Source organism: Cottoperca gobio, chromosome 7 (assembly GCF_900634415.1).
Source record: "Cottoperca gobio chromosome 7, fCotGob3.1, whole genome shotgun sequence".
NCBI lineage: Eukaryota > Metazoa > Chordata > Actinopteri > Perciformes > Bovichtidae > Cottoperca > Cottoperca gobio.
This window is the reverse complement of record NC_041361.1, coordinates 12,447,712-12,591,890: the sequence shown is the minus strand read 5'-3', so window position 1 is coordinate 12,591,890 and position 144,179 is coordinate 12,447,712. Positions and strand designations below refer to the sequence as shown.

Sequence of the window (144,179 nt, the reverse complement as noted above, 5' to 3'; positions counted from 1 at the left end):
GAAATAGGATTTTAACTGAGCATGGCTTCTCGCGGGAAATCAGAAACTGGAAAACTGAGGCAAAACATGGAAGAGCAACTTGACAGACTGATGCAGCAGCTGCAGGATCTAGAGGAGTGCAGGTGCATTATAGATACATTCATGAAATCATTTAAATTCACTAAAGGCTGTTAAAGCTAGCAAGTAATGATCTAGTGGTCTTTGCCAGAAAGTACTTCTTCTACACACCTTCCTGTGTCTATGTTAGTTTCTCATCCTCTCTTTGATTGTTCCAGAGAAGAACTGGATGAGGAAGAGTATGAGGAGACAAAAAAGGAAACCTTGGAACAGTTGAGTGAATTCAACGACTCCCTGAAGAAGATCATGACAGGAGACATGACACTTGTGGATGAACTCAGTGGAATGCAGCTGGTATGGACGATCAATAGATGATGTGCAACTACTGTGTAATAAGGGTGACTTAAAGAGGTTACAGTTTATACAACTAGTAGCTTAAAATAATCCAGTTTAAACAGTGAGTTGTGAAGTGTTACAATGTTGTCAATGTTTATGTCTTTACCAGGCAACCCAGGCTGCCATCAGCCAAGCTTTCAAAACTCCAGAGGTGATCCGACTCTTTGCTAAGAAGCAGCCGGGACAGCTGCGAACCCGACTCGCAGAGGTTTGCACTGATTGTTGTGTTTGTTTAATGCACAGTTGTATATGTTTCATCCAACTGCTCAATCACTCCATAGTGTTTATCCGTTTGTCTCTTGGTCTGAAAATTGCCGTACTAGTGTGTGATATTCTGCACAGATGGACCGAGATGTCATGGTGGGGAAACTGTCGCGGGATGTGTACACGCAGCAGAAAATGGAAATCCTCACAGCCTTGAGAAAACTTGGAGAGAAGGTGAGGAACGCTCACAGAAGAGATGTGATGTTTTTCCATGGGTGATTCAGAGACTTGTGCTCATGAGTCCACACAACTTATTTTAGTCATGTAGCGGTCTATAGAGAGACAGACCAGTTGCTAAATTATGCTTAAACATGATGCTTTTTTTGGGTTTGTGTTTCTGGACAGCTCACTTCGGAGGATGACGCATTTCTCATCGAAAATGCTACAGCTACTCTGAGCCAGTTTGAAAAAGTGACAGCAAACTTAGGTGAGAATAAACTTGTGATATAACCAAAGTTTTCTATCTACACTATAATTCAGAACACTTATATTACACTGATAATGCACATCATTGTATATATTGTTTTTGTATATATATATATGTCTTTATCGTTAATACAATTTAGTGCTATTTTTATATAATTGGTTCTATTATTTCCTATTTTATTGTTTCTATTCTAATTGAAATATTTTGAATATGTCTTTATACATGTTCTGTGTGTGTAGTGTGGAGGAGGCTACAACTACATTTCCTTGTGCAATCCTGTACGAGACAATAATAAATCCTTAACATGCTTAACCATAGAAGTTTATGTATGAACATTCAGATTTTATTTACCTTGTTTTACCTTCTCTTTCAGGCTCCGAAGACAAAATTATGGCTTTAGCTAGCTCTGGTGTGAAAACCAAAGCGTAGTAATTCTACAAAATGTTTATGTTTTAAAAAATGTGCCAATTTATCATCGATTCTGTAAATAATCAATGCACTTCTAGGTGTTGCTATGTATCCTAATACGTTTTTAACAGTATTGTTTTATACTCCTCAACCTTTGTAAATGTCTTTTATTTGTCCAGAGGTGTACAAATGTGTTATCGGTACAATCATGTGACTTTGTGGGATATGAAGACATGTACATGAATGTAAAAGAGTCCAGGCAGTGCAAGAGAAAGACTCTGCTGTGATTTGTGCTGTAATTCTTACTGGGTTGCTGAGTTGTTTTTAAGATTGTTGATTTCCTGCACGAGTGCTTCAAATATTCAAGATGTAATTTTATTCTAACTAAACTGTGCTGTTCACAGGGATTTGGACAAAATAACAGAAATACCACACGGAAAAGAACTTTGAAGTAACTTAAGTACACATTACAAAGACAGTAACACTAGTAAGTCAATGTGTATGCAGTACCCATAAAGTATATGTAGTATGCAGGAGGGACTCCACAATACGCAGCAGGGTGTCAGCTCAAACATATCTGACAATCACAAAGAACTTATAATTGTTAAATGACTCAAAAATAATTGACAACACATTCAAAATATGATATTGACAAAGAGGATGGCAGTAACGAGTCACATGGCAGGAATAGATGTAAACGTGGCAGAATAAGTATTACATACAACTGTGGCCTCTTCTCAAGATTGAAATCCGTCCGTCTCAATAAAATACACTCCTTATAAGCCTGCGTGGTTACTGCATTCATCCAGTGCAAACATAGTATGATGCATAACTCTGTGAAATCAGCACCAATCTGGACTGAAAAAATATGATCAGATGAGTCTTTGGCCAGTTTGTCTGCAATGTGATTAGAAATCCACCGGGTGGATTAGTCGCCATCTGTTAAACATTAACGGTCTCTGTGGATGTTTAACAGCCAGTGAACATGTACATTTACAGTACCAGATGCAGCCTGCGCTAAATGTTCATGCAAACCTCACTCTGCAAAATGATCCCCAGTGTTACAAACAAAGGATGAGCGGATGAATATTTGAGAATATGCCAGGACTACACTTTGTTAGCTTCTAGATATCTGTATGTTGTCTAGTGTTTCCATTATTTTGTCCACCCTCTATGAACTCATTGATTATTAAGCATTATAAACTGCAGTTACACATTTGCAGTAATCAACTTCAATATTGCTTTGTTTTTCTATTTGACTCATTGAACCTATTTAAATGTTTACAGCATCATGATTGATATTCAGCTTTGAAGCCGTTTCTTTGAATGTGAGTAAAATAAAAAATCAACGGTGTTTGTATTATTTATTTATTATTTCCGCCAAGGGGTTATGTTTTCGGTTCGGTGTGTTTGTCTGAAGTCAGCAAGATGACGGAAAAAATGCTGGAGCGATTTGAAACTTGGTGTAAGGGTGTGGCGAGGGCCAAGGAAGAAGCTATTACATTTTGGAGCGGCTCCAAGTACCCCTTTAGTGTGATTTATTTTATCTGTGGAATTCTGTTTCACCTTTTACCTTTGGGCTTTTAGATAATTACATTTTCACCACCAGAGGACACTAATGCTCAAGATTTAAAACCCTTACAGCTGCACTGCCCGGGCAGGGTGTGCAGCACCAGCAGTGAGTCTAACACACTTACAGCACAGTGAGTGATGATCGAAGAAAAACGAGAGCAGACAGAAGTTATACCCCATCTCATCGTTCTTTATTTTGTTTACGAGCAAGCATCAACTTCACTACAATTTGCCTTTCAATTGGTAGAAAAGTGAGAGCAGCTCCAACAAGCACAAAGGAAGCATTCAACCGTTCTGAAAACATCGTCACCTTCCATTTTGAGCACATTTTTAAAAGAAAAAGAAAAATATATATATCTGGAGTGTCGTGGACGTGTGAAACAGACAATCTGAGAATCAGTAGTGTATCACGTCTCCTGTCTCACAACCCCACATGGAACGTACACAAACTTGTGGTTCATGCAAAGTAAATTCCCCTTAAATCTTAGTGTTATTACAGTATGGCTGCATTTCAGTTTGTTAGGCAGTGACATTCAAGTCAACCAACTTACACTTAGCTCGGGGGGGCTGATCGGAAACCATTAAACCCAGAAAACTGGAGGTGGTGGAGTCACCGTGGAGACTTGACTTGAGTCAGTGTGCACATATCAGTGACCCATGGCATTGTACTTTAAAATTGTAGATGAAATGTGGACATTAAGTGTTTGATGTAATGAAACGGAGAATTTCGACAGGCTTATACTCTGGTTCTTGTGAATTTCATGCTGCCCTCAAAATCATTTCCCAACAACTCAGGCAATAGGACACTGTTCAAAATGACCTTCCACTATACACAAATAGATCAGTTAACAGTATACTCACGTATGCTGCCAAAGCAATTTCATAATGTACTGTACATCTTTTGAAAGGTGGACTCCGTCAATGATTTAGTACAATTTCTATAGAAGATACAATATGGATCTACTTCCTCTACACATCAACATGGACACATGACATCTATGTAAAACGTTTTTTTCACTTTTAATAAAACTAGCAGTGGACTATTGTTACAACAAACTGAAACAAAATGTAATCCCCAGCTCTGTAAGAAATCTAGCATTAAACAAATACAAATAAAAAACAAAAATTGCCACAAATTAAAGAGCACGGATGAGTGTTTTTTGTTAGACCTGCTAATTGCGCTATGATCGGAAAAAGGCACTCCCATCTCAGCCGGCTCAGACCTGGCCCCTTTTTTTATCAAAAGTCCGAGTCATCATGGAGGGGACACTGTTCTCTACATTTCAACCACAAACCTCTTAAAATGATAAATTAATTGAACTTAAGAAACACAACGGTGCGACTCAAACCCTCACAAGAATCCTGGAAACTGTCTCCAAAAAAAGAGCCTTGAATGTTTTGTTGAATTCAATTTTGGCCTCTGAAAATACAATTACATGCAAAAATATGAGACTCAAAAACACCGACATCTCTAATCCCGATAATGCCACGTTCCGTTCACCTTTGATGCCCCAAATTTGATCTGCTTTAATTAATGCAGGTTTGGGAAATGTTAACATTTTAACTTGGTACCCAAAAAAACATGAGACAAACACTAAGTAGTTAAGTGTGAAGGTACATTTGTATCTGGTTCTGTGAAAGATATATACAACAGTGATGGACAACAGTGTCTGAGAGGAGATAGAGGTTGGACACATTTTCCCAATCAATTGTATAAGCTTTATACTAATACCAGAAGGAAAATAAGTTTACCAAATGTAAACAAATATCTTAGAACAACTCTACAGTACAGTTCCATGTACAATAAAATCTAGTGGTCTACGGCAAAACAATATTTCCATTTAAGATTCAGACTAAAAGATACATTTTTAAACCGTTTCCCTTTCGCAGACTATGCCGTCATAACCTCCGTTAAAGATAAAGATTGTGCATGTTGTGCAATAGGAAACTGGTATAAAAATGCATCTACGTTTTATTATTTAAGGTTAAATAGCCGTGCCGTGGAAAATAAACTTGCAACAAAGCAATCCTGAAAAGTATTTTCATTTAATTTCTCTCCCCCCAAATAAAATGGCAGCAACTGCACTATTCAACTAGGCTCCACTAAAGCTCCGTCTCTGCTCGTTCCGTAGTTTGAAGGGCTTTTTCCTCCTTACTTTCTGTCAGCACAGCAGGACCGGGATACGGACAAGGCTTTTAAAGCTGCTGAGGAAATCTCTCCACTTGTCCAGATACACTGGCAGAAACGTTAGTACCCATATTTCAAGATCCACAGCCCCACGGTACCTGCTGGCCTCGTGTTTGTACCGTTCCACACGAAATGTCGATTTGTACATTAGCATTTCTCTGAGTATGATTACTCTGAACAAAAAGAAAATCCCTTCTGTACAACAGTGAGATCTATTGGGAATGAAATACACTGACGCCTGGAGTAGAGCATTGCCACCTGTGCAAGCAAAGCAAGGCAATGTATGAAGCTAAAACCATCCACCAGTCCCGCCTACGAGAAAGCAAAATAAATGATTTTTCTCATTGCAAAAAAAAAAAAAAAAAGACAAAATGGACACCACTTTGTCATGGAAACCTCCGCTCAACAGTCCTGGGTTTCTCATCAAGAAGCAGACATTTTTATACAAGCATGATGGAAAAGCTTTTGCGGAAATTTAGCAACATGCTACAGCCTGTGTGACACAAATATTCTACATTACGAACTGCGTCATTTTAGATATTGGACCCCGTTGAGTAGGCCTTCACTAACACATCGACTAATTACATGGTTTCTTTATATTTACAAAATCTTTAAAAAGCAATTTATTTCTCTACACATATGACTTTTCAAATATCCTCATGCACTAAAAGAATTGAAAAAGAAAAGCGAAAAGAAAAGGCGTTCTACTTGTTGAAAGCGTCGCTTTGTTTCACTGTGGACTACAAGTCAAGTAAAACTCAAGTCAAAGCTATACGTGAGATTAGCGGCAAACCATTCTAAAAGCATTACGCAAAGCATATACATCAGGGGGGGAAAAAGTCTCCATTTGATAGCTTTACGTCTGAGAGAAAAACTAAAAAAGTGCAGGGTTGGCTTCCTCACACACTTCAGAACAAATGTAGGCCAAGTTTTCCTGGGAATTAAAATATAATAAATAAAAAAGTAAACAGTAAAAATCAGCAATCCGGTGATGACTACACTACACTGAGTACCACCACTAAGATAACAACAGGAAAGCCTTGACCATATATACGCAGAAGGGAAGTTTTGTTTAGCTTTTTTGTATTTTTTTACATCATGGCTCCTTGTAGGGGGGTGGGAGTGTGTGTGAGGATCTGAGTGAGTGTGACTTGGTGATGTGTGTGTCTGAGCTTGTGTTTAGTGTTATATGCGTTTGTTGGTGTGTGTGTGTGTGTGTGTGCTGTTTTAGTAGGTGAGGGTGGAGTCGTCCCACTCCAGCTGCTGCTGTCTGCTGGCCCCCTGCTGGTCCTCCGGCTCTCCACCCTCCTCGTCTTCGCTGCTCTCTGACTCAGCACTTGTGATGTCATCTTCCTCCTCTCCGTCCTCACTCTCCTCCTCCTCTTCTTCCTCCTCCTCGCTGCTGTGCTGATCCTCGTACGTCTGGGAAAGAGGGTGGGGTTGTTTGTGAAGAGGCACAAGAATTGATATATTTAGAGTTCTAAACTGCTCCTGCATGAGTACAGCTTCACACGTTCAAACCATTACTAACTTTTATAATCTGGACCACATCTTAAAATCCTGCTTCAAATGTGTCTAGATAAGTAATTATTATTATTATTATTAGAAATATTCTTTTTTGGGCCTTTATGCCTTTTTATTAGATAGTACAGGATGTAGACAGAACAAGGGATGAGACATACAGCAAAGGTTAGGCAGTTAGGACTGAGCCCGAGTACAAGGGCCGTGGACTCTGCCAGATGAGCCACCGGGACGCCCCACAACCACTGAGCTTTATGCAATGAAATGCATCATCTGGTGACTTTTAGTGATTTTTGGAGCCAACAGAATTGCATAGTGAAAGTGAAGCTTATAGGGAACCAATCTAAACGCTGATGGTGTCAGTATTCTACAGCTCTCACATTGTGCAACCAATATTTACTCCACAATGATAAGTTAAAGCAAAAAACGTGTCTATTGCCACTTTAATTAGCAAGGTAACATTCCATAAATATCTCTAACCAAGTCCCCCATCACCACAGGGCTGCCAATCACAAGAGCTCAGATGAAACTAGGCCACAGTCACAACATCACCCAGAGAGCATTAGCAGGTGAAAAGCTGTCTCGGCTGCAACCCGACCACATTTAGTTGAGAAGTGAAATTCTGTTTCTGCTTTTCTCTGGCTAATCACCAGAAAAACTTTCACTTATTTTGCCTCCCTGTGTGTTTTTACCTCCATGGGATTGACGGTGATAGTGAGGGCTGAGTCGTCCCAGTCCATCTCGTTCTCCTTGCCGCTCTCCTGGTCTGTCATGGTGCGCTGGTGTGCAGCTCGGATGCGGAACACGCCCAGGATGATCATAAACACCAGGAAGCTAACGCACACCACAATGACAACGGTGGCAGCGCTGGGAACAACTGCAATGAAGCAAACACACATACGAAACATAAATACCCTGTTACAGCTTCATGTGGGGAGACGTGTCTCACAGGGCATTTCCAGGTCTTTAGTTTCATGGTGCAACAGCGCTGATGTTAACGGCTTCTTAGTGAAGTGCAGACGAATGTTTGCGGCAGCTCTAGGTGTGTCTTTCCTTAAAAAGCTTTGTCTGTCTCCTTCCAACCAGCTCCACTTTGCCCTATATTAGCAGGAAAGGGCTTCTCTTTTGCGTGGCAGGCTTAGAGAGCCTGACAGCCCAGAGGATTACTGAAGCCAGGAAATAAAAGGTTGTGTTCAGACCACAGCGTGTACAGATGTCACAGACAGCACTCAAGTGTAATCCCTAAACTTGTGCCATTAAAAAAAAAAAAGGGCAAACAACCAGTGTTTTCATACGTGCCCTACTTCTGGTTAATAGTTTGTAATCCATCTCTAGCAATGCTTGCTACACCAGAGGCCAAATATTTATTCTACAGCAACAACAATTAAGCAGATTACTAGTTACTAGTGATTATGATGTTTGGTATTAATTTGAACGTGTGAGTGAAATGCTGTTATAGGGTGAAGTTTCAGTGGGCAAAAAGGACCGAGTTGAATCACGATTCTTCTAGTGATTGTTGTTTTTAAGCAATATATAAACAATCTCTACATGTATACAAACGTAAACAGTCAGTGCTGCAGCAGAATTTGTTGCGTGGAACTAAAACTGAAAGTCATTCTTTGTTTTTGTGACGATGACTTGTTTAACAAAATGAATGCTTCAGTAGATTTCTTTTTTAAAAGGACAGTCTTGCAAAGGACATTTTGCAGCACCTGAGGCCTGGTGAGCGTTGACCAGGTTGTGACCGGACAGATCCACAGAGGCATGATGCACGGGGTTAATGAAGTTGGGCTGCATCATGGCATTGTTGGCGTGCTCCACAGGATTGGCTGTGTGGATTACGTTCACCTAGAAAGAATAAAAAACAAAAGCACACATGTATACTATCAGTTGTCAACAGATCTCCTCTTTAGATGTAGCTCAAGTATTGTGAAGAGACACAAGAAGGTTTCAGTAACATTTGGGAAACCACTAGAGGTGGAAGAAGTATCCAGATATTTTACTAAAGTAAAAGTAGCAATATTACCATTTAAAAATACTCTGTTACAAGAAAAAGTACAAATACATCAAAATATACTTGAAAGAATGGCACTTTTCAGCATCATATATATTATAGCTTTTAATTATAATATATTTTGTATTAATAATCTGAATTTGTAAAGTGATCAAATAAATGTACTGGAGTCAAAAGTACAATACATGCTTCTAAATTGTAGTGGAGTACAAGTATAATGAAATATTCAAGTTTAATACAGGTACCTAAGAATTGTACTTGTACAGTACTTGAGTAAATGTACTTAGTTACATTCCTGCTGCTCACTGCTGCTTGGACTCTTCTGTGAATGCGTCACTGTTCTGTGACGTAACTGACAAATGCTCAGTCATACCTCGACCTTGAAGTCATTGCTGATGTAGCGGCCGTTGAGTTCGGAGCAGACCAGTTTGAATTTCCTGTCAAAGAGAGCCTCGGTGTGCCAGTTCTTGTAATGGATAAGATGCAGGACCTGCTCGTAGTTGGCCATGGTGTTCACACCTGGAACACACAGAGGGGAGCTCGAGTCAAAGAGGAATACGATCAGCAGTCACCAGAAAGTGTCAGAAAAGCTCTAAGTAGACTATTGTTGTGGAATAGTTAGTAAAAACATGTGTTTTTAAGATATTTAGAAATGTATCCTTAGCTATGCTCGCGTAATACAACTCTCTGTCCTGCACGTTTTCTTTTTTATATACATTTACAATTTTCTTCCCTTTTTTAAAATCAGTGTTTTTAAAATGTATTTCTTTCTATTACATGTTCTTTTACTTATTATCACTAAGTGCCATTCTCTTTTTTCCTTGTATTCTTTGCGTACATATTAAGTCACTGAATAAATCTTACAGTATTGTACCAAAAACAAAGAGAAAGAAAAGAAGAAAGATACCCTGAGAGACAGTTCAAGTGCCTAAACTTTAAATACCTACACATGTACATTATGAATGGTTACATACTTTTTATTTGTTTACATGTAAGAACTTTCTGTTTATGTAAAGTAGATCTTTTCTGCAAAGCTTTCATTATATCGCTGCTATGTGCTCTGTGTCTGTACCGGTGATGACGAGGCCCAGGTTAGAGGAACTCATCTCCAGGCTGTGCTGCTGCAGCTGGGACATGTCCACCTCCAGACCCTCGTGCTCCCCGTCCAGCTCGTCTCCCACCACACTCACTTCACACGTGTCCAGGTTGTGCATGATCTCTTCTGACACCACTGTCTCTTGGACTGAATGAACAATGGAGAGAAAAGATTCAGAATGATGAGTTGAAGGGTTCTTTTCAAATGTAGGATCCATTGGTTCTGTAATGTAAACTTGTTGTTAGTGTTAAAAGAGTACTCCACTCATTTAGCATTGCATTTTTTTAGGATCAAAATATATGCAGCAGAACCAGAGATATGTACTTTTTTATTCAATACATTCTTCTGTGTCAAGAATTCTGCCGCCTACATTACCCAGAATGCTGCTATTATCCAATTAATAAATGTTATTTAATTATCTGTGATTCTTAGTCATCTGTTGTGACATCTCTTGTTTGTTGCCCGTGGAAGGTGGTGCAGGGTGATGCAGGTGATAGCAACAGATCTCAGTAAGTGCTTTTGTCCCATATGGCCTGCCGTTCACCACAGGACATTGCATCTCCCCGTATCTGTGTCACGTCTATTGTCTGCCCACGTCTTAGCTCATAAACGAGCAGATGGCTGGCTGGTCACTGCCCCTCCCATTAAGTAGTAAACAACTCATCTCTTTTCTCCCTCCCTCTCGCTCTGTCCATCCAATCCCATCGACCTCCAGGCATAATCCTCAACATATATGTATAAGGCAACAGACGGGGCATCATTGTGTATCGCGATGCTATATCTACAAATTCCCTATAACATTATCTGGGGTTAACATATGTGTATTTCTCTCACCTGTAGGGTCATCATCAGCTCCCTCTGCCGCTTCAGACTCGGCGTCGGCCTCCACTTCGCGAGTGATGGTGCTCACGATGCGTAGCTCGGGGAACAGCGTCACCCCTTCCTGGCTCTCAAATTCGGCAGCGCTGCGAGCAAAGTGGTCGATGCCGCTCAGGCTGATCTTGGGCTCTTCGGGCTGCAGCACCATCACATAACCTTCGGCATCGGGCACTGTTACGCAGGACTCCTCGTTGAAGCATCTGGGGGAAGATTTAAGTTTGAATACCTGGGAACCTGGATCTTTTGTCTTTTTTCTGGTTCTCCCTCTGCCTTGAAAAACAAAAGGGGCATTTTGAATGTGACCTGCTTCCTCTAATGTTCCTCTAATGCAGTGGTCCCCAAACTAAGGCCCGCGGGCCGGATACGGCCCACCTCCACATTTGGCCCGGCCCCCTGAACAATACCAGAGACGCATTATGATTATTTTTTCAGTCTGGCCTCGCGAATCCTAGACTAGCCCCTGTCAAATAGAACGGAATAATGGCGAAAAGGTTAGGTAAGAGAACAATGTATTCAGAATGCAGGGTATTTAACCTGCAGTGGTCAAACGATTCTTTTTTTGTTCAATGCAAAGAAAAGGCTGTTTGTCTCATCTGTCAAGAGGCGGTGGCGGTATTCAAAGAATACAATCTGCGCCGACACTATGAATCCCGTCACAAAGACAAGTATGATAACTTGCAAGGCCAAATGCGAGCAGACAAACTCTCAAAGCTAAAAAGTGGACTATTAGCTCAGCAGAATACATTTGTACGCCAAGCTCAGCTGAACCAGTCATCCGTTCGAGCCAGCTTTCGGGTTGCTCAACTGATAACAAGCAGCGGTAAACCTTTCACTGATGGAGTTTGTCAAGAAATGTTTGAATGCTGTCACGGAAGAGGTGTGTTCCGAGAAGAAAGATGTCTTTAATGCCGTGAGTCTGTCGGCGAGTACAATCACCAGACGCATTGAAGAAATCGGGGGTAATGTATATACGCTGCAGCAGAAGACGAAAGAATTTGACTTTTTTTCATTAGCACTGGATGAGAGCACGGACGTGCAAGACACAGCGCAGCTGCTCATTTTTATTCGTGGAGTTAGCGCAAACTTTGAGATGTGCGAGGAGCTGGCAGCCCTCCAAAGTCTCAAAGGGACTACAGCGGGGGAGGATATTTTCGGCAAAGTATGCCAAACCATGGAAGAGTTGACAGAAATGCTGAACAGCCTTAACTTGCAGCTACAAGGCCAGGGGGAACTCATTTGCGACATGTATTCTCACATAAAAGCATTTGAGGTGAAACTTGCGCTGCTTTTGGAACAAGTGAAACTTTAGAGAGGGTTATTTGGTTATTATTTATTTCACAAATAGTATTATTTATTTCCTGACTTTCTTTTCTGTGAAGATCCCTGAAAGGGTTATTAATATTTGGTTATGTGTGGCTTTCTGGAAAACAATAAATGTTTACGTTTAGGCACCCCTATCGATCGTCACACTTTTTCTGTTACAAACTGACCCCGGCCCCCATCAGAGAAGGGAAAAGTTATGTGGCCCTCACAGGAAAAAGTTTGGGGACCCCTGCTCTAATGTATGTCCGGTTCAGGCAGGGTGATGGGGAAAGACTAAACGCTGAGATTGACTGTTCTGGCTTCAGATCAAACATGACAAATGAAAGTGAATACATTTGAGCCGTCTTGACTACAATCATGGGAGTTTGTAGATTACAACTGGAGTGTCTCTAAAAGCTGTGAAGCAGTAACATTGGCCTGATAGAAAGGACTAAGGAGCAATTTTTTGAAACTCTATTTCAGGACTGCAACTGTGTGCTGTGTGCATCAATACAGTCGGATGACGGACACTACAATCATAAACAGAAGGTGTCTGCTCCGTACAGCAGCAGCACAGAGTCGCAGGAGTCAGAGTGTTTGGTGTCAAAGCGAAAAGCAAAAGCGCCTATTTGGCAATATTTCGGATTTAAACCCAATGCTAGTAGGAAACCTGATAATGTTAATGATGTTAAACCTTTGGTATTAATCCGTTCAGAGAACAGAGTGGTCGCGGCCCACAGGGGGCAGCGGTGTGCAGTTGGAAAACTGCGGCTCCGCAGCGAAGGCTTTACCGGAGAGGCCGGCCACACAGACAATCTAACGCTAAAGATCAAAGTAAGCGCTCCGAGACAAATATACTTTCTTGTAAAATGTTCGGTGTAATCAGTGACACCGGTGTTGTCACGACTTTCCTCACTGTAGCGTGTCTAGTAAGAACTATAAATACCAGGAAGGAAAGGGACACAACGACTGCTTTGTATTTGTAAACAGGTGAACTTAAAATGTTACAGTGCGTCCTCTACTTTTGTTTAGGTGTAACTGGCACCAACAGCTAGAGAGTTGCCCTCACAGGTAGAAACTGAAAGCGTAAGGACAATTCATACATTGGCCTAATTTCTCAGTCCACCAAGAAAAACTCAGTGTTGATGTGAACATATACACATTTGTGGATATGCAAATAAGAAGTAATGTTAAACTGCAACAATAACTGGAACTGATCTTAGAGTGCACTCAGCAGAAACCTGGAACATAATACGATCTTTTCAACACATCATCTGTGAACGTATTGTGTTGTTCTTATTCAAATTTCAGTCTCTGAATACATCATTGTTGCAAAATGAAATCTACATCAAAGACAACTGAAAAACAAAATGCAGGATCTTACAGCTCCTCATTCTGCAGGACAGATTTTATGTTTACTCTTTTTGTTATGGAAAATATGAAAAACTGCTGACCTTTATTTCCCCCTTATGAAACCATCCTTACATTTAGAGCCGACAGACAAACTCTCTTTGAATGTCTATTAGGCAGAAAGGACCCGTTTCACAAACGTCGGTCTGCTGCCGACTTACAGATGAGGTGACATGACATGATAACCGCTGGTGAAGTATCTTTGGATTCTGATGCTTACTTGACGGTGGTGGAGATGCGAAGGTGCCTGATGCCAGGGGTCGGGAACTGGCGGGAGTTCAAGTAGGAGATGTGCTGCATGACCTTGTCAAAGGCATCAATGTCGTCGCCCTCCACTGTCAGAGAGGACTGGTTGGGGTTGAACTCAACCTGAGAGAAGAAATCGAGGTGACAGACTGTGATTTTGAGGCAAGAGTTTTGCTTTTTATTTTAATATATTGTAAAATACTGGATATTTCAACCTCTTTAGGCGTATACAAACTGTTCAAATCCCTCTTTGCTTGAACTTATCACAATCCACACACATGCTACCTGTGAAAGGAGGTGAGAGTATTCTTGGCGTTGAGTGTCTCAAAGATCACTGAGTTATTCTCACCTTTACAGATGAAGCTACCTCCTCAGGCAGCTGCACGTCCAGTCCTTCCTTGCAGGTGTACAAACAGTCGATCACTTTCTTGTTCTCCAGCTTGCCAGAGCGGATCATAAGCCCCGCTAGGTTGCCCCGGAAAAACTGAGCCATTCGAGCATTTCCACCTGAATAATCAGGATAGTGAAGAGGAAAGGGAAACAGTAACACACAAACACACGCATGGAAAAGAAGGAGTTACTCAAGTGTATATTCCACAGACATGACCATTTCATTGCTGTCTCAATGTGCAAAGCTGGCGTAAATGGCATTCATGCAAGTTAGTATGTGTGCCCTTACAAGGCCCGAGGCCCAGGGAAGGAGACAAGGGAATGATGGATGAGCTTATACAAGCCTTATACATGCAACATTTGCACTTACAGGGTGAACTGCTGCCTTACTGTGGTGAAATGAATCCTTTCTAGTCACCTTGTTTTCACAAAATAATGGAGCCATCTTGAAGACTACAAAATGCTCAATATACAAAAATAATGAGCCTTTAAATTTACTATAACTGAGTATTTTAATACTGTTCTAATCCAGCCGAATGCAAGGTGAAACTATTGTGATGTCTTCCTGCTGAACCATAATGACTGTATGTCTGCGCCACTGCAGAGACAAATCTGGACCTCCACATCTCAAGGTCACACCATCATACAGAGTGTGTGTGTGTGTGTGTGTGTGTGTGTGTGTGTGTGTGTGTGTGTGTGTGTGTGTGTGTACTGTTGTAGCTCAGTTATCTGATACTGGAGGCAGTTACTGCTTCTGACCCAAAGGTCATGTTCTGAAATAAGAGCCTGCACGATCAAAATGCTGCAGCCAGGTCAAAGTTTTGTGCTCATTATGTCTATTTCTGCTCAGCTTGAGCTGAAAAACTGGCTGCTGCAGCGTAGAAGAGCGTATAAATGGAGAATGAAGAAAACGTAAAAAAAAGAAAATGGTGCAGGAAGCATTAAAATCACACATCATGCTCCAAACAAATCTTTCTGCATCTAGAATGTGTAAGAAATCATTCTAGTCTAAATGGTATGAGGATGCAGTTAACGTGGTGGGACATTGAGGACACATGGACATATTTAAGGAGTAAGGGAAAGATTTGAGCAACCTGAGGTGGGCTCAGAGACTGACTCAGTGTCATTGTCATGTCCTGAATTGTCTGTAAAGGACAGAAACAAGAGAGCAGGGAGAGACAGGGAGGAAGGTTGAGGATCTGTAGCAGAGATTCAGATGCTAAATACGAAGCCATGGTGCATCATTTGAGAATCTAACAAAGAGTTAATAAAATAACATGCATGCTCTAATCAACAAATATAATAACAGATTATCAGATAGCATTAAAGCATCTTTTTACCTTTTTAGCCACCAAAAACAGCAACATACAGAAACCATATGCAGGACAGATTCACGTCTTTCTTTAAGATGCATTTGTGCTTCAGACTTATTTGTAAATTAATATATTTTGTCACACAAGAGAATTACGGCTTATTTCATTTTACAGCATTCCTCACAAAAAATGTGTTGAAGAGCTTACCTTGCCAGCAGGCACCAATGGTGAGCTGGGATTCGATCTTGGAGGAGTGCAGTGGGTAGTCCTCTGTTACCAGGAAGGGCTCAAAGGTAGTTCCATCCACAAACAGAGACACATTGGGGAACTCCACATTCAGCACATAGTGATGCCACTCTTTGTCGCACGCCTGCGAAGAACACAACAGAGGGAAGGAAAAGCTGAAATCGGGACTGTGAATAGTTCACTCACTGTTAGCAATATAACATGTGACACAGTCCATCATACTCTAACCTCTAAACACAAAGTGTGCTATTAGAAGCAGCTGACCTGGTCAAGTTTCCAGTGAAACTCGGCTGGCTTGTAGTTCTCTGCCTCTGAGGGATCCTGGCGGAGGAGAAGGATCAGCCTGCAGTTGTGGACGTACAGCGAGTAGTGGTGTCTGTTCATCTCTGCAGGAGAGAATACGAGAAGATCAAGGTATGAAACTGTGAAATACGACTGCCGATTATCTTCTACATTAAATGATCAATAATGAATGGTCTATAAAATAGCTAAGTGAAAAATGTCTGTCCCACTTTAAGTCCAAGGCGATGTCTTTGAATGTCCTTGTTTTGTAAGTCCAAAATCCCAAAGATATTTTGTTTAATATGATAGAAAACAGAGAAATTCAGGAAAACTTATCTTATTTTCTGCAAATTTTGCATGAAAAATGACTTTAACAGTAATTAATTATAAATCAATTGACTAAACGCTTCATTGCAGCTCTACTCTAATGTTAATGTAACTGTGTATATTCTGAAGATGGGTTTGTTTTTGTTTTTTTATCAACTGCCCCAATACAAGACTGAAAAGAAGACATTTACTGGTATTAGTATGTTTTAAACTCAGCTGCTGAATCTTCTATAGAGGCCATGAGAAGCAAAAAGGAAACTAAAAAAACAATAAGATAGAATAAAAGAAAAGCTTGTGCAGCCTGTAGTATTATTGTATTATGTGTACAAGTAATGACTAGACAGAAGAGAATCATTTATGTGTGAATGCAAGCCAGTAGCCATGTGCACAGCCAGTACATTTCTCATTATGCATCTATAGGCTTAGTCTACTACACTATCTAACAATGATATCATCATATGATTTCATGCGCTATAATTAGAGAGCATTAGCTTATAGATCTACATAATTCAAATGGACTGTGAAGTTCTTCCATTAACAGACCTCAAAGGCTGCGTCTTCCTCTCATGTAGATAGATAATATCGAAGATGGATATATCGAAGATAATTGGGGAAATTACAGTATAGTATCCATAATAGTGGGAAATTATGAGTCTAGTTACATCCCTGCCTTGGGTGAAATGTAACACATTACTAACGCAGAATTGATCCAGTATGAGACACTTAATCAATTTCTCAACTAACAGCAAGTCAATTTAATTAATGATTAATAAATAATTTCATGTAGAAAAAAAAGAAAGAAAAAAGAACCAACAGTACAAATATTAAGATTTATGTGCTTGTTATATATATATATATATATATATATATATATATATATATATATATATATATATATATTGTAACAGCAATACCAGGTTATTTAGGTGGCTGGTCAGACTCCGTAAAACATATTAAGATTAACAATTAATTTGAACAAATAATAACCTAAAGATTAAATTGATCGTGCAACATGATTGTTTCACCCCTTCTGTCGTCACATCTAATATCCATGCTCCACAGTTTTAGTGTTTAATATGTAGATTCAGTATTTAGACTAAAGACGTATTGAATGTATGGTACACGTTTTAAGTCATTTGTGTCTACCTAATCAGTAGTTTTTGATTGTATAAATATAATCACATAAAAGTTCAGCATGTGATTTGACTTGATATGAAAAAATAAAAATGTGTTTCTAAACTGTGCAGGCCTTTTTTGTTCCGCAGACTTTTTACAATTATTACACATGTAAGAAAACCTTTACCAACATCAGAAACAAAACTTACCTTAGGTCAACGTAGTTGTCATTGTGCGATATTCTTTGAATTAGAAACAATCAATGCGGGAGTGAAGGCAGTGTTCTATCTTTATTATGGTGGGTCGAGCTACTCTTTTGTTATTTTGCCTTTAATAATGTAGGTTTATTTGTTTATTGAGTGTTTTAAAGTTATCAACCTCCAAACCAATAACTCCTCTTAAAATAGAAAAGTCAAACTGAAACCTTGACACAGTCCAGGTAAAGCTAAATTAATCTTAGACAACTCTCTTCTCCGGCGACGTTACCTGTCTTGTCAGAGTTGCAGAGGATGGTCTCCTTCTCGTGGGCCCCGGGGCCATGTCTCATCCACACTGAGATGGTGAAGGGCTCCTTTAGGCTGGTGCTCACCATGCCATTGGGAACCTTGATGGCCTGGGTGCCATTGAACTCAAACACCTGGTCGCTGTCATGCCCGTTGTCTGTGGGCAGCCCGACCGTCCAGTTGGCGGAGCTGCTGGGTGCAGGCAGAAGCTCCACGGTGCCGGAGCTGGCTCCTAGAAAACAATCAAAGAGCACAAAAGGCAATTAGATTCTAACGATGCACTTCTGACAATAACCCTTTCCAGTGGAGCGTTTACTTACCACACAGCTTGTGCAGGGACTTCTCAGAGTAGGTATCACGGTCACAGCCCTTCCCAATATGGTTGGTTTCCAGTTCAATGTTGGCTCGGATGGACGTGATTGGCTCATCGCAGGTCTCCAAGTGCATGCTGGGGAAAAGGGCCAGGCTACCTGTGCCAGGCTCATATTCAATCCTCTTATTGAATCCTGAAAGACGAAGCCAGAGAGAGGAAATAATATAAAAGATGTCCTGCAGCACAGCACTGATAACCTGTGAGCAGTCAATAGTAATTACTCAATTAGAAGTACTTCAATCCTAACGAACATGATAAAAGGCCTTGAGGTTTAAAAGGAGTGAAATGACCTTTTTGACAATGGCATCATGTGTGAACTCCGCATCTGTGGATTGATTTTGTTCCACACAGAGACACACCTAAACAGTTGGAGAGCTACAGCGAGTAGAGGAGAGCTTTGATACCTTGCCAGCTGGGTTTGCAGGTGGGCTTGACGCTGATCTTGACCAGAACATCCTCGGAGGCACGGTTCTTTCCACAATCGTAGGCGGTCACAGTCAGCTTGTACATGCGCTCTTTGCCGTAGCTCAATTTCTCTGTGTTCTTGATGAAGCCTGAGTAAAGCAGGAAAAAAGGAGAGAGCGCTCTTTGTTCAATTTCAAAGCTGCAGCTGTGCCAGAAAATGTATCAAAACCTTTTGAGCAGATAAACAGCACGCCAAAACAAACTATTTAAAAAAGCTGCCAAAAAGAAGTATTTGCTAAAGAGATTTACTGTCAAGCTGAACTAAAAGTGTGTTGTATTATTGACATCTCTTTAGGGTAATATATTTTGACTTGCATCTTTTTCCTTAAGATGCTATATTGAGAGTTCATTACCGAGCTAATGTGTACACAGAGTCTGATTAGCATGCAAGTGATTAAAAGAAAGTCATGGAATGTGTTTGACTAAGATCAGATCTGGTCTCAGGTTCTTTTCTTTGCACCTCCAACACTAATTAGATGTCACAGTTGAGCACCTTCACCTTCAACATTATGAAACTTCACACCTATTGTTCTCTTCATATTATCAGCTGTCTGCATTTCCTTTTGCTTCACATCAGCTGAGCCTGGATATCTGATGCCTTTTTTTTATTGGATCTTTCATTTTGTTTAATAAGACAGGAAGATAAAGAATGACCAACTCGGGTGACATTTCAAGGAGACCGTCATCGTCTAACAGGGCAACAGGCTGCCTTGAATTCCAAGTCTTGCGTTTACACAGATCGATGTGATGTGTGTCAATAAAATTGCAGCCCTCAGGCATGGACTGCGGCTTGCATTAACCACAAGGCTGCTAGGTGTAGGTTCTTACCATCTTTGTCGACGGTGAAGGGCACATCAGGGGTGACAATCTCGTAGTTGCAGATTTGACTAAACTGGAAAGAGCAGTCGGCATCCACTGCCTCCACCTTCAGGATGCTGTCATACTTCTTTCCCTCAATAACAGTGGCTTTGTAGGACTTCTCTTTGAACACTGGTGAATACTCATTGATGTCGTTCACCTGGATGTGGACAGTGGCCCTGAAATGGATTGAGTTAGGACACCGTCAGCTGGGGATGTTCAACGCTGTTTGTTTAACCACAGCAAAATATTCTATTGTCACACTTTATGATGATGTGTTCGGCTCCATTTATGTTCAAACTGACGTATTACAAACTGCCATAACAGAGAAGTGAACAAGTCATATGGACTGACAGGTGACTCACATCACTGCTTCTTGGACGCACCGGGAATAATAATAATAATAATAATAATAATAATAATAATAAAGTCAAGCAGCGCTTTGCGGCGTCTTACGTTTAATTTATCCTCTCTGGTGGTCAAATATTGCTCACAAAGAAATAATTGATTTGAAGATTTCTTTGTCCAGACTAGAACTAGACCTCTTCTTGGGTCTGAAACTAATCAACCTTTTGTCTCCAAAATGTTTGTTTTGTCTCTCAGCCCAGGTGACGTCTCATTGTGTGTGTAACAGTTAATAAACCCAGAGACATTCATTTTACTGTGTGACATCAAATTCTCACATCAAAAAGCTGCAAACAGCAAATGTTCACAATGAACATTTTCATTTTCTACTGATTAACTCATCAAACAATCGTTGCCGCTCTCACCTCACCTCATGGACAGGAAGAAACAGGAAGCGTCTTACAGATTACAGGGAGTAGTTACTGTATGGTCACTCACTAAACTTCATTCCCTTTTAAATGGGAATCTGTCAAAACACATTAAGTAGAACACAAGCTCTTCAGGAAGAAAGTCTGTTTTCTGTTCTTTTTAACAGCACTGACTGCTGCACTCCACAAACTAAACTAAATCTGGTCAAGACAAGAGGACAACTCCGGGTTCAGATCAGGTACAGACACTTCAGAACTGGCAGAGGTTGACTCACTTGTGGGATTTCTTCATGTTGGCGCCATCAGGACCCTCTCCACAGTCGTAGGCTTGGATGGTGAAGGTGTGCTCCTTCTGCAGCTCGCAGTCCAGCTTGTCCTTGGCCCGGATGACCCCCTCGCCAGTGGACTTGTCCAGAACCACTGCCTCGAAGGGGACATTCTGCCCGTGGATCCTGAAGCCGCAAATCTCACCTGAACACGTCAAGAGCCAAAAGAGAGTTTGCTCAAAATAACTGATGTCAGGTGTGACATTATATTGTTCAAATGAAAAATAATGTTAAAAACTAAACCATAAATTCACGCAAAAAAAAAATTAAAAAAAAAAAAGAACAAAAAAAGATCAGCCACAGGTTTTGGGTGCCAGGGAGTTGTAGATTGGGGTGGGTGGTGTCTGTGGAGGAAGCCCAAAAGCACTGTCATATGGGTGAGTACTTGGGGGGGGGAGTTGGGAGCGGGTGTGGGACATTTAGTATCATAGAAGACAGAGTGTCTTTTCCAAGCCACTTGAAAACATTGCATCCAGTCATGCAGGCAGAAACCGAAAAGATATGGACAGGCATTTTACGAGGGTACTTAGGATATTAGAAATCAAATTCATGAAACCAAGCCCAAAAAGTAAGTACATAAAGAACAGTATTTGAAGTGAAGATCATTTAACACTGTAATGAATACAGCCTATCGTACGATAGAAACAATAACATAAATAAAAATATTTACAATAGAGCATTTAGCATTAAGATAAGGACCAATCCAGTCATCAAAACCAGAAAAGGTCTCAGACAACACCTCCGGAAAATATATTTTCTTAAATCAAAGAAGGTCTTCCTGTATAATTTCGCCTCTCACCCAAAACTACTGCAAAATGAATCAAAAATAAAATAAAATCATAAGAGAACTTCTACAAAAACAGTATTCAAACAATAAATACTGGATGAGAACTGGGGTTAGAAATATCAACTTGCTTGACATCCACATCAAATGACAACTGCAGCCATGCTAATGGAAGAGATTAGTGGTGGAGAATTAACTCAAGAGATCCACTGAGGCAAAGATGCGACAATAGAAACTTCGTAGCAGAGAGAGTTTGCATTAGTTAACAATCTCAGCAGCTTTCAGTTGAAGACTTTAATGTTAGAAAGTCCACAGGAGTCACTGTACCTGCATAGATATTATAGGTCACAGAGAGGCACCACAAACATGGAGGATGCCTTTCAGATGTTCACATTCTTTCAGAGCTTTTATCCTCTTTAAAAGACCAATTTTAGTGTCGATTTCTGCTCCAATTGCCATGGGTGTTAAGAGGTTTCTGAAATCATCTTATGTGCCCTTTAAAGTTTTTTACTTTATTATTACACGTGTCAAAAATGGGCTTTTCCTTCCATATTTCTTAATTGAAAGGATTGGATTAAATTGGACAAAATGGCAGCAAAGTGACTGAAAACTCCTGTTTAAAAGCAGCTTTCTGTTTCCTGGTGACAGCTGAAAAACTGTTAGGGTCTGCAAACTGCAATGGATGTCTCATGCACAGATATTTCTAAGTACAGTCAGCCCCACATCACACTTTTCATCCAGCTGTTGGAAGTCCAAAAAAATTAAGGGTGAGAAAAACATAAAATCGAGAAAACCAAATGGGGAGATTACAGAGCATGGCGGGAGTTTCTGTGTAAAAGTGTGAATGCTGTTTTTTTGAGTTAGTGGGTTAATAGTAACAACTAAGCACAAGGCAGAAGAAAGAGCCCAAGATCACCTTCTTCAGTGAGAGTCACCTCAAAACTCTCTACAAGGAAGGGAGAGAAGATAAACCCAGATCAGTTAAAAGACAAGTTAGAAGCTCAGAGAAAACACAGAGAAATATAGAAGGAAAGAGGAAGGAAATATACTCTTGCTTACAAAATCACCATCAGTTTCTCACAAGCAGAACGTCTTTCAGATGAAAGAAAGGAAGTATTAAAACATTTATGTAAAGCTGGTTGTGTCAAAGTGTTGGCAGTTTTATTAATGATTCAGAAACTCTTTTTCAGACAAACCAACTAGTGACAAGTGACAGAACAGCCAATTACAAGCAACAGAAATCTTGTTTTTCAATGTCAGCATGTTTTGGGAGATTCTGGAGTCTGTCTTCAAACAAGTTCATCTTCTCAAAACACTTTCTTTTGAGAAAACTAGTGGATGGAAAACTGGTGGATTGATGAATTCACTTTGATAATAATTGGGGAAAAATCATTCTTTAAGATAAGAAGCAATTTGGGAGTATGAATAAATAAAAGTATGAAGTTTATGACAGTATCCACAAAGATATTGAGTAGCCAGTTAGTGGGGAAAAGCCCCCCAGAGAAAAGATGTGTCCATAAAAGCCCAAATGTGGTGGCCTCTAGCCCCTTTTAATGCCACTATTCAATCATATACACTGACTAATCTTAATTATTGCATATTGTTATGAGTTTTCCTACCCAATTGAAAACACATAGTGAATTATTGTAAAGGAGAAGGATAACCCACAAAGAAAACCATGACTAAAATGTATGATGTAGAAAAGAATATACAGCCTACTTCACCATATATATATATATATATATATATATTTATATATATTTATTTATTACTGGAGAAAGTTCCATTTCCTAATTAAATGATTTGGGGGATTTGACATTAGTTTGAATGATTGATCAATGGAAAGAATGCTACAAAAGCAAGACATTTGAACATTTGAACATGTTAAATTACATTTTCTCCTCACATAACATAAGCCTGTTGCTTTGACAACATTGCGCAGTCGTTGTTTTTAAAGCCCTGTCAGGGCCTCCAGCGGGTTGGACCTGGTCATTTGGTTTTCACCTACTAAACAATTAGAAATGGATTTCACATTAGGGACTGCTGTTCAGGGCCAGTCATGCAGTGGGACTTGTGGGCCTCCGTGTTCACCACAGCTCTAATGACCAGCTCACACCGGGGCTTCAGGAATTCCTCAGCTTCTCACTGCTGACACAGGCCATCACAATAATTGTTACGTATTGACTTCACAGGTTTGACCCGCAGTGGTAATTTAACCGCTGGCACTAAATAAGTACAGTGAATTATAATCAGAGAATAATAATTGGCTAATAGATCAATATGCTGTATATTCTGCATCCATCGTCTACCGCTTATCCGGGCTCGGGTTGCGATTCTCTGGAATCCATTTACAGGAACTGTGTTGCAGAAACAAGGACGTCTAATGTTCCTACATGAATTAAATAACCCAGATCTGGTCAGTAAAACCTCCCTGCTTTGTGTTCTTCGCTTCTTCTTTTTTTTAGAGCACAGTCATCCATGAACACGGAGCTCATTTTCAAGTTTGCAAGAGCTTTGGTTTCGTACATTTCAGCTCCAATTGTCCTGACTGAACTCATCACACAAATAACGACACATTTAAAGCTAATCCCACACTAGATCTCAGTAATACACACAAACTCATAGAGTGAATCCTCATTCATGCTAAATATTCACACTAATCTGCCTTGAGAGCCTGTGATTCTTTGGCCCCGAGGTCAGCTTTACACTGAACCTTGTTTATTGGCACAGATGGACCGACTAGAAGGAGGCTGGCACGACAGAGCTGGTCACCCCTGCTGCCACGTGAAGCCAGATTGCTTGCTCTGTCTCGAGAGAGCTAGTTCACAGGGACACGCGGTGCATTCGCAAAGCCCTGCTCATCAAAAAGGGAGCCCCAGCTGAAAGAAGTGGGAGCACCAAGCTCAGTATTCAATCCTAATTTACTGTGAAAGGAGACAAACATCATGCCGAGAATGGGCATATTATTCAACTCCCTGCCCTTCATATATTATGGGCCTCTTCCTCAAGCTGTCAACCTCAGAAACTGCCAGGCCGATCAGCTATTGAGAACAATTACATTTAACTTAACTTTGTGAAGAATATTACATTTGGCATCTCCTCTGACAGACTGACACGTGGATGTTAAAGCCTCACTTGCTAAATCAGACATGTAATCTGAGATTTTAGAAAAAGGTCATGTGGAGTGGAGTGAGAGCGCTGAGTGTGGAGGAACTAACAGACACAAGATCACACAACTTATGCGATACAAAATGGTGGGAAATCATTTCCAGTGCTGTGGTACTTTGAAGCCAGAGTTAATCCTGCCTTGGTACATAAAGTACATTAATTGTACCTCTCCACTGAGAGGGGAAAAACATGAAAGAGTATTTTGATCTGGATATCAAAAGGGCCAATCTGGAGGATATGGAAGCCAGATGTATGTCAGTATGACAGAAATGTCATAAAAATCAAAAGTGCATAATGCCATCGAGTCCTTTGCTAGCAGTGCATTAAATGATTAATGATTAATGATTAACATTTAATCTCAAAAAGAGTGCTGCAGGGATGACATGTCAAGGGATTATTGCAGAAAATAAGATCTGTGGCAAACAAAAGTTTATGATACTTTCACAACTTCTGTAGTCTCATTAAGCCACTAGCTAGCAAACGCCTTTTTAAGACACGTAAAAGCTTCAAAATTCACAAGTGGGGTGTTTACTGACGTATTTTATAGCGTAGAACAAAACGTGAAAATGTATTTTCCGGGTTTTAGGACTCATCCCTGCAGCACTTTATATAATCTAATGAATATATTAACGATGCCATACTAATGCTTTCAAAGCATAATGCTGATCCTACATTAGGGTTGTACTTTCATGTTAAGTAAAGCTTGTTTTGGTATTGTTTAAAACAATTACTGGTTCAGTTTATAAATAGTCTACTACCAAACTGATTACACATCAATGTCCTTGAAATGTCTATGAATTTTACATTATTCATAGATGAATAGATTTTCTGCATCCATAACATGAAACACAATCTCAAAGCTTTAATGGTACAGAGCCGGTCGTGGGTTTTCTTTTTTATTTATTGTAAAATGAGTCATTCCAAGTGAAATGAAGCTGAGGGCATAAAGGAATAGCAGCAGCAGCAGCAGCATTAAACCTCCTCTCTCACCTGCGTAGCGTAGAGGAGCATCCTTGTCCAGTGCAATTAGAGGAAGGTCCAGAAGAACTTTGTCATCGTTTTCCGTTACGATCCCGTGGTACGTCGTCTCGATCCATGGTTTGTGCTTATTGACTGTGAGAGAAAAGACAAGAGGAAATGTTAGTCAAATAATTTCTGTCCTGAGACAACTTTTTTTTCCTCTCTCACCGGGGCCAATTAGCAATTTACATCCCATCTTGTACGTCGTATTGCTTTTGTGTCTTGACCTTTTTCTCAATGAGATTACCTATATAAACAAAGGTTAAATAAAAAATGTTATCTGTGTTTTCTTAAATTGCTACTTTGACTTTTATATTTCTTCCCAGTGCAGTTTAGCATACATTTTTGATGAGGTTTTGGATGCTTTTAAAATTATTTTTAGAAGCACCATGCACAACTAAAGGATTGGCTACAACAGGAATGGCCAACCGTGAGCCAGGGAGGACCAAGACTGTTCAGATATCAGCCGGTGTAAAGTTTGATGGGGTAACAATCTGACCCTCCAATGAACATCATTCTCCATCCTATATACTAACGTTATATGGTTTGATTTATCCAAACTCAAGACAAATTATTTAAGACGATTTTATGATAGCCAGTAATGTTCCATGACAAAGACTCTTTTGAAAAGGGTCATCACAGGGATGATAAAGGCTCTGGCACTGACTTTTAGCCCCGTTTGTGGAGCAGTAGTTGTGCTATTTCCAGCTTTGTGTGCTAGTCGACCTGGGAAGCATCCCAGCTGCAGACAGGACTCTGTTGTAGCTGGCAGTTGCAGAAAAAGCTGCAATGAGTGACATATTTAGGCTGGCTTAGAAAACAGCGTTGACGCAGGGGAGATGCGGTTCTCTTACAGCCAACATGTGCTCACTCCAGAAAGAGGGTAGAGGATGGCAATCCCGTGCTACTGATCTGCAAAGGGGATGCTAACTCTAGCTGACAACGCACTGTGGGGGACAGAAACACGCAACTGAACAAGCACATTTCCTGAAGGCAAGAAAGTAACAAAAAAAGCAGTTGCGTCCAAATCCTACATATAACTCTAACTGTATTTTGGAATGATAATTTTAGTGCAGGAACAATATCATATTGAGTTAATGTTAAGGACTGCAGGCAGCAACCATTACATAATTGCTTTATGCGTGACCTATTTACAAGCAGCTCCACTTTTTTACTCATTAAATCACACTCATATCTTTGAAGAATTTGAATAATTTTCTCTGTTCTGTTAAGACATTCTGCCCTCGCCTAAACCCCACCCCATGCTTATTCAGAAGATCAATTTCAAAATTGTCTGATAAATTGAATATGGCCACGTCATAAATTCAAGCTAATTCATGCTGACAATGAACTGGGAGGAAATCATCAACCACAGCACAATGGGCATTTAGCCCAAAATGTAATGTAGGATTGTTCTGGTTACATATGAATTCAGCTGGGGTGAACAATAATCTCTTTAATCATTTATGAAGCATCACAATTTGCCAGTGGCTATATAGGAGCTTTCTTTATTTTAAAGTCAAGTTGTCAGAAGTAGCAAAGCACACATGAAATCTCAGGTAGTGGAAAGCAAAGCTCGAAAAGTGGGATATCTCCATAACGTCCCAGTTTCTGAGATATTATGTTTCCAACAGCTATGTTTGCTTTTATAAGTTTCATTTAGTTATCATTTAACCAAATGCCCTAAGAGCAAATCATATTCCCAACTTCATTTATACCATTTCAGTAAGAACTGACAAGGAGCACTTGGATTTTATCGCTGTCCAAGAGCACAATAACTGATTATGTATTAGTACCACCGTGTAATAATTATTTCATGTAGCAAACTGTACTTCTGTTCTGTCTGAAATAGAAACCGTGGTTAGAATTAAAAGGTTGTTGTTGTTGTTTTTTGCTCCAAAAACTGGTGGAAAACGGATATATGATTAGAAATGCACGATATTACCAGCTTCATTACAAACTCAAGCACATCCTCCAGCCCACACTTATCTAATTCCCACACAATGACACACTCTGAGCACAACATTCATCTCAACAAGCAACATTATTTAAATCGACAGTGGACTAATTACCGTGTCTCTGTTGTAAAATGCTGGTGCCATTTAAGCATTTGCTGAGGCTGCCAAAGACAAACGTTGTTGGCACATGTATATACATATACATATGAATATGTATATGTATATACATATACATATACATATATATGTACATACATACATACACACTGTATATAAATGTATGACATGTCATTTTGTGTATTTTAACAACATATGAAAATGAGAGTAATATACTCATCACCTAAAAGTTGTATTAGTTAGTATTAGTTAGTTAATTAGTTGTGTATTCTCATTAGCTCCTTAAATTCAGAGGAAGAGGAAGAAATACTTTATTGATCCCCGAGGGGAAGTTACACAGTATCCTGTAAAATAATTTTTCCTCTGTGAGTCTTTACCGTCAAATCCTAATTGAAATATGTTTTGCATAGTGAAATTAAATCCACAGCCGTTTCCTGCTGCAGAAAGCCTCAACATTACGCATTCATCATCTGACTAATAGAAAGACGCCTTATGTTCAATAACACAATCTGTGCTACAATTATACTATGAGCTTCAAACAGTAACCAGATAAAAAGAAAAACCTACAAAAGCCTGATGATGATGTTTTCAGGCGACTTGCATCAGTCTGCCAAATCCAATTTCAGCGAAGCAAATGACTTGCGTTGTGTGTCTTTACATAATTTAGTGTAATTCTTAGTGATTACACAATCATTGTAATTGTGAGCTTCTTGCACAGGATTGGTGAGATCTATTTTTTTTTTTTACGTGAGAAAGTTCTTATAGAGGTATGACTCTTACATGTCTGAGTTTGTTGCAAGATGAACAGTAAATAGTTTAATCAACAACATTAAATGTGCTGCAGCATTAAATAATTGCACAATTGTTAGTGGCTGGAATATATTTGCTTGACTGCATAAAATAATAATGTACTAAATGTGGTGAGAACAAGTATTTTTGGTTAAATCTTGTTCTACACAAGCCGTGCTTAGTAAGAATGAGTTGCTGTGTTTGACAGCAATTTAGAATCAATCAATCCCAATAAATCGTCTTTGCTGAGCGGTGTGTGACCTGAAGTGAAGTGAATGTCTTTAGAGAGATTGCCAGGCCACACTACTATAATAATCTACTTTAGCTTTCACAGAGTCACAGTAACTGTTGTCACAGTAACATGCCAGGTCACATGTGGGCCTCACATTTGCTCAAGAGTCGCTCATTGCCTTCAGCACTGAGGTGCACTGAACCAGGACCGGCACTGAATGGTACAACATCAAGCGGCATTGTCAGAGCTCCTGCCGGTTTATGCAAAACCTTCGGCCGAATGCTGACCGATAACACGTGAACTAACCAAGAAGGATCTCTGCCTGTGCCCTTCCTGTCTAGTTAAATGTAATTTCCCTTAATCTAAAACGTGCTATGTCCATTTGTATAGCATCTATTTCCACCTTGACTGATGAGCAAGTAACTAGAAAAAGAGTTTTACTTTAGAATGTGTATTTCTTCTATTGTAAAAAAGAAAATGCACCACTGTCACAGCTAATCGAACAATTGTGATGTCAAGCACAAAAGTCTGACAAAAGAGACCAATTCCCAACAATGGTCTGAGATGGGCATCACAGATCAATAAAAATAATAGATAATACAGATATTCTCAGAGATGGCAAACTGTGACATAAGTGCAGGTATGAGAACAAAGGGAGGCAGACGCGGGAGGCCTTTGACAAATTCAAAAGCAAACTGCACCACCGTCACAAATCACCGTTAAACTCAAAGCCCCTCACACTCACACAAATCTTCCAGGAATTAAATCTAAAGCACAATTTTATTTAAAGCGTGAAAGTCTCAAATACATTGTGTGAAATTGCCAACAAGGCCCTTTTGACAAGATAGCTTCATCATCTCCCTGCAAGCCTGCAGTGAATTGGAAGAACATTTGTTGCGCTGTGAACATTTGACACAGAGCAACAAAGACATTATTTGCACAAATACAGACACATCTTTGTTCTTGGAAACTGGGTGATTTATTACACACTACGCACAAGTTAAGATGTATGTGATTATAAAGGAGAGACTCTCTGTATTGTAAGGGAGGGACTAGTTTTAGTTTTTTCGTGAGGGGAGGCTTTAGTTTAGGATTTAAGATGGAATGAGATTAGGAAAGGGGCTTTGAAATGTTTGAGGCAGTCTAAGAACGGACATGGTACTGCAGCACTGAGGACGTTTAGTGTAAAAGACTGACATTTTCCTAATCTAACTTAATTAAGAAACCAATTAATCTAATGCAATGCATACTCACTAACAATTACAACCTGCCGACTTAGTGCTTCACTCACATAAAAGCAGATAATTCAAGAGGAATCTCTTAATGTCTAACGAATATTCCATATTAAACTGATCAAGATCCCTGTGACATACTGCAGAAGATGTGTTTGTGTGTTGTATCCACTGTAAAGTGAAATTGTCTTCATTTTCTCCAATAGACTTGATACAGATGTCACATGTTGATTAATCCCACACATTTTTTGTTGAAAATGTGAACAATAAATTAATAATCAAAGTTGTTGCAGATTTATTTTCTAAACGATTAATTATTTCAGCTATAATCTCATGAAGAATGGCAAAAGAGATCATAGAGCTAAATCCTCACATGTTGCACATAAGGAGGTCACAACACAATGTGGGTCAATGTTAACTTGCGCCAAGTAATAAGGAGCGTTTAACAGTCTATTGAAAACACTGCTTTCTCAACATACTTTAACAGTCTTTCCCCTACCATTGTCTTGGAGGGGCGCTGCGCCCCCCCCATCGGAACCCCCCGCCCCCCCTGAAATTCAAAAGGTCTTTTGTTTTTCGGGATTTTAATTTTTAAAAATTCACAACTCACTTTTCACATTGAACAGGTGCTCTTCTATTAAATAACGTAAACGCATGTTATGTTCTTTATCTAATTTATGTGCACGTTTCAGTGTTTACAGCGTTGCTTTGCACATTCACGCCTCCGCTGTTTTTTGCGAAGGCCGGGGCTTTGCTCCCGACACACACACACACACACACAGATCGGAGGAAAGGAGAGGAGGGAACTACAAATAAAACCTCAAACCCCCGGTCGCACGGACCACAGCGCCAAACCAAAGAAGTAAACCTAGGGAAAACACTGTTTGAGATAATTAAAGACAAGAAGAACATCATGATTTTGTGAGAATATGCCACTAAATATATCTGTATATGGAATATAACTGCTGAAAAGAAAAAAGGCAATGCTGGGACACTTAATTTTCAAGACAATTGAAGAGGCCTTCAGGAATAAACAGTTAAGATGGAACATCATTACTTCCATTTAATGCATCTTTTCCTGTGCAGACTGATCAGTTGAATGGACCCTCATGCACCACATACATTGTGGGGTTAAGGAGTGGACTTCTCTACAGTGACTTGTCTTCCTATTTCTAGCACAGAGGAACTATTGACCTCAATATAAATATTAGATAGAGTCAGGATATAAATACATAGATATAATAAGCTGATGTTTGCCTCTTGCTAAATAATATATATTAAGCCGGTTATGTCATCCCATGCTGACAGAATGAACCACATCAACAACAAAAAATAACTTTCTATCTCAGAAATCAAACAGCAAATGAACCCTACTATATACTGTATCCACTACCAAACAAATTAAGCCCTGATCTAGCAGACACAAGATAAAATCATTTAAGAAACCTTTGAGAAATTAATGATGTGTCAGAAGCTGTGGACAAACACACATATCAAGCCTTTACTGTACTAGCGCAGATGGCAGGTTGCTGGGCCCACTTACAGCCTGGAAACACAGTATCTGGTATTCAATCCTGTTACGCAGCAAATAAAGCCAATGACACGTAATCCTATAATGGGATGCGTCTACTTCATTCACTGACAAGGTCAAGCGTCGAGCAAGACATCAAACGGCAAGTGAGGCTGCCAAGTTTTATTATGCATGTCTAATGATGAGCAAGTAACAATGATAAGAGTTGAAATGTCCAGCCAACACCAGGGAAATACACTTAAAGGATACATGAAAAACGGAACAAGAACATTTTGGAGAGAGAGCAGAAACATGGCTGACTTCTGACACAGGTGGACAAGGATAAAGTACTCCCTGTGACTGTGTGTGCCAAGCTGCGCCATGCCAAGCCCTCGACTGATCAGCTCTGTGTCTCCGTCACCTGCACTGTGCAATCTAACCAGAGTGCATATTTTAAAAGACCATTAATGCTTTTGAATAAATTGGTTCTTAAAATCATGCATGCTTTGTTGTGTATAGAATAGGGTACAGATGGGGCTTGAGTTCTCAACCTGCTGCCTTTTTTTGTTCTTGTTGTATGGGCAAATTGTTTTGTGCCTATGAAGTATAGAGTGAAATATACTTTATATGTGTACTGTTATGTTGATAAATCCAAGTACACTGAGTTGCCAGTCTGTTAGATGCACCTAGTTAAAACTAATACAGGTGTATACAAAAGTCCTGCAGTATAGGTCATAATGTTCAGTTAATGCTGAAACTTTGAAAGTTGCTGATTCAACTTGTGATTATTTTGGGTATGTAGTTTGTAGTAACTGTGTTGCTTTATATAGAAACTTGTGTTCCAACTTGCCAAAAAACCCACTAACACCTGCTAACTAACATCTGGAAACATGACATCCAGGTGGACACGCTAATTTTCCCATGTTTAAAAAACCTGCATGTAAGCGCTAATATTGGTGTTCAAAGGGCATTAGCCTGCCCTCGCTCATATAAATAGGGTCTACCTATCAAAGTGGCAAATGAGGGTGTGTTTATTTTTGGCTTGGTTTTGTTTGAAGTGGGTATATTGTATGTTAATGAATATGGTTTAAATAAAGTAAGAAACAACATCATCAGTCAGGATCATATTTGCAGAAATAACATTGCAATACTAATAGTGATATTAAACAGCCAGTAGCTATCCCCACTTCAACCAACCACAGAAACATGCCTGAACGTAGACAATGCAAGAAGACAAGTATGCAATCAAGTCTGTTTTCTAGTGCGATTAGCAACGCGACTTTTCTGCTCGTCTTTCAACTGATTCACCAACAGGACAATAGATGGTCTCGTATCCTAAAGGCTAAATAAGCCTCACATCTCTTTGCATAGAAACGCATTTTTCTTTAGATTTTCCCCCAAATGGGAACTACAATCCATCAACAACACCAACAATCAATAATATAAAACTCCAAAGCAAACTTTCAGGATTTAAAACATCTTCTGTGGAGGCCCATATGTAACAGTGTGATGCCATCGCTGACTTCTTTTATGACCTCCAAAGAACGGGGTAACACCACTGACCATTCAACATGGGACACAAAGACAAAGCCCCTTTATGGTTGCTTAGCTCTTTTATTGAAGCCTAACCTTTACAGTTTGACCTATTAACCGTGATGAAATACTTCCTGTGAGAACGTTAAGGCCACAATAGGTCCTGCTAATCCTGAGATCCAACAGAACGCCTGTACACACTCTCTCACCCTCCATGCCACTGCTGTCATGTGTCCTCTTCACACAGGGCAAATAAAATCATTCTGCCTCCCCAAAGCTTTATAACCCTCACTACTGCCACAGACTTAACCAAATACGATGATACCAGACTGTGCACAAGGCTACTGGTCACCCTGGGAGAGCCCGAGAAATACACCACAGCTGTCCAGATTGTGGCAGCATCACTACAGCAGATGATCAGTCAGTAATTATCAGATGAAGCCTGATAATGCCTGGGAACCTCTAAGTCTAAGGGCATGTTGCGTAATCATGATGGTGCAGCCAAGTGTCAAGCATGTGACGCATTGTGGGGCTCTGCTTCATTGATTTAGCTCATATTTTACTTTTGATGTGTGACAGCCTGCAAGCCTTTATCTTCTTTGAGTACATGCAAATGTGAAGATGCCGACCGCTGCAAGGCAGATCAGCTACTGAGCAACACTTAACACTTTAGTGTGATAATTCAAGTATCTATTTGCAACCATTTTATTACCTGGTGATTTATTTGGTTATGTCCTCAGAGATTGCAGATTACAATTTAGTACGTACCTCCTATTAAACTATCATACTGACTGCAAACAGTGTGAAAACGTTAGCAAGTTAACATAAATCACATACTGAGCAGCTGGTGCATGTGTTTAACTTTGATTTAAAAAGACTGAATAACCAGTCTACACTCTGGTGCAAATGTTTGATCACCCAGAATTATGAATAATTTAAGATTAATAGCAAAACCTGCCAATCACAGGTTACATAAGTGGCAGCTGAGTCTACAAGCAGAGTGTGCAGGCTGTCTTGCTATTGTTTGAGACTAAATAAAGCCTCTCTGTTGCCAGGATGTTTTTCATATGTCCCATTAGCTGCAGCAGTACACTTTAGAAAGGAGAAGGCAGTGTGCTCAGGTGATAGTCACACGTTGAGGTTTTTCCAGAAAGACAGCAAAGCAAAAAGCTTCGAAAACAAAAACTAAATACAGAAGAATATGCAAAATGCACCCCTTACATCAACTGCCTCAGAGTAGGTGAGCAGAAGGCAATACAAGCTGTGGACTGATCTCTAACTATTCAAAATCTCTGCTTGCCAGAAGGAGAGCTTTTAACATCAACCACAGGGTCCCTTCATGGCTGTTTAGAAGGCAGCTTCAGGACTTATTGATGTCAGACAGAAATATCCAACAGAGACAAACAGCAATTGCAGCCAAAAGGTTGAAGGTATGAGATGCATGCAAATCTGAGAGACTTCAATCACGCTGGTGAGTGGCTCTCTTAATTCCATGGCCCGGGAATAATCAATGGACAATTTGCTCACGGTCTGAAACAGACGGCACACTTCTCTGTTTGTCTTGCCTTACAAGCTTCTCAGCTTGTTGACGCAAGCCACCTCCATGACAGACTGGGGACTGTTCTAGGGACTCTTTTAAAGCAAACTCAGACCTCAGGGCCCCTTACTCCCCAAACACCCTGCTCACACAGGAGAGCCTCTCAGTTTCCGTGCCAGCCAACAACATTTACTTGTCCTCTACGCAGTCTCAACCGCCCGACAGAACGAACACACCCTCGACGGCCATGGTGCTCCTCTGAAGAGGGGGTTGGGAGTCACAGAGCCTTGAATGCAACTCAATCACCTCTCTGTGTGAATGGCACAAAAGAGCCAGTGAGAGTGAGACGGGTATAGCTCGGCGCAGGCACTCGGTCGCAGCTGACCTGCGGCAGGTAATGTGCTCTTTGGTTACCTGTTTCCCATGGAGCCTGAATGTTGATGTGGGCACACCATAGACTGTGGGCACTCCCATATGTGAATAACACTGCAGTACCAGTTGTTTACCTGGAAGCAATGGGACTTAAGGGAGGAAGGAACACCATTTTAAATCTATTTAAAACTTGAATGCTTTGGCTTTTATTACATCAATAAAATTAACGCAAGATGGATAATACTTTCAGAGTTATCGTATTCAATTTCAATGTTGACATTTGTGGACAGGAAGGATATTTTTGCTATTGCAATTTTTGTGGATTTGGATGATTTATTGCAAAATCATCTTCACAAAATTCCACTCATGTAAGTGATAAAAACTTAATTGAGCAGACTTTTTAACTAATCCATCATATTATACAATATGAGAATAATTTAATTAAAATCCTGGATATGGGTGTTTTCATTTCTGAACATTACTTTTTGCTCTGCAGTTCCAATGTATAACATCAGGACTAAGGGCTCACATAAATGTAAACCCCTTTCTTGGTGGCTGACACAACTTCCCAGTCATCTGGCACAACTTAATATTCACAACTGAATGACCCATTCTTGATAGTTCACTGACTCTATTCAGCCCGTGAAGGCACCGATGAGAGGAAAGTCACCACCAACCCAAATTGAGTCCAGTTTTCTCATGACCTATCTTTCCAGCTCTAAGTGGCAAATTACCAAAAAGAAATGCTTCAACAATTTAGCACTTTCGAAGGGATTATCTCATATACACATTCTTGAGGGGCTTGAGTCGCGTCCTTCGAACAGTGACCACATTGTGACGTGCTTAGTCAACATACCGACCCCTGAAGTCTGGGCCTAAAAGCCCTTTGTTCCTCTGAGAAATCTCTGAATAAATACTGAAAAAATGTAAGAGTTAAATTGTACGAACAGGGCCTCTGTGTAGGGCAAGCAAACTGTTATTCGGGGCAATACTGGGTCAAATATTTGGTAATGGTTCTTGTACTGCTCCACAGAAGCAGTAATCAATTTTGAATCTCACTTTAATAATGTAAAGTTCCTTCATTATCTCAGTCCTGATTGTCTGTTTGTCAGAAAGATATCTCAACAAATAGATAACCAATTTCAAATAAACTAGGTGTAAACGTCAGCCACGACCCAAAGAGCAAGTCAATAGGTTGGACCATCGATAGCGCCACCATGTGGCCAGTTACAAGGCACTTTGAGGATGCGAGAGAGAGACCATCAAGGTGTAGAGAGAGACCATAAAGGTGTAGAGACCCCCCCCAGATTCCCAGCATTGTGACAGATCTATGAGGGATGGTCTCACACATTTCTGCTTGAATTGATTCCACCATTTTAGAATTTTCTTTGATATCAATTTAACCAGATTTGATACATATCAGTCTGAGCCTGATAATGCTTATTATTTAGTTTTTTGACTTTCCATTTTGTTTTCCTTAAATTGGCCGCCAATATATCGTGGGCATGCCATATTCGACACCGACTACCATTACTCTTAAACACATTGTGAAACTGCAATCAAATGTGGATGATCTGCACACAACAACTCTTAATATTCTCGCAATTTTTGATGGCATTTGTGTTTAGGGTGGTACAACATTATAATAATAAAAGGCCATAACTGAAAATTAGTCTGATTGTTAGAAATCCTTCAAAATTCCTAATTGAACAAACCTGGACTGAAAATCATAGCTGCCATCAATGAGACTTAAAATAGCACATGTTTAAGATTATGCAAAGGTTTGTGCACTCCGAGTCCTTTTTAGTTGCATGCGTCCAATGACTGATGATGATAAAGCCGTGAATCTTGTAGTGACACACACTACGGAGAAGATCATTAAACATCAAATAAAATGGATCCTATCGATCAAAACCACCGAGAATGATGCACTGATGACAGCCAACATTTTATTTTTTGTTTTACCAGATGACAAAGGACATGTTCAAAGTGAAACATCTGAACTGAACTGATTTTCTGTCATTAGCCATCACCCTGTTGATATTTAATGATGTTATTTCTGAGGAGAAACAAGTCTGTAAACTGGCGCTGAATGATGGCATACAACAGTGTTACGGGAGCTGCATGGGAGAGAGGAACAATGCAGTCATTGTCAGCTGTGTGCATCCACATAGTTTCTGTTTGCCATAACATAGCAAGATGACTTGCGTAACACAGATTGTTGGGGGTGTAAAATGTTTAAAATAGGAAATCTGGAGGTCTACAACAGATGGAGGTTATCCTACATTTTGGCTTCTGGGATCCTCTAATCAATAGTATACGTTTCATGTGTGATATAAAGCTGCTGATGACCACTTGTACAGGTGGAAAAGCCTGTGAATAAGCTTTTAAACAACAGCTGAATTGATCAGTAAATTGATAAATCAGTTAATATATTTATTATAATCACTTAAATCTTTTTAAACAAAAAAGACACTATAGAGCAATTTGTGTTACGTATAAAGAAAGTGTGTAAAATATTTTCCTGCATGTTTAATGTATTTTTCAGCAAAAATAAACAGAACATTTTAATGAGGCTGAGATCAGGGAGAAACCTCAGAGGTTGGTTTTACAATTTTAAAAGAAAAATATTGACCTGATACATTGCTCTGACCGTAACTGACGTGTAATTTTCGGTGGATCAATGGTGGGCTTCTCCAATGAATGCAAGATGAGGACGACTGGCAGAGAACACTGTAATATGTACTTCTTTACTGCAATGTGAGGAGAACGCACCACACAAAGCGGGGCATCCAATTTCTTCAACTAGAATTACTTAATTTGATGATGAATGGGCCAAGAAACTTCCCAGCAGCCAGCCTTTTCTTTGTCTTTGAAGCTCATGCATTTCAGCAGACCTAATGTTCAACTCTGGAACATGAAGACACCCTACAGCTGCTGCTCATAACAGAAATGGATTACATGGGCGAGACTTTACAAACAAGAGACAAAAACCGGGATTGACAAGATGAGAAACACCAGAAGAAAAAAACATTTAACAACGATGGCCAACACCAAAGAGAAAAAACTGAAAATTATGTGAGGCTTCAACAGGCCTGTCACAGAAGATATGTATTTGCAACAGTTTTACACACACTGACATTTCTTTGCTGGCAGTGTAATGAATCATATAGTCTAGAGAAGAATTTCCATGTGTATGAAAAACATATTTTTTCAACCGATCCTTCAAGCTTTGTTGCAGCCACGTCATTAGGGATACATGTTTGTAAAGGTGAATAGCTGAGCAGCACAACATCTCCTGCCAATGCTGGTAAATTCACCTGAATGAGCTGAAGCTCGGTCTGTTTCCAGTCATAAAACCTCTGTATACTAAACTAGAGGTTTCAGAGAAGGAACAACCTAGGGGGAAAAACTGACAAGCATATGCTATCTCAACCGCTGCAAGGTGGCTGGTAATAAAAAATAAAATTAACAACAAGCCATAGAAACGCAAAGCTGGACTACATGTGACAAGAGGTGACGCACAAAATGAGCGAGTGACCTTTGGTTAATAAAAGATAAGCCTTCACCAAGATGCTGATTTCACAGGTCTCCTGTACTGATAAGAGCTGGGAAGTCAGCAGGTGCACTTCACAAACACACTCGACTATTACATAAAAAGCCAGATTCTAACTGCTACAGGCATTTTCCTTTTGATTGATGAAAAATAAATTAAGCTACTGCTTTACAAATGGTAGCCTCCCGGTAGGAGCTGTGCATTCCCAGCTGCTTGACATGGCAACAGGAAGAAATATGGCTGGATTAGAAGCTTCTGTGAAGCAGACTTTTATGGGTATCTAGATCCCTTTCATGGTCTGTTCATAGAGAATAAAACGGGGTTTAACATTAAAAGAAAACAACACACACTGGCCTACAGCGTTAGTGGCTGCCCAGGCATGCTGACATGGCCAGTGACTAATGCACCTGCTTTTACACACCCTGAAACAGGAAGCTCGCACGGGGGAGTCAGTGGATTGAGTTTAACGTGAAAACACAGTCTATATATCCATGCAGTGAGGGTGCTCGTGTCTGAGCAGTGAGCTGCTGTAAGGAGGGAGGTGGACCGCCCTGCAGCAAATAAAGGCATGTCTCCTCACTGTGTGATGGTGTCCATCGGTGACATTGCAAATGAAGAGCGCAGTTGCACTTCCAGTTATTATATAGTCTCTGATCATGTGTAGGCCCAGACCTACCAAGAGGCTTTTTACTTAACCCTGTGATCACAGCAAATAAATTATTAAGTCCAACGACAAAACAGAGGATCTGCAATGCGTAGCAAAGCAACTCTGTCCTGCTGCGACCACACAATGTTGCCAAGCCAAGCATTAAGCCTACTAATGGTAAAAAATAAAAGTCTGGTTTAATAAGACTGAATCTTAAAAAAAAAAGGGTTGGGGGGGGGGGGGGGTAAGTGAACATATCGTCACTGGCCTTAATTCAAATGTAATCAAATATATTTTTTAAAAACGAGATGATTGCATGGAGTACCAGACACAAGAAGTTATACAAAAACAATATTACAAACTCTGCAGAGGGTGACATTTAAAAATAAATCTTATATCAGAAACCAGTGCCCATAAATAGACTGCATGCAGATGACAGAAGGGGGTCGTTTCGTGGCCCTGATGTTATCTTCAAAGTAGCCCACTCAGGGTTTTCACGCTTTATTATAACAGCTTACACATATGTAATAACTGTACCTGTAAAAAATACAAAGTGTAATTTGGAGTTATTAGAAGGTTACAATTTATGCAATATCGCAGGATGCACTTGCTGCCGCCGGAGTACTTCGCTACATCCCTCCGCTGCGGCTCCAGAGAGGACCATCCCTGAGCAGGTTCCTGAACATCCCTCAGGACCGCACCGCCTCGCTAACGTTTGTTGTAACCCTCAACGGCTGGGAACCACCGGAGAAACCGTTAACTTTTAACAACCAACGTTTCCCAGCCACAAAGAAGCCTGTCTGACGCGGACAGGCAGACACAGCACAACGGGATGTAAATCCCAGCTTAGTTACCTTTAGCTGCCTCCACCGCACATAATAGTCCGAGGACCAGTCCGACAGCGGATGCAAATTGTGTATTCCCTCGGACACGCATCCCGACTTCGAGTTCAACCGCGACGAAGTAAAAAACAACCTTCTTCTTCCCACGTCAGTCAGGCTGAATGTTTCTCCAACAATAAAAATAAAATCCAGAAGATGAGTGTCGGTTACCACGGTAGCTCTAAGATGGCCGTCGTCGCCGCCGCCGCTCTACTATCCCCTTCAATCACCGCTTCTCTCGCAGTTTTGCAGCTTGATGCGTTCAGGAACAGTCGGACATTTGTAGACGCGTCCCGAGCGCAATGAAATAGAAATAGAACTGAAAACAAAGACATCAAAGCATATATATATATATATATATATATATATATATATATATATATATATATATATATATATATATATATATATATATATATATATTGTATGTGTATATATAACAACTATTTTGATAATCGATTAATCAGTAAATACATTTTCCATCCAAAAATGACAGAAGGTTTGGTTTTCAGCCTCTCAAATACGAAGATTTCTTGCTTTTATCTTTGCTTTTAACATCTATAGGTTTTGGACTGATATCTGAACAAGACATCTTAAGACATCACCTCAGACTTTGAGAAACTGGGTGGACACTTTCCACCGTTTTCTGACTTTTTATGGACCAAATGATTGATTGAGAAAGAAATTGTTAGTTGCAGCCTTAGCAGAGTGCAAATATACAGGAATACATATTGAATACATATTGAAACATATTGAACAAGTTGCTTTATATTCATGACATGGTGGATATTTAGGCTACAGTATATTCATGTGTACATGTCAGTTTATAGTAATGATATTCAGTGTATTCAGTATATTCATCTTAGCTTCATATTTGAAAGCGATATGTACATGTTACAAAAAAAATAGTTTATTTAAACAATAAAATATACAGTGTCATTTAACTGATGTTACCTGTTCATCTGAGTGACGGCCCGTGGGAAGAAACTGTTCTTGTGTCTGGTTGTTTTGGCGTACAGTGTTCTTTCTTGTTATGCATTCTTCCGTCCCCCATGACGGGTATTCATGTGATATCTAACCACCGAATCATAATATAAACACAAAAGAAGGTGAGTGGTAGAGTTAGAGAGTTAGAAAGCTCCAGTCTATACCAGTCAATAGTATAGACAGAATATTAAATACAGAAATTAATTCTAAAAATATTGCAATCCATACAATGTGTGAATATATACAGTAGAGAGTACAGAGTGTGGAAGTTTACTTAGCAATGTATCAGATGAGGATTTGACCTGCAAAACCCCTTGTGGACGAGACGTACCCCATCTAAGGTAAGGTAACTTAAACAAAATTGCATTTTAAGTAAAAGTTGGGTTGAAAATGTATGGATTGTGAAAACACAGAGAACAATTATGTATATAAATCCAGGACTTCATCCATACATCCCTGACAACGTCTGATAGGTTGCATTTAAATATAAGAGGATGTTGTCATTAATCCAAACCAGTCTGTAACGTATCAAGAACCTGAAATATACAATTAAAGTGTTTAAGTCATTTTTGTTTTCTAAAGCACCCCCTCTTCTTTCTACTGAACCCTAAAATGAACTGAAAATCTTTGCTCGGTCTCTTTCTTTCTTTTCAATTTCCTTTTCGATTTTAAAGTTTAACTGTACAAGACACATTTCAATACATACATATAGATACAGTCAATACAAATATATTAAATATTTAAATATCAAATGTTCAGTATGTGCCAGGGAAGAGACAGGCCCCTCCGAGGTCATCCAGCCCCAGCCATTTCAAGTCAGATCTACCACGCAAGTACTCAGAAATCGAACCTTAAAAAGAGAACCTGAATGCAGCTTGTGTCCAACGACGGACAGTGACGTCAATAATGTTATTGTGGGAGCGCATGCAGCTAGTTTAGCACAGCCGGCTAAACTAAGACTGAAGGCGGGGGCCAAACACCTTCTGGTGCTACAAAGGAGTCTGTGAGGACAGGCACCCAGTGATGATCGTAATGTGAAGTGCATCACAAGACTTACAGATGGAGCTCAGGGACCAACAAGGACCCTTAAGGGTTCTGTTTGCATTAAGACAAAGACACATTTCATTGTTAATGTATTCTACATATGGTCTAAATTAATTGTAGGCCAGAAATTAGAAGTTTTAGTTGTCAGTCCCCTCAGTTATCTCAAAGGGCTGGGCAGATGCTCAGGGTGGAGGTTGTTGCTGGCAGAGCGGGGACCAAGACAGCATGCTGCCTTGAGGCCCTGGCTAGATAATCCAGGCATGGTATAATTGATATTTCAACAACATAACACTACCAGAATGTCAAAAACTAAATGTGTGAAAATGCTTATGTGCCTCTGAAGCCATAAAGTGGTTTAATCCTTTGGTCCGGACAGGAAAAATGAGAATTGTAAATCTGAAGCACATCCATGCTTTAATTTCGCCCCGAGTTTATTCCACAGAGCGACACTTGTACAACATTCAATAACAATGAGCATCATAATGATCATGTATGAGTTAACCACTATCCTCACCTTGCAGTAAAACCACACAACAACAAGTGCGTGGTAATGTGAGTATAGCAAGGCCTGGGATTGCAAATGTGGGTGGGGGCTGCTATCTAATCAACACCCTCAGATATGGATAGCACCCCTGAGGAGAGGAGGACGCGTTGCAATCAGAGAATTACTACATTTACATCAGTTTTTTGCATAATATTGAGCAACCTTGATATGGATGCAACCCATGCAAATCCAGACAACTGTGACTTTAATTAGTTTTCGCACGAATTGGCTCTTGTGAAAAAGTCACCAGTCAACTGTTACTTTACCTTTATATACTTAATGTTTTGCAAACTGTTTACACTTCTGTGTATATATGTGTATTACTTCTCATTATGCATGTATTAATTTGTACTGTCTACCACAAATGGAAATTACTTTATTTCAAATGTATTTATGTCTATATTTTAGACTTTGCTGTGAGTGCCACCGCAATTGACAAAAATTAGAAAAACAGGGGAAAAAAAAACCATAAGAGAAAAATACACGAATAAAAGGCAAACCATTAGACCTCAGAGCAGTATCAATAGTTTCAATAATCAAGGAGAAACTGCAGAGAATGGACATAGTGTGAGGCCACAATTAAGTGATGGGTCTATAAACAGGGACAATCTGGGCTGCAGCAACGCTGAAGTACAATGCCTGTTTGTTTCTAGTTTGGCAACACATGAAGTGGCCAAGAGAAAGTGGAAGCGTTCCCCCCTCCCTCACAGATGTCCAGCTCTCAGAGGAAGAGACAAAGTGTCCATTATTATTCCTCCGGGGGACAATGGCAGGCAGTAGGAGGGCTATTGGTGGATAGGTGAGAGACATCAATGATTGATCAGAAAGGTGTTACTTCCTCGAGAACATCTCACCCACAGCTGGGAGTGAATGTCAACATTTAAAACTCAACAGTGAATTGTGTAATGTGAAACAATGGCCCACTTACTCTTTATAGTCCACAGAGGTATAAAGAGTAAGTGGGGCACTGTGAACAAGTCTTAAGTGAGAAAGTATGTCTTTTTTGTAATGAGGGTGAACTGAACCTTTAAGCAACAAAGCACACATTCACAAACTAATGTCTCCCACATTTTAAAAGATGCAATACTTTTGTATTTTCTGTTTGTCATTACCCATGTTACGTGTGTTTTTTTTCTGTAAAAGAGATGGACCAGGGATCTTTGGGTTATAATATCAAGTTATTTATTCAAACAATAGTGCAACAAAACATCAAATTATACTCATGAGGGCCGATCAGCTCCACTCTTCCACAGACCACAGAAATGCAGTTAGCTGTCTCCCAGTTTCACAAAAAGGCCCCGAATGAGCATTCACATATACACACTAGCAAAATATGAGTATCCCTTCTTTTTATTGGTTGTTGGTGCGGTAGGCGTGATCATGCCTCTTGGCACAGTTTCATCTTTGGTGTCCTGATTTGGTGCCTGTTTACATTTATTGGGAACTTACACTACATTAAGTATACATGCTTGAACTTACACTACATTAAGTATACATGCTGAACAGTAAATCTCTGATTCGTGTCTGAGCCTGACACAGGGTGCTAAAGTTTTACCATAACATCTTCAAGGTCTCCTCATGCCCTGGGTTACTGCCGTTCAAAACAACACCTGCTATGATAACGAAATGGGCATCTTTTCTTACGCATACCTTATCTGGTTATAGTCAAAACAAAGCTAGCTCCCTGCACCCTGTGTGCCACAGTTCAAATCACTCTGTGTGAGTACTCTTTTAATCATGGACATGCATATAATTCTGATCAAAAGTATAAGAATATAACATCATACATAGTAATGCATATGTTACATGAATCAAGGTATAAAAGTATCTTGATTCATGTAACATACACATGAATCAAGATATAAAAACAACTTACATAGTGATGCATATAGTACATAAATCAAAGTAAGTGCAGTGTACATCTAAGATTAAGCAAGTGATTCTAAGTTTGATGATAAATTCATGATTTCCACACCCACATCGAGATGTTTAAATATAACTGACATTTTTTTTTTTTTGAAAGAGTGATTAATACATGAAACAGTTGCACTGCAAGTATAACTCAGTATTTACACTCATGTTGTCTTTGTACAAAGTGTATCTCATGTGGAGCTGCAACAATTAGTGGATTAATCAACAGAATACCCCTTACAAGATCGGGACGATGGTTATGGTATATAATAGATACGAGCTCTCCATATTAACAGCACTTTCTTGCAGCACTGTTTTCCTCTTCTACATAATAAAGAACCTGACTTGCCATCCGTCTCAAAGCCTGAGCTCACTTATCGAGCCCCCAGACAAGGATTTGGGGATTGGATTCAGTACATTGTGGTACAGGTGGTCGAAGGTTGCGAAATCCTCACTGGCTGCTCACGTTATTCAAAATCCTTCCACTGTCAGTTTTCCATCTTTCTGCCTCAGTTATACACCCTGCCAGTACGGACAGAGTCACTGCCCATAAGAAATACAATCATGGTGGGTGGTTGGCAGCAGACAGAGCATGAAACTTTGCTATCATGAGAATCAAAGTGGTTGTGACCATTAAACGACACAGCTTCTCAATATTCTCTTTCCTGTCTCGTGTCTAGACTGTGCAGCCTGTGACTTTAACGACTGAGAGTTGTCCTTTTCCTTCCCAGCGACCAGAGGATACAGGAAAGCCGTTATCTGTCCCACTTTTCTTATAATAAGCACAGATCTTTACTGGAGATCTTTGCTCAGGAAGTAATTGTTTGGAGATGCCAACACATTTCTTAACGACTCTTTTTTGTTGCATGTGATTTAATGTCGATGTGTACAGACATGATTTGTTTATTGGTGTCTTTTTCAGAAAAGGAGCAGCACGCTTTTGAGAAATTGTCCCAGTATTTAATTGGCCCAAGGGAAGAGCTCAGAAAGTTATTTTAAAGGATTATAGCTCTGCAGACAATTTGCCTTCATTTTATATTCACTCTCACTTTCCTTATCTGATAATCAAAGATATATCCTTTGAAAACCTGAATGTGTGTCACCTCATAAATTTATAAGCTTCAATTTGCAGTTTTTGTTGAAGGATTAAATTCACATAGAGCAATACTTTTTTTTCTACTTCAGTACGGACGTCTGCTTGACTTTGACCATGAATACATTTTTAAAATCCTTGGCTGGGGGAAATGAAATCTCACTTTAGAAGTTCCGGATGTTATCAAGTTCAGGGAACATTTAAAACTTACCCTCTGTGATTGATTTCCTTCCACTTAAGTTGCTCTCATTTATCTCACAGCTTGGGTTGTCGCTCATGGTCATTTATTAACCACTTCCTCCATGTGCACACACTCTCACTGTGAATGTCCTGAAAACGCCCTGTCAGTTGTCTGCTTTTTTAGAATAAAACTAATCCCGCCCTCATTCATCAGAAGCCACATTGCAATTCCTGTCAGTGCAGGAAAGCTTTTGCAGTTCACCTCATGAGAGAAGAAATCTATTTATTTCCCTGTTTGTTCTTTCATTTCAACATTGACGCTATGCAGAATCCTGCTTGTCTATTTTGGTTTATGAACAAAGAAGCTGTTGGGAGAAATCTTTTCTGATGTCGTCTCTGACGGCCGTGATCTATATTCCATACCTCCAGTATACACTTACTAATCAAGCACTTTTTATGATAAATAAACAACTCCTACAAAGCACTACAAATATGCTATGGCAATCTTTGCCTTGTAAAATAGCTTCTGGATATTCTATGGCCCTCTTGATTGTCAATAGCCAGCAGTGTCAGCGGCCTGGCAGGCCCCATTGTTACTGATATAAGGCCAGCGCACTCAAACACATGGTAGGAGTGAGTTGGAATCTGACATGAAGACTTGATCAGAATACTTCACTCATCTCTATAGGGCTCAAGGACCCTGCAGATTAAGCTTTCAGTCAGCCCCTTCAGCCAAATCCATATTCAGGAGAGACATTTTTTAGTTGTATCACTGATATTAGATGTCGAACATGTTTGATTGCATTAATATTCAGTATGTACATCTGAAACAGAATATAAAAAGTCCTGAATTTATTTATGAAAATGACCCCAGATGGGCACCACGTTGCTCAGAGGAGTGTGCGTGCCATGATTTTGATGTTTTTGTTTTAAGACAATAACCCCCGACCCCCACAGTAGGCCACCTCTGACATGCCATCGGGAGGGTTCATACTGTGGGTTGCGCTGGTGTCAAACTCTCACCTCCTTGGCTTTATTGCCTCGGAGAGTTTAGGGAGGGGGCACTGACATGGCTGTCACAGCGAGTCTAATCATTCATCTGTGATAGGCAGGGTCCTTCGGCTCCCCAGAGACTCCCATTTTGAACACTGAAAATAAAAGCCCTGAGGATAGCAGCTGATGAAGTTGGACATTGTTAAATTGTTCCGTTCAAATGAAAATTAAGTAGTAGCAAGAAAGTATATAAAGTACTGTAGTGCACGGGTACTTGTACGCCAGGGGGATACTACAGATGCCATGGGGGTACTTAGAAAGTAGAAACTTAGAAACCTCAACTAATTTGACCCAAATAGAAACTATCATTTAATTTGAAAAATATATCCACATATTGAGCTGTAACACCAAAACACATAAAGAAGTTGTGACAGTGTGTGAAAACTAGCAAAAGCAGGCGAGCAGAGAAGTAAACAGCTAAAAGTAATGTGCAAATTGAAAAAGGTAGCTAAAAGTTATGGAAAAATAGTTGATAGTTATCTTAAAGTATTGGATAAATGTTTAGTTAGCTAACAGCAATGGATACATTGTTGACATTAAACACCATCATAATTGTATATTGTAACTGTATGTCAACTTTTATATAATCTATAGTGTTAAATATCATCCAGTTAGTTTTTAAATTCAAATGTACCCATGGAACATGAAGGGTTGTGTCGATACAGTGGTACTTTAGTTCATCTGACAGAGCAGCGGTACAGTCAGACAAAAGGTTGGGAACCCCCGCTGCAGACGTGAGCTCTCTTTAAATCTATCTCCCATTATCGCTGAACTAACACTTGACATGCACAAAAAGCTTGCATGTGTACACCCACACTCCGGATAAAGATATTAAAACAGAATCAAACCCAACACACATTTCCCACCCATTTTAACAACCCCCAAGTTGAGACATGTCTGCGATTAAAATCAGCGTCCCTGTGTTTGTGGATGGGAAAATGTGGTGTCCAGACAGCGGAAGTGAGCAGTCTGCTCCCCCATTACCCTTGAAGGAAGCTCATATGGCGAGTGGGTGATATTAAAGAGAAGGCGGTTAAAAATGGCCCGGAGCCAGTGTGTATGCTATCGTCTCTGACCGAGTGTGCAGCACAGTTGAGAGCATGCTGACCCGAAACTTCTGAGCATGAAAATATCTCAGCAAAACACAATACAGTAAGGCATATTTATATATATATATATATATATATATATATATATATATATATATATATATATATATATATATATATGTGTATTTATTTATATATATATATATATGTGTATTTATTAATATATATATATATATATATATATATATATATATATATATATATATACACATTTGTGTATTTATTTATGTGTATTTATTTATTTATGTGTATTTGTTTATACATTCGTGTGTGTGTTTGTGTATTTGAGTACTTGTTTGTGTGTTTGTTTGTGTGTTTGTTTGTTTGTGTGTTTGTGTGTTTGTTTGCATGTTTGCATATATATATATATATATATATATATATATATATATATATATATATATTCATTGAATCTGATTGGTCGGTTTGAATCGGGCCTTCTGATTGGTCGGTTTGATTTGGGCCTTCTGAGTGGTCGATTTGATCAATAAGAACACCCAATTCAAACCGACCAATCAGAACACCCGAATCAAATACCTGCTTTATCCATTAATCGGTGAAAAGTAGTTCCATAAATAGTCAGATTCTACATGTGTACGTGGATGAGACGTGTTGAATCAAGCAAATCCAGTTTTAAAGATGACTATAAATAAGGTCTAAGTCTCCATCAGTATGTACTAGCTCGCTGACTACCACAGTGTTGTTTAATATAATGCGTCAACTGAGCACATTACTGTATATATTATTCAGCAATTACACTACATCACAGGCAGAAGTCAACTCGGAACTAATTCAGTATATATATATAGTATGAGTGCACTCATATAGCAGGATAGAAGTTTTGCATGAATAAATCCCATGGTGCATCAGCGCCGGCATCCCTTGTGACCTCACGTGATGAGGAAGCAGGAAATTTTGTCTGCTGCATGCTAATGGTGGATTAAGGTATAGTTAAAAGACCTTCTCTCTCGCTCTCTTTCTTCTTCTCCATATGACCTTTTAATTATTGATTTTCAACTTGCGAGGCCTCATCTCTCCTCTCATCTCTCCTCTCATCTCTCCTCTCATCTCTCAGCTTCTTCCCCTCTATCTCGCTGCCGCTCTCTGTCTTTTTATCTTTTTGGCTCTTTTTATTCCAACATGAAATCACTCACAACATCTGTGCACACACGCACACACACACACACACACACACACACACACACACACACACACACACACACACACACACATTCCCGTTTCTTCTCTCCCACTCGCTTATCCCTTTGTTTCTCACTGACTTCTCTCCATATTAAAATGCGTAGCTGCTGGTCGCTAGCCGCAGTGTCAGCAGGGGGGGAATGGGGAAGGTAATTCATACCCGGCTGTCACCCAGGCTGGAGGTGAGTGAGCACACCTCTTCCCTGAGGAGACAACTAGAAATGAGCCCAGCAGAGGAGCTCAGAGCCATCAATAATCCAGCATATCTCCCTGCACTAACGACACCCTCACACAGCCTCATGAAACACTGCGTGCGCATCGTGCTTCCATATTTGTACAGTTGTAGCTCAGATTGAGATGAATGGGCAAAATGTGCGTCGCATGCCCCTGCAGTTATAGGTGTGAATGAACAATATCACTTGGTCAAGACTGCTTATTTCACTGAGGAGATAATGCATATGGGATTAATGATGGGATTCCTGCTCAGGGTTGTCAGTTTGTGAAAAGCCCACAATGTGTTTACACCCACAAGGGGTGTGGGTGTGTTTTCCATAGAGCACCAGCCCAACCCTGTGGGACGCTACTGTAAATTGGCTGTCACAGCCCTTATTTGGGCTCTGTTAGGAAACCTAGGAGTACAAAAACACACAGAGAAATATACAGCTACACTCCCAGTGACATGTGCACAAACACACATATAAATGCACACATAGGCTTCCACAACCTCTTCAGGCACCAAGGGAAATAAACTAGATTTTGGCTTGCTGGATAAAGTTATTTTAATCCTTAAAATTAAAATTGTGTAGTAAACCTGAAATCTGAAATTGACTTTTAAACCCTCAGAGGAGCTTACAATTAAAAACACAAAATGTTTTATTTCACACGTTCAGTGACAACAACAGTAACACACAAAAGGAACCTCTGATCCCTGACTCAAGCCTTAACCGAATTCTAACCTTAATCCTAAAACAAAGATGCATTGAGAGAGGAGGTCGAGTGCAACAACCCTTCCCTTTGGCACATTCACATCAGAACACAAACTAACAAGCGTTCATGCCTGCCAGGCCACTGCCAGGATACTCAGTTCAAAATAGGCATTTACATACACCAACCCCCCCAACATGGCTCCCAGCTCCATTCCTCCTCTCTGCATCACCCTCAGGATAATTCCGTCCAAGGTATTCTAAGAATCTGTCCCAGGATAAGATAATCCAGAGACAGCTGCTCTCTAATTTTAAGTGTAGGGCTCGAGGATACGGGTGTCATGGAGAGAGCTGGGTGCCAGTGGATGTTAAAGTTGATAAAAATAAATAAATAAAGCTGCATGTTGCATGTGTGGGGCAGAATCTCATTTCACTGTCACTGTGTTTGTCTCGTCTGACAAACCATTCCCAAGGGCCCCCGAGGTGGTCAGGACCTGATCTCAGGGCAGAGCGTAACCCGACAGTGAACTCATGATTCACTGCGAGAATTTCCTCCATTGTTGCCATGGAAACAGCACCTGCAGACAGATGAACGCTTGCGCGATGACACCTCACAACCACCTCCTCTCTCTGAGTGAAGGGTGTGTGTAAGGTGATCGTCGAATGGTAAAATACATAGTTTATACAGTATGTCAATGAAGAAAAGCTTGTTTTTGAGTTGCTTGTTTAAGCAGATAACCTGCTGGTTAAATAATCATCAGTCACTAATATCTGCGTCCTCGTGATGATAACAGGTGCTGCTGGTTAGGGCTGCTGCTGTGTCACCAATGACTCTGTTGCGTAAGATCCAGTTTGTTCATTATTGTGCATCACCGTCACCGTAATGATTTATTGAAATGCTTTGGTAGTGTTGTGTCTCCTCCATTCACGCCAATACAGCTTTCAGGGATTAGTATTGACATATGCATTTGCAAATTCTTACATGGAGGTTATACAGGGCGTGACAATGAGCAGCTCCAGAGGCTGGTGTGCAGAGCCCCGTGCTCCTGCGTCAGCCTCCATGCTTATGGGTCTTTAAGCAAGAAACTGTAGGGTGTTGCTCTGTAGCTGACCCTGAACTCTGGCGCCTGTGTAGGAGGGCAAACATGAAGGGATTAGGATTTAAAAAAAAGATCAGAAAGAAAAATGTGTTTGTGTCCAGATTAGAGGCAGATGTAACAATGAGGTTCTTTTGTTTTTTTGTAAAATCGTCTGCAGCGATAACAAAATGATTTACATAAACCATAAAAACTATTCAATTAAATGAACAGTTTCTTAATTTCTTTGGTATTTTTGTCATATACAGATATGCAATGATGACTGCTGGGTAATATGTACGTTGATGTGGTCCAATGCCAAGTCTCTATTTGATCATATGACGAGACAATACGTGTGTGTGTGTGTGTGTGTGTGTGTGTGTGTGTGTGTGTGTGTGTGTGTGTGTGTGTGTGTGTGTTTTAGTAACTAGTATGAACTGAGGGCCAAGTGAAACTGCCTTACACCACAGGTTGTTGTCATGATTGGATGGCATTTATTTGTTCACGTGTTCCTATTATTTTGTCCATCCTGTGCACGTGTAGTTGGATAGAGAGGAAGCCGTAGCTTCTGGAAAGAAGAGCTTGTTTGTGGTCTTATGAGATAAAAACATCTAAATGTGATGTAGCAGTTTAAGGTGGATTGTTCCTTTAATAGGTTTGATGGTGCTGGTGCTGCAGACACCATGATGCCCCTTGGCTGGACAAGGTTAGTGATATTTTCACAGCAGTCAGCAGTGTTTGCTCAGCCTGCACAGCGAGCCAATAGTCAGAGCAGGCGTTACGTTCCTATAGGCTACCATCAGACCGTGGTAATGGCGTGATGGATGTCCACTCTGCCAACTCCTGCCGAGAACGCTGAATCATTCTACGCATTCCCAGCATTCAGCGGGATGCTGCACTGGCTTCAATGCTCCAATTATTTATCTGGGGTCAAAATCCACAAATAGCTCAGCCGCCAGCCGGTCACAATATGCTTTGTCCTGCTTATAGGGGACTGATTTGATGTGTGAGAATCTAAAATCGACAGATCATCCCAACATGTTAGTTTCAGAACAGGATATCTTGTCGTGCAAATACACTGAGATATATCTGCCTCCTAACACGCAGTGAAGGGTTTATGTTTTCGGTTTACAGACGTCATCATCTGCTGAAAAAAAACAGAGTAATAAATACAGCTTTGAACTTTAGAGTTTGGAGTCTGTTTCATTAATCAATGCGAGCGCTGCTGCAGGCTGTGCATCTTTCTTTTCACTCTCCTACCTCCTCAGGGAGGAATTCTTATCTCGTTCCTCCCGCAATGGGTGAATTGAAATGAGAGAGTAAGGTTGGATATTTTTTTCAGGTGGCTTTAATCTCAACTAAATCAGTCAGCAGAAAATAAAGGTGGAACAAAAATAAGCTTTCAGTGTTGAAAAGGACAGAACGTCACCAAAATAACACATCATACAAAACAAATGAATTCGTGTTGTGGATTTCTATCGAGCTTTCATGTTTCAGACATCATTGCAGTTTGCTTCAGCACTTGTGTTTTTGTTGTAGTTGGATATTCTCTGAACACTATCTAAGTATGTGCTGTTCCTGCAGCAACAGCAGTCACTCATGCTTATTTCAGTCAACATGATGCATACTTCAGGCCTGTTGGCACAGCCAGAAGGTTTGTTATGACAGCCAGTTACAGGCCTGTCTTGTTATTTTGAGGCTTGAGCGGAAACTTGAGCGTATAGTCATAAATAGTAATTACATTTATAACATTTGGTGTGCTTATATTTGCACACAGAGTAAATTTGTGACGTCAAGACTACCCATGTTTGTCTTTTCAGCACCTGTCAATTAAACCATCAGAATGTGTACACACAGGAGCTTTAGGGTGGGAAAACCTAACAGTTAGAAACTTCACATTCATTTTCTGTATGAATATACGCCTTAGACTATCTTTTCAAATCTTGCTGTGAGGCTGAGATTAGTAATGAGATGAGTAAGGTAATAGGAATCAAAGTCTCCACCAAGAGGCTGAGCACTTTTAAATTCCTCCCACAATAGTTCTCCTCTACACATGTGTCAAATGCAAAAAACAGAGATGACATCTCCATATATTTTTCCCACGCACTGCATCATGTAAAATAAATAAATCTCAATCTGTGAAAGCATTGTAGTGGGAATCGTGGAGGTGGACAGGCATGTTGATCCTGAGAGTATATTCTGCAAATGAGCTTCTGTCAAAGAGATATCACAGCTAGAAAGAGCTCGAGCAGATGGCTGGAGACAGTACGCCTTCAGGGGAGCAGCGTGCCATAACACTCAGGAGGGAAACACAGTGGAAGCTGCAGAAATCTTTGTTGCAACAAATCTGTGGTTGATAGGCTCGAAATGGGATGTTTTTTTAAATGAAAAAACGAGATGCAACAGAGGTGGTGCACAGGAGCTTAACCATCATATTGTCAGATTTGACCAGGTGCTGTAGGAATCCGGTGCATAAAGTTCTTCTTATAACTAGGAGGGTTTTATGTCAATAAAACAAGGACTGGTTGCAAAATAAAAGTAGGTGAGTAATTTCTGAGTGGCCACCTGCAACTAAGCCCTCTAATAATACAGTGAGAATGTCATTTCTTCTTGTTGACCTCTTAAACTCCACTGACCTGCCAGGGTCAACCATTACAAAGTCACGCTGTGCAGTCAAACAATGTTCACGATCAACTTTAATTTAAATTCCAGTGGAGATCCCAAAGACACCAAAAACAAGTTGACGAAAATTACATTTGGGTTAGCTAACAAGCTCATATTGACGATGCTAACGCGCTGGTTTTTTTTGGAGTCTTGATGTTTACCATGTTAGTTTTACAAAGCCTGTGACATGTGATTGAGACAAAAATAATAATTTGAGCTCTCGATTTCTGAGCGGGCTGATGGGAATGTCCTTAGTTTTGCAGGTATTTGATCACAAACCAAAGTGCTGGACAAAATTAAGTGGTTGAAAAATAGCTCATTTTATTGTATACTTGCATTTTACACACACCGTCATGGTGTAATCGCCACTGTCATGCTCTGTCCTTGTGGTACATAGCTGATAAGCTATACTGCCATGGAGCTGAGTTTAACTACAGAAATAAATCACTGAATCACTCATGACTCCTGTATCTTCTTTATAAAGATATAACTTCAAGTATATATAGAACTGTCATATTGTGCAAAAGACAGATCTTGAGTCAGAGAGGGATTCAAACAAACAGAAAACGCTGAGCGTCAAAGGGAGATGTTTTTTTTAGATGCTGCGAGTTGAAGGAACTGACAAAATCTCATGCATTAGTCATGAGGTTTCGGGTGGACCAGAGTGCGTCTGCAGAGTTTTGTGCAGGGCTGTGAGCGATTGTGCAGAGCTGCATTACTCCACAGCATGTGACGGATCCCTCCTGGCTTTTACTTAATAATGTTGAGTCATAAGGTGGGAGGGAGGGAGCGTCGCCTCCCTCGCTCCTGGAGCCGCCATACGCTCGTTTTCGTGCTTTGAAGATGAAAGGTGGAGCTGATCACATTCATTTGGGCTGTAAAGTTATATCCTTCCTCTCAAATGTATGAGGTGGAGTTATTTTAGCACCGGGTCAGGAGAGTCATGTGGCTTCAAACTTTTTATGTAATATAAAAGCCCCCCCCCCCCCTCAGATTTTGAACTCAGGTCAAGATTTTAGAAATACTGAGGTCAGCAGTCCAAGCGCCAATTATCCCAGGAAAATATGACTAGATACCAGAAATAAAGTCTTGAAATGTTTGAATTATTTCAGTTATATTTTGTTATTTTGTCTGTAAACATTCCTGTCCAGTGAAAATAATCATGCATCTCCAAGAATAAGATTTTTTGTCAATGTATTGTTACATAATATAATGGGGTTTTGAAACAGTATATTAATCCTAAGAATTAGAAGAATCTTTTAAATAAAAACAAAAAATAACCACATTTGGAGATGCATGGGTTTTGTCAGTGAACAGAAGCACCGCACGCTGCCAAGGAATTACAACTAACTTTTGTTTTTGCTGTCCAAAAATGTGTGATAAGGTTTTGACAATAAAACTCCAATAAATTCTCACACAAAACATTTAAATTGAAGCCCGGGAGATTCAGGATCCACTTTACACAGACATATACATATAATGCAGTAACTTCTTTTGGCTTTTATGTGTTACTGGAAGATGTATGCTATACTTTGACAAGGAAATAAACTAATCATCTCCTGGCAGCTCATAGTGACAACACCTACCATCTGCAGAGGGATTGGCTGCTTTATTTTGGTTCTCCCCTCACGGAGACTTCAAAGATCACTTACTGTACGTTTGTTTTCTAACTGCGTCTATTATTCCTGTCAGATTATATGTGCGAGTCGTTTTTGGATGAGTTAGGGTTATAATCTATTTCTTCTTTGTTTGGCTTTCATTTAATCAAAATCAAAAAACTTTTTTAACATTTACAACTGTTTGATAAATACTAAGAATATAAATGAATAGAGGAGAAGTAGATCGTGCTGCAGGATGTTTGGGAGGTCTTAATGGACATTTTAATTAAAAGAAAGTCATGAACACATCTCTATCAGAATCAATTGTTCCAGTACTGCCTCCTTTCCAGCGTACAGGGAGTGTGTGTTTGATATTCAAAAGATACAGTTTGGATAGAGAACCACTTAAAGTTTCACTCACACACGTTAAACTTGACTTACTCAAAGTGTCATGTGTAACCCTGAACAGACGCACAGAGAGAGAGTACAGTATGCTGTCCAGGCACACACACAGGCGCACACACACACACACACACACACACACACACACACAGGCACACACACGATGTGATAGTGCTGGTGGCAGTTATCAGCTGGCTGGTGCCGTATACCGAGCTCTGGGTCTGATCTGTCTGACATCGGATCAACACAACGCTCACGTGTACAGTGAGAGAGGGAGCTTATGTCTCTCACATGCTGCACTTAGAGACTACATTTCAGCCAGCAGAAAACAATGTGATGACGACCGGACAGCATTGTTCCTCCATGTGTCTTAGAGCATAGGTCTTCAACAGGGGGTCTGCGGAGGTACTGCAGTACAAATTGTTTGTAGATAAAGCATAATGTTAACAAGCTCAGCAGGTCATTACAGTTTTCTTTTGAGACCTATGTTTTGTGACGAGGAAGAACATTTCAACTTGAACCCAACTCATACAAGGATCCAATACCATGGGTTACAGTTTCAATACTCAGCAGCAACTTGTTCTCGTGAGAAACAGAGGTTTTAATGTCAGTAAATGACAGGGAAAATTGGTGCATGAATATTGAAAAATGTGCCAACAGCTGGTGTGTTATTCCCAGAGCTCGCTGCCTCTAAATCGCAGGATTCTTATGCATCTGTGAAAGGAGGTCTGGGAACAGTGAACAGATGTTCATCATTAGCACAGGAGAAACATGGAGCCTCATGTCCCAACTTGATGACCAGACAGCACAATTTAAACATCTGCCTGAGCACCTGACAGGGACATGCACGAGGCTGTGGGTGGTTACTGTAAGTTAAGATACGCCCTAGTGTTTCTATACGATTTACAGTAGATGTCACAAACCTTCAACATAAGGTGCCACTGCTGTTACTGACAGTCTTTGTGCAGCTGAAAGGACCCCAATGTAAAGTGCATAAGAACGATCATGTAAACACGATAATGACATGATAGAAAAATAGTTCTACCTCGTTTAAAAACAAATACAAAATGCTGACTTGACAGTGGTCCCTCACTTATGTTCATAAATGTGTGTATATGCATGTCTGTGCATTCACCGTACGGGTGAATATGAAGTAAAAGTCTTCCGTTTGGATCATCAGCTGTAAATACACAGAAAGTAATAATTGTAAAAACAAATATATTTGACATTTTGTGGTTGTCCTGGAGCTTTTGACCAGATCACGGTTTTCATCAGCGAGCATGTAAAAGTTCAAACTTTCTATAAATCTTTGAACTTTTTTTGGCTTCTACGGAAATTGTCAGAATTCATAACAACTTATGAAGACAGTGTGATATCATTTTAAGATCGGAACAAGCAAGTAAGTGGACCTTGAGTTGCAGAATGGAAAGTTTGAACATTTACAGCTAAATGACAACTGAGCAAATAAGAGTTATGCTTGAAAGCTCCGGAACAAGTAAGTGTACCTTGAGTAGAGATTATTTTGTCATCTGCGGCTGCATTTCAGGTTTTATCAAATATGCATTTTTCACTTATCAGACTGAACAAAAGTACAATACAGACGATAAGCAGAACAAAGTATGATCCTCATTATGACTTTGATGAATATCTTCTCCCCCGCATGCCCAGCACGAGGCTTTATCTGAAATAAGGCCTCGTGCTGCAACAATACGTTTTTCATCTCCGAGGTTGCATGTTTGACGAAGTTCATCTTACTTATGACGAAAAGAAGGAAAAGTCACGTTTCACTGTTTAAAATATTTTTAATGGTTCAGTTGGTATAGGATTTGGAAGCATTAAGTCAAGACATGGTCAGCAGCCATACAAAACAAAACCAACTAATCAATGTCGACCGAGAGGAAAATAAAATACAAAAGCAACAAAAAAAGAAAAAAAGAACAATTAGGCAAAGTCATGTCATCACAGTAAAAAGATACATCGATCAGAGTCAAACTCAAAAGCATGCTGCAAATCAAAAACCGGTAGCAAGCTCAATGATGATTTCTCACACACACACACACACACACACACACACACACACACACACACACACACACACACACATTCACAACTTGAACAAAGGCTGTAGAACAACCTCCGATAGTTAAAATGTACAGTAAGACGCCTTTTAGAGAGAGAAAAAACAATGCATAGACAAATAAAGAATGTTTAAAAAAAAAAAGTAAACATAAAAAGACAAATGTCTTCGTCATAGGCGGACAGCGTGATAGATCTGTTGGCTGATTACATCGCAATGATTGCTGAGAACATTCAGATAGAAGTTATTGCCAACAACAAATAATGGATAATATTTTACCCATACAAAAAATGATTTTTTTTTTCTGAAACATTTTTAAAAGAGCTAGTAGCTTCCACAAACGTCAAGAGCGTACAAACAATGGTCAATGTGCCGAGGCTTCAAAGATCCTCGGCTCCACTTGAATGAACATTATAAACCACGAGGCAGGACATGCTTGGCTTCAAAACATTACGTTACAATTATTTTTAAGTTATACAAGTTAACAAACTGTACTTAAAACACATTAAATATTGAGCATGTCACTAGAAAAACATGTCTGTTGTTAACAAATATTCCTTTGAGCTATTCCAGTTGAGTCAATTAACACAGAAGGTTTTTTCTTTTTTTATCACCGAAGGAATAAAAACACGGTTACAAAGTTTTTCTTTTATCCATTGAACCAAACATAGAATCTCTGCGCTAAATATCAAAATGTATTTTTTGCAAATATCCCATTGATAATAGTGCAAGAGATACAGTACAGTCAGAAATAGCGCACAGCTCTTACGTTTGGCTTCACGTGTTTAGTTACAGGTAGTTAGAAATTAGAGTTTGTGTGATTTTAACAAAGAGCCACCGCTGATGACACTAAACTATCTACTGGTTCTCCATCTTTAGTGATGTGTTCGAGGAAGTCAATTCAGTAAACAATAAATTACAACTACAGCTCTTATCTGTCTCTTATCAATTTTTTAAAATCGTTATGTTAATGTCATCTTACAGATAAAAAAAAACAAAAAAAACAATTGGCACAATCAATTCATTATTGTATTTTCCCAACTATTTGCACAATTAAAAAAAAGTTTTACACGTCACAACAACCCCAAACTAGTGTTTGTTTGGGGAGAATGTGTATACCTGTGTTTCATGTGATTATGTCTGCTAGTGTCTTTAATTCTTACGCTTTGAAGAGAAAGGTTGTTGCACTTTCAACAGCCTGTGGTTCAAAATAAAGCAGCAGAAGAACAACAACAGAGGCCTCATTTATAAAAACCTGTGCGTAGATTTGTCGAGAAGAAAACTGTGCGCGAGTAAAAACTACCCCCACCGTGACGCTGTTTCCATTTACACATCAATCAGGTCAGTAGCCTCGTCATCTTGCCCTGTTAACTCCCATAATTAAACATGAATGATTAATGACAGGCCTGCTGTGAGTGTTAACACACAAATCAATCAGTGTGTCGTTCTAATATTTGCACGGGAACAAAAAGGTCAGATTGCAAATCCACAAAGAGAAATGTTTGACTTCACTGTTTGTTAGTATTTCTGATTTGACCAATTAGATTGAGCGCTGCGTGATCAGAAAATAAAAATATAGAGTTTAATAATAAAAAATACTTGCCGTCGCTGCATATTGGTAAAGAAAAGGTCACTGGAGCTCACTGCACTTGATGGGTGTGTCGTGGTTCTACTTTCTCTAACTACCTGCCGCAAGGTGATAAATAAACCGGCTAGAATTTGATATAAAGTGACTCACCGGATGTAGACTGTGGGTATCAGCCTGCCATTGGCCTCGTATTTCACGAGGCATTCTCCTCTCCTGCTGCGTGTTACCGTTTTGTAAAGGCACCGGCGCTGCACCCTGTTCTTAGCGTCACCCAAGACGATTGTGATTAGTTTGAAGAAATATGTCAAGCCACAGCGTTTGTTTCCCTTATAACAGAATGACAATGGGTGCAGCCAGACTAGATATAAAGAGGGAAAATTAACTGTCTGAGAAGAGTTATTAATACATTAGATTTTATTTAACTACTTTGTCTTCAGCGTGCAGGTTCCAGAAGACGTGAAACAGCTGCATGGGAGATGGCGTACCAATCTTTCACGGCTCTTTTTTAATACACACCAAATGTTTATAAATGAGGCCCCTTGTGTGACACAATACAAAAGCCTTTAGAACACAACAGCTAAATCAAAAAACTATTTCAGCCCCATTAAGGTAAGCAGAAATAATAAAAAAAATCTCTCCCCTAACACGATCAACCATCACACTCGCTGCTTGACCAAAACTATATTTCTCTTTGCTTCAATCAGCTGCTGACTGGTCACTTCCTCCCGTGACCGCAGCAGATATAACACGTAACACTGCCTAAAGTCTCAACACAGACAAAATAATACAAAACAAAACCAACCCGCCCCCCAAAAAAAAAAAAAAAGAAAACTACATTTGATATTCATCCACACAATCTGTGAGTGTTTTCACTGACTGCCTTGTTGCAGATGCTTCAACCCACAGTGTAGCACTTGAGTGCATCTCAGGAAATGGTGTGCCAGCTTGTATGAGGAGGGGATGGAAGAGGCCGGGGGAGAGCGAGGCAGCCACCTTCTGGAGTCTCTTCCCCTCCTCTTCTGTCCCTCCCGGGTGCCCCTCCTCTCCTGAGCTCATCAGTGTTGCGTTTGTGGAGTTTGGGTTGCTGTGTGGATCACGTGCGGGGCGGGAAGGGGGTGGGGAGGACTGCGGTAGGGCAGAATTGGGGGGGGGGGGCCAGGGTCACTGTCGCCGATCCTCCGCCTCTGACCGTGAGAACGCCATCACCACGTCCTCTGCACCTGAGAACCAACAGCACAAGTGCAACTTGTATTTATATGACACCGACATTTACTGACATATTACCCAACATGCTCTTCTGCAACAGAAAACAATGTGACATCATAAATGGGCATAATTGAAAACCAAGGACAATGTTTTTTACTGTAGCTGTTGGGCATGAGGGCGTTTAAGGGGAATTAAAGGGGAAATGTGCCACCTTTTATGTGGATGATCTGTTTTTATTTATTTTATTATAATCGTATTTCTACTACAGCATGCGCCCTGACCACCCAGGAATCCAAGCTGAAATAGCCTGTCATTCTTCATCACATCAAACTACGTCACGCTCACATCAATTAATGGCGCTTGAGGCAGGAAGAACAGCAGATTTTGCAGCTGCAAACTCTCAGGATCGGTCAATCTAGCACGCACTGAGGAATTTATTGCTTCAATGGTCTGGATTTACCATCAGAACTGATTGGATGTGTTGTTATTGATTTATTATAGAAGCCAAAATCTGATTCATGATATAAACCAAACAGCAATGCAGAATGAGCGAGATACTGGATAAAGACTTAATTTCAATGTGTCAAAGAGGATGAATCAGCCACATAATGTAGACGCCAATTAAAAATGTGACTTTTATTCCAGTTTATTTACCAATAGTGTATGGGGAGTTTATTAGTTTGAGATTTTGACAAAGGATGTCTTAATGTCTAGCACAGAAAAGTGATATTTACTTTTATGACTAACAGGAAATGTCTGTAATGTAAATGTGTGACCTGTTATGTGACACACAGATTCAGTTTCACAGATTAGCAAGTGAACCAAACACCAACACATACGAGTCTGGAGTCAGGTGCTAAAATGTGTCGCAAGAATTTGCTTATCTGCTCATGCTCTGGGTTATTCAGAAACAGGCAAATCAACCGTATCAAAAAAGTGTTTGGGACGTTTGTTGTGCTGCACGCACACAAACAAAGGCTGTTCAGTGATTTTTAAGTGTGAAGCAAACAAACTATTCTCAGGTCATAGGGTCCCGTCAGTATCCTGTAAATCCCGTCAGTTGTGACAATAAAGCCGAGGGGAAATAAAAACACAGTGCAAGACGGTAATTTCATCTATTGCCATGTTCACCTGTTGTGGGAAGCCTCCACCTGCCATCACAGCGCCCTGACGGGGGATACAGTAACACATTGAGCGACCCGCTGACAGCAGCATCCTGCGCCGCCATGATAACACCTAGATCTGAGGCTTCAATACCATTCAACCTCCTCCGCTGTTGCAGCTCAGGCTATGAGGCACAGGATTGTCTGTCAGTAAACAACACTAGATCCAGCGGATGATATTAACCTCACTAAGCTGTGGGAAAAGAACTGATAGGCCGGCAGAAGAGAGACTGAAATGATCTACAGCACACAGGGTTTGATTTATTTCCTCTCCTTATGGGCCTCTTTCACTTTTACCAAGTTAATGAGGACAAACTGATAATTACGGTCTTGTATGGGTTGAGTCAACTAATGGATCCTGCCAGCTATACAAAGACACTTTATCAGCTGGCTTTTGTTTAGAATCACTCATTAGTCTGTTCCCAACTATGATTCATCAAATCACTTGGGCCTGCCCACACCTGCTGACACAGTTTCTCTAAATAAAATACATGTGCCTCATACAACCAACTGATCTTTCATTTGGACTTGACAAGTTTTAATTTTTAGCAATTCATTCAGTACGTACACTGTCAGAAAAAAAGTGAGTGAGAATGAGACAGACAGACAGAGAGAAAGAGAGGAAGAGGGAGAGAGAGAGAAAAATAGAGAAAGAGGGAGAGAGAGAGCTAAAAGCACTTTTGCCAAATGAAGTAGGAAAGTATTAAAATCCTTCCTGCACTGTCATGCTTGGCAGCCTGCTGAAATGCATTTGCTTCTTGGTAATGGAAGTAAATTGATTGTGAGACCACAAAGCACATACATCTCTAGACTCCTTGAATCTTTAATTAAAAACATGTCTCTTAAAGACGAGAGGAGCAAATGACAACCAGGTGCCAAAGCCTACAGTAAGCATGCATTGAAATAAAAACATTTGACAAGCTACGACCACATAAATATCATTAACACGGAGTTCCACACCTTTGCAGGCGGTTGAGGATTTCAAACAGCATCTCGTGCACGTCTGCTATAAAAATCCTCTTCGCCACCACAGCCCTCGAGTGCTTGTTAGATTTAATTATTGTGGAGATATGAAAGTAGGCCAGGGAGGGACTGTGAGCCTCCACATGTATTTGGCACAAAGGGCGGACCCTCCTCATCAGACAGCACAGACCCTCCAAACTGAATATTGAGTTTGATTTGGCTATCTCTACGGAAGATAATTAGCATCTTTCTTTGCTGCATTCAGATCAACGCAAGCTTTTTAAGATCGAGACTTTTAGGGGAGGGTGCCTTTTAAATTGAACTCTCAAGTTCCTCTTGAAAGATAATTGGCCAACCAAATGAGGTTATGGCGAAGAAGAACCAGAAGAGGAAACTAGAGAGAGTGATAAACAAATATTGGCATACACATGCTGTTCGACTTCAGTTAATAACATAAATCTCATCTGCTTTGAGACAGCAGGTAGAGATAATGACGCTCCAACAACAGACCATTATGTAATGCCACACAATAGGAAACTGGAGCTACTAAGATGATGTTTCTTCGCAGGAACTAGCAATAACACCTATGTATCACTATAAATGCCGGTCTGAATCATCTTGTGGTCGTGTGAAGGAGTTCCCCCTCGTGTCACGGGCAGTTCAGAGGAAGGACATGTCAGACTCTGTGCAACTTGAGCCGAAACGATCCTGAAATTAATCCACAGAGTGGACGGCTGGGCTATATCTGCTTTACTTTGCCTGAGAGTCATGTGCGGACCTCGCCCTGCCACAAACACACACACACACAATCACACTCTAAACAACACGATGGAGACGTCAGGTCCCTCAAAGCTGTTGCCTAGCGACAGATAAAAAAATCAGCCTGCATCAGTGGATGCTGCTGCCTGTGAGCAAACAGCTTTTTAGTTTGTTAGGATGCAGCACTGTGTCCGGCCCCTCCCTCCACTGTGCACTGATCCCCTCCTCACCCAGCCCGGTGGGGGTGAACAGAGCGACTCCGGACGGTGGATTACATAAATAACAGCAACAACAGGCATGTCATCCGATTTGAACTCCATTAATGCTTTGAGAAGAAGAAAATCCCCCTCAAATGGTTTTTCCAGGAAAAGAATATAGAGGTAAAAATAGAACTTTTGATATGGTTTTTTTGTTTAAACAAATAAACAGAGCAAATCGTTATAAAGCCATGTCTCAAATTGAAATATGAACCATCAAAATGCTATACGTTTCTATTCTATTCTTTAGGAACATTTGATAAGTTGCCATTTATCACGCAGAAATGTCTGAAAGATTGCCTTTGGGTTTCATCCTGTTAGTCAAAAATAAACATGCTTTAGGAAATAACTGTAGTTTTGTCTAAATTATGATTAAAATGTAGGTTCTAGAGTTTTAATTAATTAGATTAATGAATATAAAATGATTACTTCTTGGACTACACTTAGTTTAGTTTAAATTACAATGTTTTATTACATAAGTGTGCAGTGGTGGCTCATTTCCTTGCTGTGGTGCTGCACCGCCGGCAAATAAATACAGAGGAAACAATGTAAGGAGATTTTCTGAAGGGCTGAAGATTAACATAAAAACAACAGAGATTAATGAATAAATAACCATTAGCTGTAACCCTCGTCCCACTAAAGACAGCCAGAACAACAACATCCATCTATCTGTTCACTTCAACTAAATCACAAGCAAACAAAGTCTTTCTTCACACTAAGAGACTTTATATATGTGGATGAGAAGCGCTACAGAAATGAACTAAAAACATACAGAGTTCCACTGAAACCTCCACGGATATGATAGCTGTGAAATTAGTTTGTTTGAAGTGAGAGGCGCCGTGCTGAGTCCCTCCAGTCTGAATAAGCAGAGAAGCAGCTATATGAGGACTCCAGTGTTGCAGTGATAAGGTACTGAGTTAATAGTCGGAGCAGCAACATCATGTGAGGTCACGATCTGTGCAGAGTCAGCTCAAAGGCCAAAGACACGAGATAGACACGAGATACCCCCGTTGAAAACGACAGCAGGGGTGGGTTCAGAAGCTTGACACACAACAGGGGAGAGTGTGTTGTACAGTTTACATCAACACACACCCCCACACACAATAATCTGCTATGTCAGACTCGCATGACGGCACATTACTAGCTAATTATTAAAGTATGAAGTCCCCTCCCTTATCTTTCTTTTTAATAATTTCATTTTCTTTTGCCATTACTTTCCCTCACTTATATAATTACTCACGTGAGCATTAGGGGGACATTCAAGATCAGACATCTGCGCATTAAACTACGGCTTGATTATTATTTTGCTGGTATCTTTTTGCCATTTTGACCAGGTCGCAGTTTTAAAAGCAATGTATTGCTATTGACTTCCTGGTTAAATAAAAAGGAGAATATGGGAATTGAATTGGTCTGTTTTTAATAAGCTTCACCAAAATGTTTATCATAATATCAAAAAATACAATTTATTCAAGTGCCCAAAAAAGATGGTAATATCACTTAAATCCTGTGTAATGTAGCTTTTTAACAGAAAAGGTGAACTTAACATAATAAAGTACATAAGATGTGCAAATGATTGATTTAAGATTGCAGTAAATGTCAGTTTGTTCTTCTCTTCACCTGATATTATTTCAGAGATTTAACGAGCTTTGAAATTAGGTTTAATCAGCAGCAAACCATTTTCAGATACATTTTTCTCTTAAATGGATCCGTTAAAGATGGATTTAATGAATTCTACATTTTCCACATCCAGAAGTCAATTATCGTAGGCAGCAGATTTTTAGGGAGCAGCGCCAAAACACAAAATCTATTTGATTTAACTTTTTTTTGTTGCCAATGGAGCTGAGATCAATAGAAAGAAAACACATTAAAACAGATGTTCTAAAACTATCCTTTAACATTTGTTAATACAACCACATACCTATGAACACATTCGTGTTGAGAGCGTATTGAAGAAGGAAAGCCTATTTGTTTAAGTTGAGTCAGGAGTCACTTTATAAATCGGAGTCTCTATCTTCAGTGACGAACAGGCTATGGTATGAATCGATACCACTCTGCCTGAGTCACCACACAAAGGTGGGTCCTTACTCACAGGGTGAGCATCACATGGCTTTCACTTGAAAAGGTTGGTGTAAGGATTGCGTTATACCAAGATTGTAACACAGAACAACAAGATTGTTGATACAGTGCACGGCTGCAGTAACATTTTAAACAAGAGGCCATATTTCTGTAAGAAAGGAGCCCGACAGAGAGAGATTGAAATATCACACTCTAGCTGTGTAATTAGCACTCCAGCTTGCCTCCTAATGACACCTGCTCTAATCTACGGATGCAGCACATTGCAGCAACACAAACCAGGGACGAAAGCTTTCCTGGGACAACTGAGGTTGCTATGACAACCCCATCGTCCTCTATCCTCTTTTGTTTAGGCCCTCAGACATCCTTCTGGGGAGGAGTAAACTTTCCTCATCAAATCAGACAAGTTAACAAAGTCCCAGGATTGTTGGCTTTATGTGTGGCTCTGACAAACTGAATTGTTTAAAGTGACATGATGTCAGCCATGAAAAGCCTCGAATAAGAGTTAAAGGGGGACGAACAGCCTGATTGTAAAGAAGCCACTTCTGCACTCCCCATATTAAGCTGTCAAAACTCTCTGCACCACAGAGATACACAGTTATTAAACATTTACACACAGCCCCCAAAACCCAGGTCTTATTTTAATGAGTTCATTTTCAATCACAATAACAGCGTTTAAACAGAGCGTGCAAACTCCTGCTCGTCCACCGTCCTCCGCGCCTCCAGAATTCAGCCACATCAAGGTATTTTAACTAAAAGCTGAATAAGAAAAAAGCTCCAGAGCCTTTGGCAGAGAATCCTTCTTTGGCCTGATTAAAATTGCAAAACAAAATTATGTATTTGCATGTATGGTAATCAGCCAATTAAAACTATCTGAAATGCAAATTCCATGACCCATAGACTTAAAAGAAATATGAGCGGCAACCCCCGAGTTGGTTCTCTCGTTTCTTACAAGGAGGAACCAGAATAACATTCGACAGCTTGAGCAACATTTCCATCAGCATCAGTCCGATCACTGACTGCGATGAGTTTACTGCAACACCTACAAATGAGTTTTCTTATCAAAATGTGCTAGGGCTGACAACGGCAAGGTTTTTATACATTTGTCACATTAGCTTTTGTCTGCTCTCACACCCACACTTTTATTTAACATTTACTGAATGCAGCCGGCCTTGAGTTAGAGTAATCAATATCAGAGTGTGTCTCCAGGACGGCATCGTGCTCTCAGTGTCCTCTGAGCATGCTGGCACTCGATCGAAGAGGCTATGTCTGACACGTGACACTATCTCTCCATGCCGAGAGGCCTTGAAGACGCTGGTATTGGAGCATCTTGCCTCAGCATGTTCAAACTATCCTCTGTTTCACACCGCTGGGTATTGCGGCTGAAAAATCTCTTTGGTTGAAGCCATCTGACCTGAAATGGTGGATCCAGTGCTAATAGCCTAAATGCTTTTTCAATTTAACAACAGTCAGACAACTCGTATTGTTTAGGGGGTGATGCAAGTTACTATAAACCTTTAAAAGTAGCAGACGAAATGGTATCATCTGACAAGCTGGGAGGGGTGAGTCATCCACTCTTCAAAACAGCAAGCTGAGCAGCAATGATAGAAGACAGTGTGCTTTTTATTACCAAACCAATATTACCATCATAAGCCTAATTTCTACTAGGAGTGGGAATCTTCACGATTTGATTACGATTTAGAAGACTATGATGCGATTACAAAACACTTATCGGAAATCTAAATGTTTGATTTCTATACATGATTAATTTATTCTCACTGTGTGACTACTTGCTGCTTTACAATGTAGCAATGTTCCATAAATCAAAATAAACCGATGAATTTACTTCCTTTTATCTTTTATTATAACAAATGGAAAAGATGTGTCAACTGGAAGGTTACATTTGCCAACATGTTTCCCACCCTTGCAGAGAGAAACAGAGGTGAGCCTGCAGCAGCATCCTCTTGTCCAGGTCCCTTTTCCCTTCAACTTCAAAGAAGCCAAAATGCTCCCATACGCCATCTTTCAAGCCAGGAGGTGCCGGTAGGATTGTATCCCTCTGCGGTTGCTCAAGCTAAGCCATCCTCACCAAAACTCAAGAAGTAGCTTAGCTTAGAGTGTAAATGCAGAAGTTTACGCCCATTACGTTTCACCAACCAATTGGTTCAGCCTTAAGGAACGTACAGCCCTGGGGATTGGGTTTTTATTTTCCATTATTGATTTTACTGCATCATCTTTCAAGAGAGAAACATGATGCATCTAAGAATTGAGTCGCCCACCCCCCACCCCTTATGTCTACAGCTAAAAAACATTTGAACTCAGAACAAAGTGGAAGACCTAATGCTTTGAAATAGTCTCTCACAATTGCACAATATTGCTCAATCCAGCCTGTACAGAAGCAAATAAAATAAATTGAAGCTACTCTACCAGACAGACAACAACCTCTGCCTGGAAATCTGCTTTCAAGTCACAGAGGATGTCTGTCTGGCTGCTGCACTGTGTGACTGTCAACTGGGACAGACGGTACTACTGCAGCATACAGAAGGACGAGGGAGAAGGTGAGAACAGAGTGAACCACGGAGAGTAAAACCTGAGTTTCCTTCACACTAATGTCCAGTACGACTAACACTAAAACTCAAATTCAATCCACGTGAATGTCTTTTCCCTAAAATGTATGATTACAACTCGCACAATTACCTATATTTTCAACAGGAATCAAATAAAACCGTACTTTGTAATACTTCACACTGGTATTTTTTTTGAAGGCTGTGCTTCTATTCAATTACATTTTAAGAGGCACAATGACATGTGCAAGTTGCTAGGCAATAAAATGTTTCCTTTCATCTACCACCCCCCCCCCCCCCTCCCCACCCCCCACATTACCAAGTCTAAATGAGATCAAATAGTGTGTGGACTTCCCTCTTCACACCACCTCAAAAGGATACAAAATGTGCTGATACCTACAGAATGCTGTCCTTCAGCGTTGAATATTTAAAGGTGATCAACCCTCAGCTATCTCCATGATGCCTAATCACAGTACTTTGAAAACGACACAGACCACAAATAATTTATTGGCACATCGAGGATGTGGCAGGCTGCCAAATTACACTAAATGTGTCTATTTTTGTGATGTATAATGCATAGTGGGAGCACCTTTCACCAGTGGTATTCGTCCATAATTAATGAGGCTCTTCTTAGCAGTATTGACTGCACAGAGACATGGAGTCCTGTATCTACTAAAGGGCATGAAGACAGAGACCGAGGGCATGCAGCACAATCTGACAGCAAGTCTGAAGTAGTGTAAACGGACAGAAAACCTCATAAAGTAATGATTTAAGATCAGTGCCGATCTCACTTGTTGCTGCACTTTTTAAGCACCATCTTTCCTATCTGATGAAAGGCTTAATGTTCTGCTGCTCGATGAAGAAACACATTGTAATAATGCAATCTACACTGCCCATGATGCAATGATCCACATTGAAATTCTAATGATGAGTCTCATATTGCAGAAAATAGGCTGAATTTAACCAAATCTGACAATGCCGTTTCAATACCCTGCAGGTTTAAACAAAGATTAAAAAAAACAAACCACCAGAGAAGGACAACAAGACAAAGTCACTGTGCCTTATGCTTGCCTCAGTAATACCCTGTATTATCATAAACACCAATCCTTCAACACGGGAAATCACATTTATCAAATCAAACAACGGTGATTGGTTTCTTGCAGAGAAAAGGCACGGGCAAGGAGACACGACTCTTCACTGTAGGTAAAGTGTCGCAGGCAATCTTCCTGACTTAAAGCTCCCCGGAGGGACCAATATCATGAGCGACAAAGTGAGGCCCGGGCCCCAGCAGGTTTACCAGTGAGGACAGCAGGGCTCCTATCTGACAGCCATGTTTGGACTGAGCCTGGAAAGAAGCTGATAAGTCTAGTTACAGAAAATATAATAATAAAAAATCATCTGAAACAAATTTCTGCTGCTTTCTCAGGTAACTGCAGTGCCTCTTTATACACACACACACACACAGTCTTGAGTCATCTAGCGCCCTCTTGTGGCTTTAAAAATGTAAAAACTGTAGAGGAGCTAAAGAAAGCTCAACAGTGCCCCCTGGTGCCCTGAAAAGGCATGACCCTCGCTCTTGTAAGTCTTATAACAACCAATATGAACAGTGATTTGCTTTATCATATAAACATCAATATTTGAACTCTGTCTAGGCCACTTGTGAGAAGCAGCGATGCACTCACGCTGAGTGAGTCACACTGTTTGCTGTGTGAGTAATCCGACAGTGCTGGTGTGCCGCTGAGTGAGTCAGCCTCAGCGTACAGTTAGGGAACCCGTTTGGCCTGCCGGGGTTAAAGACTCAAGAGGAGCGCCGTGTGTGTGGAGTATTATTCCCATGTTTTCATCTGGGCGAAGTAGCACTTCTGTGACATGTGAAGGTGGGGTTTGTGAGCTGTTGTAATTGTGCTTTGTAATTCTATCCATATTAGGGCTGTACCAAATGTCTTTTTATATTAAAACTTCTATTGATGTTTTCAAATCAAGCTTCCAATGTCTGTCGTCAAAGTAATTCTTCAGATAAAATGAGAAATATACCAACGATAATAGCACTGGCTGGATGACTGCACCTTGAATGTGTGTGTGTGTGTGTGTGTGTGTGTGTGTGTGTGTGTGTGTGGAAGCCTTACCCTGGTCTATGTTGTGCTGTGGAAGCTGGCTCATCTGACTGTGGACCACACCTGCGTAATTGCGGAGAAAAGCCTCTTCACTGGGCGTAAGCTGATGAGTAAACAAAGTGACATTTCAAGTTATCAAACAAGAACAAACCAAACTAGATCTTCTCTTGAGGGAGCATAAATGTATGTTTTTCCTCATGCTGATCGCTTAAAAACAATTTCAATCGAAACAGTTCTCCCATAGGTACGCACGCCACATTTTTTGACTTTTTTTACATGAATTATTTATTAGAAATAAGATATATATTTTTTTTGTGTTTTGGTAAACATCTTGATCTTTAATCATTTTTGGGTTAGGGTATATTAGATCGTTCGGCCCATTTAGAAAGCGAAAGAGATGTTTTTCAGAAATGTTATTCTACTGCAGTGCTAATAATGAAAAAGTGGGTCTTTCAGTCCCTGAAAGGAGAGCATTGCATTATGGTGTCTCTTGGTAACAAGGGCATCAACTCCGTAGTTTGTAGCTTTAGAAAAAAACGTTTTGTTGCATGGAAACCCAAAACTTGATTGTTGAAAAGTCTAATTATAGCAACATAATAATACTTCCGTTAGGAATGGATTCACATTGACCTAGAGTGTCTGGGTTATTACACCAGCTTTTAGCCATGTAATTACAGTATCAGAACTTATCTTAATTAAGAGATGTGTGTCTATGCAACAGTATCCAAAGTGCTGTGAACTCTGAAGCTCATTTACAGCACCGAAGTTATTGCTATTATTATTAATAATTGTTACGTTATACAATCAGATAATCCGGCAATGATGCCCCATTTCAGCCAGCAACTGTAGATTTTTCAGCCGGAAATGACAGCCATTACAAACGGATTTTATCAGCTGTAGAAATGAAACAGTTACCCAACAGTTGTATCTGTTGTCTGGCTCGTGTGCCGTCTGTATGCTGGAACTGCCATTTAAAAAGACTCTCTGACCTTTCGGTTTCTTCTCCACACAGGTTTAAAAATAAAAAGCCCCGAATATACACACGTTTCACCTTTTAACGTGCTTGTTATCTTTTCAAAAGAAAGGTTTTTCAGATATTTTGTTATACTTGCTTCTGTAAACTTGTACTAATTGAGAAGAAGCTTTAGATTACTCTAAGGAGTAATCTAAAGTAATCCTCCAGGAGGCAGCAAATTAGTTCATCTCTGCTCAATCCCATCTAGTTATTTAGGTTGTGAATTCTTGTCGCTACTTGAGCTGAAGTGAAAACACACCCCTGGAGCTGCCGTCGGCTCCGTCTGATGCAGACATACAAAATGTAAGTGCATATATTTGCCGAGTGATGACATGACCAAGTGTGCATCTCTCCTCCATAGATGACAAAAACGTTGGTTTCCAGACTGCTATACAGTGACAGGGGTCTTCAATTGATTTAGATTGCCTCCAACAAAATTAGGAATATAGTCAATTTCAATTTTAGAAAAAGCCTCAGTATCTTTTTTAAATTGTGAATCTATTTTGGAGGTCTTTGACATTAAATAGTTTGCTAAAGAACCATACTTTGTGCATTTCTCCAGAGCAGGCCGATAAAGCTCCTCCTGCTTCCACCATAATGACATGGTAATAATGGTTTCTTGATGACAATGTCTAAAGATAGGTGTGACTTTGCAGATTTAACAAACAATGTGCATGAGATGGACAATGGGCATTGTATAAATTTGTTGAATGTGAATATCCAAAATGTTGCATGTTAGTCAAGACACTGCACTTACATTCGATCCCATTTTCTTTAGCATGAGCAGGACCCGCACTTTCTGTTGGATGTACATGTCTTCAGGAGACTTCCCCGGGGCCTCCTCGTGGTTCATCCCCCCTGCTCCTGTAGCTCTGGACACACAAACAAATCCACGTTACACAAGCTACGCAAACACTCAGTGTTATTAGAAGTTAAAAATACTCAAACACAGCCACACTATCAGAGAAGCCATAAACTGACAGACTGATACTCTACTAAAAATCTGTTTAATGTGAACACTTGCCCCTGCAGGCTAAATAGTGATTGCACTTGTGTTTTTTTGTATTTGTATTCTTCTGAATGTTTACGGTATAATATGAGTGCTGTACTGAATACAACTCCGACAAAAGCTTTTTAAACAGAACATTGATAACTAATGTATAATTCATATAATCCTTGGCAATACTCAGGTATGAGGTTAAGTCTCTAGCATTGCACCAACATCCACTGAAATAGTACGATAATAATATATATAAAACTGACTGCATTTAAATTATAAAATGTTATTTAATGTCTTATATAGTGCAGTCTGTGTGACAATCACTTAAATCATATAATCCAAACAGTGGTGATAGTTGAAGTCAGAGGCCTCGTCTCAGTGCAGTAACCGTGCATGTTTGGCACTTCACAGCGTGAATGGATGTCATTAATATTGCATGGCAGTTTTCACACAGAACTCGCCCCTGCCTGCTCCTTCTATCTCATATTCTCCGTCTAACTAATGACCTATTTTCTCTGTCAGACTGCAGAGACGCAAAATATAGGCAAAGGGGGAGAAAAGGGGAGAAGAAGAAGAAAGCGATAAAAGGAGCTGCCAAAGCTAATGCAGATGACAGAAAAGGGATAGGTTTCACTGTGATAGCACACACACATCAAGGTCGGCTGTTGTCGCATTAGATCTCCGTTATAACGCACAACCAAGACGAGGCATACAGCACGGCTTAAAATACAGCCTAGATATGTTAATTGAAAATAGCTAAAAGAAGAAATAATTCATAGAAAAGAGAAAAACAGGTTAAATCTGGTCTGAAAGAATAAGATTTAATGTAATGGAGAGAATATCAGTATGCAAGTCAGGATTTGTTCTCCCCTAAGAATCTTTCATAAAAAGCCTACGGGAGCCACAGTGACTATGATAGTTCTGGCAATTTATTTTGGCCTCTTATCTATACAAAGGACCACTAATGCATGTTGACAGGCTGTTTGATGTGGGGTTATATTTAATTGAGGAGCTGGCTCGCCGTCCCCACTTCCCAGAGCCCAGAGGGGGGAGAAGGATAATTGGGGCACCGTTGGCCATTGGCTGGCGTTCGGGTGCCACTGTGAGCGTGTGGATTCATCCAGATCGGAGCAGCTGGAGACCATGCTTCTGGCTATAGTCCTTATAATTACAGCAACCTTTGGTGGATGTTTACTGCAAGCAAATAACACTTGACTTTGTCTTCTCGTCAGTTTTCAGCCACACACAGTGGTCACAGGACAGAGAATGAGGGGGAAATTAATGCATAAGTTATTCATTTCCACCTGAGCGTCGAGCACATAGTTCACTTAAGAGAGCCACTGAAGTCTCAAAGCAAGACCGACATGAAAAGATGGAGAGAGCTTGCTGGTGTCAGTTGCTCAGTACACCTTTAGGGAGGATGTTGGTGGTGAGGGTGAAGGAGGGAGGGGGGGAGAGACGACATACAGAAGGAAGCATGATATAAACTCAGGAGCACCAGAGAGAGTCGACATGCATCTCATTCCCAGGAATAAAGCAGTCACTGCGTACGAGTGGATAAAGAGTATAGGCAGACTGAAGACATAACAAGACAACAAAAAGGTGTCAAACAGCCTTAATATTCAGGCATAATTTGAGACTTGCAAATTAACAAATTAACCATTTTCACATCCCTCAAGGTTCAGTACTCGGTCCCCTCCTCTTCACAATATACATCCTCCCCTACGGTCAGATACTCCGCCACTTCAACCTGGACTTCCACTGCTATGCCGACGACACTCAGATATACCTCAGCACCAAATCCCCCCATAACCCACCCCGCTCCCACATCGAATCATGTCTCACAGCCATAAAAAACTGGATGCAACACGACTTCCTCAAACTTAACAGCAACAAAACCAAACTCCTCCTCATCGGCTCCAAATCCACACTCAGCAAAACCTTCAACCTGACACTCACCATTGACGGCAGGCACCACGGTTTCCCCCTCCCCTCAGGCACGCAACCTTGCCGTGATCTTCGACCCCACCCTCTCCCTTGAGCCCCATATCCGCTATATTGTCAAAACTTCCTTTTTCCACCTCCGCAATATTGCAAAAATCACACCGTCTCTCCCCCGCCCAGCAGCTGAAAGACTGATTCACGCCTTCATTTCCTCTCGCCTTGACTACTGTAACTCCCTACTATATGGCATCACCGCAAGCTCCATCAACAGACTCCAACTGGTCCAGAACTTCGCCACCCGACTCCTCACACAGGGGAGGGTTGCAATTTGTATTTTTACCAGCCTGAAAATAACATTTGATCTTATCCTACTTCCATCACTTTCTGCTATACGAAGAACAAACGTAGTGTGTGCGTGACATTCCATAGGGAGAATCTCTGCAGGAGGTAGAACAAAGTGGAAATACAAATGTGAAGGCGGATAATCAGTGATGTTCTTCTATTGTCGTGACATGTTTTCGAGTCACTTTAAAAAAGAGGAAAGGAGTCAGATCTGATTCGACTGTGGATTTCACAGTCGGTACTGGTTCAGTTCTGGTACTCAGTGAACTGGACGACAACATGTATACAACAGTGATTAACATTGTGCATATGATTATGTAATGGATAGTTTCAGTGGTGCAATCCTGCTGAACCAACTAGCTTTCCAACCATATTTATAATTCCAACAATGCGCCAGATGGCACTCGGCTGCCTGTCGTACAATGCCTCACTGCCAAAGACTTAACTTCTAAATAATGGCTTCATGCATATCACTGCTGGATTACAACATTTTAAACACACTGGGTCAAGATAAAGTCCAGTTCAACATGATTTAAGAGCCAAAACTCACAGACTGTATGTCCTCATAGTCAGGGGTATTATCAGCGATGTGTTTCTTGAAATATATGACAACGTATATGCTGCAACTTACCTGATAAAACTAGCCCTCCGTATATCCAACTACTACACAAAATGCAGATTGACCAGTAAATTCATTGCAAGAGACTTTCTGTAATCGACTGTAGGTCTTAACATTTCTTCAAGCTGTGTTCCGATTAAACTCTTCTGGAAAAACAAAGTATTTTATTTATAGAGAAATATGTCTACATTTCTTGGTTTTTCCTTCATCAAACAACCAAGCCTGTCAAGGCCACTCCTCGTCAGATTAGACCTTAGCTGCTTCTCGTATGATATACGTAAGATCTGACACATCCACTAAAAAATTTCTGCTTTAAAAAAAAGGAGGAGGAAAAAACATCTTATAAAATGATTGATTTGATTGGGATGCAGTGACAAAGAGGAAAAAAATGACAAGTGACAACTTTGCTAAAAACCTATAAATAGGGTTCTGGAAAGAAACCTTTTTATGTTTAGCCTACTTGCATCATTCTAGCATTATTCTGATGTACACGCTCGTCTGTGTAACACGTCTTAAATCATTTTAAGGACCACAACAAGGATCCTGTCAGAGTCCTTTGTATGTGTCTGATGTAAGGTTCTCGAGGTGGGCTGGCTCAACACTAATCCCTCGAGAGATGCTCAGCCAGCCTCAGACGCATGCGGCTAATATTCTAGACGTAATCAAAGGCTTTCTTTAATGCTGATCTGGGTCTAATCCCCCCCCCCCCCCTGTCCGTCTTGTCATTGTTGTGATGTTGGGTTGAGCTGAGACATCGAGCCCCTGCAGGCAGCCCAGCCAAACCACAGCGTCGCTGACACTGAACTGAAAAATCTAAGAGAAAAAAAACACAGGGACCAGTTTCTGATCTCAAATCTGTGGTAGTGGCGGGACACATAATTGATCTGGTAAAATAATGTGGTGATGCTGCGGCTTAGGTGTGTCTTTACTGCACCCATGTTAACCGTTCAGCCTTGTGTCAGTTTGTTTTTTCACAATTAAAATATGGCATTCAATAAAATGAACTGTGCAAGTATTTAAAAAAGATTTAATATGTACTTTTATAAATATTGTTTCTCACGAGATACCATCTGATTTCCTGCCCTCTGAGCACATGGCAGGAGACTGAATATCCCATATTGCTGTAGTAGGTTGGAATCTATATCACAATATAAGTACAAATATTTTTTTCAGACACCTTAACATTTTGTTAAGATAAACGTATGTAAAATCATAGAAACATTTATAAATGATGTTCCACTATTACATCATTACGCTTCAAACTGTTACCAAGTGAAACTTACATAAAGACACACAATCCTTTTTTGGGGCACTGATGAATAAAATATAACCATCAAAACGTGCCCTGTTTAAAATCATATTGTGATTTAAAACAACTTAACATGTCACACAGCTACTGCACATGACGCATTCAGTAATGCCACTTAATAAAATAGTTAGAAGCCTATTCATTGCATGGCCTCCGCATTCCAGATCTCTTATGTACGCTTGGGTATCAGTGTCCATTAGTGTCTCTGAGAAACAAAAACATGGAGAAGACTTCTCACAACATTTCAACACTGTGACCGGGCCACACAGTGCAGTGGGGATCTGCTGCCAGAGATTACAGTATGCAATGTGATAGGGCCTGGAGGGTCATGAAGGGCAGAGGCTGCCAAAGTGCACGGACCCAGTCACACATGGCCCGTTCCACTTGTCCAGCGTGTTATTGGCTCTAGAATCAGCTGTGCACATGATGCACAATGTCTGATTGTTTAAAGAATTCTAATTCCTCCAGCAAGCGAAAAAACAAGAAAAAAACATTTGAGTTGATTGACAAACAGTTTAGTTTGCAGCTAAAAGCCTGGACTCTATAAGACCATGATAGGTCAATAGCCTCCACAGACAGCAAAAACCAAGAAGGACAAATACCTAAGAATTCAATCATGAGCTGCTCCAACACCCTTTACACAAATGTGTGAGAAACTTCAGTCGGATGGTGTGGCTGCCAGCTGAACTGCCAACAATCTGGCCTGGTTCTGCAGAGCAGCTGTGCCCCTGCAGGTACACACACACACACACTCTCTCTCTCTCTCTCCTTTTCTGGTGGCTGACCATGTCAAGAAACCTAATAAATCAACTAGCGGTCATACTGAAATTAGGACAGAACAATGTTCTCATTCAGCACTGTAGTTCTGCAAAAATAAACAGCAATTTGAATGTTATATTGTGACTTTAACTAATCTTGTCACACCTTTTAATAGTACTAAAAAAAATGTGGATTGCAGCGTAATGGTTAATTTAATTACTAATTATTCTGTCACATATGTATGCCAACCGTATTTATAATCCAATGGTGGAGAAAAGCAGTGAATACTCACATTTTAGAAGTAGAGCTGCTAAGTCGATTGTCAGAAAAATACTTGCCAATTATTTTGATAATCGATTAATAGTTAATGTAATTTTTCATGCAAAAAAGGCAGAAAATGCAGTTTTCAGCCTCTCAAATATGTGAGATTTCCTGTTTTTTATCACATTAAACTGAACATCTTTTGGTTTTGGACTGACAAACCAACACATTTGAAGACATGACCGTGAACTTGGAGAAACTGGAATGGACATTTTAAACTTTTTTTCTTACATTTTATTTTAAACGATTAATCTCAAAAAATAATCTTCCGATTATTCGATAATGAATAATCAAGAGTTGCAGCCCTATTTAGAAGCTGGAACCAATAAATGCCATTTCTAATTGATAAATAATTTCTGAAGATTAAATATATCTAAATTGTTGACAATTATTTGTCAACAATGTTTAATGTTTCCGCACAGGAAAAAAAATCACTCCGACAATTGTGATAGTAATATCAGTCCTATCGCCCCACTTCTATCCAAACCTGCAGGATACATAATGAAATCCATTTGACCAGCCGTGCAGCCAGCAGATTGACTCCCTCTGGGTCGGGGCAGCATGGGGTCCTGAAACAGCGTGAGCCAGACGAGCAGTAAGGCTCAGGCTTGGACTTGCTGGATGTCTGCATGCTGCCTTTGTGTGAAGCCATCACCTCACATGTACAGTGCTCACAACAATGGCTACAGTATTTCGGCACAATGGTGATGAACTGGATTGTGAAAACATGATTGATAAGTAGGCCATGTCTTGTTGTCACCACGTGAGGCATGAACTCAAACAATCCTGCTCAACTGTACAGGCTTAGTTCATAGCTGGGTTTCTGGGTGTGCTTAACTGTCCTTTGACTATTTCTGTGCCACATTAAGTTGATACTAGAACCTACAGAGAGTGAGTGCATTTGACAAATGTATACCTTATGTCACTGGTAAAAGATTGTCCTAGATTTAGATAACACTTATGAATATGTATGAACATTAAAAAAAAATCTGATTTGTGACTGTTTTTCACAGACCATACTATAGAACATAATTAAATCTGGACTATGATCTCAGAACATCTTAGCTCAATCCTCATGGTCCCTCAAAGGAATTGAAACAGAAGCTGCAGGCTTGAGCTGGTCCCTTGGGTGTGTGGCTGCAAGATTTCAAAAGCGCCAACGTCAAGGCAGGGAATAAAATTCTGAAAGTTATAGGATCAATGTGCTTGGAACAATTCAATGAAATGCAAATGTACAGGATACCATGCACACAAGGCAAAAAATTGCAAACAGAAAAAAAGGCTCTGCTTTAGAGTTTGATTCTGTTAAAAAGTCAAAAAGACTTGGTGGTCGTCATGGAGGCCTGTCTTTTGGACTGGCTGCGTGAGGCGCGAATGGATCCAAGCAGCTCTGGTATCATCGTGTCAGGCCACAAGAGGCCACTACGTGGGCAGAATTAATGCTGACAGGCTGACAAGTGTGCCAAACACAGAGCAAGAGGTTGCGAGATGAACCAGCCCTCCCTCCCAAACTCTGCTCTCGGGCAGCTGATGAGGTCCCCTCGGGGCTCGAGCAGCCGCTGAAGAGCACCTGCCCTGACTATGAGGAGGCGAGGTCCTAATCTCTCTCCAAAATCCATCCAGTTAGGGGAATGTGCAAACTAAGGCAAGCCTGACATACTGTGGTCCATGACCAACTCTGCTAGTTGCCAAGAGGATTCAGAGCGCTCGCCTGTGGCCAAGCCCTGATACCCACTGGCTGCAGCACTCATCAATGCCCCACAGCCGGCAGGGAGCCAGCTTCACCACTCAGAGGGTTGTCAGCTATCTGACATGTGGGGGAAAGCAGACACTGTAAAAGGCAGTGTGGCACAATGCATCCATTGGTGGCATGAGCCAAAAATAGAAAGTCAATGAAGGAGGTATGTGAAAAGAAAACTTGAACATGTAAACCAAATGAAGTGACGACATGTTCAGTAGCTTTTGTGGCTGGAGCAGTATTTTAAATGTTCTTTACGAATTACCTTGGCTGGTAGGTCTTAAGTGAGAGGCACAAATGGCTTTGTAATTTGTATTTAACGCTATATGTAGGTGTGTATTATGTATATGTAGTCTGCTATAGCTCTGTGTGTTTAAGATACGTTAAGTACAATGTTAACGTCATAACCGTTGATACAAGTAACCCAAACTATAACGTTAACGCTCGCGAGGGTCTGCATAACGTTCCACTCACGTTAGCTGAGATTTTTGAGTTTTTGGTAGTTTTCTTCAAAGTCAAACTCTGACTAAAAAAATAACACAGCAAACAAAACAATGCCTGAACGACAAACTAAAACAAAAAACGTTATATTTCCTAAGAGATGGGCGGACATCATGACTGTGTACGGACCTTGTTATCATCTTGCGGGACGCAGACTGTTCAAACTGTAGCAGCGCTCTTGCTAGCCAGCAGCAAGCCTTCAACGCATTTTCGACATTAATCTTAATCGATATTCGTCGTGGAAAAACATATCACGACGATACTCTCATTGGCTTCACAAGTCGTGTTCGTTTTAACCTGACAATCATTTAATTTAGTGCCCACTAAAACCCGCGCTACCTTTGGAAAAGCAGCCAATGCTAACCAGCCAAGCTAACTCGCTAGCATGCCCGAGACAAAAGCCTGAATGAAGTTCCTATGGGTGCAAACACCATCCAGGTACCGCTGCTCTGCCAGAAGTGTGAACGCCGGGAATCAAACACACGTATCGTTTATAAAAAAACCTGACAATGTGTGCCTAGTCAAAAAAATGAGACATATGAGCTTACCCCTCCTGGTCCAGCTTTTCTTTCTTCTATTCTCTGTTTGAATGGTGTGTTGTTGTAGGAAGGCGTCCTGTTCCGGGGTCACATCCCTCCAGTCGGCAGAGCTTCGGCGAACTGACTCAACGCAGCGAGAGTCCTGCTGGATGTTCAGTACCGACACCGACCACCGGGGCCGCCACCGGCACAGACTACACTGTACATAGTCTCCTGGATCTATTACTATACCAATGCTGGAATGTATCTAAGTATATGTATTTAATTACTGTATTTAAGTACAATTTGGAGGTACTTAAGTATTTCCATTTTCTACTTCTACTCCTCTACAATTTGGATGCCAATATTGTAGTTTTTACTCCACTATATTTCTCTGATATACTAGTTACTTTGCACTATTGTTTATTATTCAAATTAATAATACATAATATTAATCAACTAATAAAGGATTATGTCATACCCGGCAGTATATACACTAGTTTAAATGAGCCCCACCTTCAGCTGCAACATTAGTGATGCTTACACATTCATGCATCAGTATTTATAACACAATTATATATATATATATATATGATTCTGAAAAGGACCTTTTGTACTTTAAGTATATTTTCATGCTAATACTTTTGCATTGAATGCAGGACTTTTACTTGTAAGGGAGTATTTCTACACGGTAGTTTTGTTACTTTTGCTTAAGTAAAAGATCTGACTCTGAGTACTTCTTCCACCACTGGTGTTTAGAGGATACATACAATGTATGTTTTGTACAGTGAGGGAACTTAATCTTAATCATATATTCTACTTTTTCGCATTATCATTATTATTATTATTATTATTATTATTATTATTCACACTGTTGTTATATAGGCTATTGTAGTAGCAACTGAAACTTAACCCATTTCCCCCCAGGTAATCAATAATCTATTTCTGATTCTGATGTTACTGAAGTTAAATGAGCAATACATGCTTTCAAAATCTTACTTAGGTAAAAGTACATAGGCATCAAAATATAGCCTACTACAAAAAGTAAAAGTACTCATTGTGCAGAACGGCCCTTATCAGAATAATATACTGTATATTATATCATTGGATCACCACTAATGCTGAATCTGGTAACGGTGCAGCTAATTCACTTTATTTACTGATTATTCAGCCAAATTGAAACATTATGATTTATTAGTTGATTTTAGTAGTAAAGTACCTCATAATTGTATACTTGAATAAATGTATTTCGCTATCATCCCACCTCTGCTAAAAAAAATATGAAGCCCATAGTGATGTTATTTCTCATGTTCATTATAGGAGGGCAATCAAAACAATGCAGTGTTGTAAATATATATGGTCTTGGTTAACTTGTAATAACCTGTGTCTCTTACCCACTAGTGTGTTGACTTTGGGGTCTGTGGCCTTCCTCCATGATCATCCTTTTTTAAGCTGCATTAAATTAAGCTAACATATGGCTTAGATCTTAGAAAGACATAAGCTCTGCTTTTGCAAACTGTTTATTAAGTGAATGTTTTCCTCCCGACAGCAAGTGAACCAAATGTAATCAGGATGCAGATAAAGGACAGGTCTACATCGGACCTAAGCTGACAGGATGATTGATCAGCTTTAGCTGCACACATGTCAATAACGCCTGACCTTTCATCTATTTGTACCATTTGACAGAATTCACAAATTACAATCAATTCAAAAGGCAGCAGCAGTATACTTTACAATTTGCAAAAGTAGCTCATGAACTAAAGACTAACTCCTCCAGGCTTAAAGCAGCAGTGTAGCTGAACCAATACTGAGGGACATGATGACCCATATTTAAAGCCTATTCAACAGTGAATATTTCAGTAGCTTAAGGATGTGAAAATGTACAGCGATTCATACAAACAGTAGAGATCATTTGAAATGTGCAAAATAAAAAATTAAAAGCACATCATCATCTTTGCATAACTGACAGAAAGATATTCAGCATGTTAAGTATTTGGAACGCACCATAAAATTGAATCATACAGCACACGAGTATAGAGGTGTTAGACAGTACAAGCATGAAATCTCTTTCATGGCACATCAGTTTAAAGAAATGCAATCGAAATCACAGTGCATAACTTAAATATCAGAAAACACAGGCACAAACACACATGCACGCAGACGCACACACACATGTGCACGCAGACGCACACACACACACACACACACACAAGATTTACACTTTGAAAAGCCACATTTTGAGAAACACAAAAACAAGTCTGTGGCTAATACGAGATTCTTATTTGGGTTGTAATGCCTCATGTTTTCAATATTATCCTCAGTCTTTGAGCAAACATCTATACACCTTTGCCTAGTGCCTGTGATCATTACTTTTTATAAGTTACGAATGCTGTCATTAAAGTAAGTATTGAACATTTTGGGAAATACACCTATTCAATTTCTTGCTGAAAGTTGGACAAGAAAATGTATGCCACTCTCATAAATTGAAATATTCTTTAAATATGACGCTGATGCCAGAAGACTGTTAGCTAGGCTTATCATAAAGACTGGGAACAGACTGAAACCTCGAGCCTGGCTCTGTCCAAAAGGTAAAAACAATCCACCTACTGTATAACAGCACCTCTAAAAAGATGTACGTTTGTTATTTTGTTACGTCCCGACAGAGCCAGGCTACTGTTTCTCCTGGTTACCAGTCTTTAAGGCCCAACTAAGCCAAACTAAAACTATGATACACCAAGGCCAGCTTCACATTTAATGGACTGACGCAAAAGTGGCATCAAACTTCTCATCTAACTCTCACTAACAAAGAAAATAAGTGCATTTACCGGTTTGGTCAGGGTCTGCTAAGTTACACAGCCTGGTACAAAGGAACGTTTCCAAAATAAAGGCCCCATTTAAAGCTATTTCCTCACCTTACAATAAATTGTAAATGTTACATTGCTTCCTGTCTACTGGCACTCCAAAGGCAACATACACATCAAAACAGCAGTAAAACACATCTTTCTAAAATATCCTTCAGAGTTTTGTACAAGTAATTCAGAGCTACAGAGTTAAATAAAATACACTAAAATAAACAAGACACAATTGCAAAGATGGCTGTTGAAATGAGAGGAAATGACAAACAGCCGTCGAGGGTCATAACCGTAAAAAAGACTTGAGGTGAAACTGTCGCCCTGTTATTGAACTCCGTGACTAAACGGTTTCGCCTAAAGTCATCGTAAAGTTTGCTCCCTGCTGAGCGACGCAGTCGGTGAGATGAACATTCGGCCCCTGCTTGTGTTTCCGGACACTTTTGCACGTGCAGGTGGTTTTCAAGTAGCAATTTTAACACATCAAAAGCTTGTTTATGATTTTTGATGATACAATATGTCCTCGAGTCAAAGGCATTCCCATGTTTGTATCATGTCTGGATGCCTCCACTTAGTAGTTATTTAGCACAGACAGGCCAGTCAGATGTAAACATATGCTGAGTGTCTTTGAATGCCACAATAAAGTAAAATATTTGATTGTGTTTTCTTCCCTTTTTTCTCAATAAGTTAAAATCCATAATGTTTGGTCGGCCTTCAGGTTTCCTTGGTACAGTGTTCTTCACGGTCGATTATCTTTGGCCAAGGAGTGCATCATCCAGTTGACCTTCGTCTTCCAGCTTTCTCGCAGAGCTTCATTGAACTTCACTTTGAAATTCTTCAGTGCCTCTTCCTCTGATTTGCCCAAAGCTAGAGAGTCCTTTTGAAAAATAAAACAACAAAACATCGTCAACATTATTATCATCCTCATCATCCTCCTCGTCATCATCATCATCAGCGCCATCATTGTTGCATACCTTTAAATACTGGATGTCTTTGCAGGATGTGAGCTCTGGCAATCCTGCTGCCTTCATCATAGCAAAGAGGTTGACGAATAGCGTCCCGTTCCGGCACAGGATCTTGTAGGCCCGCTCGCAGTACTCTCTGAACCTGACAACATGATGCAATAATCAGTCATCGGTTAAAAAATGCACAAACATCATCCCAGATTAGTAAACAAACTGGAAATACTGTACCTCTCAAACTTCTCACTGTTGTTCGTCCTTCCTTGTTGGATCACATGGACAAAGTCATAAGTCAAGATAAAAGGCACACGCTCCCGGTTGATCCCCAGTTTCCTCTTGAAGTTGCCCAAGAAATGCCCAAAATCAATGTGAAACAGCTGAGGAGCAAAAGTGAAAATTACTTCTGTGTTCTGAATCACCAAAGTCACATGTGTTAAAGACTAACTGCCCTGCAAAGTGAACTAATCTGACTCGATTATATTAAAAAGTTCAATTAAAGTCACAGCTAAGTATTGTTAAGCTTGTTAGAAAGAATTAGAAACTCACATTTTAAACATTAAAAAGGGAGAGTTTACCCCAAAATCAAATTCCACTTACCTGTAGTGCTATTTATCAATCTAGATTGTTTTGGTGTGATCCGAGTGTTGGAGATATAAACTGTAGAGATGTGTGTCCTTCGCTCCAACTTAAGGCCCTGTCACACATATCCATATGACAGAAACGTATGCCGGCGCATACGAAATATCGGCAATACGTTGATATAAATTAAAGGTAAGTTGTGATCGTTTGAGGGACGCAGACGATACGCCGAACACGCCAGACATACGGCCCTGTCACACAGTTACGTATGACAGAAACATGTCTGCGTATATGAAAATTAGCTAAATATGTGTCAGAGTCCAAATACGTCCAACTTTTCCACAGCGGTGTTGTAGCTGACGTATACATAACGAATACATAACAAATTATTATACGCATGTCAAACATTGATAGCGTATCACTTACTTATTTAAAACGTATCAGAGCGTCTGGACAACGGAGCTGGAAAAGTGCCATCTGGTTCACGTCATGAACATGCTCAAAACATCAGCGTTCAACAACGCACCCCAGCGTAACACAGTGAGCTCTTAACGAACACTACTTATACCTTACCTTATATCTACCGTACACCAGCGCGTTGCCCATCTTTTGCATACGCCATATTTTAGTATACATTATGCATTCGTTGGGCATTCGTCTGATACATTTTGAATTAGTAAGTGATGCTCTATCAACAGGTTAGACATGCGTATCTGTATACGTTCACTTTTCTGATCCGATGAAAAGTTGGACGTATTTGGACTCTGACACATTGTGAGCTCTTTTCGTATACGTTTCCGCCATACGGATATGTGTGACAGGGCCTTTAGAGGAACTAGATGGCATTGTGGCTTGTGGTGCTCAAAGTCACAAAAAATTCATTTGAAAAAACTGAACAGCAATGTCTCTTTCAAGAAATTATGACCCGATTACTCACCATAATTGACAGACTTTACTGTGAGCAGTATCATGTAGGAACTATTTTCTTTCTATTGAAATACACCTGCCAATGATTGAGCATGAGCCTCTCGTCCATGAGTAAATGCACCTTCTTACTGTGAGGTGATACAGTAGAAAGAAAATAGTTCCTACATGATACTGCTCACAACAAGGTCTGCGGATTATCGTGAGTAACCGGGTCATGATTTCTGGAATAGAAGGCAGAAATCTCTACGGCCGATATCTCCAACACTCTACAACTCACACCAAAACAATCTAAATTGATAAATAGCACTACAGGTAAGAGAAAAAATATGTATTATTGATATTGAGGTGAACTGTCCCTTTAAGCAGTGACATTTACTATACTATTGATTTCAGCCACTGTAGTAAGTGCTCTGCTACATATTACTTTATGAAGCAGAGCACAGGTAAAGTCAGGTCGACACACAGCTCACACTTAATGTCTAATCGCCCCCTTGTGGTAGATTTCAGTGTTGTAATGTGATGAGAAATATCAGTGGTAAGCCCCACCTGTCCAGTTTCCCGGATCATGATATTGTCATTGTGACGATCTCCAATGCCCAGGACGTAAGTAGCTACACAGTAGCCAGCGCAGGACAGGGTGAACTCTTCTATTGCTTGCTCAAGTTTGTCCCTGGTGACAAAAAAAGATCAGCGAAACAAGGAAGCAAAGCATTAGTGGGTTTTGTTCTTACAGTACATTTACACTTCTTCGTCATATCACACACACACACACACACACACACACACGCGCGCGCACGCACACACACACACACGCACACGGATGTCCTCACCTCTATATGAAATATTCACAGCAGGACTTCCCGTGGTCAATTAATGATTGACTGTCATGTCCTGTCACAGTCTAGACCTGCACTGAGGTTCACTGAGTTTTACTAATTTTCTCTGCTCCATTGAGAGCAGCTGCAGCATTTCAAGCCAATTACCTTTCTGTTCTGTCGTGCAGTCAGCTGGGCCTGTCTTGCCAACGTGACGTACAAAGGCTTATTCATTACAGTGAATGGTTCTCTCTCTTCAAGGAGCTTTTAGAATAGACAAGACCTTCAGACTGTCTGGCACCAAATGAAAACCTACTCTCACTTAATACTGCTAAACCTATAGTCGCCTATGCAATTTGTGATGGTCTGTCACAATTTTAAAATGATGCACACAATAAATACTTTGAAGTAGACCCTTTACAAAACAGGAAGCTTTAATGCACCTTTGATAGATAGGAAAAACGATTTCTCTCCATACTCTCACCTACATACTCTGTACCTGTGTGTTCCGACTAAGGCTCTTAATAATACACTTAATAATACAATGCTTATATTAAGTCAAATATAAATCTTTTTTTCAACCTATTACTGCATTTAATTTCAAAAAGGAAGAATAAACTGTAAAAGCACATCGGGATCTTGACTAGAATGTCAAGATAATTGTAATGTACCTATTTATTATTATTTTTTATTCTATTTAACTATTGTGTACCCGCCCCTTTACTTCATGATGTTTTGCAGTAACAAGGTAAATGTCCCTGTTGTGGGACTAATAAAGGATTTCTGATTCTGTTATGCGTTTAAAGCACTATATTAAAATGTAATGTGAACCAATGTACAGTATTTCAACAATTATAATCCCTCCTATCATGAAGACATATCTTATATTTTTAAACTGTGTTTTACTTTATTGTCATTGATAAACCGTTTATACGGCAGACTCTATCTATGGGTGCCTCATGGGCGGAGTTATAGTTGTTGACAATACATCAATAAACAATTTAAAGTGTCCTTGTATCTGCTTACACCTACATTACAGTGTGTTATAGATCCTTTTTTTAATTTTTTATTCCTGTTATACGGTTTCTAAATAATATTAAGGGGGGAGGATAAAATTTAAATGTTACTGACGGATGTGACACATCCACATGTTTCAATTCCCTATAGTATAAAAATACTTTGAGGTTATTGTTGGATCACTTTTTTGTATTTGTATTTTTACTGTTGACCTTATTTGTTCTGTATATTTTAGTTTCAGTATCGCTGACAAATGTTAAATGCAGAACAATTGTGCTCCGTCTGTAAAAATTGTTACAAAAAAGAATCAATATATTTTACCATTTGTGCATTGAGAGACTTCAGTGAAAATGTGACTTCTGAAAGTCAATTTCAAATTTAAAAAAGCTTAACAAACGTGAAGTCCAAAATGTTCTAAGTGTCTAAGTAGAAAGTGTAACAGAGCTTATGACAGAGCTGGCCTGGGAGCACTTGGGGATCCCTCCACGAGCAGCTGGGGAAAGTTACTGGGTAAAAGGCCATTTTGGCGGTTTTGCTCATCATGATAAAACTATTTGAAAACGGATAAGAGGATAAAACTCTGTGGCTCTGAACATGTGAGATTCATATTATGGACCCGGTGCAGGGTTCCTGGGGTTAAAGAGGGTCATTACTTCTAGAGAGAGCCATACTGTCTCTACGTAGTAGAAGATGACATTTTGAGGCTTCCAATAAAACCAAAAGTTGTTCATCATACTCACTCAGGATTCTTAGATTTGAGCCAGTTGAGCAGGGCATCCTTGTTGAAAGCAGCGGTGGCGGCACTGTTGCTGCTGTTACGCTGGATGTTTGCGATGGTGTCGGAGTTCTTCACGACCTCGATGAGCCCCATCTTGTTCCCGGTGGACAAGCAGCCATATGGGATCATCCTGCGAGTGTGTGGTGAAAAGTAACAGTATTAGCTTGGTCTAGACGAGCTCTTTGTGAAAAAGCATCAACAGTTGCTGTGGAGAGCTGCTCCCACTGTACCTGAGATCCAGGCCTTCTTTCTTCCATAAATTCTCCATGAGCTGGATCATCTGGAGGGTCAACATGTCTTGTCGAAGATCTAAAAAAAAAAGGTGAGGAGTGAAAAAAAAGATGAAATGAACAATCTTAATTTCATCGTCACAAAAGATGCATCAAATTGAAATATGACGCTAACTTTCACACTGGTACTGTTTGACTTAGTTAGGGGACGTGCTTCTCCCAAACCTGCTGCATATTTCTCTTTCCGGTGCATTTTAATGTACAACCCTGCAATTTCACTCTTGATTTGGTGCTAAATTTAAATGAACAACAGAATAAATCTTATACTGTATCTTATACTCTACTGTATGTTAATGTTTAATGAATGTGTGTGGCCGTGTAATTAGATTGTCTTGTTTCTCACCATCTCCGTTCTTGAAGATGATGCCCACCATGTCTTCCTGAACCCTGGGGTTATACATCAGCCAGATCGGCTTCATCTTGGAGTCCATATACCTGCACTTGTCTGGGCTGCAACAGCAAATACACTCATTATGAGAACATTATCATTATAACCACGGCAAGTTCATAGACTGAAGACAAAGTGCATTTAGTTTGGAAAAGGCCTGTTCAAATTCATTGCCGTTTTTCACCCTGGTGACATTTTACTTATAGTGTTGTTAAATATGTATGTCCATTGTGGCCCACTGAAAGAAATGGGGAAATTCATTCCAGGGGAAACAAGCTAAGAGCCAATTTATTAAAATAAATTAACAGGTGGGGGAGAGGGGAAAAAACATCACCTTCCTCATCTGCAAGGGTGAGCAAAACTGTAAGACGGCATATAGTATAATTCAAAATAAAACAAAGTCTCCGGGTACTGTAATGATTAAGGGTTCATTTGTCAATATGCGACATAAATGTATTACTTTGTCCGAGAGAGGGACCAAAACTGACCCTGAAAATCCAATTTAGGAGTCCAAAAATGTAATTTGTTGTGTGTGTGTCTGGCACTAACCAGATCTCAGCAAGGATGATGCTGGGGTTGAGTGGTGACAGCAGGTCTGACAGAGCCTCCAGGTAGGACTCCTGTCTGATACACAGCTTCAGGGCATCCGCTGTCATCTTCTGGGAGCCTGACTTGACAAAGTCACTCAGGGCCTTCATTTTGCCCAGAGCCTCGTTCTGTGTGAGGTAAGGCTGAGACTTAGTACAAAACAAAAACACATAATTTCAGAGTTTTGACATTAGTGTGATGACATTACCTGTTTGGTCAAAATCTTGATGTGGTGGATGTTTCCCCTGCAGTAGGCCTCCAAAATCAGGCCAAAACGCAAACTCACAGACGCCACGTGAATCTCTGACCTACAATAAACACAAAGAGTCAAACAAAAAGCTGCAGCTGCACATAATATTGTGTTTTCTGTTGGACAGCGTCTCACCTGAGATGCCAAAACAGAAAGTGTCCAATCCTCCAATTGGACAAAGCCCTTTCTAGCAGGAAAGTGGTGAGGTCACAGTCCAAGTAGGACTCGTACTTCAGAACCTGGACCAGCTGGATTAAGTACTGTAGCAGTTCATCATCACTGTTTGCAGAGAAAAGGTTCAATGAATGAACATTAAAACTCAAAATGTATGATGCTACATGGATATGAGCAAATACAAGAGCATAACTAGAAAAGTGCCAGGTGTGTCTCTGCACTCCCAAACTAAGAAGAGTTGAATCTCACTCAATTGTCCCTCCCGACTCCGTTACAATCAAGATGGCGGCAAAGATAACAAAAACAGGGATATATTCATCTCGTATCCTGCCTGACTTTAGTAGATCATAACATTTCGGGTATGGAATTAATCTGCATGCTCGGGTTCAAAATGAGAGTGTTTAAGCCACAACAATGGCCAAAGTGTGTCCTGCAACAGACTAGGTAAGGCTTGTTTTTAGCAGTCAGCAGTCAGTCAATGATGGTATAAAATAGTCATTAAAATAGGGTTTTTGAAAATTGTGAATCACTTCAACCACAAGAGGTCATTGAGCATACAGTCATAAATGTGCACAAAAAAAAGTAGGCTGATGGGTCCAGTAGTATGCGAGATTAGTTGCAGACAGATACACACAAACATGCACGCACACAAGCAAACACATTATCCCCCCACAGGCTTACACCAGGCAGAGATAAATATGTGTACCTGAGCTTCCTGAGGCATCGGATTGTGAAAGAGCGGACGGCTGGATCGGGAAAACTGTAGTCCAAGAGCTCCAAGGCATTAATGGCAGGGAGGTCCCGCCAGTTACTCAGTAAACCCACCATCTGAGGAGAATCAAATTACAATGTTCTACCATGATGAGAACAATTAAAACGGTCATGAGTTTGATGACAGATTAAAAATCTTTTGGCTGATCGGTTGGACAAAATAAACACAACTGGCTCCGTGATCCCCTGACACTTTACTCTGGCAACAACATGAGGTTCTCAGTGTTGGTTCAGAAAGAAATGTCCTGATAAAGTACCGGCTCATCAAGTCAAATTCATTATTACAACACTTTGGTTTGACATTCCCGTCAGCCTCAGCTGTACTTGTGTTTAGAGCTAAGCAGCAAATAGTGCACACAATAAACATTATACAGTATCTGCTAAAAATGTAATAATAATGACAGTATTGTCATTGTGAGCATGTTAGCATTTAGTTCAGAGCACTAGCATGGCTGTACACTGTCTTGTTCTAACACTTTACAGACTAAATCAATTGATTAACCAACTAAATAATTACAATAAAACAATATCATGAGCCGATCACTGATTGGATAGTTCAGGCCGAAATGCGTTTGTCGTGATTCTTCAGTAAAAAGATAGCAATGAACACCAACACGCAAAATATAACATGTGACGTTTGTGAAATATCTCAGACAGACATCTATTTTTGCCATTTCCTAGGTGTTTTATGCGTCAGGCAAACATTTCCAGACCTGTATATCGACACATGAGAAACACAAAATGGATCACAGTGGGGAAATTATCTTCCAAAACTCTTCATTATACCTGAACTACGTCCTCGTGCCGATTCCACTTGGTGACGAGGAGCAGCTTGGACAGACTTTCGTGATAATGGTCGCGGACGTCTGTGCGGAGCTTCCACAAGAGCTCCTTCTCGTCCTCAAAGATCTCTGTGTGGTTTTTGTCGTCCATGATTTCTTTTAGTTTCATAAACTGCAGAGAACAAAATGACCCAAAAAGATATTTATAAAAATAAGCAAGAGAAAGCTTTTACCTGTGTGAGAATTGTAAAATGTGAGATGTAGAAAGTTGTACCTCTTCTTTTGTGGCAATAGCTGCATCCCCGTTCTTCTCCATGTCACCCACCTGAAAACAGATGACTGACGGTAATACAAATGAAAATCTCACTATGTACTCAATTATAGCCTTTTGAGAATAAGCACCTTGTCCAACGGAGGGTAATAGAGAGGATGTGGCCGGATGTTAGGGAAGCGAATGAGAAGCCCGGCAGCACTGTCCACGTTTGGGTTCTTCTCGACTGTCCCCATCGGAATCAACATGTCGCTTTTGTCATCTGTGATAAAAATGTAATACATGAAATCTGCCAATTGGTAGATGATTTTATTAGGGAGTACATTTGCATATTCAAATCCCTCCAATATCTCTAAAAGAGACGGTGTTAAATGTACCGTTCTTCTAGAGAAAGATCATTTCACTGAATAAACACGTAGCCATTTCTTTTGGTTTTTTTACACCAACTGTCATTTCTACTCCAAATATTATCTTATGCATCAGCTAACACATAATGTGGTAATGTGTGAGGTTTTGATGACGCCACATGGCAGGACAGGCGCTGTGGAGGAGGCTGTTAACATGTGAGGTGTTTTTGAAGAGGAGGAAATGCAAGAAAAGGGAAGGACTTCAAGTACCAGGAACAGATGGCCACGTGGACAAGAGGAACTCCCCGGTCTTCAGCTGGTCCTTGTAGTCGAACACCATGGTGTTCACCCAGGCTATCGGACAATCCTGAAGAGAGGGAGAGGGAGGATTAGGTTTGTTCATTGGCTTTGAAGACCATCTGCAAGCAGTAAAATCATGCAACAAGCAGAAAGACGACAAAGAGAGTACTCTAACTTCAATCTAAATGACTTTAAGATCTGATCATCAGATAAACAAAAGCAAACACTTCTTTTAATCAATTAATTATTTTGTAAATTAATGATTTTGTTAGTCATTATTATTATTATTATTATTATTATTATTATTATTATTATTATTAATTTGTTTCATCTTTCTGTTAAAAAAGGAAAAATAAGTTCAACAGCCAACTCAATTTATCTCAAATGTATTGAAATATTAGATACCTCTTGTATAACATGTGCTTTATTTCAGATGTTCATTTGAATTAAAAATCAAATTGCATTAAGAAAACTTAAATATTTTAATGACATAAAAAAGTTTAAATGGTGTCCGTGGCAGCTTTTACCCAATAATAAATCGTGTTCAAAAATAAAGTGAAGCAAAGGAAAAAATAAATGTACACGACAGTGATGTTATCTTTATAAAAAGGTCTAAACCTGGAATATAAAGCAGCAAAAATAAAATCCAGGCAGTGCTCAGCAGAAAAATAACTTCTATCTAATTTGTTAAAAATAAAAACATTTAGGCGGAGTGCACCCGGCTAAAAGAAAAAGAGCCGATGCACATATACAAGAATGGCTAAAATAGCTCAACTTCTGTCTGTCTGCAGGACTTCTCTTCCGGGCAACAGAAGAGAGAAGTGACTCCGAAAGCAGAAGTGGCCATAAACACACCTGGGCACCATGTTTGGGCGGAACATGTTGCCCACAACCGCTGCAATGCTTAAAAACAAGAGAGGCTGAGACAACAGCCGCAGATAGAAAGGGGAATTTGTTGTTGTTCACTGTACTCGTCAGTGCACGGTGTGCGCAGTCTCTCCGAATAGAATAAGTAAAGGGCCAGATGATGGTAAATCCCTAAACTCAGTGTGCCTCAATTGGCATGTTATTAATGTTACTTATAGTGGAATTAAGTTTTCTGACAGTCTGGTTCAAACCAGAACTGTTATCATGACACTAGTCTAGTCATTACTCGTGTACTTGAGTCAACGCTATAAATGTTTTGTGTTCAGTTTGTTTCATTTGTCTGGATGGTTGTTCTTGTTTTTGATTATTAAACTCACTGGTTTTAAGAATTTAAACTGTAAATGTAATTTTATTGATACCTTGAACGACCAAAGCACATCAAGGGCCAGGTGTTGGAAATGAGCTTTATCTATATGCACATGTACAGTACAGACAGGCTTCTGCAACGTCAATGTTTCTCTGCATTTGTCCCTGACAAATAAACAAATAAGTAGCATATATTTGTTTTAATGTATAAGTGTAATAGGGGGGGGGGCAACTAATCTTTCATTATTGATTAACCCGCAAAATATTTTCTATGCGATGTCGAATTTTCTTTAAAGATTTCCCAGAGCCCAAGATGAAATCTTCAAATTGCTTATTTTGTCCAACCAACAAGCCAAAATCCAAAGATCTTCAATTACATATAATTTAAAACAGAGAAAAAGCAACAAATGTTTGCCATTTTTGCTTGAACAATACAGTCTTTAGGCCTCTACTCTAATCCGTCCCCAGTACAAGCCTTAAAGATGAGAAATTAAAAAGGTAAAGTGCTCAATGGGTGCGAGAGCTGTAACTACGAACGGCCACTGAATATAGAATTCCTTAAAATGTTTGTCAATTCCTTCCTTCCTTCCTTCCTTGCAGTGATGTACAGATAAACTAGCTGCAGCAGATGAAATGGTGACCGCAGCCTTGCCACTAAACACACTTGCACAACCAGACGCAGCAGCAAAACACACCCACACAGCCCAGCACTGACTACACGCACAATAGAGAGGAAACCGATCAGTTTGTGCTTGCTAACAAATTCACACCCACGACCACCAGCCCAAAGACGCTCGCATGCTCCATCACAAGTTGTACACTAAGACCTGAAAACGGCAAGAGTTTCTGACTAACTCACCGCTTTCTTATGCTTCTTTTTAGTGCCGCGGGGTTTCTTGGTTTTCTCAATGACAGCATAGAGCGCGAAGCACAGGCGGCTCATGCGAGGCAGGTCAGCCACGTTTATGTCAAACTCCAGCTTCTGATCCCACAGCGGCTCAGAGCACACAGTCACCTCCGAGGTTGTCACCACCTTACAGAGGAATTCGCTGCCATGGAAGAGGCCAGCCTGCACCACAAGCTGGAGGGGAAACACACACATACACAGTAGTGATTAAATGATGGCATGACATGGGCGTGAGATGCTGAAGACCGTATGTGAGGAGATTGTTTGCGGAACATTAACAGACTTCGAGATGATTCAGAGTTTCCTGCATCACTCAGGTTATGAGTCACAGGGTCTACACATAACGTAAGCAGGACGTAACGCCTTTTAATGCTATGCTATGCTATGCATAATGAACAACGACCACCAGAGTTAAAATTCAATATTGTACGGCAATTAAGCTCCTGCCTTTTGCCAAATCAAGATAGTCTAAATCTATATTTACAAAATGTATGAGTGGCTATTCTCCCCCGGGGCGTGTTTTCAAACATCTGCCTGCCAAATGCAGACATGACTGATAATTATGTGACAGGACAAATTTGCCATGAGTCATGATGTGCTCGAAGGCAGCAGCCGGAAGTGCACTTACACTTAATCACCCATCTAAACAGCAACATAGTTAGTTGTGAAACTGAATCACAAACACAGACACACATTAACAGAGTTCCCTACTTGTCTTCTCACTCGTTTTCTCATTTGTCAAATTGGTTGGAAAAAAAGAAACTGAGGGAAAAAGTTCATATGGAGTATCACTGGATATTTCTACATGCTCATTTGAAAAGAGACGAATCCTTTAACAAACATTTTGACAAACACTGCATGCAACGGCTTCAAAAAAAAGAAGTGCATTGAAAGAGATAGAGGAGAGAGAGAGCCTGCAGTCTGGTTTTTTCTGAGAATCTATGCCTCAGAATGAGATGTACAAAGTAGATCAGCCCTCCCCACTTCCTGTTTTGAAGTTTCAACCAACCGCCTTGTTGAATTATAGGAAACGTGTGGTCTGAATCATGTGACCCTGTCATTTACATGTCAACCCCACTGTTCCTACAACTGAAATTGAGATATTGGTAAACAAGTGAATGCCACATTTCATTGAGCAACAAACCCACACAAAACCACACCAACCTTCATTCCTTCGTCTGCGTTGACTCGGCTGCCCTGCAGCAGGTGAATGTAGAAAGGTTCATTGATGGACCATAGAGAAGAGGTGTTCTGCTGTAGGTAGGAGTCAGAAGGGAGGGAAATTTAATTATTTTATCCCATTCTTTACTTTAAATTACATTTCTAGCATTCAACAAAGTCTAAAATTACGAAACTGTTACAATTTCCTGTTTGGCAACACGTCAAAAGATAACAAAGTGCACTTTCAGAAACAAAAGTAACAACGGGGAACACACTTCAAAACTGCAAGAAACTGACAAACACCCTTTAACCCTTTCTCGATTTCATAGATAAAAGCTTAAAACTTGACTGTTAAAGGATGATGCACACCTTCAATGTCTTTTAAACAGGTGCATAGGAGGAAAACTCTAAAGGCAAGAGTAGAGTGAAGTCCAGCGCACTTTTGTTTACTTACAATGAAATGTATTAGTGACGTTTCGGTCCTTAGACCTTCAGCAGGTGAAGCACAGAAAAGCTTAAAAACACACCGTTTATTTTTCCCTGTGCAGTTCCAAAGTAGGTAATATGTGCTCTACGTTAAACTACAGTAAAAGGTGTGCAGCGTAAATTATCAACATTGTGTTGCACAGCATGTTTCAAGTGGGCCAAAGTCCGCAGTCCGGTTGAGCAACAACTGTAATGCGGAGAGAGAAAGTTCTGTTAATGAAAGATGCAGAACTCTTACCTTCTTAAGGGGCAGGGGAGGAGGCCTGGACAAGGAGCGATTTCTGTATATCTGGCTGCACATTAGGCCCTGTGCATTCTGAAATTTCTGGATGGTGGAGTGGTGCACCATGGTTAGGTGAGGGTTTTGGCCATTTCTCAGACACAAGAAGATGTACTGTAAAACAAGACAGAGAGGAGAAGAGCGTGCTTTGTTTACTGGTACAGCCATCAGTCAGCTCACCCACAGATATTTCCCAGTGTGCTGATAGCACTGGTTAACTCCTGGAGGCTGTTCATTTGCTGTAGGTTAATGCAACTGAAATCTCATTATGTGTGGATGGACGCAGTTTCTTTCTGCGGGGCTGCTAGACAGATATGAGTCACCCCTGCAGGTAGCTGGAGTTTCAAAGTCAACAGTGGAGTCTCCTGCCACCAAAACCTTGACTCACCCCACTCCTGATCTGACATTCATTTCAGCTATACGGACCACTTACAGTGAAATGTAGACAAACAACACAGAAAAGAAAATCAGCCACATCTACTGACACACAGCTTTAGTGCCTTGAGAAAGTGTTCTCTATCATTCTCCACAAATCAAGTGGAAATCAAGCACAGTTCCCCTTTACCATGACACAACTACAAAAGCAAAAGATTTCAAACACATCTACAGTAAGATTATCAAACATATGGGCAACAAGGTGGAGGGCAGAAGAAAATTGTGTCAATCACAAAAAATGCTCAGCTCATCAAGTCGCCCATTGCTTAGCCAGTAACAGCTTTTTGGCAAAAAGAAAGCAATTGCTGTAAAAATGTAATTGGAAAAACATGACATCTGGACAAACGTTTGCCTGGAGCCAAGTGGGAGCGTCTGAAACAAAGTAAAGGCCGTTTGTTTGGTCTGATGAGTCTAGAATTTAGCTTTTTGCTCATCATACTTAACCCTAACCCTACGTGGCAGCAAACACACCCTCACAACTGCAGCTTCTCTGCAGCATTTCTTGAAGGTTTGAGACGGTAAAAAGGTAATGAATGCGACAAAATCCAAAAATATCACGGAGGAAAACCAGCTTCAGTCTGAATGAGAACTGGAAAAAGAATAAAATATGATAAAGGAAGCTGCATTTCCACACAGAACTGCGCTGCTCAAAGACGCATTTGAATCGCTCACTCACTTTGAACTGGCAGATGGGATGTTTCCCATAGATGAACTCCCACTTCCCGTTGACCTGCAAAGTGAAGTCCTCTGGCTCCTGTCGCACTGAGCGAAAGACGTGGGCTTTCTTCTTCAGGGCGCTCCTAATCAGAGTCATTGGGAGGTCCTGAGGGTCTTGCTGCAGCATGAAGCTTTCCTGTGAGAGATACATTAAAACAAATAAAGGTGCCAGCTTTATAGAACATCACACAAAATGTAGCTTTTACGCTGGTGGATGTTGTTTCTGAGTGACAGCAGCTCTACTCACATCGCAAGCCTCAAACTTGACATTGATGAAAGCTTTCTTGGTGTTTTTTGACTTCACTTTCCCAAACTCTGGCGGAGTGCAGCATGGCTCCAGGTCGCACGGGAAGCTGTACTCCATCCACTGCTGCCATGGCAACATCTGCCGCTCCTGAGCCTTCTCTTCGCAAAATGCACGCATCTTCGTCCGAAACTCGTTCACCTCGTGGTTCTTCTGGGCCTCAAATTCATGCAAACCTGAACATATCGTAAAGAAAGTATAGAAAAGAACAGTTAACGTTTTGCTTGTTTTCTTTATAAAAACAGTCACTGGAGCCAGAGAGCCCGTTTTAATAATTGAAACTCAAAGAAGCATAAAACTACAGCTTTTCTAACTGAAGCCTGGTGAATAAGTAAATAAAATAAATATATTATGATTAAGAAGGAGAAAAATGATGTCAGAAAAATTGCAAAGAATAGAGAAGTGGAGGAGATCAACGGAGGAATTAGCCTTAGCTAGCTCATAGCTAGCGAGAAACTTAGCGACCTTCCAAGGTAATGAACCTCACGACTAAAAGCGAACAAAGATAGAAAGCTAGTTCGCTAACTGCTCAGAAAAAAAGTAGCCATTTGGTTGGGCCCATTAAGGTTTTTCCTTCAGCCAATGGGATCATTTCTGCCTCCAGAGCAGCTTTAACTTAGTCTAGTCCCAGACCTCTGAATCACTGTCACATCTTCATTTCATCCATTCTGATAGTGCTGCTGTTGCTATGGCTGTTTCCCTGATTAGAAAAGCAACCAAGCCAATCTGAGTTGAGTGAGCAGGATTAAGAAGGAGAAAAATGGTGTCAGAATTTTTTTTTTTAAAAGAATAGAGAAGTGGAGGAGATCAACACTGCTGTACCAGTTGTCCAGGGTCGTCTCACAGAAATTGTTAACAGGATATATTTCTTCAATCAATGTGTTCGGCGTTAACTGCCTCAAGCAACCGCCCCCAAAGCTACCTTGTTACCTAAAACGATGGATATGTCACCTCTGATTGTTTACTGTCAAACTAAAATGCAATGTCAGACTGAATAATGAAGTGAAACGGCAATTCGGTCTGAAATGACCGTTTCACTTCATTATTGCATTCAACATATTCATCTGTTCACATCGCTGACAGGGATTCAGGCTAGAAAACTCTCATCTTCTCATTGATGATGACGACAGCACCACCAAAAACCTCCGTAAAGCAGCTCGGCTCTATCAGATGAGAACGCTGCTGACCTTTGCCTATCAACCAGCTGATTTGTGTGTTGGTGAGTTTCTTCACTCGGTCGCCCTCCCTCGCCACCAGCCTCAGAACACACATGAAGGGCCGTATGTCGCTTATGCGCCTCGATTCTTCCTCCAGTTCCTCCCTCTCTGCCGTCTGGTTGATGCAGGTGAAGACGTATGCGTCAGGATCCCCCAGAGCACTGAAAAGGGCCTCGCTTCTGGCATTTTTCCAAACCATCTGAAACAAGACAGCAGCAACACATGAGGTTGAGAGCGCAGCGTTTATGAACTGAGGCGTACAGCACAGTGTTCTCAATGTTGTGCTTGAGGGGTCATATAAAACTCACTCATTTACTTAATGAGTTAAAATGATAACCGATTGTGCAAAGAAATGGATCTTGTGTGTTTTTGAAAGTTTTCTAAAGTTCCTTGTGCATTGGAAAGACATTTAATCTCTAAATCATCTTAACAGCTTCCAAGAGTATCATTACTTAACACAGCTAAATCAAACAGCCTGAAGTGGCAGAACTGTTGGCATAGAAACTGGCAGTCACATTGAACAGCGGCTCTGCTTCAGCAGAGAGCTGGCCGTGCACACCGAGGAGGAAAGCTGGAGCTCCCGCTCTAATATTTGCATCAAAACTTCAAAATGAAGCAAAAGCACAAGCGAGTATTGTTCGGACTGTGTCATGTTTCAAGTAGTTTATTGTCTGAAGAGGGAATATTAAGTCGACCAATTTGCTTAAAAGGTTATTGAGTAAATATTGTAAACAACGGCGCCTCACAACTGTGGTCACCAGAGTTGCAGTGCTGCAGTCAATTAATTGCAAGCCATCAGAAACACGGCCAACAGATCAAATGCAACATTATAGTGACATTACACATGATGTGTAGGTGGCATGAAATATTCTGTCAAAGTGTTTGTGATATCTAAAATCAGCTACTGATATTTAAATTGAGGGCACCTACTTTTTTTAGGGTTTTGATGGTGTCATTTGGAGACACAGGGAATTTGAGAAAGATCCCAGTCGGCAGCAGGAAGTCCATCACGATCTCCTGGTCCCCATCCTTCTCCCATTCCTCCTGCATCCCATACTTCCCCGGGGGCATGGTGACGGCCTCTCATTTACCGTCAGCTCCTCTGCTGCTCACCGGAACAAAAGCCAGCCATTCACACAGAGGAAACACAGCCGAGGTTAATATTTCCACTATTAACATGTCACTGTGCAGTGTGTTCGTTCCTAAAACCCTGAATGATCTACCTTTACAAGGATATTTAGTGGAATCAGAAAGCACACGCAGAGTGTGTATAATATGCATGACTGACTCTATGACTGATAAACAGTAGCTTGTAGTTGAAGGACCTGGCAGTACAAAGCATATATAAGATTATTAATACAAGATATACAATGATAGATTAAGGCAATAGTATTGAGATTTTCTATGCATGGATTTTTAAGATGCTTTCAGTTTAGAATCTGCAGTTCTCACCCTCAACAGACGAAATGTTCTGTCAGAACAAGGTGCACATGAGGTGAAGACACACTACAAAGAAACTTCTACCCACTGATTCATTCACACTATAAATGTAATGTCCTGCTTCCTGCAAATGTATTCAGGCGACTGTGCATACAGAAAAAAAATTGTATTACAGAGTTACATTTTCAATTGCTTGCTATAAAGTAATTCTACACTATTGATTTTCGTAAGAGGAAACTTGAGCTCTCGCTGCATTATCAGAATCTTCATGGCTGATTTACGCCTGTATATAAAAATGTATTTGAATGAATTTACCTACAGAATGGATATTTCAACACATCAATTAGAAACAGCTTTAAAATCCACGATGTGAAAGTAAACAGAAGATACACACACAGAAAACACTGTGTGAGTAAAACTTGTACACTACATCATAGCGAGAGGCTTGCCAACCTGTTAGCGCAGACACTTGCCTGTCAGCGCTACACGCCGGTCATCTCTTCATGGTTTTATTGCAGCGAAGATGGAGGCTGTAGCTTCACGGTGACATGTCTCGCTCACGGCTGTAGGCAGCGGATGTATTCGTGTGAAGTTGAAGTGAGGTGAGGTGTTGTAAATCCAGCTCGAACGGACGTACACGGCTCGTGTGAAGCGGTGAAGTGATTCCCTGCGTCGGTCAAGTGCGCCGTCATCCATGCAGTGTTGTTGTTGCACTGGCCGGACTGAGTGAGCGGCTGCGCTCTGCGGCTGTTTGCGGGCCAAGGGACCGTCCACCAACACTTTACGCGCGAAGTGAAAGTGAAATTTTCTCTTCCTAAATCCCGCCCTCCATCCCTAATATGTTGTTTTTTTGCTGAAACAATTACTCAATTAATCGATTAGTTAATTGACAGAAAACAAAGTCAACTAATTTGATAAATTATATATTTAATAAAAACAATTAAGCAAAAATGTCAAATATTTGCCAGTTTCAGATTCTCAAAAGTGAGGATGAGCTGCTTTTACATTTTAGTGTTTTTATCTCATTTTTCTTTATTCAGCTTTTTCTCAACAGTTTAACAAAGCAAAGCGAGCTACTTATGATCACCTCTTTATATGATAGTTTAATTTAATATATTTTCTTATACCACACTGTAAAATAAATATACTCTGACATTTAAAAGTCATGTTTTGAAAACGGCACCTCAGTAAAAGTGCAGAAGTATTATGGGAAAAATAATAAAAAGTATCAACAACAAAAAAGGACTCAATGCAGAACAATGGTGATGTGTTATATTATATAATACATTTTTGCATTGCAGTGCAAGTTGCATTTCACTGCTGTATTTGGTCTAGGAGGAGTCATTTCTATTCTATTTTAAAGATGAATCTAAAATAATGATGCTTAATTTATAAGCTCATCAGATGTATTATATGTAAAATCTTCATCTGTAAAGTATCTAATGGCTGACAAATAAATGTAAAGGAGTAAAAAGTAAATATTTCCCTCTGAAATGTAGTGGAATAGTATAAAGTGGCATCATATAGAAAAACTCAACGTAACATTTAAGAACAGTACTTGAGTGAATGTAGGACACTTTGTCAGATTCCTCCACTGGATTTTGACAGTTGGTCAGATAAAAACAAGAAACTTACATGAGTCACTTTTTAATGATAAATCAAGAAAAAGAAATCAGCTGATTGTTGCAGCACTAACCTCATGTTGACACTTTAATCTCTATTTAAGAACATCATGTTCATAATCACTAAATTAGGAAAGCTTCATTCATTTGTCAATGACACATTATAGCTTCACAAGTCTAACGCACTGCGACACAAAATAGAGCAGAGGTCTCCTAGTTCTCAAAATTCTTGTAAGTCAGACGGAGGTTAAGTATATTTCCAGGTACTGTAGTGTCACTTAAGTCCAGCCCTCTGTAGCGTTTTTTATATTAATAAAAAAAAGAGAGGTTAAATTGTGCAACCTCTTGTTAATGTGCATTGAAGAATAAGCAACCCATCATAAAACCGGGGGAACATTTTAGAAAAGTTACGTAATATACTTTTCATTGCAACTAAAAAATGTTACATGCAGATCCATGTAAGAAAATAAATTAAAAAATACACTTTTGTGAAAAATGTAACTCTTACGGCCTCTAACGTTCATAGTGAACCTCAGTGAACTTTGTTTGGTCTTATTTATCTAGAATGTTCAAGAGGTAGATGTCTGCAAACAAACTGAAACTCTGAAATGGGAAGCCTGCCTTCCTTTTTCATATTTCCATCTAATAACCGTAAGACCAATGGCAATTTTAGTTTTGCAGCAAAAAGTGAGCAATGACACCACTTTCATGGAAGTGGAACATAAACCACAATAGTACTACTGAAGAAAGGGGAAATGCAGGGGCCCCCGTCGACAGCGTGACATTACAACTACGTACTCCCAGATATTTGAAACACAAAGTACGTACTTCTTTGACTTGATATCCAGACTGTGCCTTGGCAAGTCACATCACAGTAAATAAAAACATACGTAGCATTTGTCAGTTTGGTCTGCAGGAGTTAATCCTTCATGTCTAGTAGCTCTGGTGAAAACAGGAAGTGATTGTACAGAAGAGAAACTTTTGACTAGAGCTGCAGACTGAAAGTATGAATCTGCTTCCCACCCTTCAGTCAGTAAACTATTTTAAAACGCTGCCAGTAAACAAGAGTTGAACCCTTTGTCTGACAAAAGGTTCAACTCTACGTTCTATGATCGGCACTCTGGAACCACAATACTGAACGCATAAGGATCACAGAGTTCAGATCATTTGTGCTGGTGTTTAAATTAAAAAGCAGGTATAACTAAAGTACTTAAATTATACAGCTTAACTGGCAACCAGGTGTGTTGTTTTAACACGCAGCAAGTGAACACATTAATAGATGTGTGACCTATTTATTGTCTGTGGGCTTACCCACATGGTTGTGTGTGTGTGGTGTGCGTGAGTGTGTGGGTCTCTGTGTGTGTGTGTGTGTGTGGGGGGGGTCTCTGTGTGTGTGTGTGCGTGTGCGTGTGGGGTCTTGACTTCCTGGATAAGCTTTGTTCATCCAAACAGAAAATCAACTCACAGCAAGACAGTGGATAAGCTTATTTCCCAATGTGTTTAACTATTCCTTTGATGAATAAATGTTAATATTCTGATCATGATTTAAAAAGGAAGGGCTTGAAAATGATCCTCAGTTGGACTCGATCAAAGATGACAGAGTTTTAGCTGATTTACTCTCATGAAGCTAAAACCAGTCATCTTCAAACTAATGGACATCACCATGAACTTCACCCAGTTGATTACTTGCATTGACAGTTTTGTTTTGTTCTCTTAAAGGTTGTTTTAAAATGCAGATGGAGGCCTTATCTAATGCTAACTCTTCTAGAGACGCAAATAGACACAATGTAGTAAAATAAACGTCTATTTTGAGTCTGAAAGACGACATTTTATGAAAGCAGAGTAGCCCATCGCTCAACATTGACCAGTTCATGAAAACATGTTTTGGCCTTAAATTGCACTCGTCTGGTTTTAGATAAATTTAACGGCATGCCAGTGGTTTTAACCGTGCAAAGAAATACATGCAGCTGTACTCTGCATTTAATGCTAATCAGCTAATGTTAGCATGCCAACACGCTAAACTAAGATGGAAACTATGGTAAACATTATGCATTCTAAACATTTAACAATGCATCATGTGACCACTTTTATAACCTGCACAAGGAATTGTACTGTTCAGCAAATACACAATCTTACACTTATTTTATAGCAGCCAAATAAAAGCATTTTCTCAGCACAAAGTTTCTAAGAAACCAAACTGTGCTGATCAGAGATGTAGGGGAGGACATCTGTGAGCGCAAATCTATGACAAAATGTGTGAGTGCACCTCTACAGTTTAGTGTTCAACTTAATAATTGTGTTATTCATCTAAAAATCAACAGAAGCCTTTTTATTTGTCCAGCACCGCACTTACAGCCACTTCCTCGTCCACTGTGTCGAATTCAGTCCATCATTGCTATGGCAACATTTGACTTCCATCGAGGCTTCAATGTAAACTCAATGATGCCAACTTTGAGTTTACCAAGTTCAACAAAAGGCACTCAGACGAAACAAAAATGTACCTGGATAAAAAGATACTTTATTTTAAAAGTATGGGTCCAGATGAAACAAGCCAATGTTGTTCCTGACATTCACACAGATCTCACAGCTGCTGCAGACAAACATTTGCATTGCTGAACACAGTGGAATAACAACCTTTCAAACCATTAGAGAGAGAACACAAATGTATACGCATCGTCAAAGAGTCTGAAATGGACAATCTTTGATTTGACATAATTGAGAGAAAAGCACAAAGTACTTTCATAACACTTTAAATAAAAATTTAAAAATAAATAAATTTTGTCTTTAACTGAAAAATGTCTTCAGGAAAATTCAAGTTGGTTGAAAGAATATTTACATGAGCCTTCTTCAGAGAGGAATGAACACATACGCCAGGTTACACATCAAGTACAAACACACACGTCTGTACACAGCATGTTAAAGGTTACAATACCTTTCAAAACCTATTCTTCAGTATAAACGGTTGTTTGTCTAATGATAAACATATCATTAGACAATTCCCAGTTATTTAGAGGTCTTTCAGTAGCACGTTTAAGTTCTCAGAAACTTAATTTTACATGAGTTCAATAATGAATCCCTCGGCTCAAAACGACTTCAAACAAACACTTTAAAAAAGTACCACAAATCCAAATTTGCATTAAGTGTCTGAGAAATAAAAACACATAACTCAATAATTCCTCAAAGAAGAAATTAATTCCTCTCAAAATCAAGTGCATGGTTCAACAATACAATTATTTTCATGTGAAAAAAAACACCCAAAAGCCTAACTCGTTTGTCTTTTCTTTTTACGAGAAGAAAAACACGGCAACTAACCTGTTAATACACATCTTTAACATGTCCAAAATGTACAACGTTTTGCAAGTCATGTTCAAATACACACTCAAACATCTGTGCTCTTCAGCTCTAATAGAACAATTTCAAACCACATATTCAAAATGCAACACAACCAAACACAAAATGTGGACATACAGTTCAGAAAAAAACAAGTGCGATCCAATTTACTGTGTAGATGTTTGACTGGGTTATAAGAAACGTTCTGCATAAATTAGTTCACAGCTCAGTGAGGAGCAAAACTTCTATCCGAATGTTTTGTGCCACTTTTATGCAAACATCTTGTAAATGTGATTTCTTTTTTTAAAAAGGTAGTGGGCATATATATATATTTTTTAATATATAGATATTGCACTTGACCATAGATTTCGCCCTTTACAAACTAACCTCTGAACAGGACATCTAGAAGAAATAACAAACAGAAAACGTTTGGTGAAATATAATTTCTGTAGTGAATGATTGTGACACTAAAGTATGAGATATAAAATGACCATAATATCAAAAAGACTAAACCGTAAAACAAAACAACATGATGGGATAGAGTTTGACACACCGCTCTTTCCCAGCTGAATATCCACAGAAAGACAATAACAAACACCATTGCTGTGAAATTATGACATTACAAAGTCAAAATGTGTACAAAGTTTAAAATGTAAAACTTTATTTATACGCCACAAACGTAGCATGCTGCTTAATGGTCAAATTTTGACTATTGTAGAGAACCAGAAATGTTATTCAGTTGGGAGAGGTAATGCAGTCATTACAAATCAGTACAGGTAGATGAGACATGACCCGCTGTGCAGCTAATCAACAGTACATGTTTACTACACAGTTCACAGCATCAGTGCAAGAATTGAGCCTTTTCAATAAATAAGACTTGCACCTGCGTTCATGTGAGAGGAGCAGTGACAAACCAAAAGAAAACAAGGTCAGATCTTAAAAATACAATTATTATAAGCAGTCAGTCATAAATTAAAAGGCGTAATATCTGATTACGCCACAGTTTTCCCGTAACTCCAATCTAATGGGAGTTACCCTTTTGAAAATCTGTCAGTTGACATCTGCATTTTCCATAAGCACCAGCAAACAAGTAGGCAGCTGCCAGAGATCTAGTGTTTTCTGGCATCGCTAAATGACCTCCAGGTTCACAGACGCAACAGGGTTGTCAAAGGCCGACTCACTTTGTGCAGGTCACGAGAGAACAGCAGCAGACCCATTGACAGTTCATCTCCAGTTGTTGTACATGTAGAAGCCGGCGAAGACCAGGTTGGAAGTCAGGCTGACGAACACAAGCCCAGGCCAGATGAGACGCTTAATGAAACCTGGAGAAGTCCCAGTGAAAGTAAATTAATTTCATGAGAATCGTCATCAATGTGGAATAAAAGGTTTTCCATTTTGTGTAAATGTTTTACTGTCAGCCAATACATTTTCCTTTAGAAAAGATATAGGTCTCAACTAGTTCACATTTTAGGTACATGTGGATACGACCATGTCATGACACAAGTTCTGTTACATTAATAATGTTTTGACAATTAAGAGTTACTGCAGTTTCAGCACCCCCTGGTGGATATTCCTGGTAAATGGTTTATGTGTTTTATTTGAGTTCATTTGTATCTCAAACTCAAATTAATGCAGCAGAACTTGAGAGATCTATCGTGAGAGATCTATATCGTCAATTGCTCAAATGAGAAACATCTTTGCAGCCAGTATGGACAGAAGGAACAAATAGTAAACAATAAAATGCTTTAAAGTGTACATGCGAGTGTCTTGACCAAATGTGAACCCATCCTTTAAAAACAGTACATCAGACTAGGGTTACCATTTACTTAAGAAGGCCTGAATTCACAACTCTGACACTCAGTTAGACAACAGGCGTGAAACCACGATTAAATGATCCCGGACACAAGATCCATCGCCCGGCTTTGTTTAAACCAGACTGCTTACCTTTTGGAGGAGGGGTGTTTTCAGGTCCCTGTGTAGTAGTGCCAACCATGCATGCGGAAGACTCGGAGGAACTGCCTTGCTTCTCTTCCTCTTCAATCACACTGCCGTCCCTTAACAAAGAACTCAAATCTGCAAAGCAATAGAACGAGGGAAATATTGACGCCATAGATAAAACCATCTAAAACAAAGTTATTATAGAACGTGAACTCTGTAATCAACTATACTGTATGTAGGTTTTGAGAACGTTTGCCATCTGGTGGTAATATCATGAATGACAGGCAGACAGCACTGCATGTCAAACACCCCCTCCCCCCCCCGTACATATTCACTTAACCTCAGCGGTACTTACCATTTTGGCTTTGGAAAGGAGATATGTCCGGTGAAAAGCAGCCACTGTAAATGGAAGAGGCCGAATTTATGTGGAAATGTGACGAAGACACAGACTGGGACATGAGCGTGGGTTCTTGCTCCCTTGAGAAAAGCCGGAGTTTTCGGCCGCTGATGTTGAGGCGAGCAGGGCTGATGAGGGGGCGCCGTAGTCTGGCAGAACCTGAACTGGATGTAACTGACCCAGCTACTGAAGGAGTTGGAGAGGGGCCCGGGGATGATGGACGGCTCCCAGAAATCAGTGAAAAGTAGTCTGTGCCAAAAAAGCAGCAAAGAATGTCAATGAAGCGCTCTGAAAGGGTTAGGAATTGTGTAACAGAGAGGGTTGAGTGGAGATCACAACATCACCAGGGCTGTGGTCAAATAGTCTTTTGCTTAGGACACAGAAGTATCTACGTGGCAGACATGATCAGAGCTTCTCTAAATGCTAAGGAAAGGTGCCTCAATGCTTCCTTTCTTATCTCCTTTAGGATAGGAAACAACATCCGCCGTAGCAAGTGCAGTCGGAGTCTCTTAGCACTGCGGTTGTCTTTTCCAAAATCCTTATGAATTCTCCTTCACATATTTATATATATATATATTAAGGAAAAGTGTTAAGAAAAAGATATGGAACGTAATTATTTTTTAATATTTGACCGCAGCCCATGAATTTTAATACCTGAAGGAGGAGAGTCTTTGTATTGTGAGGCTGGTCTGCTTCCGCTGAACAAGTAACCAGAATCTGAAAATAAAGTTTAAAACAATATACAATCATATCACCACATCCATGAACCAGGGCTTTCCTTAAAGCGGCAGGAAAAGTTAAAAAAAGGTAACTTTATGGTAACATGTTAGGCCCTAAACATTGATTATTGCAGACCCCTAGTGGGATGAAAATGATGCTAGGGCTGCAACCATCTATTTTCACTACTGATGATCTGGCAATGATTTTCTTGATTAATAAAAAGGTCTGAATGTTGAAAAATGTAAATTATAATTGCCTAAAGGCCAAGGTGACGTCTTCCCATAGTTTTGGTTGTCTGGCTAAGATATTCAGTAAGTAAGTCTCGATTAGTTTGTAAAAAAACTTGAAAAAGAGAGAAAGGCACCTCGGCATAAACCAGTCAACGCATGTAACATTAATCTTAAAAATACCAATCCTTCAGACATGTCTTTCCTGTGCTATGACCCAAAGTAAAGCTACTGAATCTCATCAATTGTAAAAACATGTTTGTTGACAAGGCAGCACATTGCAAGAAGCGGCTCAAGATCAAACGTGTCTGAGCAGCTATGTAAACCATGCAACAAGAACAGGAGGCAGAAGTGGGCTGAATATTCCCACCTGCCCCCGTGCAAGGTCGTTACCAGCTACCTACGCTATCAATTATCTTCAGTGATTTTATTTTGAGATACGAGACCACAAATAAATTACATGGCACTAAATCTAAAATCACACAAATCATGTTGAGATTACGCTAAAAATGCAGAAAGATCTGCTGGGGATGGTTTTTTTTGTCCGTCAACTCAAACTGAATAATTGTAATGTTACCCGTCCTGGTGAGGGTAGGGATGGTGCCAAGGCAGAGGGCTCTGCTGAGGCGCCCGGGCAGAGAGGAGGGGGAAGCCTTGCGCTCACGAGGACTCTGTTGGCGGTTGATGAGCTTGGAGAAGTTGGGTGGCATGGTGGGGACAAAGGAGTCTACCAGGTCCGGAGAGAGCAAAGGAGGCTGGCTGCCGAAGGAGGGAACTGCAGCGCTGCCTGCAAGGTATCTGCAACACAAGAGCAACTGTCTACTACCTGAAATATAAAAATTATAACAAAACTTGTTTTTATACTACAGAGAAAGCTATACTTTTGTGCAAAAAAAAGATACCGTTCCAGAAGATGACTCCACAAAGACCATTACAATTAGTGCTTTAAAAAAGAAAATTTAAATTTGTGATTTCTTGTGTAAAAGTATCCTTCAAATGTGATTTATTTGTAGCATACAACATTTTGACATTTAAATCTAAACTCTGAATTACAAGCGCAAGGAGTCTAAAAACAAATCGCTGCACAAACATTGTACAATACAGCTCTGAATGCTTTTAATGTGAGCACTTTATTAATGCCGGCTGTCACTGAAATGCTGCTGCAGCTGTCGGTCAACATGCAGCAGCTGAAAGCTCCTTCAGAACAAAAGCTCCAGGAGAAACGCTGCCCAGCTATAGTAACCCAACTCTGTTCCTACAACACAGTCATGTTATGCGTCATGGTTGTTTCTATCCAGTGCCAATCAAGTTGTCTTTATAGAAAAATTATCGCAGCAGTCCTGGACAACATTAAACTGATATTTTCCTTCGACTCCAATGCTGTGTCATAATGCCATTTACTTTCTTTAAGTGGAAAAAAAACATACACAAGTGGACAGGAGGATGCGTTTGTGTTGAAAACAAAAAGAGAACGCATATCCTTTCAGCAGTTGTTTATTACTTTCCATGTACAGCAAGCACTCCTACAAAGTCTTCAAATTGGAGCCTGACATTAAAAGACAGACACCCATATATTTAGCATGTGAGCACCCAAAGCGCAGTACGTATTATTGGGTACAGTATGCATGTTGCAGGAAACCTTTCATCATGGACGGAGCTCCATTTATGAGGCGACTACACAAAATATAAACGCATCGCAACTGATCAAATTGAGACATGGATAAATAGCTTATCAAGGCTTTAGCTTAGAATGGCAAATGATTGCTTATATTGCGTATAAAGTATCAAGATTTGGCATAATAATGTTTTATATCTGAAGCATTGAGTACTGAGTTAGTGTTTCTGCAACACACACATTGCTAAAACATTTTAGGTAGTATACATACTGGATATCTAGAGTAAAACAGTGCAGTAAAAGCATCGACATTCACGACTCCATTGGAAAAAAAGGTAGTTCTACAGCCACCACTGTTAAAAACACCACAACATACGTTTGTGGCAATGGTATAACGCTACACTTATATTTTGCAGCTAAAACTTGTGACTATGTAGTGATTGAAGAGCTCAATGCTCGACAGAGATGAAGGTTAACAGTCATACAGCTCATCAGGCAGATACAAGAATTCTCTAAAACCACACACACACACACACACACACACACACACACACACACACACACAGGCTAGATATTATGCATATATCATAGCATAACAAACATGCCCACTGGAAGTTTATAGTGAAGAAACTTTCTAGCACAGCATGTAAAACTTTAGCAAAGATGATGCATATTACATTTACAACAATAAAGTTAAAATATACCATTACTGAAATATATTTTTCTTACTATAATAAACGCACACAGACGCAATGAAATGCAGACCAGTGTCAATGCAAATCCTTCAAATGTAAAACGCGCCACACAACGCTTCTCCAGTACACACTTATGTAGGCTTCATTGGGGTAGCAGGCTAGAGAATAATGCATGGTGTACTGCAGAAGAGTTGTGCACCATGTTTTCATTTAGATTAAACATCATCTTTCTCAATAGTTTAAGATGCAGTTTGTGAAAAAGGTAAGAAAATGTAACTGATAGAGGAATCAATAGGTGTTAAAACACCATCATGAATCCGTGTGAGCAGAAAAGTCAAATCATAGCTTCTAAGCTTGGAAATTACTCTGTATTGAGTTGTAAAGATTATACAGATTCAATACTTTCCTCAACCTACAGACGGCATCTTTAGTGTCTTACATTTGGCAGCACTTTATTGCAAAAATGTAACTCTTTATAACTACTACACTAAAAGGCTCGGGTTTGAGAACATAACTCCAACTACAGGACAGCACGACATGCAATTTAAAAGACGGTACAGGTGCAGTACTCGTCCACCAAATACAATATACAAACACTTTCTACATCTATTAGTTTGTAATACATTTTCACATTACTGTCAAACAAACATCCCCTTTGCTTAACACATTCTAACAAAGTAAAACGTAACAGCTTAATGGAAATAAAATGACGAGAGGCGAAACGTTAGTGCATGCAACTAGTACGTCCAACAGTGTTTTGTAACACATTAACATGCAGTCAGTACGGTAAGCAAGAGGACATTTCTAAAGAAATCTAAAAAATGTAGTTTTTAATTTTAAACTATTGAACATTTGATTAAAATAGGACATGAAAAAGGACACGTCCAGCAAACTTCTAATACTGCTTCAATATTACACTCTGCGAAACACTTGCTTGCGTTTATGTTTACGTTACACTTCAAAGATTTTTGAATTGAGCCCTTTACAATGTTTACATGTTCAAGCATGTACAACAGGGTCGTCAGACACCACTACTTGGACATGATCACCTAAAGCAAATGCCAAGACAAGTACCTGCCAGGTGGTCATCTAGGAGGCATTATATTTAAACATCAGCTTTTGACATAGCAGAGGATCAAAAAATGTGACTCAAATACAGTATACAAAATAAAAATAGTTTTGCAATTACTACTGGTTTACAATGAAGACCCTGCTTAATTTCACACACACGGACGGCACTGCAGAGCACAACAATGGGGACGAGAGAAGAGCAGCAAGCAGCAAGAACTTTGAACTAATAACAGAATTTCTTTGGGGAAAACATGGATAAACTAGTGAATGCTTTTTCCAGGCAGCAAAGTGTTTGGATTTTTCATATGGCAATACAAGCATGAACCTCACACTACCAGCACCATCAAAGGGGGGGGGGGGGGGGGGGCTATTGGATCAAAATTCACAGAATTTGTACCGTCGGGGTGAAAATGCAATGGCAGCCACTTCACTACAAAAGATATCACATACATCACTAATAAAGAAAAACCTTGCAGCTCTGCCTTGAGAACAGAGTTGTTTCAGCAAACACCAAACACTTTTGGAAACATGCAAGGTCATGGTTTGTTCAGACATTGTAGATGACGTGGTGCAGGAGGGATGGAATTATTCAAAAACCACATCTTGAGAATGATCTGAAGTGTCTTTACATATTAGTACTTCATGCATTAAGCTGTTAATAAATCATTTCCCCCACACAGCTTCACCAGTGTTAATAAATAGATGAGTACATTCAAAATGCTTTTAAACATTCTAGCATAGTGTAGAATATATTGTTATGTTTGGTACTTTAAAGGATAAAATCGCACTATTATTGGCTACAGAAGAGTCAGTGCATCACACATTGTTATAGTTAATAAGGAATTACCAATGTGATCAGTCATTGATTAATAAACAGGATGAGTTTTGAGAGAAACTGTGGCATTTGCCACAAAACGCATTCTGTAAAAATGTTCTTGGAGTTGGTAACTAATAATCTTATTAGTGTTGGTTTCTTAATAATTCTTCATTTTTGATTCCTGAAAGGCTCTCCTGCTCAGTTTCTCTCATTAAAAAGATCCAAACATAAGGAATACATCTTTGAGTCAAATCGGAGGGATTAAGAATTGTTAGCCAATTGTGTAACAAACCCTTTAATAGTAAATTAGCAAGTAGTTCTAGTGGGGTTCATATCACGGGCCACACACACAATCCTATGCTTTAAGTTTGCCATTCACGTCATAACCTCACACACACCGCAGTCAAAGAGGGGGTTATGAGTAAAAAACAAAACGTGAATTAGAAACAGCTTGTTCCATGTTCGGTTACTGAACACTTATAGATTATAGATTTTGGATTGAACCGTTTCTAATAAGCACAGCCCTCTTTTGGACAGAGGACTCTTTACAAAATTCCAAGTTTAAAACACAATGTGATCATTATTGCTCAGATTCTGACCTTCGATATCTGGCTCTTCTCGGACCCATTGGTTTGCGAGTTGCCACAGCAGCGGCAAAGCTGACTAGGCAACAGAGGGAGACGGTACTGAGCTTGGCTGGGTCCATCCAGCCCGAGGTATCAGTCAAGTATAGCTCAGCCATGTAGAGGCATAGGGTGAGGAACCACAGGACAGAGGCCACCGCATCAATTCTCCTCAACCTGAAAATGCAGCAACAAATGAGCTTGCAGTTAGTTTTTGCTTGAATTAAACTCGCCTGGGATGACCGTTACGAAAGGTAAATGAAGAGGCGGAGACTGCTTACCTCACAGACCCTGCTAAGAAGATAGCAGTGAGACAAGTCAACAGGCCAACGCAGACTACAGCCAGCTGGTTGTCCTTTCCATTCTGCCATAACAGCTTGGCATTTTCTACGGCCTCGTCTGGGAGCATCTCCAGCCAACCCTGCCACACAGGCACTCCTTCAGTGCTTTCGTTGGTGGGGGCAGATTCATTGTTGGGCTTAGGCTTTGGAGGAATGACGCCACCACTTAATGTCTGTGGGTCACTAGGCGAAGCCAGCTGGTATGACAAGGCACACAAAGATGTAGCAACTAGAAAAGCACATATCAGGAAGGTGAGGGCCCGTAACAGTATGACCCCCGTGGGAGAAGACGCAGGATAGGAGCTCTGCGGGAGAAAGAAAATATGTTTTTCGATGAGAATACTGACGTATCACAACATATGGAAATCAATAAGCTATGCAAAGACTAATGTTGACATATTTTAATAAACACAGGCAACCATACATGATGGAGGGTAAAGCCGATTAAAGTTTCCACTTTGACCAAAGACTAAACCGGGCTTATGTCAGAAGATGATGAAATTATAAACATAAAGAGTTAAACCTTTGGCAGTTTCCGTTTCCAAAGCTTGAGTTGAAACTTTGGAAATACAATGATTAAGGGACAAAATAAACGCTTGATTAAGACTGCTGAAATATGTGTACAATTTAATAGCAGCCACACAATTAAACAATGTGAGGACAGCTTTTCTAATGAAATACTAAAATGTAATTTAAAATCATCACCTAAGTGAGTATATAAAAGATTTGGCATTCACATGTTCCACTGAGTAATTAATTTAATTATCTGACAAAATACGGCAATTTTAGCGCAATTTATATACATGTTATTCGTTGCTATGGAGTGATTTTACGACAAACGCTTTCCTACATCTTGTGTGTAATGATGTAAACACTCTGCACACCACAGCATAAGCTTATCCATCCAGCCTTACTGTGATTCATGTAAATTCATTCATTCACATGATTTTCTTGCCAGGTGTCTGAAGCTTTGGATTGCACTGACCTTTATGAAGCCCTTTTCTGATTCTCCGCTGCGTCGAAGGGGATGGTTTAAAAGCACTGTTCTAAGTTGACGGTTTTGAAATTTGATGTAGTACTCCACTGCCGTCTGGCACGGCCTACATAACTTATAGGTCTGCTCCAGGTGGTGCTTATAGGCTTCAATTTCCTCATCGTAGTTTTCCTAAAAGAAGACAAAAAATTATAAATGTAGCGTTTACAGTTGTCAGTCATGGTAACAATAAAGACAGTGCAATAGTGAATAGAGCAAAGTACATACATCATCCCTTGGGATAAAAGAGGCCAACTGTTTGATGACAAATGTCTGGTTCTTATTGCACTTCCTGCACAAGAGCATCTGACTGCTGACCGCCTGCTGCGTCTTGGTTGTAGAGGGAATGCTACCAGATACTCCGTGGTTGAGATGCTCCATGTACTGCGCTGGTATGGGTTTGTTGTAATCCCCATTCTGAAAACAAGACAGATCAACAACAAAAAACATATTCTACAGCACTGGCAATTTTACTAATTTGCTGCAGCTTATTAACATGCCAAGAAACTAATTCACAAGCATTATGTTCTTTTGAAACTTACATCCTGGAAGCCATTGTATTGGTCACAGTTTGGACAGTCCCAGCAGTTCCTGTTCCCAAAGGGCACCACAGAGTTCTGGTTACAGAACCAGCAGTTCACATCTGCATGGGTCGGCTTCTTTCTGTGAATAAGAGGTGAAGTTCTTACGCTGTTGATCTAACCTGTTGGTGCCTTTCTGATGTACAGGTGTCTTCGCAAAGTGGGGTACAGAGACGACAAGGTTCCTTGAGGTGGTTCCAGAGGCTCCCATGTATCACTATTACATCAATAAGGCATTTTCTGACTTATACACTGGGTAAGTGGGGTACACGGTCGAAGATCATGTCTATGTGTTTGGAGGTCATTGACGTGGAAACGTTTGGGGTACCCCGATGTTATTATGGTAACGTTAATGCATAGACTCCAAACAATCACTATTTTATAAACTTATGCACGCAATAGTTTTCATAAAACAAAAACTAGAAAATGTGTGCATCCAAATAACGTTAGCGAAAATCACTGTATCCAAACAGTAGCGTGTCACAAAACTATGTGGCTTTAAGTTAACGTTGGTTAGCACCACGGCTAGCAAAGTTAGCGCTCGGGCTAGCGTAGATAAATAGACAACTCTTGGGAAATAGGAAACATACTTAGAATGCATTGTATTTGTATATAACACTAATGCAAATGTTAAACACTGTTTGCCAACTTGTACAAACGTCAATGTGAATCTTGCCAAAACACACGCTAAAGCCTTAATAGTTACCTGGTGGCAAATTTGTATATCAGCGCTCCAACAGCGACAGACGCGGTGGCTCCTACTCCGCTGTACATGAATTCAGGATATTCCAGCAGAAGCTGGTTAAACGCCTCCATTTCCACCAAATTAGTAGTAGTAATTGGTTAACAAAACACAAGAAATGTAACGTAAGTGTTCGGTACCGCAAAACACGGCGCGAGAGCGCACGCGGCAAGCGATCCCCTTTTGTTCACGCCCATGTACCGGAAACGGAAGCTGCGTAACTGCCTGGACACATTCCAATAACTGTTCATCGTTACTTTATGTTGACTGTATCATTCATTAAAACCACTCATCGTTAACTATTACATATTTGAGCGTTTTAGGTGGCAGTATTTATTCAAATGGAAAACAATCACTCTTAAGTTTGAGTTTAGGCGACGAGTAGTGCAGCAGACGGAGAGTATGATAGTGTTGGAAAGTGTGAGGGGACTATTGACTTATTTTGCCATGATACTACTGTACTGTACTTTTTGTATTTATCAACATTTCAACTTGTATTTTCTTCCTGAAAAATGAGTTGGTGATTTAGCTGCATCTTATCACATATCATGCCAAATAAAGCCTACATTCACTCAGGTAGGCTACTTGAGTATTGTAATTAATATTATACCTACGTTTACCAGCTGCTATACATTAACTTGATGTTTATAGACACACACACACACACACACACACACACACACACACACACACACACACACACACACAAATTGCAATACAATATTATAATATGTATTATTCTGAAATGGGCTATACTGCTTTAAGTAAATAAGTTTGATGCGAATACTTTTCTACTTTTGAGAAGAGTTTTTGAATGCATGACTTTTACCAGCCTAGTAGCCTATTTATATTTACTGGTCTTGGCAAAACACTGGTTTTGAGGACAGCTCTTTTAATCATTTTAACATTGCTTCTATCTCGAGAAATAAACAATGTGACCGTTATATGTATATGTTACAATCATCATTGAAGCTTACACAATAGGCCATCGTCTAAAACTTTGAAAGCTATGCTTATACATTGAATAAATAGATGCATAACCATACTAAATACTAAAAAGTCAATCAATGAAAGTATTTGATGAAATTTTATTTGACCAAACATGATGCATGATCAAGTAAACATTCATAATCAAAAAAGAAAACTGATCAGTGCTTTGGTGTCACCAACTATTGCATAGCAACGAGGAGAATTGAATAAAAGCAAAGAAAATAAATAAATAATATAGTTACAAATGTAAAGGCTTGTTCAAAAGTAAGAAAAATAAGAAAATAGCATAATAACAATGTAAAAAACAAACCCACACGTGTATTTGGTTGCAAAATAATTCTCCAACAACAGAGACATAAACTATGACTCCTCCAGCAATTTATTTAGTATTTCTGAAGCAATGCGATGAGTATTGAAAGTAATTCATTGGCATTTGAACTGTAACCTATCAAAAAAACTTAACCAACAGGTTTTTAACAGTTGATAAACCATTTAACGTCACCTGATAAACGAATGACAGTCCAACAGATAAACCTTGAATCAGTGAACTGGCTGTCAATGTCTAGAATAGCTCATAACCCTACTGGTCAACTGAATAAGCAAACGGCGCCTCCGCTTGCCTTGCATAGGTGGTGAGCTGCTGGTAGCTGCATGCCACCGAAGCGGTGCCTCTGCCGGGGCTCGTCGGCTGGGTCACTCCGCCGTAGGGACAACCGTTGTGGGACACGAGGACGGGCGGGTGGCGGTGGTAAGCGCCGTAGGGAGGGTGGATGGAAGTGGCCGGGCGAGCAGTATGAACTCACCGGGCCGCTGGGGGACATGCTGCGGGTGTGTCCAGTGACGACCTGAGGTGTTGGGTATCCAGTCGGCGAGGACAGGCTCCAGGAGCTGCTCACATAAGGCTGCAGGTAGAGCGGCTCGGGATAGTCCACGGAGTTCCCGGTCAGGTAAGGCACGCTCGGGGCTCTGTAGGGTCTCCTCACCCTCCTCCGCCGCCGGTAGTTCCCCTGGTCAAACATGTCCTCAAATGCAGGGTCGAGCATCCAATAGTTGCCTTTCCTGTCCCCTCCGTTCTCTCTGGGCATCTTGACGAAGCACTCATTAAGAGACAAATTGTGCCTTATACTATTTTGCCACCCTTTTTTATTCTTTTCATAGTAGGGGAACTTGGAGATGATGTAGTCGTAAATCCCGCTGAGCGTCTGTCTCCTGTCGTGGTTGTCCTTGATGGCCATGGCGATGAGAGCCACGTATGAATACGGAGGCTTCTCCTCCGCACCTTTGGGCTCAGACGGGGGCGAGTTGGAGCTGATGTCCAGGAGCTGCACTCCCAGGGCGGCGGGGGATTCCTCCTCTGCATCCATGTCTCAGGTATCGGTTTATGCGTCCTGCTGAGGCAAACAATTTACAATCTACAGTTTAGCAAGGCAGCGCTATGATTGTGTTTGCAGGTGCACATACTCCTCCCACAGGTACAGAGCGCAACAGTTATCGACTTCTTTCATCTCGCCGGGTTTCTCACACTATTTTTGCCACTTTGTGGGTTTACTGTGCAGTCGGTTTAGGTTGAAAGAGGGGTCACAGGAATGTGTTGTAACAGCATTTAACATATTCTCACTTTGGAGTGAGGCGATCAAAGCCTAGGTGCCCCATTTCTCAACATACATTGTATTTTATATTCAGTGTGGTTTATACGTTTGTAAACGTAATTGGAAACAGATGGACGCATTGTAGTCTTTTGACCAATGTGAAGCATTTTTACACATTTATTTAACAGTTCATGTTCAATTTATAGTGTAATAATGCACTTAACAGATAATTTCACTACACCCATTTGATTTGCTATCAACCAAACAAAGACAATGACAAATAATTATATATATGTGTGTATATATATGTGTGTGTATGTATATATATATATATATATATATATATATATATATACACATATATATAATTATTTGTCATGTCATTATTTATATATATATGTATATATATAAATACACACACACATATATATATATAAAAATACACACACATGTATATATAAATACACACACACACATATATATATATATAAATACACACACACACACACACACACACATATATTTATATATATATATATATATATATATATATATATATATACATACATACATACATACATACATACATACATACATACATATATAATTTTGAGATACTAGATACAAAACAAGCCATGAAAGTCTTTTTCGGACCAGTTATTTAGGCTATCATAAATCTGTACTCGGTCTGCTCTAGCATTAGGTTTTAAGGAGTTTATCTATTTAAAGTAGAGTACAATTATTTATTTTTATTTTATCAGACAGTCGCTTGTGGATTTCAATAAATGTGTTGTGTTACTCTCAATCTGCAAAGTAACTAACATGATGTAATACAGGTAATGGAGTAAAAAATTCAATATTTGCCTCTGTATTGTAGTAGATAGTTTAAAGTAGAAGAAAATGAAAATACTCAAGTAAAGTACAAGTATCTCAAAATTGTAGTTAAGTACAGTACTTGAGTAAATCTAGCCTACTTAGTTACTTTTCACCACTGCACTCAGGTGCTTTTTTTTGTCACAGTTTTACAAATTGTATCAACAGAGGCATGTGAAGTTGGGTATTTCCAGCACTTAGTATGTTACAGAGAAGTATTGAGACTGGCAGGTATCAGTGCAGCATACCACCCACATACAGTGAGGCATGAACAGCAGGCGAGTCTGTCCACTGAGGATGGCAGATAATGATCACCTGCTCTCACCAGACAGTCTGTCTCCCCTGAACTGATAAAGAAACACAGATCTCAAGAAGTGGAAAGGCAACTACATCTTTGCAAGGATTAGAGAGCATTTTGGGTTGGCCATTGTTATCACTGTAAGGGTATTGGAGTTACACTGAATACCTTTATTAAACATATGAGTTGGTAATTATATTTCTATTAATGTTTTGAATTAATTTCAGTACAATAGAGAATTAAGAAGACGTACGTAATAAAAATACATACATTATTCTCTGGCTTCCTATGGGGGGGGGGGGGGACGACGACGACGACACAAATCCCAGGATTAGCTTTAAAAAACGAATAAACCTGTGAAATAGAGGAGGAACAGGGCTACCAAATATTCACCAATACCATATAATATTGTTGAAATGTTTTGTAAACTCTATGATCCCATGTTTTCCAATGATATGAAACCTATCATGCTGTCATGCATATAAAAGGATATACAAGACATCTGGAATTTTCCGTTAGCTTTAATGTTGCAGTCATAAAGTAAAATAATACTAAAATAATATCAATGTCCGTTAAAGAATCTTTAATAAAGTCAATTTAAGAAATAAAACTAAAGCGAGAATTCCAGGCCTCCCTGTAGTGTAAATGAAATCATTTGATAATGTAGAGCTTGTGTTGCACATCTAATCAAGTAGAGAAATTATGAAAATGGTTCTGTCAATCACAGGATGTTCTTCTCGATGTTCAGGAAGATGTTTGGCTTCATGGCCAGAGACAGTCAAGGAGTTACTTTTCCTGACTCTGGAGCAAACTTTGGCCAAAGACTGGGCAGGAATGATCCCGATAGACTCATGTCTCATCGGCTCTTCTTAACTTCCCTCTCTGATTTCTCAGTATTTTAATAACTAATGAAAATGACAAACGGAAACTGGACAGCCCTCACAGAGAAAGCTAGATTTACCTCCTGATGTCATATGAGCGAAGCGAGGCGCCAGGCTAAACACAATCTGTGTAGTTTAAGCTATCTGAGCCCAAAGAAGAATGCAACGAAACTGCCAAAAACAGAGATCCTGAATGCTTGAGTTTGGACAACGTAACGTTAAACATCGTCAAACAGCCCTCAAGTCTGACTCGGACTGCATTCAAGAACTATAGCCGTGTTTTAAGTGATACACAGCCTTTGTATTCAAAGTGATTTACTTATGTTGACTGTAAAATATCATTGGTGCGATCTGTTCAGAACATACTTTTATTTAAAGCGTCAAGTATTTTATTTATTTATTTTCAATAGTGAAAAAGTTTAATGAATCCTCCACACCATTCTCTCTGTATTAAACACCAATAAAGGCCTTCAAAGCACATCTATCAAGCTTCACATCTATCAAGTTATGGTTTCAGAAACAAGAGTTGTTTTGTTCTTTATGTTCTCTGGTTATTCCATGTTAATCGAGAGCTATTGCAAACATGCCACAGCGTTGCAATTGCTTGGGAGGATGGAAGACCAAAATATGAATGAAACATAACTTGATGGTTTGCACTTGTGTTTGACTAACAAACAAAACAATAATTTTAAAACATGCAAATGTTAGTTGGACTGATAAGCTATATGTCAAATAGGAACTTCACAAAGATGATATGTGCAGCTTTTTAAATGCTGTTTATTGCAAACATAAATCTGTGGTGATATTGTTTATTATCATGATCATATCAAAATGACAATATTGTCATATCCTGTCAAAATAATGCCATGCTGTAAGAAAATTCAACAACCTTTAATATGTGATGCTTTTCCAATAATCTACTAACGTAAACACACAATAATTTTGACATATAATAAAAGTTACATTGCTACAGGCTGACATAAACATTTCCTGTTGATCTCATAATGAGTATTATGTTATTGTTACATGGACAGATATGTGGAGATATAATGTAACTATTTTGAGATCAGTAAACACGGATTACATTCCAGGAAGTTCTCATTAATGTCCTGAAACCTAAGAACATTGAAATCTGTATGTGAGCAGGAATAATGTTACTTTTATTAACTTAACAGGAAATTCATTTTTTAATTTTGATTAGGACAATTAAATGCAGGTTGTTACTGCTGGAATAGCAGAATTACAAATATACTAAAAGACACAGTAACACATTTATTTTGTGATAGTGTATAATATATTTACGTGGGACACATTTTCTATTGGAAATAAAACAACATATTCTCTTCTTTTTCCTGTCAGAGAAAGCACATGTACAGTTTCTAAGTGCTTTTACTTTACTGTACTTTAATAACATAGTTTGTGCTCCACTAACTTTTACAAGGAAGTATTTTGCCTGACAGCTCACTTGCAAAACATACAGTTCAACAATCTGAGAGGGGCTATTGGTAAATGTGTTGCTTGTAGCTCAATAAAGTACGTATATTGTACTTCTACGAGTAGTTTTACATTCAGGTGTTACTTGAGTTACTAGCAGTCAAGCTAAGAACTTGAAAAACGAAACTTCCGAGCTGCAATAATCAGGAATTTCCCTGCAGTCATACCATAAATACCTTTTATGCACAGAGGGTGTCGACACAGCTGCACTAGTCCAGAACTCCTCTCAACAAATCGAGTGGCTCAACACCTTTGCTTCTCTTCATCCTGCATGCTGACATGAGTAGAGAAGTTGAAGGGTGTGTGTGTTGTTGGGGTTGAGGCCACACGATGTTTGTAAGTGAGACGAGTGATGTCCACCTGCAGACATTTTCACAGCTCCAGGCTTTGAAATGTTATACATCTGGCCTCTTAAGAATCTCAGTCCACAGATCACCGGCTGTATTATCGCCCTGGTCCTGTTTATTACTCATGACGCACTTTTAGAAATCAAATTTGTGTCGATGCAACACAGAAACACAGAAATGCCATCAAGAGAGAGAGTTAGTTTGCTTTTGGCTGATATTATGTACACAGTAGGTATTTTTCACAGTAGACATTTTTTGACAAGTCAGAGTAGGAAATGCACAGGTGTTACTTATAACATTAACAATGGCGTTGTTATATTCAGGTGTGCCGGTGAGCCGTGACAGCCAGTTCACAGTGAGCAAGCATGTACAATGCTGGGAAGTGTTGAAATGTGCTCTGGTTTATTGTCTCTCCTCCTCAAAGAATACAAATGAAGTAGGGTAAAGGATATTGTTCAAAGTTAGCATGTTATTAATGAGGGTAATAAATAAAACATTTCATAAATGACTGTAATACTACAACAGAAATTGATATAGTGATATGTTACTATGGCATTGCTGTAACGCGTAACTAAACAATCAGTGCCATGTAAAAACAATGGATTACAATTTCTATAATTATATAATATACCGCCTTTTTTGTAAGTTTCTTCTTGTGGCTTTAAAATTGTGCAATCAGGAACTTATTACTATCTAATTTATGAATTTATGAGCAGAAAAATAAACATTTGACTGCAGTAGGGCGAGCATGTATGAAACCTGACTCACCAGTGCACCTGTAAAGCTGCGATCAGTGATAAAAGGAACTGACGGTATGTGTTGTGGCTTTTGTTTAAACACGAGTGCATGTGGCCGACCACAGCCGACTCTTCGACTTACAGTAGTCATTTTAGGCACCACTCCCAGACCTCCCTAATCCACGGATTATAAGAAACCTGACTTCCCTCTGTAAGTGACAGAACAAACAACACGCTTGATCGGATGTGATGGGCACTGAGACTGACAAAGAGACAACTTCAGAAGAAGGGCTGGGTAAAGCATTGTAAAGGCACAAATGTTATTTGTCACATCTCACATCTCTCTCCCTCACCATGAACACGATGCTCATTTTAAAAAATGGGTGCATGTATGGACATTTCACACCTGATAAATCTTGCACTCCTCTGACTCTGCTTGTTGGCTGACTTCACATGCTAGGTGTGGCTCTCTCTCAGGCGATGAGATGCTCTAGTTAGTTCACGATGCCATTCACCCGTGCCTCTTCCCACAATGCATCCCTTTGTAGAGTTCCACATGACAGCTTGTCAGCCAGCCCTGTGCCAATCTGGCCCTGCAACCCACATCTCTAGTAAACCACTCCCAACTCCAGCCTCCACTTCACTGTTTGTCTGTCTAAACTGAGGTTATTATCACTCCAAACTCGTAGAAGAAGATAAATGTTAGTGTGTGTATTGCCTCTTTGTCAGAGCTTTCTTGTTTGACATACGTCCTCAAATGTAGTTATCTTTATGAATGGACTGATACTTAACTTTGAGGTGGAGACTAAATGTCTTGGTCTCAGGTTTGAGGTATACATAACTTTGTTGTACTCTCTACTAAAATATGATCTCTGCTGAGATAACGTCAACAAGGATTCCTCAGTGACTGATTGCATGCCTAGAGCGTCTTTGCTTGGTTACTAGAATGATAAACACCTCAGTGTATAATTTAATGTCCTCACAATGTAAGAAAACCTTTTTTTTTATCACAAAGTGTTTTTTCATTGTGCACTTCACATTTCAAGCACTTTGCTGATGTTCGCATCCAAAGAGACTTTTCAGCATCGTATGGAATTATTACTGGACAGAATCAACCTGACGATCTTCCTGTTTGACTCGTTTCCTCAGTCCAGATCAACTTGTGTGTTTATTTGAAGCTTTTATGCAAAGTCTTTCCACAGTACACTATTGCCTCTTCCTACAGAAAAGATGGGATTACTGATGTCAGACAGTTTGTGACAACTCACTGGAATTGTATTTCTATCTACCGGCTGCAGCCTCTTCCAGTTAGCAGGATTCATGTGACTGAGTTCAGATCACATTGATCTGATAATGTCACTGCCAAATACAACCTTGCCTGAATAAACACTATGCACTGTGTTCCTACATGAAAATATTTCTCTATTTTCTAATTTGCAGAGCAACTTTTTCAAACCACACACTTTGTTACTGCTATTGTAGTATTAAACATAGACTCCCTTTGGTAGGATTTAGGACTTAGGGTAGATTTAGTAGGTCTCCTACTTTACTAAACATCTTGTATTAAAAAAAAAGGAGACGTTGTCTGCACACTGACATGTTCAAGTTTCCATGATTTTAATTGATGCGATGTCTCAAAGTCTTCATCAGGCACATGTCCATGTGAACAAAAGCAGGTTCTACATTTTAAAAGAAGACAAAATAAATACCTGCTGCTACCTACAATTAGGAGATCACACGATACAAGTTAACACACGTAATCCCTCAAAAATATACTAAAGAAAGAACTGTGACCCATGCAGGACATTTGATGCAATATACTTTTTCTTCAGAGTCCTTTCTGTACCCAATTGGGCTTTGATGCACACACTATTCACCTTCTGCGCTTTTAATAACTCAATGCAGTATGCCTTCATTAATCGTCCACTAGTTACTCTCCTGTGCCATCTTGTGGCGGTAATTGGAAAATACAATTATCATTCAGTTAAACGCCCCTCAACCCCAATCAAAAATACTACTAATTTGATGAGTGACGTATGAAATTCCGACCATGAAATACATTAAAGTTTTCAAGTTTAACAATAAGATAAGGTTAGATAAGGTAACACAAGCCTTCACTGATCCCCAGAGGGGAAGTTTGGGTGTTGCTGCCGCACAAAGACACAGAAGTTAGTACCGATGAATGGAGGATAAATAGAACAATAACAATAATTAGAAACATTTATATCCATTGATGAATTGAAGGACATCAAAATGAATGTGATGACATGCAGTTATTTTTCTTGAGAGGCCATCATGTTCAACAGCTTCTGTTTCATTGTGAAATGTGATTTTGTTTGGCTGCTGCCTTGGTCAGGTCTCGCTTAGAAAATAGATTTTTGATCTAAATGGGACTTTCTGGTATAATAAAGGTTAAAAAAAAAAAGATAATACATAATATAATAATCAAACAAAGAAATAGAAATAAAAACTAAAGAGCAATTCAAAATTTCATGGCAAGCAATATACACACTATAATCAGAGTGGTGGCATGTGTATGTATCATAGCGTGTACTAGAGTAGTATGATTGGATCACACATTATATATATATATACCATCTATTTATTATATTATTATTATATATTTATCACCGCAAAGTCTCATGCAATAATGTATTAACTTCATGCAATACATTTGTTTTTTATAGTTTTGTTGATACAAAGTGAACAAAGCTTAACATGTACATGAGTGATATTCTGCATCAGTTGTAGGTCTGTTTCTAAATGCTGGCAGCAGAGGGCAGCAGACTGACACACAAGGCTGCAGAACATGTGTGAATCTTCTCAATTGAATCTGCTGATATTGAATGTGAGGATATTTTGACACTACCATGTGTTTCATATATGTGAAATATAGTGTAAAAGGCCCGTTATAGTGTAATACATGACATTTTTTTCTCAACCACAGTGCACGCTATCTCCCAAAACAAAAATCAAGAAAGATGATCAGCAAAATAAAACATTCAGGAAGCTAATAATAATTCTCATCACAATGCATTTTATGGGTTAGGTTTATCTTATGGTATCATGCCAGTGAATGTAGCCCAACAGACATACTATAGGGAAGATTTTCATGTTTTTCAACATCCAGTATGTTTATGCAGAAAATACTGCAGGTTTATGCCTCATTCAACCCCATACCATGACCTCAGACATCAAAAACAAGGACTAAAGCATGTAGGCTGGATGATCCTTCACGTGTTGATACACTGTGGGGTGTAACCCATGAATTAAAAGATCATCAAAACAAAGGGGCCTTCTTTTAACTCAGGCAAAAGTAGGAAGAATGTTTTTCACATTACATGAATTCACCCCTGAAAAAACCCCCTCAATGCTTGAAAACTGTTTTGTTATCCCCCGTGGTGACTCCATAGTTTTAATGCTCCTATAAGTTGGTGAGAAGGTTGGTAAACAACATCCAGTTTCGACCTGGTGACCCCTCGTCATTCCGACACGTCCCGTTCCAGATAACTTTGAAGTCAAAGACAAATAAAGGAAAATGTATCCCTGGGGTCTTTGGAATTAATGTGAGGAACCACAAAAACAACACTTCATCAGAGGCACCATTCAGAATGGTGATCAGCAATATATGGGGAAATTCAAATGAGAAGCATTGTGCGAGGGAAAAGCCAAAGAGATTTGTCTCGTCCGTGGCCCCTTCCTCCTTTTTACCATCCTCTCATGAGTGACTTTGATGTGGACAAGATGATTGAAAAACAAAGCTGCGTGGCTCGATTTAATTCAAGTGGAGAATAGGTTAGTGGGATGAGTGGGTGGGACAGGGATGCGAGGGTGGAGAATGCAGTTTCATAAGAGAGACACAAGAAAATCACATTTCAGTCAGTGTATCAATCTGCCATGTAAAGGAGGGGAGTGTAGAGGAAGGAGGGAGGGAGAGGAGGAGATACAGAGCAGGGTAAAGTGAGCGGGGTGTGAGAAAAGGAGCTCCAGTTGATCGCTCTTTAGAAAAGGCCCCCCACTCTCCTGCTGGGTCCTGCTCAGCTCTTGTCCTCCTGGTACAATGCTGGTGGAGCGGCTGCCCCCACCAGCACCACCCCGGAGCCCCCACCCCATGTGCCCCCCAACTGCCCTCCATGTGCTGGAGCTACGCTGACAGCCTGGACTCCAGACCTCAGCATATGGTGGCCAGACCAAGAAGCCTGCTCTCCAATGTGCTCCACAGCTGGGGCTCTGCTGGAGTGGGCAGCAGAACTTCATGCAACCACATGCTGTCTTCACCCACAATGTTAAACTTCTTGATTGGTATAGACAAGCCAAAAATTGGCAGACTTATAGGGTCAGTTCACTCAAACAGTGAAAAGAAAAACATGTTTTCTCACTTACTTAGTGATAACAAGCCATGCAGAAACCGTTGGTTTTACTTGAACACGTTTTGAGTTTTCTGTTTTAGAGATTTCTGCCACCTCCCCAATACAAAACCTCTTTTTTAATGCCGACATTTCAACTTGTCATAGTAGATCACTCGGTGGATTACACACTAATAGCTTTTGGTTATTTTAATATTACTTATTAGTTAAATAAAGTTACAATAGTCACAGCATTTTGACTTGTCATAGTAGGAACATCACAGGTGTTACTAATAACATTAACGATGGCTCTGTTCAACTCAAGTGTCCCGATAAGTGACGACAGTGAGTCAGCATTCTCAATACCAGGACCCTGAAACTGAAGCAGCTAAATTCAGCCATTATTAACTTTATTATTTGAACCTGTGCTTCTCCTGTTGTGAAATATAGAAAGGCCTATGGCGGTAAATGCAATTTTGTTTGTGGTGCTCAAAACATTTAAAAATCACATTTCCTGTTTTCACAGAACACGGTCAAGCAGTTTACATAGATGGTATTTCTTTGGTTGAAATTGTACCTTTATAGAGTAAACTGACCCCACAGTAGAGATATGACTGCACAAAGACCATGATTATTATTTAGTAGCATGGTATACAGTATCTTTTGAGCTTCGTCAATCCCACCGACCCAGCAGCGGTTCCATCACTACAAACCTTTCTTGTATGTACAAGAAGTGGTCAAATCTATAGAAGTTTATTTTATATTCGGCTCCCAAGATCCAAAGGTTTTCAAAAGTCGGCAAAAATGTTTCCAGACAAAAATCTGACTTGAGTGTAAATGTACAGTGCACAGCTCGGGGGGCTTTAGATAAATCTCTGAGTTTGCTTTATGCAACTTTAAAATGGCCTCAATTATTCACTAAAACAAGCAGATGCAGAAGATTACAGTACAGTGTGTGATCCGTTTACAGTCCGGAAACTGACGTTCATGTCACCATCAGCTCCAATAACTGTCTTATTTGCACTTTACACAATTAGAAATAATGAACCAAGTGCACTTGTCGATTACAGAGAGAGCTTTAATTTCTGGCCTGTCCTCAACCCCTCAATTCTGAAATGAACTAATGTTGACTCATGGCAGGAATATGTGGCCATTCTGATGCTAATGGAAGCTTTAACCACCTACTTAACCACATAGCCCTCGCTCTCTATACAGCTCCACTCAACCAGATCCCAGTGTGTGTGAGATAGATAGAGGGAGAGAGAGAGAGAGAGAGAGAGAGAGAGAGAGAGAGAGAGAGAGAGAGAGAGAGAGAGAGAGAGAGTAAAAGCAGAGATAAAAAAAGGGAAAAATGACAAGCGGGTTATGTGGGAGGAAGCACTTGCTAACATTTACTGGGTTGCTATTCAGTATGATGCTACAGTACATTGATGCAGTGCAATCACACAAATAAGCAAGTTGATTAAGGCAAACTTAAGCCGCTTTCTTCATTGTTCTCCATTTTAAGACTTTGTTTTTTTTTCACACACAGGATGGTGGTGTTTGTGATAGTTACCTGTCTGGGTGGCTTTGGCTGTCAGGCCTGTGTTGGTGGAGACAAGGGTCACCAGTTAACAATATGACCCTTTAATACCACACGGATGCTTGCTGCTTGGCCTGGCATGGCATAGCACAATACAGTGCCGGAGCAAGGACAGGTGGTCATTAAAACTGCTGTAATCCCCTCCATGAATAGCTCATGGGCAAGAAGACAGAGAGAGCAAGAGAATGAGCGAGAGATAGGGAGGGAAAGACAAAGAGAAAGAGACAGACAGGGCAACAGGGAGAGGGAGAGGTGAGGGTGGGGAGCGTTTGATGCTTGGACCGTGGGGCTCTTTATCATAGTCTGCGGGCCGTGCTTCAGAGCGGATGTGTTAACAGTTTCAGGCTCAATGGAGGGAGAAATCCCCACAAAGGGAGGTGTACAAATATTGTGGGAAATCCGTCCGCTCTTTAATATTTCATGAAGGCCCACAATCTATTCATGGGACTCCATTCCTTTGGAGGGGCCCACATTCAGGCTCACTCCGCAGGCTCAATGGGCAGCCCTTAATTGAGTGCCCGCTCATTCTTCATCTCCCTGGCAGATTGTTCCCCATGAAAGCCCCTGCCTCTTCATCCTCCTCTTCTTCTCCCTGAGAGTGGTCAAAGAAAAGGGGGCATGCCTTGCTGGTGGTGCATGTGGGAGGGTGAAATAAGTAAAGGGGGGTAGTTGTGGATCAAATATGATAATAGGGCAAGAGGGGATGGTAGTGTGCAGAGAGGTGGGGGTCGGGGGCTAATCCTTGGGGTGGGTGATGGAGAGAAAGGGCGAGAGGAGGGGGTTGCATTCCCGTAGATGGCAGGAGTGTGTGTGGTAGTGTAACTGCGTGTGTATGTGTGTGGTGGGCAGGGCGTGGTTAATGCTGCTTGGCACGGAAAGAGAAAGTTGGTGTCAATTTTTCTTGTCATTTTTTACTCTATTAGTTAAAAAGAATGGGAAGCACGAGAGAAAGGAAAGACATGTCAGGGTTGGCTAGCAACATAATCTCCTCTTCATGAACAACGTTTCTTAATGGGGGCAACCAGTTAGGATCAATGGTGAGCACACACATCTTCATCTTGCATGTTCTGTTATTAGATTAAAAGCAACAGCCCACTTAGAGACACGGGTGTTTGGGGTTCTGCTTCCTCTGTGTGAGTCAAAACTTGTATGTGTTTAAAGGCACTGATTTTACACATGGTGATACGTTTACTCGTTATGAGCAGCACTCGGTCTGTGAAAAATGCTGAATAATGTCTTCTGTGGGAGCTTTAAAAAAGAACCCTAAGTGGAAGTCCTAAGAAAGATGCCATTGAGCTATATTATGAGAAATGTAGGACCCATTGTTTTTAAAGCTTAACTCATACCAGGGAGTAAAAAGATGTCTCTGCCTCTGCTGCTTTAATTTTGACCTTTAAAAAACTAATCTGTCTTCTGTGAGATACTCAACTTTATGGAAGTGTAATTCTAAATCTGTGTGAGTTTTCTACCCAAGTGTTTGTCAATTTAGTGCTGATTTATCTGGCAAACATATTGAGGAGTGGAGCTTTCAGCATCACATTCTTTTCATATTGCCATCTCATCGCTCCAATGCATCCAACCGTGTTGGCACCACTTTCAGTCTTGATAACAATGAAAGCAAGTTCACCCAAAGTTTATCACCAACTCATAGCCAGAACATTTGTGTCCGTGAACTGTCTGGATGAAGATCTTGGAGATTAATGTTAAGACTCCATCATAAATGTACACCTCATGCCTGTACTGAGCCCTTCATCCGGCCTAAGGCTGTCCAGTGTCCTGGCTCAAGGTGGAAGGCCAGCTGGGAGTGTGACCTGGGAGCTCTGGCATAATCAGGGGTCCGGTGTGCCTCCAGCTGCAGCCCGGGCCCCTGATCCCTGATTAAAGGTCATCCTGCACCTTCTAAGGGCCTGTAAGACCCTGGGAGCCTGGCTCACTCCCAGTGACTCCCCTTCACCCTTCCGATGTGTGTCCAACAGGCTTATGCTAGCTCATGAGGGACGGAGAGGACCTGCAGAGAGGAGTCCCAGAGAGAGGAAAATCCTCTACATCCACGACACAGACTCACATTTATACACACAGAAAACACAAGCAAAGGCATACACACACAAACTCTGGAAGCGTAATTTATCCCTGTGGTTCCAGTCCTGGTATCCCGCCCTAGCACCCCCCTGGTGGAGTGTGGCAGAGCCATGCTAAATGGATTCTGCAGAGGAAGAGATTTAAAGCTTTCATATCGCTCAGTGTGTTCCGGGCGGCCGCATCTCAGGGCTTTGATGGATTGTTCTCAGGTTCATTTCAGGATATTCTGAGAGATTTTGTAGTGGGGACCATGTGCTGCCAGAGTTTACTGGGATCCTGTATGTAATCTTTAAAGGGTCCAGCCACACTAGTTGCAGAGTTTGCTGGAATTTTGACCCTTCAAGGATGTTTTTCTTTCTCCATGCACGTTCTTGCAGGAGGAGTAACGATAATGTGAATTTGTGCAAGAAATCCCTACTTTACTGTATTGTGTTGTTTATGGTCAAATTGATGCAAAGTAGCTGATCAAGCCTGTTAAACCTATACTTAGCTTAATTGTGATTGAGAAGTTCAGATGTAATGTGAGTCTCACAGGGAGAAAATGCAGGGAGAAACAAAAAGTATAATTCTGTGAATTCAGGACTAATTCTGGAACTGGCTACTGTGCAAGAACCTGGAAAAAGAAAGGACTTTGGCTAAATCTTGTAATAACATTGTACTTTGCTTGTTAACCTAACAAGTGCAGATGATTAAATTCACTGACATAATCCATGGCGGCCCATGGGCTCAGGAGGAAATGGTTCAGTCTAATCCAGCCATCCCCGGATATGGGACACTCTCACCATGCCGCTCCACTGGGCCTTTGTATCAGCAGGAATTAACGCCACAAGTGCCGCCTGAGACTGAGATGGGCACATGATTAGGAGAACTACTGACCGGCTGGGCTGAAAGCTCTGGGAGAGGGGGAGTTGGCGGTGGCTTTCATTCATCATTGCATAACTTTCACAACCTTTATAGAGAATATATTAGCTATAATATTTACTACTTATTTTACTTCACATATTTTCCTGGTTTTATTCATTTAGCCGCTGAACAACACTATGAATACTCAGCCTTTTCATTATATTGCTCCAAGTATTGTGTCAAAAAGCCGCTAGCCCTGGTCTATAAATTAATTCCCCTAAGTGGCAGCACAAGAGCCCCCAAATTATTTATACTTTTACTATTGGTCAGGGTGTCACTTAAATAAACACAGCAGAGGTTCATCTCATCTGAGCCACAAAAAGCCAGAGTGTGCCGCTACCAATGGCTCCGCTGAACTTTGACCCCGATGGGTCACAGAGAGCATTTGTCCCTCGATAATTGGACAGAAGGGCCCTTTCGCTCTTCATTTAACCTTTGGGGTCCAAATCCTTCTTCCCCGACTACCATAAAGCCCCTGGTCCTGACCCAGTGTTTTCAGGCCTATCTTTCCACCCCCATCACAGGCCTTTGAAAGCCGGAGAAAAGCTGGAGTGTGCTTGCCCTGTCAGAGACAATGGCAGAGTTAGTGACCCTTGACCCCGCAGGCTGAGGCCTTTCTTCCTGGATCAGGCACTGCCTTTCGCTACGGTAGGTTATTGCTCCACAGCTTGGCAACAGAGAGAGGGTAAACACTTGTTAAGATTCTTCTTCTCTAGGCTCACCCCCAACTTCTTTTCTCTCTCGGTCGCTCGGCTTATATTTATTTCTCTTTTGGGGGTTTTGTGGGTCTGTTTAAGGATGGACAGGAGTTAAGACAGGTCCCTTGTTTGAAATTCAGGCAGCAGCTTCATAATCCATCATTCTGACAGTTCTTTGTCACTGGTCCAAAGGGGACCGCAGTCACAGTTGCTTTGAGCATGAAGGAAAATACACTAGCTAAAGTAATGTAAATGGTTTAGACATGCATCTGCTTGTGTTTAGAAGTATTTGGACAATTCTTAAAGAAAGAGGCTTTTTTGGACAAAAGCTTTTATAAAGTATGTGTGTGGTAGATTGTCCTATGTTGACATATATTTAAAGTGTGTGTTAGTTAGGAACTGTATTGTTTAAATATCACATTGCTATTGTTATATGTGTTATTTAACTTTTAAAAGTAAATAGCAGCTGTCTACAAATGTTGTATTCGATGCATTGGGGAGCTTCTTTTGAATAAGCGTGTTATCCGCATGGGGTTAATTCTGTTCCCAGTTTTTCACTCTTGTTGGGACTTTAAATCCAACAAAATTGGGATTTCACTCCATCCAGAAGTACTTCCTTTCCTTAATCTCTTGAGTGCTGCCCTGAATCCTTGTGTATCCCTCAGTGTTACCAGGGAGACCCTGTTGCCCCCCCCTAATGCTACAGTGGTCACCGTGGAGAGACGGTGGACCTCGTGTGACCAGATGCTGAGCATGCGGCCGCGGCGAGAGGAGCATCCTGTGAGGCTGCCACAACCATATGGGCTGAAAAGGAGGACTCCTCTGGAGCTGCTGGCCTTCTCCTCGGGGACAGAAGCCTATTGTCCCAGCCCTGCCCTCCATGCCACTTAATGGTGCAGAACAGCGCTGTACAGTATTGTAAGCTGCTCTCTGCTCCTTTTGCCCTGTCGGGCCCTCAATAGCAGGGCCCTCTCCCTCTTTCCCTCTCACTCCCTCTCACTCAGTGGGTGTTTTAGTGCCCTCTTCTTTCATCCCTTTCTTCTGCTGCCTCCTCCCTTTGCTACTTTTGCAGGGTTGCTCAATGTTCGCTTGACTGATGGTCTAATTGTCAAGGAACAATTAAGCCATCTGATTTCTCCCCTCTCCTCTTGTCATGTGTGCTTTGTTTTAGAATGGGGCCGCTTGAGTACAGGAAAGGGCTGGAGGTCACTTCAATATTTGTCTGGGCTTCAATGTAAAGCCCCCATCATGAGGTCCTCAATTACACAGAACTTCCCAGATAGAGGTCCATAAAAAAATATGAGACATAACGCATTAATTTCTTCTTGATACCAACAATTTGCTTATTAATGCTCTGCTCTAATAATGAGCTTACAACTCGTATTCATATCTGACCTATCAACAAGCTTGTGGAGAGTCCGACCTCACACAACAAGAGGAAAAGTCATTTAATGGCCCTTGTCTAATGATCAATCCACTTTAAAGCCTCCTCCTTGTAGGCCCAATAAATCTGTCTCTCCTTCTGTAGAAACCAAGAAATATGTTCCCTTTTAATAGACAGGTGAACCAAACAGCTGGGAGACAGCTTTGCCCAGGATGGGATGTCTGCACACTTGTACCCCCACTGATCCTATTGTTAGTGTAATGTCACATCTGTGACCCTGTCTGCTCCCTTCTCCTATTTTCTCTTTCATCCTCTTCTCTGCTTATACCTTCCGCTCCATTTCATACTGTCTGGGTTCCTCCCATAGCGTGGAGACAAGGCTCCTCACCGTAGTGCTGCAATAAGATGACCAGACCCTTGTGTCAAATCCCATTTTAATTTGATCCTCCTCCAGAGACATGCAGCTATTTCCCACATTGAAAAAACAGGGAATGTAAACAGATTCTTCAGATATTTGATATGCGACTGCATGTTAGCGGTCTGGATGACATTTTCTTTCCATGTTTTGTTTCTTACACACACTTAAATCTGTAGATCACAGTGTTAGATAGATTTGTTGTCTTGGGTTGCATCACGGCACTAGTGCTGAAATTGAAGTAGCCACAGAAAAAACATTTTCTGTCAAAATGTATTACTTATGCAATTTTGTTTTAATATATTTAAAGCAGCACTGAAAAAAAGGAAAACATGAATAATTGAGAAGGGAAATAATGTAAATGCAGATGCTTCTATCTTGTCGTGTAACTGTGCTGCTGCCTATCCCGGCCAGGACTCTCTTGAAAAAGAGATTTTTAATCTCAATGAGACCTATCCTGGTAAAATAAAGGTACAATATATATTCTTTTAAATTGACATGATGGTTACTGAATTTTATGATATGAAAATGTTGTGAATGCTATGGCCTTTGCGGACAACATATATATATATCATATATACATATATATATATATGTATATATATATATACATATATATAATTGAACACCTATGGGAGATTTTAGAGCGACATGTCAGACAACACTCTCCAGCACCATCATAAAAACACCAAATGATCTCTTACGTCACGTATCTGTAAATACACAAAAGGACAGTCAGATTGAGAGTTTGGATTTTAAAGTCCTTATTATTGGATCACAATTTTATATTTTACGTTCTGCATTCACATATTTCAGGTCTGCACTCAAGAACTCCTCCCTGATCTACTGATTGATGGTTCTGATGATATCCAGTGTAAGATCTAGCCTGCACTTTTGAAAATCAACACATGTAAAGATATTGTGGATACAGCGATGGGATTATGAATATTTCTATGGTTTCTCCAGTGCAACAGGAATAATTTAAGTGATAATGCTTTTTTAACCTTTGCTTTGGTGATTTTTGATTCATGTTTGTTAATAAATAGTTTGTTTATTTGTTAATCATGTATTGTTAAATAATGTTTGGGACTAGGATGGGTGTTCTGGGTGGGAAGGGAGTTTTCTTCTAGGGGAACAGAAGAGTGAATTCGGAAAACATTGCTTAAAAATAGATAATGAATTTATATAACATTATGGATGTGAAAATGTAAATGAGCCACTCTCTCATCAGGATCACTGACCTTTGGATCAGTTCATTTCTTCAACCTGTAGGCAACCACGACTTCTCAACTTTCCTTAGATATTGGTTAATGACACTGTGCTTTTATTGCAAACCTACAGTACATGTCTGAACTACAAGTTCCTCCATCAGCTGATGTAGTTTGTCAAAATATCACTCTCTACCTGCTCAATCTTAAAAACGTCTCTGGGTTAGAGCATCAACCAATTGTCTAAAACCCTTTCAGAAACGTATTGTTTTAACGGTCAGTAGGTAGATATGCTTCCAGTTATGGCAGTCTTGTAACAATGTCCTTAATCGTGCAGATAGTGGCTTCATTTGTGTATTTATGAGAGTAAATACCTGCAGAATACCTAGACAATCATTACAAACAAAATACAATGCAGTTAAACAGCGAGACAAAAATCTAGATTACTGTATTGTAGACACTATACAGTGATGTATAGTGCAGTATAAAGTGATGTTTATTGTCAAGGCAGTTAAAATGAGCCTTTTGTATATCTCAATGCTTGATAGCTGAGAAACCCCTTTTTTTTAATTGTGAGAGTATTTTTCACACCCCAGCTAGTGGTTAATGATCAGCCTGTGAGGGCTCGCTGTGTGACAGCAGTGCAGGGCACTGTGGTGCTAATGAGAGAAGAGGACCGCCAGGCCTCCCCTACCACACATACAGCCCTTTGTCTCTCCCTCTGCCCCCCATCATTAGCTTAATGTGGCCCTCTCTCTCAACTAAAAAGGCCACTGCCAGTTTGGCAATGGGTTCACAGATGCAAATCCCTGCCCAGTGCTAATGGAGGTAAATGAAAATTAATTGATTCTCATTCAAAGGTCTTTTCAGTTGCCTGTTCTCCCTCCGTGTTTTCTTAATATGCAGACCTTGCCTCTTTAACAATACACGCTTGCCCCTCCACCTCAACAATTCAAACATATTGCAATGTGTTTGCCATTGCTATGCAGAGTGGACGACACAAAAGCGAGCTCGGGAGCACATCGTCCTGACACCTAGGTATGTATGAGATATGTATGAGATGTGTACCTTAGCTCTTTGACCCAGACCGTAGCCTGGGGTGTGGCCTACTTGTTCAACTGTTAGAAGACAGGTTTTTTTTTTGGGGGGGGGGAATATACCTGCAAGGGATAGTAATGAATTCACATTAATGATATCCTACCAATTTCAGTGATATTTCATCATACTGTTGCTTTTTGCACAGGGTCAATTTTGTAATCCGTCCAAGAGTTTGAAGGCTTAGATATTTCATTTTCTCATAAACAGAATGTGACAGTACTGATTTATCCACGAGAACTACACTTTTACTGACATGTGGGAAATGGTAAATGCTAATTTCAAACACTTTCATCATGTAGTACCAATACTTGACATATAACTGACTTGTAGCAGCAAACACCATTTGAACAGGGCTTCACATCAGAGTCTGAGGTCACAGGCTTACTTAGAACACATCAAATACATGAAACAGCTGCTATTGTGTAATCAAGGACTTAAAAGAAGCTGCATCCTTGAGAAAGATATTAAAGGAATATTCCACCAATTGTACGCATGAAGATCAGATTACTCATCACAAGGACTATAATTCAGCTTTCAGAAGTTTGAAAAAACTCATCAGGGTTATCTCAGTTTGGGCTTGACACTTTCAATTTAAACAGTTCGGCAGCATTTCAATCCAGAGGTGTGGGGTTTGAAAGAAGTGAGCATTTAGTCAAGAATGGTCTATTTAAAAAAGCATTATGTGAAATGTAGGACCCAGCATCGATAGAGCCTGATCCATATGAGAGACTAAGCTTCTTTCTTAAATCTTCTTCATGTGAGTCATCTAACACAGGCTAAAAATGTGTTTGGTGACATCTTGAGATTTGATGTCAGGCAGGTAATCAGCCCCATCAACACCTCTTGATACAGCTATGATAATGAGGTATGATGGATGGAGATGTCACATGTGGAAGATAAGGACGCTTGGCTCAGTCCCTTCTGCTCTGCCGCTGCCTGTTTGTTTACCAATCAATCGATCACCCTCTGTTTTCCTTTTGTGATTAACCAAGCCTCCTTCTTCCTTCTCCCCCCCTCTCTTGCAGGCCAAGGAGCAAAACATAGAGGACTAGTGAAACATTAACCAGACGGAGGAGAAGTGACAATGATGAAATGAGCCTGGAGGGATGATGCCGTTGTTATCTACCAATGGGAGGATTGTTCCGGAGCCTGTAAAGTGCTGCCCGGGGTCAGCTGAGGGGTCACAGTGGACTTTCAGCCGGGCTTTATCTTCTGGGTGAGACAGGGGCTCATTAAGCTGATATACAAGACCATATTAGACAAATATACGACTTTCAAACTAAAGAAACAAAAGTAAATGCATGGTATTTGATGCCTTTTCTGGACAAACAAGATGTCACTTGCAGCAGAGACGCAGTTTTAACGAAGTCTTAAGGAGCATCTGAGTTGACAAGAAAGGATATATAGTTGTTATAACTGCGTGGACGTCTCATTGCTGTGTATCTACTTGAATTTATGGAAAGCTGTTAAAATTGCACACATGGTGTTGATCTCACCGAGTGAAAAACATTACGACCTCCCAGGAAGTGCTTTTCATATAAAACTGAATCACATTCACTGGCATTGGCCAATGACAGATAGCTTTACATCATTCCACAGACCATACCGTGAGACCACGGCGCCCATCAATTTAACAAGCAAAAATGTACAAAAATACCCCCCCCCCCCACACACACCCATCCTCCAAACATCACCAACACACACACATACCCACTCCCCCGACATACTCCAAAGTTCACACATACAAAATCACACAAAAACCAACACGTTTCAGAATCTCAAACCAATGAAACCCAATAAAACTAACAAAGCTGGGCAAGTTTTTTGAGTAGGGTATGAAAGAAAACGAGAGATGGCCCTACAATGAAAGCCAGTGAAAGGAGGGCCATTTGCTAAGCTATCATTCATGAGGTATGGGTCCCATGCCTGTACAAGCTTGCTCCCAGCTCTACACACTTGTTGCCATTGTGACACACTGGCGGAGAGAAGCCTCTGTAGTCCCGGGGATCAATTCAAACCCTGACAACACCACACTAAACCAGGGTGCCATTTGTTCCGAGGAACCCCCCGAAACCCCTCTCCCCATCTGTCAGGGGGCCTCCGGGGCACTTTGTGTCCATGTGTATGTGTGAATGTGAGTGGGTGGGAAAGGGGGAGTGAGAGAGGAGGTTAATCAAGATTTGGATGCAAACGGGAGTGGGAGGAGGGCCTGCACGGAGAAGGAGTGTGTGTATGTGTGCGTGAGAGAGTGAATGTGTGGTAGGGGAGCACGGTCATTATGCTGATTTTCCTTTTTCTTTCAAGACATTAGAAGAATACTTTCTTTTACATCCCTTTTTCCTTCAGCCCGGCAGTCCTCTGCCACCTATGCTGCCCACGTTTAAGCTACGGCAAGGGTGGTCAGAGGGACAGAAATCTGGGAATCAGGTCAATTATGGATGGTGGCTTGCTGATAAGAGAGAAAGAAAGCGAGCAAGAGAAAGAGGGAGTAACAGGAAGAGGGAGCGAGACTGCTGATTCTTTTTTTTATCATTTGGTTGAATACTACTGGGTCACAGCAGCATGCCTGGCCTGACCTGGCAGTCTGCTTTGTCAGATCTGTTGTGACGCTCCTAACTAGATCTGTTCTCACACAGACCTCCCCCTTGAGTGCCACATAAACTTGATTATTTTTGTTGCATGGTAGTACTCCCTCCAGTAGCTTCACACGCATCCATGCACACCTGCAAATTCTCAAACCACAGCTTTGTTTTCTATTTGTGCCCATGCCATTGATGATGCAGAAAAGACGCCACAAAGCAGGAAAACTATTTGTTCTGTACTTAATTAAGTAACCGTAAGAGTCCCTTTCAAACGCTTCCGTGCGGCAAGCCGCCTCAAAGCACTACTCCTGTTCAGTTCACACATCCGTGGCCCTAAAAACCAACCGGGCACTGTTTCCCGCTGACCGCAGTGTTCGATTGGGGTTCATGTTGGTTCTTGCTCACAATGGAACAAGTGCTGACCTCTGGCCTTAGTACTGACCCCTCTTTTCCAGGGTTAGGTGCTGAGACAGATGTGGGTAAACTTCCCCATGTGAACAAGAGAGTGGGGCCCACTTGTTAAAGGACTCTGTTTTCTCCTTCGTCTTGGAGAAAGTAAACCTCAGAGTGGAAGGTGGGTCTAATTGGGAAAGGTCTGGATATGAGAGTTCAAATAGCAGTGGACTAGCTGAAGAGTACAATGGATATCAGTGAGGAAATGGGAAACTCATGAAAAGGTTTCGGTACATCGATGCTCCTAATTGGCAGTATGAATGTGTAATGAGCATCAAAAGAGGCTTTTACTAATAGGTGCAACTAATTACACACCTTTCTATTGAACAAAAAAGGAGCATTCAGAACTGAAATTCTAAACTGGAAAATAACGTTTATTGAATCATATAGTGTACATATAAATGTATTTAATCAGCATTGCAAATCAATTCATGTTGTAAAATTGCATATAAGAATATAAGTAAATCCAAAATAAACCCGAGATTCAAGTATTTTAAACGATGAATCTGTCCAACTCTCAGTTTTACCTGCTTTTCTGACGGGACACCAGTAGGTGGCACTCCAGGTCTAAAGGCTACGAGATGACATGAGTGAGTTTTGTCTCATCACAGAGGTGCAGGCTGAACAAGCCCACAAATAATGAAACATATCCTACTAGCATACCAATAATAGAATATAAAAATGAGTTGTCTCCAGTTTGTGTTGTACTAAATATAATTTCTTTCTTGTTTGTAAATTGTGTCAGTTTTTTGCATACTTTGTTCAGGATTCTCAATATATTTAATAACATATTGCATCTCATTTAACTGTAGGCTAAGTCATTTGAAAGTAGAATGTGAAACATGTTAATCTGCCCCGAGACAAAGGCAGAAGCCCTGAACCCTAAAACACATAAGGGATTAGAGATACAGTAAAACCCCAAATGAACTGTGAGAGGGTGAACATCTCTAAATTCCTATTTTATTTTACACAGCAAGATTTCAGATGATGATATTTTACATTTCTCTTTGTTTAATTATACCTGCTTTAGTTATAACTTTTTTCTTTTCAGAATAAGGTTTTTTATGAGAAACAATCAGTAAATCAATGAAATATGATGGGTTTTTAGAGTTTATATGAGCCAACAATATAGATAATATAGATGTAGATAAAGTTACATATATTACAGAACGTTAATGATATTGATTTGATACTAATTCTTCAATATGACTAACTTTCTAGTTTTGATGTATATTTTAATATAATGCAATAAAATGTTGAGGATTCAGTTTCATATTTGTGCTCACTCTGATCTCTTTGATTTATTCAAATAGTCAGGCATTTATTTTGCAGTAAAACTATAATTAATGCATATTAGGGGAAAGAAACACAGATGTGCCCTGTTATCACACTTCTCTCTCCACGTACTAGATTGTAATGAGTGAATGTCTCACTTTGGTTGCCTGGGTTATCACCAGTCATTTTTACATGCCCGTAAAATGCCGAGCCTGGATTCTGCTGGCTCCTGTCTAATGAGTGCTGGTGAAACTAATAATTAAAAGCATCATAAGACTGGGATACCAGTAGAGACAATGGCTGAGAAAGGTAATAACAGGCCATTTAAATCACCCCAAATGGGACAGCCTGGTTGGATTCAGGGGAGACCTTTTCTTCAGCCTTTCAGACACGGCCCAAAAATGCGAGGGGTGTCTGCCCAGAGCAGCATCTCTCCCAGTGTGTCAGTGGGAGGACGAGAGCCGTGAGTGTCCTGAGTGTGAACCTTTCATTTTTTCTGTGGCCGAAGAGTCATAAATGTCTTGTTCCTATTGTGTGGGAACTCATCTTGGACATTGTCCCCGTGGCTCTGCCCACCAGAAGCCAATAAGTGGAACATGGTCTCCTATCGAGCTGCAGTCTAGCATTCCTGGCATTTCCAGTCGGCTGTCTGGCATAAGGTCGGAAGAGACACCGTCAAGCCGAGAAACCCTGTTTTGGTCCTTTTTCCTGGTGAGGAGGTTTTGGTTGTCTCCAGACTGGAATGTCATTGTCTTCTGCATGTTTTTCAGTGGAGAACCAAAACATACTAATTTTGACCTAATGCAGAGACCGGACCAGTAACACAAACAGCATCTGAAGTTGTACAGCAACAACTATTATTATAACCACAAAGACAAGTGCTTACAAGTGGGACTCTTCTTATTGTCAAGATGCCTTCTAATCTGTCATATTTAACATAAAGGGATCGTCTTTAAAGGGAACACTTCAACCACAAGTGTACCAACAGATCCCTTTTGTTTGGATTCACATTAAGTGGGTAATAATTTCTCTCAAAACTAGAAACAAAAATAAAAGGCGTGAATGTTTTGGAGTGTTTAAACGCTCTTGATAGGAAAATTACACAACGACAGCCTTGAGAATTTTCAGTATAATTGTATAATTACACAATTTATTAAAGTGACATTTTGACTAGATGAAAAGATCGATACTTCTCTCATGTGGCAATGAAGCTACAGCCGAGGGATGGTTAGCTTAGCCTAGCATAAAGACTGGGAGCAGTAGAGAAGAGCTAGCCAGCCCCTCTAACGCTCACAAGTTATATCTTGTTTGTTTAGAGGTGCTGGTAGGCATTTCTTTTAACTTTAGGGGTAGAGCCAGGCGTAAACGATATTAAATATTTTCTGACTTATCGAAGGATTCACTTTCTGTATTAAAAAATAAATAGCTTCAACCCTTCAAACCTCTGAAATGATTCAAATGAAACACATTGCAAAGGGAGGGTCACTCTTTGGTTGAACTAATCAGGACTCATAGACTTATTAAACCCATGACTAGTGGTCGTACATAGAGGTTGCTTTGTTTTATGGAAACCAGTGCTCTAAGTCAAAATGCTAGCACATACTACAACTCCAGAAAGACCTGATGATCACGAGAAGCCTCTCAAATGATTTCTAACTAGTTTTCAGGGTGGATTTACTATTCAAGGCTGCCCCTCGCAGTCTAATATCTTCCATCACTGGGGTTCCTTCCTGCCTCCGCTACTTCATTAAATGAGTAGAGAGGAGAGAGGGTGCAGCATCCCGGGCTGTCGGGGTCGGCCATGAATTACAGTGAATGAATGAATGAATGATTCCCTGGAGGGCAGGAGACGGGCCTGGCGCTCGGTCCTGTAGCCCAGTGAAGGCATCGGCCTAATCAAAACTCCAGTGGGAGTCCTTGCTTCATTATAAACTCGACAGTAACTTCCAAGAAAGGTAACCAGGGGCTTTCATGTCCTTGTGTCAGTATGAGTTGGGGATAGATAACTTTCACAATGGTGCCATCTTGCCTCACCGTTTTTAATGAAAAGATGTTGCTTTTGTCCTTGACAGCACTGCTTCAGATATAAACCTCACAAATAACAAAGTAAGTAAGTTTTTTTGTTTTGGAGTCATCATCTTATATCATATGAATGATATTTTGAACATAGAAATGCTTGCTTAGGCAGGGAGGGTGATACAAGAAAGTTGTTTTGAAATATAAGCT

The 144,179-nt window shown here is 40.2% G+C and overlaps 6 protein-coding genes across 11 annotated transcripts in view; 1 reads left to right on the top strand and 5 right to left on the bottom strand.

The window, feature by feature from the left end:
- Positions 1 to 2,906, top strand: part of lzic (leucine zipper and CTNNBIP1 domain containing) — a 3,696-nt gene extending 790 nt beyond the window's left edge. The window contains exons 2-7 of the mRNA XM_029435924.1: positions 1 to 122; positions 276 to 411; positions 563 to 661; positions 796 to 891; positions 1,063 to 1,144; positions 1,518 to 2,906. Coding sequence (XP_029291784.1) covers positions 22 to 122; positions 276 to 411; positions 563 to 661; positions 796 to 891; positions 1,063 to 1,144; positions 1,518 to 1,573 — 570 coding nt within the window. The 5' untranslated portion in view covers positions 1 to 21 and the 3' untranslated portion in view covers positions 1,574 to 2,906. The remainder of the gene's footprint in view (positions 123 to 275; positions 412 to 562; positions 662 to 795; positions 892 to 1,062; positions 1,145 to 1,517) is intronic.
- Positions 2,907 to 3,293: 387 nt separating this feature from the next.
- On the bottom strand, positions 3,294 to 40,313 carry clstn1 (calsyntenin 1). 4 transcript variants are annotated; one of them, XM_029435686.1, is made up of 19 exons: positions 40,061 to 40,313; positions 25,695 to 25,817; positions 22,453 to 22,482; positions 20,702 to 20,897; positions 19,624 to 19,832; positions 18,735 to 18,884; positions 18,278 to 18,463; positions 17,941 to 18,189; positions 15,994 to 16,115; positions 15,691 to 15,853; positions 15,265 to 15,315; positions 14,130 to 14,287; positions 13,755 to 13,903; positions 10,778 to 11,022; positions 9,920 to 10,090; positions 9,221 to 9,366; positions 8,546 to 8,681; positions 7,526 to 7,710; positions 3,294 to 6,734 (listed from the first exon to the last, which is right to left on the bottom strand). In XM_029435686.1, exons 1-19 carry the CDS (start codon positions 40,140 to 40,142, stop codon positions 6,540 to 6,542), a joined length of 2,946 nt encoding a protein of 981 aa, XP_029291546.1. In that variant the 5' UTR covers positions 40,143 to 40,313; the 3' UTR covers positions 3,294 to 6,539. The 4 variants fall into 4 exon arrangements, with proteins under 4 accessions (XP_029291546.1, XP_029291548.1, XP_029291547.1 ...); XM_029435688.1 differs by lacking the exon at positions 15,265 to 15,315; XM_029435687.1 differs by lacking the exon at positions 22,453 to 22,482.
- Positions 40,314 to 57,653: 17,340 nt separating this feature from the next.
- Positions 57,654 to 80,913, bottom strand: ctnnbip1 (catenin, beta interacting protein 1). The gene is made up of 4 exons (XM_029436354.1): positions 80,732 to 80,913; positions 72,408 to 72,522; positions 70,648 to 70,738; positions 57,654 to 60,756 (listed from the first exon to the last, which is right to left on the bottom strand). The coding sequence occupies exons 2-4, from the start codon at positions 72,501 to 72,503 to the stop codon at positions 60,698 to 60,700; spliced, it is 246 nt and encodes an 81-aa protein (XP_029292214.1). The 5' UTR covers positions 72,504 to 72,522; positions 80,732 to 80,913; the 3' UTR covers positions 57,654 to 60,697.
- Positions 80,914 to 82,203: 1,290 nt separating this feature from the next.
- pik3cd (phosphatidylinositol-4,5-bisphosphate 3-kinase, catalytic subunit delta) lies at positions 82,204 to 101,771 on the bottom strand. 2 transcript variants are annotated; one of them, XM_029436105.1, is made up of 23 exons: positions 101,423 to 101,771; positions 100,460 to 100,634; positions 99,500 to 99,728; positions 98,256 to 98,488; positions 97,968 to 98,144; positions 96,815 to 96,970; positions 96,094 to 96,183; positions 94,882 to 95,103; positions 92,760 to 92,856; positions 92,274 to 92,404; positions 92,146 to 92,196; positions 91,876 to 92,043; positions 91,025 to 91,146; positions 90,280 to 90,423; positions 90,103 to 90,202; positions 89,856 to 90,022; positions 89,262 to 89,368; positions 88,859 to 88,937; positions 88,591 to 88,758; positions 86,565 to 86,688; positions 84,744 to 84,889; positions 84,525 to 84,657; positions 82,204 to 84,427 (listed from the first exon to the last, which is right to left on the bottom strand). In XM_029436105.1, exons 2-23 carry the CDS (start codon positions 100,598 to 100,600, stop codon positions 84,290 to 84,292), a joined length of 3,123 nt encoding a protein of 1,040 aa, XP_029291965.1. In that variant the 5' UTR covers positions 100,601 to 100,634; positions 101,423 to 101,771; the 3' UTR covers positions 82,204 to 84,289. The 2 variants fall into 2 exon arrangements, with proteins under 2 accessions (XP_029291965.1, XP_029291964.1); XM_029436104.1 differs by having other exon boundaries at positions 101,443 to 101,771.
- Positions 101,772 to 105,089: 3,318 nt separating this feature from the next.
- Positions 105,090 to 116,908, bottom strand: tmem201 (transmembrane protein 201). Of its 2 annotated transcripts, XM_029436074.1 has the most exons (11): positions 116,686 to 116,908; positions 115,941 to 116,061; positions 115,627 to 115,815; positions 115,351 to 115,530; positions 114,306 to 114,670; positions 114,001 to 114,201; positions 109,781 to 110,001; positions 108,911 to 108,973; positions 108,215 to 108,505; positions 107,866 to 107,994; positions 105,090 to 107,243 (listed from the first exon to the last, which is right to left on the bottom strand). In XM_029436074.1, exons 1-11 carry the CDS (start codon positions 116,793 to 116,795, stop codon positions 107,146 to 107,148), a joined length of 1,968 nt encoding a protein of 655 aa, XP_029291934.1. In that variant the 5' UTR covers positions 116,796 to 116,908; the 3' UTR covers positions 105,090 to 107,145. The 2 variants fall into 2 exon arrangements, with proteins under 2 accessions (XP_029291934.1, XP_029291936.1); XM_029436076.1 differs by lacking the exons at positions 105,090 to 107,243; positions 107,866 to 107,994; positions 108,215 to 108,505; positions 108,911 to 108,973; positions 109,781 to 110,001 and having other exon boundaries at positions 112,352 to 114,201.
- Positions 116,909 to 118,291: 1,383 nt separating this feature from the next.
- Positions 118,292 to 119,075, bottom strand: foxl2l (forkhead box L2-like). The gene is given in 2 exon segments (XM_029436347.1): positions 118,292 to 118,480; positions 118,482 to 119,075. Coding segments are annotated over 2 exon segments (783 nt in total).
- Between the last annotated feature and the right edge of the window lie 25,104 nt (positions 119,076 to 144,179).

What these genes read in the sequence shown, in the direction of transcription:
- clstn1 (XM_029435686.1), bottom strand. Translation starts at nt 40,142, where the DNA reads ATGCGTGTCCGAGGGAATACACAATTTGCATCCGCTGTCGGACTGGTC. An exon ending in CAACGCTCACCAGGCCTCAG is followed by an intron (nt 7,711 to 8,545) that starts GTGCTGCAAAAT and finishes GCTTCATTGCAG; the next exon opens with TTGTTCCCAGCGCTGCCACC. An exon ending in TCACCGTCAATCCCATGGAG is followed by an intron (nt 6,735 to 7,525) that starts GTAAAAACACAC and finishes CCTCTTTCCCAG; the next exon opens with ACGTACGAGGATCAGCACAG.
- ctnnbip1 (XM_029436354.1), bottom strand. Translation starts at nt 72,503, where the DNA reads ATGAACCACGAGGAGGCCCCGGGGAAGTCTCCTGAAGACATGTACATC. An exon ending in TAAAGAAAATGGGATCGAAT is followed by an intron (nt 70,739 to 72,407) that starts GTAAGTGCAGTG and finishes TTTACTCATCAG; the next exon opens with CTTACGCCCAGTGAAGAGGC. An exon ending in ACAGCACAACATAGACCAGG is followed by an intron (nt 60,757 to 70,647) that starts GTAAGGCTTCCA and finishes GTTGGTTCTCAG; the next exon opens with GTGCAGAGGACGTGGTGATG.
- pik3cd (XM_029436105.1), bottom strand. Translation starts at nt 100,600, where the DNA reads ATGCCCCCGGGGAAGTATGGGATGCAGGAGGAATGGGAGAAGGATGGG. An exon ending in ACGCAGACGAAGGAATGAAG is followed by an intron (nt 95,104 to 96,093) that starts GTTGGTGTGGTT and finishes TTTCCCCTCCAG; the next exon opens with CTTGTGGTGCAGGCTGGCCT. An exon ending in ATTACCCTCCGTTGGACAAG is followed by an intron (nt 92,197 to 92,273) that starts GTGCTTATTCTC and finishes ATCTGTTTTCAG; the next exon opens with GTGGGTGACATGGAGAAGAA.
- tmem201 (XM_029436074.1), bottom strand. Translation starts at nt 116,795, where the DNA reads ATGGAGGCGTTTAACCAGCTTCTGCTGGAATATCCTGAATTCATGTAC. An exon ending in ATATACAAATTTGCCACCAG is followed by an intron (nt 116,062 to 116,685) that starts GTAACTATTAAG and finishes TCTTATTCACAG; the next exon opens with AAAGAAGCCGACCCATGCAG. An exon ending in CAAAGACTCTCCTCCTTCAG is followed by an intron (nt 108,506 to 108,910) that starts GTATTAAAATTC and finishes TTTTTGGCACAG; the next exon opens with ACTACTTTTCACTGATTTCT.